The following is a 125,428-nucleotide window of genomic DNA, read 5'->3' on the forward strand; positions in this document are numbered from 1 at the left end:
TTTCTCAACAATTTAGATTGCAGGTGACAGATTAACTATTTTCATTAGTTAAAATTTGTTGTATAGCTGTAATGCATGCTAATTTTGTTGTTAATTATGTTCATTTTAAGTACTTATATGTTATCTAACTAAGACCCAACAAACAACTTATTTAATTTTTTAATTTTAAAATTATTTGATTAAAAAGAAATAATAAAAAAATTAATAAATTTTTTTAAACTTTTTTATAAACAATTAAATAATTTTTTGAAAAGTTATACTTTATCTTTTTATAAGAATAATTTTCTAAAATAAATTATTTACATTTTAATTTTATCAAATTATAACATTTTAAGATTATATATGCAAATATAATTTTTATATTATTATAAAAATCACAATAAAAAATTAGCAGATTAGGTTCACACATAAACCGCAAACATAATAAAAAAGAAATCGCCACACACCTTCAGCGATTTCTTTACAAACTACAAAAATGCATAAACCGCAACTAGGTATGGGGTCTCCAACCATCCCATTCTTATGAGACAAATATTATATTTTTATTAAATTATACTTGTTTATTTAATTTATTTGATTGATACGGTATTTTAAAAATTTATAACGATATTTGTAACTAATTAAAAAATATATTTATATTCAAATATTTTTTTAATTGATAATAATATGTTTTATCTTTTTGAACCGTTTTTATTTTTTATGAAACAATGTATTCATAATCATCCTTTAAAAATCAATTAGAAAACACGGTTGAGTATTAATATATCTAATTTTTTTGTGTTATCTAAATCTAAATCTTTTTATCTTTATTTGAATTTTAGAATGGTAGAATCTATCTTATATCTTAGATAATAAACATGATTATGGATGTGTGTATATATATAACATAACAATCACTCAAGTGAATTATTTTCTTTCTTAGTTTAGTTCTTGTATAGGCATTCTCTCTTCTTCAATTCTTGAATCACTTTTTGTTCCTCACAATATTCCTCATCTGCAACAGAGGAGTGAGGTGACTACTCCACAAATCTGAGTTGATTTTTTTAATTCCAATTTTTCGCATCAAGGTCAAGAATGGCATTAAGTATTGACGGCAATAATCACAATATTAATAATGAAGATCCAAAAGTTAAAATGGTGAAACCACATAAGAATGGCATAGAGCTACCCTTTTGTGGAATATGCTGTGATTTCAAGCCATCCTGGGAGATGTTTGAGACTCTAAAATGTGGCCATAATTTTTGTAGATTTTGTATGCATGAATACGTTGCTTCATGTCTCAAGAGCAATATTATCATTGTGCCTTGTCCTGATTCAAAATGCAAGGTTAAGTATGGACCTGAACACTTTTGTTCTCTTCTTCCATTTGAAGTGCTCAAGAGATGGCAGAAAGTGATCAAAGATTGTAATACTCCAATTTTGGATAAACAATTAGACAAGAACCCTATTCATGTTGCTGATGATGAAGAAAATAACGATGTCAAAGAAGATGCTATAGTAGTAATTGAATCGGATGATGATGATGTTGATTATAAAAATATAGTCGACAAAAAAAAAGAAGAAAAATAAAAAACGTGGTAGGAATGTTTATTAGAATTTGTATAAGCTATGGTCAATTTTCAAAAAGATATTCTGAATTTAGCTTTTTTACTTCATATGTGAGTTATGAATTTTATGGATTTTTTTTAAGCTTATAGTTTTTCATTTGTATAGGTTATGGTCTCTTTTATTTGAAGGCATGGTGGAATGAAATGTGGTATGTTTATGAGTTTGAATAAAAATGAAAGAGAGAAGGAAGATCTTATGGTGATGAATTTTGCAAAGGCTAAGAGATGGAGAAGGTGTTCTAAATGCAGAATCTATGTTGAAAAGAATGAGGGATGTTCCTACATTTCTTGCAGGTTTGGTTAATTTATTTCTAATGAACAATTAGTCTTTTTTTTGGCACAATCTTATAATGTTAATGTTTCTCTTTTCTCTGATTATAGCTCTGTTTCTTTTAATTATGATTATGTTCACAATTTATTAATTGATCGTTCCTTAATGAAAAATCATGGTTCTGTTTCTCAGCTTATGTTTCTTGTACCATCATAATTTTATCTTTATAATTTAAACTTGACTAATTATCAATATAATATCATTTCTAATGAACAATTAGATAAAGGATGTTCATAATGTGAACTTGCTTGATTGTAATAACAGCATAGTCTTATTATCTTATGGATTAGAGATTTAATTAATTAGGAAAATGCTCTTTTTTGGCACAATTTTTAATGTTAATAATTTTTTTTCGGTTCTGTTTCTTTTAATTATGTTTATGTTCGTAATTTGTTGATTAAGCGCTTTAGTCAAGCTTGCTTCGGATGGTGATGGTTCTATCACACACTTGAGAGGATTACTTGTCACCCTTACATGTTGTGTAGCTTCAGCAACATCATTTATCAAACTCCAAGCTTCTCCTTCCGTCTTGTTCTTTGAAAGGGAACCGCCACTAGAAGCGGTGAGCAATCTTCTATCTTCCACACAAAGACCTCCGGTGAAGTAACTAATGAGCAAGTGAGTGTTCAATCCTTGGTGTGGACAAGATTCCAATAGCCTCTTGAACCGAATCCAATACTAATACAAACTCTCTTGGTCCTTTTGCATTATACCCGATATCTCCTTCCGGATGTAGTCGGTCTTCTCCGGTGGGAAGAATTTATCAAGAAACTCTCTTCTCAAGAAATCCCAATTGGTCACAATCTCATCCGGTTGTCAATAAAACCATGTCTTCGCTTGCCCTTCAAGAGAGAAAGGGAAGGCAAAAACCATAATAGCCACCTCATCGGCTCCATGCCTTCGATCCGTAGAACAAGTAACTTGAAAATTCTTTAGATGTCGGATGGGGTCTTGACCCGGCAACCCATGATACTTAGGAAGTAGATTTATCAAGCTATTCTTCAACTCAAAGTTTGGATCAAGGTTAGGATACCTTGCTTGCAAAGGTTGAAGTATGATATCCGGAGCTCCTTGCTCATGCAAAGTGATCCGTCGTGGCTCCGCCATGTATGGCTCAGCTGTAGGATGCAAAGATGTATTAGTAGTGCCAACAGAAGAATAGGAAGCAACGGACTCCAAGTCGCTTTCGGCACCGTCTAGTGATTCGGTATGTTCCTCAAAAGAGGCCGAAGTACTAGCCGTATAATCCAACCGCCGTCTAGCTTGCCGAGTGTGTAACAAAGTTCTTTCAATCTCAGGGTCAAACTCGGCTAAGCTAGAATTCGGTTGAGACCGAGTCATCAAACTTGAGAGTCATAGCACAAATACAAAGAAATTTAAACTATAGCTAAATATTGAAAGCAAGTAAACTATCTACAATATTCACATATTCACAACCAATATCAAGGCATATGTTGCAACCATTCCCCGGCAACGACGCCAAAAAATTGATGAGTCTATGGACTATGTTGGTATAGAATTTCTTAATAAAGTCCCGTTGCAAGTATAGCTCTACCCAACAACAATCCTCGAGTATCAAATTTAGAAAGGGAATTTGGTTGTCACAAGTTCAACCCCAATAAAAGTAACCGAAGTATTTAAACCTCGAGTCGTCTCACAAGGAATGGGCAAACATGTACTTCAACATTGGTTAGAAATCTGGGGTTGCAAGTCATGAGCAAGAAGTTAAACTAGGAATCTTAATGAGCAAGCATTCTGGAAATGCAAGAAACTAAATCAATTGAATAAAGCAAGATGTAAATAATTCCAAACTAACAAAGTAACATCCAATGTGATTCCATTCTAAACTAAACAAGTAACTATAACTAAGACAAAACAATCAAGATTTTTGGGTTTTCAAATATGAATGATAAAAGCAACTCTTGGCTAAGCATGGGAATTGAGATCGCCATCCATGCCTCCATATCAAACACTGACAATTGTGAGGTGCCAACCCACTAAGTCTACTTCTCAAAAGCCTTAAGTACGTATTGTCTACTCCTAGGCTTGAAGTACGTCAAGTAGGTTTGATCACATCAACCCATAAGTCCCAACCTATCTACTAATTAGATTAGTGGTGAGTTAGTGTCAATGGATATCAAATTGATCACCAAGGGCTCTCAAATCACAATTCAATGAGACCCAATGACTCAAGGTCACTCAATTCCCTTAGCTTATGCCAAGAGTAAAGAAAACTACTCCATAATTAAAGGAAACAATTCATTAAACACATGGTAAGCATTAACAAAAGACATATTCAAATTGTAACTAAATTGAAATTAACAAGTACCCACTAACAATTATCAACATACAATCACTCAAACAACACAATTAATCATAAAAATCATCAATATAACATTAACAAGTCAAGATTCACAACATTAATGAAATGGATATAAAATGACAATTGACAAGAAATCATAAAACTAACACAAGATCTACGCAAAATTATACTAAGGAATTCAAATTAAGCAATTAAAACTAGTAATTAACAAGATCCAATTTAGAATCCAACAAGGGAAGATCAATTCAAAGCTAGATCTAGAGAGGAACAAAGGTCTCTCTCTCTACAAGAACAAAGAACCAAAAACTAGCTAAAAATTATGTCTAAGTGTATGAATGATCCCCCCTTTCCCCCTAGCATCCTTGGGTCTTTTTCATGCAGAACCAGCTTGAAATTGGGCCTCTTGAGTCTCAGAAATCGCCAGGCACGATTTCTTTTAATGAGGTCACGTGCAGCTTGTCGTGCGTGCGCGCCACGTACGCGTGCGCGCCAAGTGCGTGTGCGCATCGGTGGGCTTTTTGGCCGGTTCAACCGGGTTAACCGAAAATTGGTCACCTAGTCGGTCCGGTCCACCAACAGAACCCCCTGCAAAAAATCGGTTTAAAAACCGGCCAAACCGGTGAACCAGGCAAATCGGGCCAGTTCTTACAGGTACCGGTTTTCTCTTCTGATAATGAAACGGCACCGTTTTGCTTTTAAAAAAGGGTGAAAAATGCGTGTTGAATTGATGAATTCAGCCAGCCACTTTACCATACCCTAATCCCTAATCTGCTAATCCAAGAACACTCCCACTCCCCGTCGAAGGACAACCGACCTGAATCGAAACCGACGCTGGAGCTAGGGCCACTCACCGTCGCGGTCACTCAACGTCGCGGGCCACTCACCGTCGCAGGTCACTCACCGTCGCGGGCCACTCACCGTCGCTGGTCACTCACCGTCGCGAGTCACTCAACGTCGCGGGTCACTCACCATCGCGGATAAGTTCTGGGTTTCTAGCATTGTTTTCATTTTTTGTTCTGGCCTTGTGTTCTTCAGACTTCAGTTCTTCTGTTCTTCTTTTTTTTATTTTTTTATTTTATTTTTTATATGATTAATCAAATGTGAATAAATTTGTTGTATGTTGAATTTGAGAATAAATTTGATGTATGTTGAATTTGAGAATTCTGCTACGCTCTATTCTTCAATTTTTTGTCTTTTCAATTCTGCAATGTTCAATTTTTTATTTCTTCAATTCTGCTCTGTTGAATGTCATATGAATTGTATGAACTATGAACTATGAATTGATATGTTGGTCTGGATTCTGGGTTGGTGGCATTCTGAATTTAGATGGAACAGTCACAAAATGATCAACAACAACAACATAATACTGGACAAGAATCTCAGACAGCTTCCTCTCGAGAAAAATCTGACCCAGCTTGGGAATATTTCACTGTGAAATATGATAAAAATCATAAGGCACAATATACGTGTATCTTTTGTTTGAATACTTATAATGGAGGGGGATATATAGGATGAAATATCATCTTGCGAAAATTCCTGGACAAATCAAAGTATGTAGCAAAGTAACTGAAGAAGTTGAACTTCAATTCAAAAGGATTCTGATGGAAAACAAAAAAAATAAGATGGAGAAAAGAAAATTTGAGGAGGAGGCTTATGGTGGGGAAACACCTGCACAAGAGACTGAATCGCCTAACCCTATACAAGCTGCTGTTCTTACAACAACGGGAGACAAAGGAAAGAGAAGAGCTGTAGTAGCTACACAAATTGGAAGTTACTTTAAAGAAAGAACTACTCCAGGATCTCAACTGACTTTGAAAAGTGTTTTGGCTAGTAAAGAAATTGTGCACAAGGCTAAGTTGGGACTTGCCAAATGGATTGTTGATGCACGTATTCCTTTTAATGCAATTTAATCACCTTACTTTCAACCTGCATTGGATGGTGTTGCTGCAATTGGACCTGGTTTTAAGGGACCGTCATATGATGAAATGAGAGTTCATTTGCTGGCTGATCTTAAGAGAGAGTGTCAGTTGCTGGTTGAAAAGTATAGGAGCTCATGAAAAAGCACCGGTTGTACACTGATGGCAGATGGGTGGACTGATCAAAGGCAACGAACTTTAATTAACTTTCTAGTTTATTGTCCTGCTGGTATGTCATTTGTTAAGACTGTTGATGCTTCTGATGTGATAAAAACTGCCAATGCATTGTTTAATTTGTTTGCTGATGTTATTGAGTGGGTTGGGCCTAGTAACATTGTGCATGTGGTCACTGATAATGCTGCTAATTATGTATCTGCTGGAAAACTTATTCATGAAAAATACCCAAATATATTTTGGTCTCCTTGTGCTGCCCATTGTATCAATCTTATTTTGAAAGATATTGCAAGTATTCCCCCATATAGCTGACCTTGCTTCCCGTGCTTCAAAAGTGACTGTGTTTGTCTACAATCATATGATCTTATTGTCTTGGCTTAGAAAAAGAAAAAGTTGGACAGAAATTGTTTGACCAGGAGTCACACGTTTTGCCACTGTTTTCATTACTTTGAAAAGTATATATGATCACAAGGAAGATTTGCAGTCATTGATGGTAGACAAATATTTTACTTCTCATAAGTTATCCAAAATTGCTAATGGAAAGATTGTTAGCTCAATTGTCTTGGACAGTAAGTTTTGGCAAGATTGTCTTACCACTGTGAAAATTGTTGGTCCTATTATTAAGTTGTTGAGACTTGTTGATGCTGATGAAAAACCCTCTTTGGGAATCGTGTATGAAGGCATGCAAAGAGCAAAAAATGCTATCAAGACCATGTTCAGAAATCGGAAAGCTGCTTATACGCCATACACGAGTATCTTGAAAATGAGGTGGGATAAGCATTTGAAGCGTGATCTCCATGCGGCAGCGTACTTTTTAAATCCGGGCATTTTCTACAATGAGGGTTTTGTTGAGAAGGCAAATGTTTTGAGGTCTTTACTTGATTTGCTTGATGTTGAAACACTTTGTGATGACTTAGTTGCTACAATGCAAGAGATACAGCTGTATCGAGATTGTAAAGAAAGTTTTGGGAGGGAAAGTGCTAAGAGAGCGGCATCAAGACTCGAACTTGGTAAGTTATTTGACTTATTTCATATCCAAGTTTAGTTTAGTTTCAAAGTTTAATATGTTGGGTGATAATTGATAAACATTAAAAAGTATTTTATTTTTATATCTACATAGGTGAATGGTGGAGGCTACACGGTAGGAGTGCTCCTAATTTGCAAAAAATGGCAGTCCGTCTTCTTCATCAAACCTCTTCTTCATCTGGATGTGAGAGGAATTGGAGCCTTTTTGAACAAATCCAAAGAGGAGGAACCGGTTAGAGCATCAAAGGCTAAGTGACATTATTTATGTCACCTATAACCTATGCCTTCAATCTAGGTTGCATCGAAAGAAGAGAAATTATGATCCAATTGACATTCAAAGCATTGACACAGTAGATTTTTGGGTAATGGCAGATGAGGATGATCCTGAATTTACTAATGGAGATGTTGATGGCATTGAAAGTTTAATATACACTGATAATGCTATGCCTTCGTATCCTAATGGTGAGTGACATAGCAAACTTTGTTTCCTTCCATAAAGATACATGTCATTAACATTGATTTCTTATTGAGTTTTCTTTCTATTTTATTAGATGGTGGAGACATGGAAGTTGAAGTGGATATGCCTGATGTTGTAATTGAATCCTCAAATACTTCTTTTGATGGTATTTCTGAAGATGCTGGCTTTGGATTACCTGTTTATGATGGAGATATCGAAACACTTAATGATGATTATGACTTCTAATGAGTAGTGTCTTTGTTTAGTTGAAGTATTGCCTGTTGAATATTGTTTCTTTTGGTTACAAAACATTGTGTTTGTCGTTTGTCATTTATGTGCGTTTTGAATATTGTCATTTGAAGTTGTTTATGACCTTTTAATGATAAATTATGTATTGTTCATTTTGTGAAATTGTTAAATTTTGAATCTTATTAGTTTAAAAATTATTGAATTTAACTTTTTAAAATTATGTATTGAATTTTTTATAATTTCACTCTATATTTAATTAAATCGGTTTAACCACGGTTGAACCATTGAACCATTGAACCAGTCACTTGACCGGTTCGATGATCGGTCCAGTTCTCGCAACCTTGCTCAAGATCAATATGTCCAGATTTTGAAGAAGTTAGAGACTTAAATATTTTTTTATATCATTAGAAATTTAAAAGTCCGCAAACCAAAAAATCAATGATCGATTTATCCTTTTCTCTTATATTTAAATATTTTCTACTTTAAATTGATAGTATTATCTGTTTTATCTTTTTGAATTAGTTTTTATTTTTTAAATAAAAGAAAAAACTTAACGGAAACAATGTATCCATAACTAACCTTTAAAAATCAGATAGAAAACATGGTTGACTATTAATATATCTATTTTTTGTGTAATCAAAATTTAAATCTAAATCTTTCTTGTCTTCATTTAAATTTTAGGAACTGGCAGAATCTATCTTTTGTTAAGTGTAATGTTACACATTTAAATTTTTTTATAAAACAAGTTCAATCAACTTAAACAATAAAACTTGAAATAATGCTAGTCATAATTAACTGATTTTTGTTATGTTAGACTAATTTAATTAGACTTGATTAATAAAAACCATAGTTATCTTCATGATCTTCAAGTAGTCTTGTGTGCTATTTGCATGGATTCAAAATCATTCCAAGAGATTTTCATCAACCACAACTGTAACCACTCATTCTGTGATGAATGCATTGCAAAATATGTAGCTGCAAAGATTCAAGAGAATATATCAAATGTGAAGTGTCCTGAACCAAATGCAGAGGAATATTGGAGCCTCAGAATTGCATGTCAATAATTCCAAAGGAGGTGTTTGAAAGATGGGAGAATGCACTTTGTGAGAATCTTGTTCTTGCAACATCAAAGAAATTCTATTGCTCTTTCAAGGATTGTTCAACAATGTTGGTGAATGATGATGGAAATGAAGTTGTGACTTGTTCTGAGTGTCCAAATTGTCATAGATTGTTTTGTGCACAGGGTAAAGTTGCATGGCATGGTGGAATGGAATGTGGTGAGTTTATGGGTTTGAATGAAAATGAAAGAGAGAAGGAAGATCTTATGGTGATGAATCTTGCAAAGGCTAATAAGAGATGGAGAAGGTGTTCTAAATGCAGAATCTATGTTGAAAAAAAATCAGGGATGTTCACACATTTCTTGCAGGTTTGGTTTATTAATTTCTAATGAACAATTAATCGTTTTTTTTTTTGGCACAATCTTATAATGTTAATGTTACTCTTTTCTCAGTTCTATTTCTTTTAGTTACGTTTATGTTCAAAATTTGTTGATTGAGCATTCCTAATGAAAAATAATGGCGTTTGTTTTAAGAATAAGTGTAAGAAGTTAATTTTTTTAGTTAGTTAATGTTAATTATTTTATATGGTTAAATTATGTTTTAAACATTTTTTTAGAATTTATTCTTTAGTCTTAGGATATAAGATTTATAATTTATGATTTAGTCTAAAAAAATAAAATTTAAAGTTAATATATAATTCATAAAAAAATGGCTATTCTTTAGATTTGAACTTAGCTCATGTTTGTTATAACATCATAATCTTATATTTTATACTTTGAACTTGACTAATTAACAATATAGTTTCTAATTAGTACTATCTTTTTTATTTGAATTAACTTTAATTTGCAAATTACTCTAATTTTATTTTATTATATTTTGATTTAATTTTTTTAATTTCTTGTTTTGTAGGTGTGGCCATCGCTTCTGCTATGCTTGTGGAAAGCCATGGAATCAGTAATTTAGTACCATGGTTGTACATAAATAGATATCACTAGGAATTTTAATATTTTTCAATAACTTAAATTGCAAGTGGCATATTTACTATTTTCATTAGTTAAAATTTGTTGTATAGTTATAATGCATGCTAATTTTATTGTTAATTATGTTCGTTTTAAGTACTTATGTTATCTGCTAATAAATTTGAGTTCAAATGACATAATTATTTCATATTCATTAAGAAGTTGTGGGTTCGAATCTTCCTATCTTTAGTTAAAAAAAAAAAAAGTACTTATGTTAACAAGGCACAGAGCAGCAGCATGTTAAGCCCAACATCTCCTCCGTCAAGAAGGAGATTCCTCACCATGATGATATGCCTTCTGTCAACAAAGTTTATGTAATTAATTAATTAACATAGTTTTTTCCCATTTAATTAAGATAATTAATTATGTGGTAATAATAATTATGTGTTAATTATATGATCTCATACGGTTAGATGATGAGGTTGTTGAAGGAAAAGTAATAGGGGGGAGGGGAAGCCAGACAGTTGCTTGATTCAGGTATCAAATTCTTCTTCTGATGAAAGAACACGATCTCACGCCCAAGTTGGAATCAGGAATAATAGCAATGGAAAGAACGAGAGGGAAGACAGTCCAGATTCACAATCACAAGCTTGGGGTCCCGTTCCCAACAAGCTCCAGAAACCCAACCCCACCATGGACCAATCCTCTTCTGAAGCCACCATGAGAAAAGCCCGTGTTTCAGTCTGTGCTCCCTCAGAAGCTCCCATGGTATCTCCCTCTTCTTTATATGGATCGACTAATTAACTAACTTATCTGACTAAACCATAAATCACTGTACTCCTATCACAAGGTGCATTAAATTTGCATTACCCACCATAGCCACCCCACCATGCTGCAATTATTTCCAAGCTCACAATATATTTGATTTAGAATTTGGATATATACATCTGATTTGTAATAGGTAAAAACTTAGGTGCAGTCGATTTTGCGTGAAGTTGATAGTTGAGAGCCATTAGATGAAAATATAGTCAAATTAATCAAATCATCTAACAGTTCTCAACTATCAACTTTACGTAAAATCGACTGCACTGAATTTCTACCTTTGTAATATTGTAAATATATTAGTCACACCGAGAAATTACATGAGTGACGATGCACATAAATTTTTATTTATGGTGAGTTAATTTAAGTGGTTCAACTCTTGTTCTTAAAATGGGTAGGTCTAATTTAAATTTTGGATAGCAATGATTAGAAACATACACACAACAAATTGTCTTTGTCCACCATTTTCTGTCAATTTTTTTTTTCTCTCTTTTTTTGGGGAGGGGGATTCCAAAACAGTAAATTCCTTTTCTTCCTCAAGTTTATTATAACATGAGGTATAAATAAAACTTCTATTTTATACCAACACAAATTTACCACTTTATATTTGAAAATATACTCATAATATAGAAGTAAAACAAATTCACTAATTTTATTTAAGAAACACTATTATTTATTAATTCTATATTTTTATTAACTTTTTATATAAGTATGCTTTGGTCATAAAAGAAAACATAACTGTGCTTTAAACTTTCATTTTAATTTATTAGACTTTGTATATACGAAAATAAGTAATTTATTTGTAACTGCAGCAAGCACAGCAGAAAGCATTGAAAGCAGCAGCATCATAGCACCAAATAAAGCACATGACGTGGCACCCCGTGCTTGCAATACAATATTGGTTTTTTATTTCTTTATGGAATTCCAAAAAGAATTTCAGCGATCAAGTCTAATTGCTAAGAAATAAAATGTTGTATGCGACATAAATTTCTTCCTATACTTTTTGTATATGTAAAATAACAAAAATTAAGCATCAAGTCATTCTGTATAAGTATCAATGTTCATAATTTGTAAAGTATATATATAAATAAGATACATAGTTATTATATTTGACAAACAGCTCGATAGGCACGACCGTCTTAACATTTTTTCTTTTTTATTTTTTTAAAAAAATTTAAACATTTTCGATCATTTTTAAAACTTAGTCTTAATTTAATTTTTAATTTTTTTTAAATCTTATGAGATAAATATTATATTTTTATTAAATTATACTTGTTTATTTAATTTATTTGATTGATACGGTATTTTAAAAATTGATAACGATATTTGTAACTAATTAAAAAGATATATTTATATTTAAATATATTTTTTTAAATTGATAATAATATGTTTTATCCTTTTGAACTGTTTTTATTTTTTATGAAATAATGTATCCATAATCATCCTTTAAAAATCAATTAAAAAATATGGTTGAGTATTAAGATATCTAATTTTTTTTTTGTTATCTAAATCTCAATCTTTTTATCTTTATTTAAATTTCAGAACCGTAGAATCTCTTATATCTTAAGATAGTAAACATGATTATAGATGTGTGTATATATATAACGTAACAATCACTTTTTATTCCTCACAATATTTCTTATCTGCGACAAAAGAGTGAGGTGACTACTCCACAAATCTGAGTTGATTTTTTTTAATCACTTTTTTAATGTGAACTTTTTTCATTGGGATAACAACATAGTCGTCGGTTATGCTAAGTGTACGGTAGGTCGGGTACCGGACGACTCGGGTAGATACTTCGATTGATAAGAGGGGGTCTCGCCTGGTTCCGGGTTACTAGGTTGGAGTAACCGACGTTCCGAACTCTTCGTGTTGAAAAAGGGGGGGCGTCACTTGCAAAGACACTCCAACGCTCTAGTCAGTCAAGTGTGCAGGTGAATGATGTGAGAATGGTATGTGACGTACCTTGGGGGAGGGGTAGGACCCTCCCCATATATACCATGTCAGAGGTGGGTCCCACAAGAGCAGGCCCAACTTCCTCGAAGCTTCCTTTGCACAGCTGTAGCAGAGCTGTCAGGGACGCGTGTCCGAGTCGGTGACTGAGCGCCTCACTCCCGACCGTTCGGGTCGGGTAGTCCTCGGGTCGGGCCGGACCGCAAATGGTTTGGACCAGGCCGTAACAGTGCCCCCAACGCGCCAGCAATGATCGTGAGGACTATTGGTGGCGTGTTATGCCCTCTTCAAGTGTTGTTGCTAGATCGGCCGCTCGTGGAGAGGACGTGTCTCTTACGCGTGTGTCTGTTCGCTACTGGGGATAACCGCTCGTCGCCTCGTTCTTCGCGCCGGACATTTAATGCTCATAATGGGTTGTTTCAAACCCTGCGAGTAAAGACTCTTTTACCCCTTCCTTTCGCGCTTCTAAGCAGTTTCTTAATCCCCTGATCAGTTTCACACCCCACCCTATTTTCATTCCATTTCCTTGCTCATTTTTATTTCATCCCCTTGCTTTCTCCTTCTCTCTCGTTGAATTTCTCACTGTAATACCGCATTTCTGAGCATTCATCCCTTCCTGCTTTCTTCTCAGCCATCACAATCAATCAGGTAAACATTCTTCTCCTTTTTCTCTTCTCTCTGCTTTATGTTCGTTTTATCTTTATTGTCAGTTCTTTTGTATGCATGTTGCTTGTTTGATTTGCATGCTAGATGACCTTAGTGTTAAGTAGGTGCGTTAGGGGGGGTTACCATTCCAAGGCTTTAACTTTTTAGTCTTTTGCTTGGATTCTGCCTTAGCCATGCCCGATCTTAGTTATTGTATAGGCTAAATGTAGTTTCTGGGCTTTTTCCGAACTCCCGACCTCATAGACTAACCGAGTGGTACCCCCACTGTAGGTATGTCTCGCGTCGTCTCACGGGCTTCCACCTCCGATACGGGCTACGACACATATGCTTGGGTGACTTCTGACGTAAAGGACTCCCCGAACCAGATGGGCGAGGAGGAGCTTACCGAGTTCCGCCAAGCCGAGTACTTGTGCGGCGGGACTGACAAGGAGGCCAACTACGACGTGTTTGTTCCTGCCCCCAACGAACGACTATATGAGCTTAATTTCCATTCTCCCTGGGTTGCCGATTGGATTTGGTTCTATAAATATATGTTCACCCAAGTGGAGGTTCGTATTCCGTTTTCTGCTTTTCAAATGGCGCTCCTTAACCAGATCTCCGTGGCGCCGTCGCAGCTGCATCCGAACAGTTGGGCTTCCATCCGCTGTTTCGAGATGGTGTGTGAATATTTAGAGTTGCCGGTGTCCGTCGACGTTTTCCTTTTTTTTTTCAACCTTACGAATCCTTCCAAGGAGGGGAAAGCGAGGAAAGGGTTCATGTCTTTCCGATCTGCCCAGGGTCGGAGGATCTTCGGCTTGTTCGAGGACTCTTATCATGGGTTTAAGGACAAGTATTTCAAGGTGCGTCCAGTCAAAGTTCGCCATCCCTTCTGGTTGTCGTTGGAGGGGGAATGCCTCATCCCGACGTATTGGAGTTTCGGGGCGGGGTCCAACACCTTTATCAAGGTGACTTACAAGGGGATGTCCGCTGTGCACAGAAAGATTACCGACTTGTTGGCCGTTTTTGGGAGGAATCATGTGAATCCCCACCTCCTAATGGGTGACCAGGAGGTCGCCAGAAATTATATTTGTGAGTAGTTTTGACTTGCATTTCTTGCATCATTGTTGCTTCGATTGGTTATGTCGATTTCACGACTAACTTGTTTACTTATTTGTTGCAGTGGAGATGTCTGCTTCAGTGACAGGGCTTGAGGGTTTGTTCAAGACTTTCTTAGCGGACAGCGATGAGGAGAAGGCTGACGAGAAGGCTGACGAGAAGTCAGAGAACCCTCCTGAGGACAAGAAGGATCAGGCAGTGCCTTCACCTCGTGACACCGAGATGTCGGACAGAAATTCTGACGGGACGCACGTTTCTCCTGTTCGCGAGGAGACGGCCGGCATCGGCCATTCGTCTTCCACTCAACAAGAGGATGATGACTTGAAGATTATCCCCACCACCAAAAGGCAGAGGGCATCCTCCAGCCCTAAAGGAGCACTCACCGTGATGGAGAGGAACTTCAACGCTGGGGCCTTCATAGACTCCCAGTTGCTCCCTGGCATGGAGGATCACTTCCTTGGCACCGAGCTTGCGAGGCAGGTGAGGTGGATGTACCGTACCCTTCTCCATGGTGCTGTGATAGCTCAGAAGGCCGAGTTCAAGTTGTCGGGGATGCAGTCGCTGCGCAGGAAACTCGAATCTGCTGCCAAGGCCAATAATGAATTCAAGACTCAAGTTGAAACGCTTCGGGAGTAGTTGTCCAAGACGGGGGAGAAGCTTAAGGCTGCCGAGGAGAAAACTACGTCTATTGAGGAGAAATTGAAGAGACCTCTGATGCCACCGTGTCCCGTCTAACCGAGCGAAAGATGAATTTGGAGAGCCAGCTCAATGCCGCGCAAGGTCAGTGGTGCGGAATTTCTAACCACAAAATAACCGGCAAGTGTACTGGGTCGTACCAAGTAATACCTTACGTGAGTAAGGGTCGATCCCACGAGGATTGATGGATTAAGCAACAATAGTGTTTGATAGGATTAGTTAGACAAACTGAAAAGAGTGTTTGAATATTCAAAGAGCATTAAATAGAAGACAGGGAAATGATTAATTTGGGAATAAAATATGGAGAAACAGTTAAGGCTTCAGAGTTATCTATTTTCTGGATTGACTTTTCTTATTAACTATTTTAATAATGTAGAATTTAATTTCATAGCAAACTATTTGTGACTAGACCCTAACTCCTTAGACCTTCCTAGTCTCCTCTAAAATTCATCAATTGCCAATTCCTTGGTCAATTAATTCCTATTAGAGGGTGATGATCAAATTTCCAGTTTATATGCCACAAGAATTCTAATTATCCAAAAATAAAGAGATTATATGTCACGTATCCCGTTAAATACAAAAAATTAGAAATTCAAGATAATATGTTTTCAAGCTATTGTTCAAGTAAAGAGCTTTTCCAAGTTATACAAGAGCTCAATTAGAACATGGGTCATACTTCCGTTCCACCCAAATTCATAAAATAGAGAACGAAAACAATTATTGAAATATAAATCAAAACATGAATTAAAATAGAAAAATAATATTACCAATCCATACAATAGACAGAGCTCCTAACCTTAACAGTGGAGGATTAGTTGCTCATGGTTCAGAGTAGAAAAATAAGGATTCTAATTGGGAATGGAATGGGATCCTCCCCAGGACCTCTCAAAGGAAGGAAAGCTTCTTCCTTTTATAACTAATCTTAATAAATTTAAAATCTAATATCTAAAACTAAAAATTAAAATAATATATTTTCCTAATTTAAGATTTGAATTTAAATTTGAATTAATTAACAGATCTTCAGTTGATGGGTGGGGACCACTTGTTCTGTCCATTCTGTAGCTTCTAATCTGTGTTTTCTGGGCTGAAAATTGAGTTAAAACAGCCCAGAAATCGCCCCCAACGTTTTTCTGCATTTTCTGCACGTGGCGCATGTGACGCATCCGCGTCGTCCACGCGTTCACGTCATTTGTGCAGATTCCAGTCCATGCATTCGCGTCAGGCATGCGATCGTGTTATTGCGATTTCCTCCATTCTGCGCGGTCGCATGAGCCATGCGTCCGCGTCAGTATTCGCTGGTCATCTCCTTGGCTTCTTCTCTTTCTCTGCAGAAACTTCATCAAATCCATCCGAATGCTACCTAAAATAAATAAAATTGCACAAAACTCAAAATAGCATCCATAGTGGCTAAAATATAATTAATTCTTAATTAATTCTTAATTAAATTCAACAATTTAGGTGCAAATTCACTAGGAAAATATAGGAAAGATGCTCACGTATCAGTTGGGTGGTCACTTTGGAGAAGAAACGCGATGCGGCCGTCTCGTCGGCTAAGGCTGCTCAAGCTGAGGCCGAGGAGCTTAAGAAGAAGCATAAAGAGACCGTGAAACAGGAAAAAAGCGCGATCTTCATGACTGAAGAGGCTCTCAAAGCCCAGGTGAAGATCGTGGCTCCTGATTTCGACACGTCGGCAATTGGGGTCTTTTAAACAATCAAGGATGGCAAGATTGTCGACATGCCCAAAATGTGATCTCTTTGTACTTTTTGTATGGATCTGTGATTATGTTGTAGACCTTTGTGGAACTTACTTTTGTTATACTTTAATAGTCACTTGGTCGGCTTGTGGTTATCATCTTTCTCTGCTTATCTGGTAGCATTTTCGTTTTGTTTTGCTACCGTTTTGTCGGTGTAGGCTTGTCGCTCGTGTTCGTTTACCGTTATGTTGGTAACTCAGCGAAGCCAAGTCGTGGCTTTGCTATTGCTGTAGCCGTTTGTTATGGCTTTAATTTAGTTGGCTCCCAGGGTGATCAGTCCCGAGGCACCGTATCGTTGTCCCGTTTACCATGTGTTATAAGGAACATGTTGTCGTGGGACGCATAAATGGCCGAAAGTAAATGAGAGGGTAATTTCAACAAGTAAAACATTAATCGATAACTAAACAAGTCTATTGTCATAATGAGTACTTAACAAAAGTAAATCACTGAGCTCATCAGATTGCCTGATCGGCGTGGTTAAGCTAGGAATAGAATCTTCTCAAGTTACCTGCATTTCATGTTCTCGGGACTTCTTTCCATCGAGCTTCTCCAATTTGTAGGCGCCCTTGCCAATCACCTCTTTGACTCTGTAGGGGCCTTCCCAGTTTGCCGCCAGCTTACCTTCTCCCTGAGTCGGTAACCCGATATCGTTGCGCCACAAGACAAGGTCGTTTTGCTGAAATTCCCTTTTGAGCACTTTGGTATTGTAGCGCAGGGCCATTCTTTGCTTTAGTGATATTTCTGACAAATGGGCTATCTCCCTAGCCTCATCTACTAGGTCCTTTTCCACCGCTTCCTCTACTCCCCTCAGGAGTAACCGTGGGCTCGGCTCGCCAATCTCTATAGGTATTATTGCGTCCACCCCGTACGTCAGGCGGAAAGGGGTTTCTTTTGTGGACGACTGCTTGGTTGTTCGATAAGACCAGAGAACCGATGCGAGTTCGTCGGCCCATGCACCTTTTTTGTTATCCAGCCGCTTATTGAGGCCCAGTAAGACGACCTTGTTTGCAGCCTCGACTTGACCGTTCGTCTGAGGATGCTCTACAGAGGAAAACTTCTGCTTTATGCCCAGGCCGGTGAGGAATTCCGCGAACTTTTTGTCAGCAAAATGTGTCCCGTTATCAGAGATAACGACTTCCGAGATGCCGAATCGAGTTATCACCTGCCTCCACATAAACTTTCGACAATTGGCTGAGGATATGCTGGCCAGTGGTTCAGCCTCTATCCACTTGGTGTAGTAGTCGATAGCAACTATGAGGTATTTGACTTGCCCCGGGCCAACCGAGAAAGGTCCTAGTAGGTCGACTCCCCACTGTGCGAAAGGTCCGGAGGACATCAATAGGCTTAGCTCGGTTGCCGGCGCTTTGTGGAAGTTGGCGTTCTCTTGGCACTTGACGCATTTCCTTACGAAGTCTTTGGAGTCCACCATCATCGATGGCCAATAATATCCAGCTCGGATGAGCTTTTTTGCTAGGGCTTTGCCCCCGATGTGGTGACCACAGCACCCCTCGTGGACCTCTTTGAGTACGTAGTCCGTTTGATCGGGATGCAGACACTTCAGTAAGGGCTGACTGAGCCCTTTTTTAAATAGTTGACCTTGTATGATTGCATATTTGGCTGCCTCCCTTCTCAACGCTTTGGCTACCTTCTCGTCAGCGGGGAGTTTGTCGTTTTCTAGGAAATCAGTGATGGGGTCCATCCAGGAGGGGCCTATCTTTGTCAAGTGGAGGGCAACCGTTGGTTCTTTTATCATGCCTTAAATGAGGGACCGGTTGCCGACTCCCGGTTTCGTGCTCGCTAGCTTGGATAGGAGGTCTACCCGTGTGTTCCTTTCCATTGGAACGTGTTGGACCGCGACCTCCTCGAATTGTTTGCTCAGCTCTCTGACCTACTCCAAGTACTTCTGCAACAGCGAGTCTCTGGCTTGGTAGCTTCCATTTACTTGCGAGGTGACGACCTGTGAGTCAATGCACCCTTCCAGCCTCGTAGCCCTGACTTCCCGAGCTAAGATCAAGCCGCCCAGGAGGGCTTCGTGCTCCGCTTGGTTGTTCGATACGGAAAACTCGAACTTGATTGATTGTTCGTATATGACCCCAGCAGGGCTTTCCAGGATGATCCCGGCACCTCCGGACGTTTGGTTGGAGGCCCCGTCCACATGGAGCCTCCACCGTATGCCCGCCTCCTCGGTTGGGTCCCCCGTTACTTCTACCAAGAAATCTGCCATTGCTTGTGCCTTAATCGCATGTCGGGGCTCATATCGCAAATCGTACTGAGATAACTCGATGGCCCAAGTCATCATTCTTCCCGCTAAGTCAGGTTTTTGGAGCACTTGGCGAATTTCTTGGTCCGTTCTCACGACCACTTGGTGACCTTGGAAGTATTGCCGTAGTCTTCGGTAAGAGGTTAGCAGTGTCAGAGCCAGCTTCTCCAATTTGCTGTATCTTAGTTCTGCTCCTTGCAATGCTCTACTCACGAAGTAAATTGGTTGTTGAACCTTCCCTTCTTCCCGTACCAGGACTGCCGCCATCGCTTCCTCCGTTATGGCCAGGTACAGGTAGAGCGGTTCCCCGGCTTTGGGCTTCCCGAGCATGGGTGGTGTTGCGAGGATCTCTTTGAAATGCTTAAATGCTTCCTCACACGCCGGGGTCCATTCAAACAGTATCCCTTTTTTCATAAGGTTGAAAAATGGCTGCGTCCTAGCAGCCGACGCTCCAAGGAAGCAGGATAAGGCGGTGAGTCTACCTGACAACCTCTGAACGTCCTTGACACAGCCCGGACTTTTCATTTGGAGTATTGCTTGGCACTTTTCCGGGTTGGCTTCGACCCCCCTTTGGGTTATCATGAACCCTAGAAACTTTCCTGCTTCCATGGCAAAGGCACATTTGAGTGGGTTGAGCCTCATGCCGTGTTGTCGGAGGGAGGCGAACACATTCCCCAGGTCGCTTATGAGGTCCTCAGGTCAGGTGGTCTTTGCGAGGATATCATCTAAATACACCTCCACCCTTTTGCCTATGAGGTCATTAAATATCTTGCTCATTAGCCTTTGGTACGTTGCCCCAGCGTTCTTCAGGCCGAATGTCATTACCTTGTAGCAATATATCCCTCCCGGTGTTATGAACGTTGTTTTCTCTTCATTGGGCCGGTGCATCGGTATCTGATTATAGCTAGAGTAAGCATCCATAAAGCTTAGGTACCGATATTCTACCGCTGCGTCAACGAGTGCATCAATGTTGGGTAGGGGGTAGCAATCCTTGGGGCATGCTTTGTTGAGGTCAGAGTAATCCACACACATCCTCCATTTACCATTGTGCTTTTTCACTAGAACTACATTCGACAGTCATGTCGAGTAGTCGAGTTCTCGAATAAATCCTGCTTCGAGGAGGCTAGCCGTCTGCCTGGCCACCTCCTCTGCTCGCTCTTGCGACATTTTCCTTCTCCTTTGAGCTACCGGTCTAGCCTCGGCCATCACGGCCAAGTGATGTGACATGAGTTGGGGGTCTATCCCCGGCACGTCGGCTGGCGTCCATGCAGATAGGTCGTCGTTAGCCCTTATCATTTCCATTAGAGGTCCCTTTAGGTCATGTGGGAGGTTTCTGTTTATGTAGGTGAACTTCTCCTCAGTGTCCCCGACTCTGAACCTCTCTAAGTTCCCTTCTGGTTCGGGTCTCGGCTTGTCGCTGACTCTGGCGTCCAAGTCGGCAAGGAACACCCCCGATGCCTCTTTAGATTTCTTCCTTAAGGAGAGGCTGGCATTGTTGCAAGCGACTGCCGTTTCCAAGTCTCTTTTTATGGATCCCACGGATCCGTCGTCAGCTGTGAACTTCATTATCAACATCTTTGTGCTGATCACTGCTCCGAGGTCGTTGATATTCTTCCTCCCTAGGATGACGTTGTAGGCCGTGGAGTCTTGTAGAACCACGAACTCGGCCATTACCGACCTTCGCCCATATCCTGATCCTACAGATATTGGTAGAGGGATTATCCCATCTGCCTTGATGAAGTGGTCGCCCAAACCTACCACACCATGCTGGTGCGTCTTTAAATCGGCATCCTATAGGCCCAAGGCGTCGAACACGTTGCGAAACATGATATTCGAGTCAACCCCGGTGTCCACGAGGATCTGTTTGATGAGGCCGGTTCCCACTCTGTCCGTGATGACCATGGGCGGGTTTTCCGCAGCCTCATCAAACCATTGGTCCTCTGGACCGAATGAGATGGGTGGGAGCCTTTTGGAGCTTTGCACAGAGGATGAGGAAACCGCCAGGACCTTGGCGTCTTTCTTGTGTGCCGACCTCGACCTTGGAGGTGCGTCTCTTGCCGTTACCACGTTCACTATGGTAAGGATGTGTTCGTTGTCCTCTGGCTCGTGACGTCGCTTTGCCACATGGGTCTTGTCCTCTCCTTCACGGTCGCGATCTTGCCTCCTTGGCTCCCTGATGAGATGGGAGAATTCGGCCAGTTTCCTGTCCCGGATCGCTTGTTCCAGTGCATCCTTCAGGTCGAAGCAATCCTTGTCTTGTGTCCATAGCCTTTGTGATAATCACAATAGAGGCTCTTGTTTCCCCCGGTTCGGTCCTTCAGAGGTCGGGGCTTCGACAAAATTCTTTTATCTGCTATCTCTTGATAAACTTCTATGATGGGGACGGTGAGGGGGTGTAATTGGTGAATTTCCCGATCGAGGAAACGGCTTGGGTGTCTTGCTCGGACCGCCGTCTCTGGCGTGTTCCTTCTGTCTTTCTCCACTTCCGTGCTTCCGGGTTTGATTGTAGGAGGGCTGCCGTTTATTGGCGGCCACGACCTGGCTGACTTCTTCATCGTTAATGTATTCCCTGGTTACACTTTGGATCTCATGCATTGTCCACACCGGCTTCGTGGTGAGGTGCTTTCTGAAGTCCTCGTTTAAAAGTCCATTCGTCAGGCATAGGCTAGCAACCAAATCAGTCAACCCGTCGATCTCCAAGCACTCGTCGTTGAACCGGTCTAGATATTTCCTGGTCGGTTCATCGGACCTCTGCGTCACCCCGAGCAGATTGATCGGGTGCTTTGCCTTTGCGATTCTGGTAGTAAATTGGGCTAGGGAGGTGTGGCTAATATCCGAAAACCTGGCCACCGAGCCCTGCGGGAGGCTGTTAAACCACCGTATTGCAGGTCCCGCGAGAGTGACCGGGAAAGTGCGGCACCTTACCTCGTCTCCCACTCCCTCCAGGTTCATCCTGGCCTCGAAGGCCGTAAGGTGCTCCTGCGGGTCTTGGGTTCCGTCGTACCTCATGTCTGTCGGCTTGTCAAAGTATTTTGGCAGCCGGACTTCGAGGATAGAACGATGAAATGGGGTTGCGCCCATTATCACTGGTCCCCGCATTCTCCTTGTTCTTCCCTCGCCGTCTTCCCGTCGACCGTCTTCCCGGTCTCGATCTGTGGTGCGTCTCCTTTCGCGCCTGGTGTAGATGATGGGGTCGCGGCGTCTTCTTGGGCGTCCTTCCTCCCTGGCGCTCTCGGGCTCAGATCGTGGGCTAGCTGTTCGCCGGGAGTGGCTTCTCGGAGGGGAACGGGAGTAGCTTGATTCGGGAGTTTGTTGGCGATGTTTCCGATCTGCCAGGCGGCGCTCTAGGTCCTGTATCCTGTGACGCAGTCCCTACATTATTCTGGCGCTGTTGTCGCCAGTTCTCCCGAAGGGGCGCCTTTCTTGAGATCGTGAGGTTCGTCGTGGAGGGGACCTCGTGCGCTCCCGGGAGGAAGCCACAGAGGCTTCCCCTCTGCGCTCGGTCTCGCGGCCTATTCCTCCTGGGTCCAATACAACGTCCATTCAGGCGTTCCTCACAGACGGCGCCAATGTACGGTAGGTCGAGTACCAGACGACTCGGGTAGATACTTCGATTGATGAGAGGGAGTCTCGCCTGGTTGACTGGTTTCGGGTTACTGGTTGGAGTAACCGACGTTCCGAGCTCTTCGTGTTGAAAAAGGGGGGTGTCACCTGTAAAGACACTCCGACGCTCTAGTTAGTCAAGTGTGCAGGTGAATGATGTGAGAATGGTATGTGACGTACCTTGGAGGAAGGGTAGGACCCTCCCCATATATACCATGTCAGAGGTGGGTCCCACAAGGGCAGGCCCACCTTCTTCGAAGCTTCCTTTGCACAGCTGTAGCAGAGCTGTCAGGGACGCGTGTCCGGGTCGGTGATTGAGCGCCTCACTCCCGACCGTTCGGGTCGGGTGGTCCTCGGGTTGGGCCGGCCTGCAAATGGTCTGGGCCAGGCCGTAACACTAAGTATACGCCAAAATCAGTTACCAAAGTCAGGAACTAAAATCAGACACCAATATAAAATACATGTTAAAATATAAATATACATTGAAAATAAATAAAATAAATCAAATCACACGTATTTATACATAAATACATTAGCGGTTAATTTTAGTGTACAAATCTCTTATTTTATTAATTAGAATTTAATTAATTAGAATAATTATTTATGTTCATAATTTGTTGATTGAGCATTCTTAAAAAAATGTTGAAAATTACTCATTTTATTTTATTATATTTTGTTTTAATTTTTTAAATTTCTTGTTTTGTAGGTGTGGTCATCACTTCTGCTATGCTTGTGGAAAGCCGTGGAATCAGTACCATGGTTGTACATAAATAGATATCACTAGGAGTTTTAATATTTTATCAACAACTTAGATTGCAAGTGGCAGATTTACTATTTTCATTAGTTAAAATTTGTTGTATAGCTGGAATGCATGCTGATTTTGGGTGTGTTTATTTCAAACGTATATTTAGTTTTTTTGAAAGTTTCACTTTGTAGTTTGACTATTTTTTCTTCTAAACATACTCTCCAATTTAAATTTAGCCAAAACTAAAAATTATAACTTTTGTGTTTATATTTTTATGTTAGATTAAAATTTATTTTCTATTTACCAATTTTATTCTTCATTGTTCATATGATCAATTTTATTATTTTTTTATAATATGATCAATTTTATTATTTTTTTTATAATATTTTTTTTCTAATACTCTCTCATGGGCATTATTACTCTTTATAGAATTCTTATTATTTTTTGTTTATATAAATTTTTTACTTGTTATTTTTGTATGGAATAATAATAATAAAATTATAGCGTACTACAAAAAGTACTAAGAGTACTCAGAATAACTATATAAAAACAAAAGGAATGTTAGGGAGCCAGCAATATTGGTGTTTTGTAACCATCAATTGACCATCAATAATATTTTTAATGGTGTGAGATTACATCTAATGGCGGGAGATCACTCACTTTTATTTTTATGGTTAAGTGCTGGCCAGAAAACACAAAAGTTGCTGGCCCCTATATTTTTCCTAAAAACAATATAAAAAATTTTTTAGATTTATTTCCATCACTATCAAGATAATATTTAATTTTTATTATTTTTAGTACTCTCTTTTGTAGTTGTAATTCTCGTGTACTATGTGTACTATATTTTAGTGTAATTTTTGTATAATATAAATTATAATCTCATTAAAAAAGACAAATTAAATAAAAAAATTAATCATAGGTAATAATAAAATCATAAATATTGAATTCTAAAATAATATTAAGATTATTGAGAGTATTAGAATAAGAGTATGATGTAAAAGAATACTAAATTAATATTTTGATGTTAATACTTAAAATTTAAGAAAAATATAATATATATATATATATATATATATATATATATATATCTAAAATTTATATTTTTATAATTTAAATTAAAAATATATTTACTAATTTTTTGATATGTTATTTTTATTTTAGTAAATAAATATTAATTTTATTATATAATTAATTAATAAGATCTATTCAAATATCTAAATTAAAATGATAGAATAATATAAGAAAATTATTTAAGTCTATGTCTATTTTAGTAATTTTTTTTATCTAAAAGTGATTTTAAGTAGTGTAATTCAAACAACATTTATTTTACTATAATCCATTTTGATATAAAGATTACTAAGCATAAAATACTTTAACACAAACTTACTTTTCATCGAAATCAAGTTTGCAAAATCAATTTTATACAAACTCCCGTTTGTAAACTGTAATCCAAACACATACTTTGTTGTTAATCATGTTCGTCGTAAGTATTTCTGTTATTTAAGTAAGGCTCTGTAAACAATTTAATTAAACTTTTTTTAAAAAAATAATTTAAATAATAAATATTTATATGAAAAATAATTTATAAATAAATTATTTTATATTTAATTTTTTAGTTTTAAGAGTCTTTATTTAAAAAAAAAAAGATAAAAAAAAATTTTATTATAAGAATTCTTTGTTTTTTAACTTCTCTATAAGCAATTAAATAATTTTTTAAGAAGTTACACTTTAATTTTGAAAGTGGTACCAAACGTAAATATTATACCTTTTTATAAGTTAGAAAAAAATGTTACTTATGAACCTATTCAAATTGGTCTTAATTTAATTTTTAGTTTTTTTTTAAACTCATGAGATAAATATTATATTTTTATTATATTATATTTATTTATTTAATTTATTTGATTGATACGGAATATTAAAAATTCATTAAGATATTTGTTACTAATTCATATATTTATATTTAAATATTTTTTTTAAAATTGATAATAATATATTTTATTTTTTTGAATAAGTTTTTATCTTTTATGAAATAATGTATTTATAACCAACCTTTAAAAATTAGTTAGAAAACACGGTTGGGTATTAATATATCTAATCTTTTTTTGTATTATCTAAATCTAAATCTTTTTTTATCTTTATTTAGATTTTTGAAACGATAAATTGTTAAAGGCTTTTAACCATACACATATGTCTTATACTCTTATTCCTAATGTTAGATGTACGAAGCAAATTCGGTCTATTAGTCTTAGTAGTGTCTTTTATAAAATCATCTCTAAGATTCTAGTATATAGAATGCAGTTTGTTATGAACAGAATAATCAGTGACAATTAAAGTGCTTTTGTTAAAGGAAGGTTAATAAGCGACAATGTTCTTATAGCTCTCTGAAAAATAAGAGGTATAGAGAATGGGATTTAGCTCTGAAGCTGGACATGAGCAAAGCATATGATAGGGTGGAATGGTCTTTTGTTTGGAATGTCATGAAGAAGTTGGGTTTCTATAAAAAATGGTTAGATTGGATTCAGGAATGTGTGATGACGGTTTCTTATTCTGTTACTGTGGATGGTCAACCTCATGGCTAATTTAAGCCATGTAGAGGGCTGCGACAAGGCGACCCTCTCTCTCCCTATCTATTTCTATTTTATGCAGAGGGACTCTCCCATCTGCTCCACAGAGGAGAACAGAGATAGAATATTTTTGGATTGAGACTCAATCACAGATGCCCTAGAATCAGTCATTTATTTTTTGTAGATGACTCTATCCCATTCAGTCGGGCCTCGGAAGGAGATTGTCAGAACTTACTGAGTATTCTACAAGTATATGAAGAAGTCAGTGGACAAGTGGTTAACTTAGATAAATCTTCAGTCTTTTTCAGCAACAACACTCTAATTCGGCTCGGGACCGGTTAGCAGAGATATTACAAGTTTCCCATGTCGGTAATCAGAACAAACACCTTGGATTGCCTTCGATTGTTCAGAGATCGAAAAGAGCAACATTTAATTACATAAGGTAGCGTTTGTTTTGAGGTATTGAGACAGAGACTGGGAGACTGAGACTCAGTATCATGTTTGTTGGTTCAGAGACTGGTACTAAAATTTCTGTCTCTGTCTCTACAATTTCAGTATTTCAGTACCTCCAAGAAGTAGGGACACAGGGGACTAAATTTTTTTGAGATGGAGACCAAAACTTTAATAACATTTTATACTTAAAATACCCTCATTTCAACTAATTAATTCCAATTTTACCCTTTGTGCACATTAAATTAGAGTTTCATTCTTGTTTCAATTTCTGTCTCCCATTTTGCATCAAACAGAATACTGAGATTTATTCCAATCTCTGTCTCTTAGTCTTTGTCTCTCAGTCTCAGCCTTTCCGTCTCTATTTCTCCACCAAACGCTACCTAAGAGACAAGGTAAATCAAAAACTACAACACTGGAAGAGAGCTCTCTTGTCTCCGAGTGGCAGAGAGGTTTTGATCAAGGCAGTAGCCACAGCGGTTCCATTGTACACTTTGAGTTGTTTCAAGCTACCAGACACCCTAATGGAAGATATACAACGTTCTATGCTCAATTTTTGGTAGGGCCAAAAAAGGGATGAAAGAAGAATACATTACATTGGGTGGAAAATTACATGCAGACCGCTAGCTCAAGGAGGACTGAATTTCAAAGATTTAAAGGCCTTCAACATTGCAATATTAGCAAAGCAAGGGTGGAGACTTTTAAAGCGGCCAAACTCCCTGCTATCAAAGGTGTACAAAAGTAAATACTATAAATAAACTAATTTTCTAAGAGGAGAAGCAGGGAACAACCCATCATGGGACTGGAAAAGTGTATTAGAAGGAAGAAAAGTCTTAGAAAAAGGCCTACTATGAAAAATTGGAAGAGGTATCTCAGTAAGGATCAGAAAAGATTCTTGGGTCAAGAAATTTACTACAATTACTCCTAATTCTAATGTTAGACCAGAACCAATACCAATTTGAGTTTCAAACCTCATATTACCAAACAAACAATGGAATCAGAATAAAATCAGAGAATGGTTCAGTCCAAAAATTTCTCAAGCAATTATACAGACCAATATAAAGAATTGGCCATGAATCTTACCTGGCAGAATTGGAAAGTTAGAAATGAGTTGATATTTGAGCAGCGAAGGAAGACTCCATGGATATGTCTCGAAGAAGCTCGAAAGACAGCAAGTGAAAGACCAAGAACATGTTAAATCCCTAAAATTGAGTCACTTGTAATAGCATAGGTTTTGTCTTTTGGTGGAACTTTTCCTTTTCTTTTCTTTTGTGTGTAGTCTAATTGAACTTTTCTCTTTCTTAATAAAATTTAATTACCGTTGAGAAAAAAAATCATAGATAATAAACATGATTATAGATGTGTATAAATGTATATATAACATAACAATCAATTTGGTGAGTTGTTTTCTTTCTTACTTTAGTTCTTCTATACGCACTCTCTCTTCTTCAATTCATTTTCTTTCTTACTTTAGTTCTTCTATACGCACTCTCTCTTCTTCAATTCTTGAATCAATTTTCTTTCCTCACGTATTCCTCATCTGCAGAGGAATGGGATGACTACTGACAAATCTGAGTTGGTTTCTTTAATTACTTCTATATTAATAATCACAATATTAATAATGAAGATCCAATGGTTAAGATGATGAAACCACATAATAAAGGCATAGAGCTATCAAGAAGCTGTGATTTTAAGCCATCGTGAGAGATGTTCGAGACTCTAAAATGTAGCCACAATTTTTGTAGGTTTTGCATGCAAGAATACATTGCTTCATGTCTTAGGGACATTATTGTCATTGTGCCTTGCCCTAATTCAAAATACAAGATTGAGTATGAATCTGAATATTTTTGTTTTCTTCTTCTTTTTGAAGTGTTCAAGAGATGACAGAAAATGATCAAAGATTGTAACACTTTAATTTTAGATAAATAATTGAATAAGAACCCTAATAATCATGTTGATGATGATGAAGAGAATAGCAATGTCAAAAAAGATGCTACAGTGGTGATTGAATCAGATGATGATAATGTTGATTATGAAATCCTATTCATGTTGATGATGATTAAGAGAATAGCGATGTCAAAGAAGATGCTACAGTGGTGACTGAATCGGATGATGATGATGTTGATTATGAAAATATCGTCGACAAGAAAAAGAAGAAGAATAAGAAACGTGATAGGAATGTTTATTAGAATTTGCATAGGCTATGATCAATTTTTTGAGAAGATATCATAAATTTAGCTTTTTTATTTCATATTTGAGTTGTGAATTTTAGTTTTTTTTTTTAAGCTTAGTATAGTTTTTCATTTGCATAGGCCATGGTCTCTTTTACTTTTATTTTGAAGTAAATTTTTTTTAATAGAAGTGATAAAATAACTTTTAAGAAAGAGAGAAGTTATATTTTTCTATTTCTTCAAATATTTTGAATTAACTTTTTTGAAAGTCAAAAGTATTTTTTAAAAGTGGTACCAAACACGCGTAATGTGATTTTTCATAATTTAAAAGTAAAAAATATCTTTTGCTACTTCCCAAACCAAGGGTCAGTTTGGATTAACTTTTGAAAAAAATATTTATTTTTTATTTTTAAAAAAATCTTTTTTTAACCAACAAAAATTATTTTATATCTGGATAGACTTTTTGAAAAGAGTTTTGAAGTATTAAGTGTTTGTTTGGACACTATTAAATCAATAAATGAAAAAGTTTTTTTTTTCTATTTTTTAGTGTGTTTGACAAATTCTAATAGTAAAAGTAAAAGTATTAGAAAAAAAACATCTTTTTCGAGAGAGTTATCATTTACATCTTTTTTTAAAAGATCTTTTTTTCTTAAAAAAGATATTTTCACATAATAAATGAACAAAAAAGTACTTTTATCTTATTTTACTAAAACATAATTAATTGATAAAAAGATCTTTTTACATGAGATATCCAAATATAAAATCACTTTTACTTTTGTAAAAGATCTTTTAAAAAAATATCGTTTGAAAAAATATCTTTTTCGAAAATGGCACCAAGCAAGCCCTAAAAACGCTTTTGTTTTTGCTTTTTTTTTATAAATAAAAGTACTTTTTTAAAAGACGTATCCAAATATGTTTTAAATTGAATAATAGTACTTTATTTAAAAAAATACTTTTTCACTAAAAAAACCAATCCAAACTTGAACTCTTAGTTCATAAAAAAGACTTGGATATATAGTATTATTCTTTAAAATTTAATTAAGATATTTGTAATTAATTAATAAGATATATTTATATTTAGAAAAAATGACAAATAGATCTTTGACCTTTTAATCTGCGGACATTGAAGTTCTCTAGGATTTGAAAATACATTTAAGTCCTGACATTTTTAAAACCTGGACATATGGACCCCTCATGTTCACTTGGGTCTGTCAGACCTAATAGAAAAATCAAACGTGACTCCCGTTGTATGACCTGATCGATACGAATGCACACGTGTGAGAGTTTTTAAAATAGAACAAATTAGACTTAAATTTTAAAGAAGTTAAGAACTTAAATGTATTTTTATATCATCAGAAATTCAAATGTTCACAGACCAAAAAATTAAGGCAGGATAGATTTATTTTTTTCTCTTATATTTAAATATTTTCTCTTTTAACTTGATAGTGCTTTATCTTTTTGAATTAGTTTTTATTTTTTAAATACAATGTATCCATAACTAACTTTTAAAAATCAGTTAGAAAACATGAGTGACTATTAATATATCTAATTTTTTTGTGTTATCTAAATCTAAATCTAAATTTTCTTGTCTTTATTTAAGTTTTAGGAACGATAGAATCTATCTTAGATAAGAGTAATATTTTATATTTAAATTTTTTATGAACCAAGTTTAATCAAATTAAACAATAAAACTTGAAATAATATTAATCATAATTGATTTATTTTTGTTACGTTAGACTAATTTAATTAGATTTTATTAATAAAAAAACTTAAATATGTAGTATTATTTCTTAAATAATGAACATAATTATTGATATGTATATATATAACATAACAATCACCTAGATCAGACATCAAAAAATATGAGAGACACCACATTATTATAGATTGTTTTGTGCCCAGTGTAAAGTTGCATGGCATGGTGGAATAGAATGTGGGGAGTTTATGAGTTTGAATGAAAATGAAAGAGCGAAGGAAGATTTATGGTGATGAATCTTGCAAAGGCTAAAGAGACGGAGAAGATGTTCTAAATGCAGAATCTATGTTGAAAAGAATGAGCGATGTTCACATATTTTTTGTAGATTTGGTTAATTTATTTTTAATGAACAATTAGTCTTTTTTTATGGCTCTATTTCTTTTAATTATGTTTATGTTCACAATTTATTGATTGATCGTTTCTTAATGAAAAATTATGATTCTGTTTTTTAGTTCATGTTTCTTGTATCATCACAATTTATCTTTATAATTTAAATTTGACTAATTATCAATATAATATCATTTCTAATGAACAATTAGATAAAAGATGTTTTTAATGTGAACTTGTTTGATTGTAATAACAGCCAAGTCTTTTTATCTTATTGATTAGAGATTTAATTAATTAGGAGAATGCTCTTTTTCGGTACAATTTTTTAATGTTAATGTTTCTTTATTTTTTTTTATTCTGTTTCTTTTAATTATGTTTATGTTTGTAATTTGTCGATTGAGCATTCCTAATAAAAAAATGATGGCATTGTTTCTTTTAAGAATAAGCATAGGAAGTTAATTTTTTAATTAGTTAATATTAATTATTTTAGATGGTTAAATTATGTTTTAAACTTTTTTTTAGGATTTATTCTTTAGTCTTATGATATAAGATTTAGAAATTTAAAGTTAAAAATATATAATTTATAAAAAAAATGGCTATTTGGAGGATGAAAAGTGGGATAGAAGCTGATTACTAATTGAACTCTTGATTAATTACGGTTTTATTTTTTAAATTTGAACTCAACTCATGTTTCTCATAACAGCTAGCATAATCTTATATTTCATAATTTGAACTTGACTAATTAACCGTATAGTATCTAATTAGTACTATCTTTTTTATTTAAATTAACTTTAATTTGTAAATTAATTTAGTTTTATTTTATTATATTTTGATTTATTTTTTAAATTTCTTATTTTGTAGGTGTGGCCATCACTTCTACTAAAAATTTTAATATTTCTCAACAATTTAGATTGCAGGTGGCAGATTAACTATTTTCATTAGTTAAAATTTGTTGTATAGCTGTAATGCATGCTAATTTTGTTGTTAATTATGTTCGTTTTAAGTACTTATATGTTATCTAACTAAGACCCAACAAAAAATTTAATTAAATTTTTTTAAAAAAATAACTTAAATAATAAATATTTATATTAAAAATAATTTGTAAATAAATTATTTTATATTTAATTTTTTAATTTTAAAATTATTTATTTAAAAAGAAATAATAAAAAACTAATAAATTTTTTTAAACTTTTTTATAAACAATTAAATAATTTTTTGAAAAGTTATACTTTATCTTTTTATAAGAATAATTTTCTAAAATAAATTATTTACATTTTAATTTTATCAAATTATAACATTTTAAGATTATATATGCAAATACAATTTTTATATTATTATAAAAATCACAATAAAAAATTAGCGGATTAGGTTCACACATAAACCACAAACATAATAAAAAAGAAATCGCCACACACCTACAGCGATTTCTTTACAAACTACAAAAATGCATAAATCGCAATTAGGTATGGTTTCCAACCATCCCATTCTTATGAGACAAATATTATATTTTTATTAAATTATACTTTTTTATTTAATTTATTTGATTGATACGGTATTTTAAAAATTTATAACGATATTTGTAACTAATTAAAAAATATATTTATATTCAAATATTTTTTTTAATTGATAATAATATGTTTTATCTTTTTGAACCGTTTTTATTTTTTATGAAACAATGTATTCATAATTATCCTTTAAAAATCAATTAAAAAACACGGTTGAGTATTAATATATCTAATTTTTTTTGTGTTATCTAAATCTAAATCTTTTTATCTTTATTTGAATTTTAGAATGGTAGAATCTATCTTATATTTTAGATAATAAACATGATTATGGATGTGTGTATATATAACATAACAATCACTCAAGTGAATTATTTTCTTTCTTAGTTTAGTTCTTGTATAGGCATTCTCTCTTCTTCAATTCTTGAATCACTTTTTGTTCCTCACAATATTCCTCATCTGCAACAGAGGAGTGAGGTGACTACTCCACTAGGGCTGGAAGTGAGTCAAGCCAGCTCATGAGCCAGCTCGAGCTCGACTCGTTAACAGCTCGATAAGCTAAGCTCGTGAGCTGGTGAGCCAAGCTTGAGCTTGGAATTGAGCTCATAAATTAAATGAGCCGAGCTTGAGCTTGGATAAGCTCAGCTCATTAGCTCGTGAGCTGACTCGATTATATATATATATATATATAATAAGAATCTTAATTATTTAATATTTATATTTATTTTTTACATATAATTTTAATATAGGACATAAATAAAAAATTTATAATTTATTGATAGATAAACAATATATAAAATTGATCTTTTCAAATATTTTTTAAAATATATAAGTTATAATTTATTAATATAGAATTATAGATTATGTATTTATGTTTCTCTTATTTGAGCCAGCTCGTGAGCTCGAGCCAGCTCGTGAGTTTTTAGTGAGCCGAGCTTGAGCTTAAGAAATAAGCTCGATTGTTAATGAGTCGAGCCGTGAGCCAAGCTCAATTTTCGTGAGCCGAGCTTGAGCTTGGTCTAGCTCGGCTCAACTCGGCTCACTTCCAGCCCTATACTCCACAAATCTGAGTTAATTTTTTTAATTCCAATTTTTCGCATCAAGGTCAAGAATGGCATTAAGTATTGACGACAATAATCACAATATTAATAATGAAGATTCAAAAGTTAAAATGATGAAACCACATAAGAATGGCATAGAACTACCCTTTTGTGGAATATGCTGTGATTTCAAGCCATCCTGAAAGATGTTTGAGACTCTAAAATGTGGCCATAATTTTTGTAGATTTTGTATACATGAATACGTTGCTTCATGTCTCAGGAGCAATATTATCATTATGTCTTGTCCTGATTCAAAATGCAAAGTTAAGTATGGACCTGAATACTTTTGTTCTCTTCTTCCATTTGAAGTGTTCAAGAGATGGCAGAAGGTGATCAAAGATTGTAACACTCTAATTTTGGATAAACAATTAGACAAGAACCCTATTCATGTTGCTGATGATGAAGAGAATAGCGATGTCAAAGAAGATGCTATAGTAGTAATTGAATCGGATGATGATGATGTTGATTATGAAAATATAGTCGACAAAAAAAAGAAGAAAAATAAAAAACGTGGTAGGAATGTTTATTAGAATTTGCCTAGGCTATGGTCAATTTTCAAGAAGATATTCTAAATTTAGCTTTTTTACTTCATATATTAGTTATGAATTTTGTGGGTTTTTTATTTTTTTTAAGTTTATAGTTTTTCATTTGTATAAGTCATGGTCTCTTTTATTTTGAAGTCAAATTTTTTTTAATAGTAGTGATAAAATAACTTTTAAAAAAGAGAGAAGTCATATTTTTCTACTTCTTCGAATGGGGGATACTCCTATAAACGATTTGGATCCTCTAAAGTTTGAATTTTACTTTAGAGAGTGAAGTGTGATCTTCTACTCTTGATTAGTTTCTCTTTCATATTTATTTTTAGTCCCATCTATAAAATAAATGGTGAAAGATCAAACTTTATTTTCTAAAGTGAAATTCAAACTTTAAAAGATTCAAATCCTCCCATAAAAATATTCCAAACATCTTTTTTTAAGTTATTGATATGTCACATTTTAATTGGTTGTATCTAAAAAACTAATTAATAAATTATTCTTTAAACTCGGTTTAAAAATTCAGTTTAACTCTGTTAGGTTCACATAAACCAAACCGGATCATGCTTAATTTTTTTTTTTAAATTGCTGATACGACGTCGTTCAGCAATCCTAAACTCTACCTTCTCCTCCCTCAACGTCACTCTTCACTGAAGCTCTCGAGCTCTCTCATCTCTCTCGCTGTCGCTCATTGCTCTCGCACTCAAGCTCTCTCCTTCTCTCGTCTCCGGTCTCCCTCACTGTCTCCGGACTGGCACTCAAGCTCGTCGTTGCTCTCTCGGATCCGGTCTATCTCACGGTCTCTGGTCTCCCACTCAGTCTCGGTCGCTCGCTCGCCTTCCCTGCCATCGTCGTCACCGACGGCAGAAGCAGCAGATCCCGGGACTGGTCGTCATCGTCTCTCCCTGTCTCGTCACCGTCTCGCAGTCAGTCCCGCGCCTTCGTTGCGCTCGTCGTTGCCGGCGGCAGAAGCAGCAGGTCCCGGGGATTCCTCCTCGCTGTCAGCAACTCTCGCCGTCAGCTTCCTTCGCGCAACCAGAAGCTGGTCCCGATTTGGTGAGTCCCAACAAATTCCCCTGTTCTTTCCTTTCCTGTTTTGTTGCTGTGTTTGATTTTGGTGCTGAAAATATCACTGAACTACTCTTTTTGTTGCTGAAAATAATCACCGACGTGAATTTGTTACTGATTATCACTGAACCATCCATAATTTGTTGTTGAAAATATCACTGAGATAGATTTTTTGTTGCTGAGACTCATCACTGAGATGAATTGGTTCCTAATTATCGTTACTGAACTTTGATTTTGTTGCTGTTTTACTCAAATAATTACTTAACTAAATCTTTTTGTTGTTGAAAATCATCACTGAGTTGAATTTGTTAGTGATTGAATCTTGAATTTGTTAGTGATTGAACCTTGACTACAATTTGTTAGTGATTTGTTAGCTAAATCTTTTTTTGTCTTTATTTAAATTTTAAGAACGGAAGAATCTATCTAAGATAAGAGTATTGTTACACATTTAAGGTTTTTTTATGAACAAGTTCATTCATGTTAAACAATAAGACTTAGAATAATGCTAGTCATAACTAACTGATTTTTGTTATATTAGACTAATTTGATTAGACTTAATTAATAAAAAATTGGAGTGACTTCCCTTCCAACATTGGGTTGCCTACATGCTGCAAGAACCTTGTTCGGATTCCATGAGAACGGTTGTGTCTCGAGAATCAACAATGATGCCCAAGGATTTAACAAGAAAATCAACTCAGCTGCAAAAAATGTCCAAAAGGCAACTTCCTGATCTTAAGATTGTTGTATTTGATATTTACAAGGCTCTCTATGACCTTGTTGAATCCCCTTCAAAATTTGGTAAGACTGGAATACAATAATCTCATACATGGCATTCATGTCTTGGTGAAAAATCATGTTATCTAATCTTCTAATTAACCTGTCTGATTTAAAATGTTCAACATCCTTATTGTGCAATCCAAAATCACTAGGAGCTTGCTGCAGTGCAACTCTCTTTCAGATTTATGACATTGGAAATGGATTTGGCCATTTTGGTGATGTAAGTTTGCCTAACTTTTGTGTCAACTACCATGTGCTGTGATTTTTATAAACATCTTTGCATAATAATTTGATTGTTTTGATTAATAATTTGATTATCCTCTCTATTGTCTTTTGGCCAATCTATATGATGATGTCATCTCATTTGTTACTAGATTTCAAGCATAGTGGACATTGTAAGAGATAATAATAATTGCATTCATTGAAGATCCTGATGGTTATAAATTTGAACTTCTGGAAAGGGTTCTCTCTCACGAACCTTTAATGCTTCGAGTGGGTGATCTTAATCGATCCATCGAATCTTATGCAATTTCATGTTGGTTTATAGTCTTGTATCTTATTTTCTTTTTGGATCAATTACTTATTTATGTTTATTGTGCTTTTGAATGCTATGCTGTTGTAAGGTTCAATGTTGCTCTTGAATCAACCTGTTCTGTGTTTGCTTCACTCTGATATTTTAATGGCTTTTCTTCTTCCCTTTTTGGCAGTATACCATAGCAATTATGGGTTATGGCCCAGAAGATGAAAATGCTGTTCTGGAGTTGACATACAACTACAAATGAGATGTCTAATAAGGGCGGTTACAATGTAAAGGAAATGTCCTGAACCAAAATGCAAAGGAATCTTGGAGCCTCAGAATTGCATATCAATAATTCCAAAGGAAGTGTTTGAAAGATGGGAGAATGCACTTTGTGAGAATCTTGTTCTTGCAACATCAAAGAAATTCTATTGCCCTTTCAAGAATTGTTCAGCAATGTTGGTGAATGATGATGGGAATGAAGTTGTGACTTGTCCCGAGTGTCCACATTGTCATAGATTGTTCTGTGCACAGTGTAAAGTTGCATGGCATGGTGGAATTAAATGTGGTGAGTTTATGAGTTTGAATGAAAATGAAAGAGAAGGAAGATCTTATGGTGATGAATCTTGCAAAGGATAAGAGATGGAGAAGGTGTTCTAAATGCAGATTCTATGTTGAAAAAAATCAGGGATGTTCACACATTTCTTGCAGGTTTGGTTAATTAATTTCTAATGAACAATTAGTCTTCTTTTTTGGCACAATCTTATAATGTTAATGTTGCACTTTTAGTTATGTTCATGTTTATAATTTGTTGATTGAGCATTCCTAATGAAAAATAATGGCGTTGTTTGTTTTAAGAATAAGTATAGGAAGTTAATTTTCTAATTAGTTAATATTAATTATTTTAAATTTTAAATTATTTTTTAAGCTTTTTTTTTAGAATTTATTCTTTAGTCTTAGGATATAAGATTTATAATATAAGATTTAGTTCCAAAAAAATGGAATTTAAAGTTAAAAGTATATAATTCATAAAACAGTATAATTACGGTCTAAACTGTTTAGATTTAAACTCTTGATTTAATTACGGTTTTATTATTTAGATTTGAACTTAGTTCATGTTTTTTTTATTACAGCATAATCTTATATTTCATAATTTGAACTTGACTAATTAAGAATAGAGACTTGCTACACATACAAGTCTTTTTGGCATACAAGTTTATACAAGTTAACCCTAACTTAATAAAATTCACTTTTATAATGCAAGAAAGAAGAAGAAGAATTTTGAATTATACAAAACTTATCAATACACATACACCAAAAATTTTTAAACAATATAATATAAATGACTTGTATAAACTTGTATGTGTAAATAACTTGTATGTGAAGAATAATTATTAAGAATATAATATCTAATTAGTACTGTCTTTTTTATTTGAATTAATTTTAATTTGCAAATTACTCAAGTTTTATCTTATTATATTTTGATTTAATTTTTTAAATATCTTGTTTTGTAGGTGTGGCCATCAATTCTGTTATGCTTGTGGAAAGCCATGGAATCAGTACCATGGTTGTACATAAATAGATATCACTAAGAATTTTAATAGTTCATCAACTACTTAGATTACAAGTGACAGTTTTACTATTTTCAGAAGTTAAGAAGTTTTTGTGAAGTTGTAATGCATAATGATTTTGTTGTTAATTATGCTCTTTTAAGTACTTATATTATCTAACTAATTTGACTCTGTCATTTTTAAATCTCACAAGATATCATATTTGGTTATTTAATTTATTTTTTTGATATGGTATTTTAAATTTTAATTAAGATATTTGTATCTAATTAATAAGATATATTTATATTTAAAGTTTTTTTCTTTTAAATTAATAATATAATCTGTTTTATGTTTTTGAATCAGTTTTTTTTTTAAAGAAAAAAAAAAACCTTAACTGAAACATTGGATCCGGAACCTTTAAAAATTAGTTACCAAACATTGTTGACTATTAATATATCTAATTTTTTTTAATCTAAATCTAAACATTTCTTATCTTTACTTAAATTTTAGAACCAGTAGAATTTATCTTAGATAATAAATATGATTGATGTGTATATATATCACATAACAATTATCTAGGTTGTTTTATTTCTTAGTTTAGTTCTTGTATAGTCACTTTCTCTTCAATTCTTGAATCATTTTTTTTTATCCTTCGTGGTATTTTACATCTACCTCAAACTAGTGAGGTGACTATTCGATAAACGATTTTGAATCTTTGATCTCTTATCATTGAATTTTTTTTTTTTATATATTCTCTTGACCTAAAAAATAAATGGTGATAGATCATATTTTATCCTCTAAAATTAAATTCAAAATTTAAAGAATCTAAATTCTCGATAAACTTGAGTTGTTTTCTTTAATCACTTCTTTAATTCCAACTTTTTGCATCAAAGTCAGGATGACATTAAGTATTGATGGCAATAATTAATTTTAACAATGAAAATCCAAAGGTTAAGATGATGAAAGCACATAACAATGGCATAGAGTTACTTTTTTGTGGAAGATACTGGGATTTCAAGTCATTGTGGGAGATATTTGTGGCTTCATGTCTCAGGGACAATATTGTCATTGTGTCTTACCATGATTCAAAATGCAAGGTTGAGTATGGACCTTAATATTTTTGTTCTCTTCTTTCACTTGAAGTGTTCAAGAGATGACAGAAAGTGATCAAAGGTTGTAATACTCCAATTTTAGATAAACAATTGAATAAGAACCTTATTCATGTTGATGATGATGAAGAGAATAGCGATGTGAAAGAAGATGCTATAATGGTGATTGAATCAAATGATGATGATGTTGATTATGAAAATATATAAAAAAAATAAAAAAATAAAAATTGGGGTAAGAATGTTTATTAGAATTTACATAGGCCGTGATCAATTTTTAAAAAGATATTTTGAATTTAGCTTTTTTAACTTCATATATGAATTATGAATTTTAGATTTTTTTTTATTTTTTTTATAAGCTTAGTATTGTTTCTCATTTGCATAAGCCATGGTCTTTTTTATTTTGAGGCCAAATTTTTTTTTTTTTGTATAAGAGTGATAAAATAACTTTTAAAAATGAAAGAAGCCATATTTTTATACTTTTTAAAATATATTGAATTAACTTTTCTAAAAGTCAAAAGCATTTTTTTAAAATGGTACTAAACACACGTAATCTGACTTTTTATAATTTAAAAATAAAAAATAGCTTTTGTTACTTCTTAAATAAAGGGTAAGTTTGGATTGACTTTTAAAAGAAGTACTTTTTTTTTTAAGTTTTTAAAAAAGATCTTATTTAATCGACAAAAATTATTTCACATTTAGATAGACTTTTTAAAAAGAGTTTTTAAGTATTAAAAACGTTTTTACTTTTGCTTTTTTAATAGAAGTATTTTTTTTAAAAGATGTATGCAAATATGTTTTAAATTGAATAAAAGTACTTTATTAAAAAAATACTTTTTCACTAAAAAAGTCAATCCAAACTAGTACGAACTCTTAGTTCATAAAAATGACTCGGATATATAGTATTATTCTTTAAAATTTGATTAAGATATTTGTAACTAATTAATAGGATATATTTATATTTAGAAAAAAGGATAAATAGATCTTTGACCTTTTAATATGCGGACATTGAAGTTCTATACAGATGCACACGTGGGAGAGTTTTTAAAATAGAACAAATTAGACTTAGATTTTGAAGAAGTTAGGAACTTAAATGTATTTTTATATCATCAGGAATTCAAATATTTACAGACCAAAAAATTAAGAAACGATTTATTCTTTTCTCTTGTATTTAAATATTTTCTCCTTTAAATTGATAGTGCTTTATCTTTTTGAATTAGTTTTTATTTTTTAAATACAATGTATCCATAACTAACTTTTAAAAATCAGTTAGGAAACATGAGTGACTATTAATATATCTAATCTTTTTTGTGTTATCTAAATCTAAATCTAAATTTTCTTGTCTTTATTTAAATTTTAGGAACGACCGAATCTATTTTAGATAAGAGTAATATTACACATTTAAGTTTTTTATGAACCAAGTTTAATCAAATTAAACAATAAAACTTGAAATAATATTAATCATAATTGATTGACTTTTGTTATGTTAGACTAATTTAATTAGACTTAATTAATAAAAACTTAAATATGTAGTATTATTTCTTAAATAATAAATATAATTATTGATATGTATATAACTATATATATAACATAACAATCACCTAGATCAGACATCAAAAAATATGAGAGACACCACATTATCATAGATTGTTTTGTGCCCAGTGTAAAGTTGCATGGCATGGTGGAATGGAATGTGGGGAGTTTATGAGTTTGAATGAAAATAAAAGAGCAAAGGAAGATTTATGGTGATGAATCTTGCAAAGATTAAAGAGACGGAGAAGGTGTTCTAAATGCAGAATCTATGTTGAAAAGAATGAGAAATGTTCACACATTTTTTGTAGATTTGGTTAATTTATTTTTAATGAACAATTAGTCTTTTTTTTATGGCTCTATTTCTTTTAATTATGTTTATGTTCACAATTTATTGATCGATCAATTCTTAATGAAAAATTATGATTCTGTTTTTCAGTTCATCTTGTATCATCATAATTTATCTTTATAATTTAAACTTGACTAATTATCATTATAATATCATTTCGGTTTAATTACTCTGTTAGTCCTTCAATTAGGTCTCTATACTTTTTTTCTTTTTAATTGGATCTCTACACTAATTTTTTTTTTCAATTAAGTCCCTCTTAGTAGTAATTAGCTTAATTTTATAGGGACCCAACTAAAAAAAAAAGAATTGGTATAGGGACCTAAATAAAAGGAAAAAAAAGTGTAGGGATCCAATTAAAAAAAAATTTGGTGCAAAGGACTCAATTAAAAGGAAAAAAAAGTATAGGGACCTAATTGAAAATTTCGTAAAACTATAGAGACCAACAGAATAATTAAACCTATCATTTCTAATGAACAATTAGATAAAAGATTTTTTTAATGTGAACTTGTTTGATTGTAATAACAGCCCAAGTCTTTTTATCTTATTGATTAGAGATTTAATTAATTAGGAGAATGCTCTTTTTCGGTACAAATTTTTAATGTTAATGTTTCTTTATTTATTTTTTATTTTGTTTCTTTTAATTATGTTTATGTTCGTAATTTGTCGATTGAGCATTCCTAATAGAAAAATGATGGCATTGTTTTTTTTAAGAATAAGCATAGGAAGTTAAAATTTTAATTAGTTAATATTAATTATTTTAGATGGTTAAATTATGTTTTAAACTTTTTTTTTTTTAGGATTTATTCTTTAGTCTTAGGATATAAGATTTAGAAATTTAAAGTTAAAAATATATAATTTATAAAAAAATGGCTATTTGGAGGATGGAAGTGGGATAGAAGTTGATTACTAATTGAACTCTTGATTAATTACGGTTCTATTCTTTAAATTTGAACTCAACTCATGTTTCTCATAACAGCTAGCATAATCTTATATTTCATAATTTGAACTGGACTAATTAACCGTATAGTATCTAATTAGTACTATCTTTTTTATTTAAATTAATTTTAATTTGCAAATTAATTTAGTTTTATTTTATTATATTTTGATTTAATTTTTTAAATTTCTTATTTTGTAGGTGTGGCCATCACTTCTACTAGAAATTTTAATATTTCTCAACAATTTAGATTGCAGGTGGCAGATTAACTATTTTCATTAGTTAAAATTTGTTGTATAGCTGTAATGCATGCTAATTTTGTTGTTAATTATGTTCGTTTTAAGTACTTATATGTTATCTAACTAAGACCCAACAAACAACTTAATTAAATTTTAAAAAAAATAACTTAAATAATAAATATTTATATTAAAAATAATTTATAAATAAATTATTTTATATTTAATTTTTTAGTTTTAAAATTATTTATTTAAAAAAAATAAAAAAAATTTAATAATTTTTTTTTAAATTTCTCTATAAACAATTAAATAACTTTTTAAAAAGTTATACTTTATCTTTTTTATAAGGACAATTTTTTAAAATAAATTATTTATATTTTAATTTTATCGAATTACAACATTTAAGATTATATACGCCAATACAATTTTTATATTTTTATAAAAATCACAATAAAAAATTAGCGAATTAGGTTCACACATAAACCGCCACAGGGATATAATGATTTACGAGTATAGGGAGCTAATGAAAATTTTGTACAATATGTACAATAGAGATTTATTCTAGAAATATAACCATTAGTGTTACATTTTTTTGTCAGCTTTTGAGATGAATAGTTTCTTGACATGTCATTTAAACATAATAAAAAAGAAATCGCCACACCCCTGCCGCAATTTCTTTACAAACTACAAAAATGCATAAACCGCAACTAGGTATGGAGTCTCCAACCATCCTATTCTTTCATTCTTCTTCCGCCGCTGCTGCTTCCGTCAACCTTACTCGCCCCACCGATGATCATAACAACGATGACAGTAACAGCAAGGTGGTTGTTGACTTCTTCTCCGATAACAGAAAAAAGGCACAAGAGCAGCAGCATGTTAAGCCCAACATCTCCGTCAAGAAGGAGATTCCTCACCATGATGACTGTCACCAAAGTTTATGTAATTAATTAATTAACTAACATAGTTTTTTTTTCATTTAATTAAGATAATTAATTATGTGGTAATAATAATAATTATGTGTTAATTATATGATCTCATACGGTTACATTAATGCAACAACAGCAACAATAACAAGTAGATGATGAGGTTGTTGAAGGAAAAGTAGTAGGGGGAAGGGGAAGCCAGACAGTTGCTTGATTCAGAAAACGATCAAGCTTCAAGCATCAGATTCTTCTTCCGATGAAAGAACACGATCCAGCACACCTCACGCCCAAGTTGGAATCAGGAAAGAACGAAAGGGAAGACAGTCCAGATTCACAATCACAAGCTTGGAGTCCCGTTCCCAACAAGCTCCAGAAACCCAACTCCACCATGGACCAATCCTCTTCTGAAGCCTCCATAAGAAAAGCCCGTGTTTCAGTCCGTGCTCCCTCAGAAGCTCCCATGGTATCTCCCTCTTTTTATTCGTATGGATCAACTAATTAACTAACTTGTCTGACTCAAGCATAAATCGCTATACTCCTATCACAATTTATGTATTTTTGGAATTCGTAAAAAAATTATTGGAGAGGTGTCGCAGTTTTTTTTTATTGTGTTTAAACGTAAATTACTGCATCTCTCTAGCAATTTAAATATGAACCTAATTTGGTGATCTTTTATCACGATTTCTATAATAATGTAAAAATTGTATTTGCGTATGTAATTTTGAGATATTGGAATCCGATAAAATTAAAATGCAAATAATTTATTTTAATAACTTATTTTTTTATAAGTTAAAAAAACTATTTATAAACTTATTTAAATTAGTCTTAATTTAATTTTTAATTTTTTTAAAAATCTTATGAGATAAATATTATATTTTTATTAAATTATACTTGTTTATTTAATTTATTTGATTGATACGGTATTTTAAAAATTTATAACGATATTTGTAATTAATTAAAAAGTATATTTATATTCAAATATTTTTTTTAATTGATAATAATATGTTTTATCTTTTTGAACCGTTTTTATTTTTTATGAAACAATGTATTCATAATCATCTTTTAAAAATCAATTAGAAAACAGTTATCTAAATCTTTTTTGTGTTAATATATCTAATCTTTTTTTGTGTTATCTAAATCTAAATCTTTTTATCTTTATTTGAACTTTAGGATGGTAAAATCTATCTTATATCTTAGAAAATAAATATGATTATGGATGTGTGTATATATATAACATAACAATCACTCAAGTGAGTTATTTTCTTTCTTAGTTTAGTTCTTGTATAGGCACTCTCTCTTCTTCAATTCTTGAATCATTTTTTGTTCCTTATAATATTTTTCATCTGCAATAGAGGAGTGAGGTGACTACTCCACAAATCTGAGTTGATTTTTTTAATTCCAATTTTTAGCATCAAGGTCAAGAATGGCATTAAGTATTGACGGCAATAATCACAATACTAATAATGAAGATCCAAAAGTTGAAATGATGAAACCACAGAAGAATGACGTAGAGCTACCCTTTTGTGGAAGATGCTGTGATTTCAAGCCATCGTGGGAGATGTTTAAGACTCTAAAATGTGGCGATAATTTTTGTAGGTTTTGCATGCATGAATACGTTGCTTCATGTCTCAGGGACAATATCATCATGGTGCCTTGTCCTGATCCAAAATGCAAGGTTAAGTATGGACCTGAATACTTTTGCTCTCTTCTTCCATTTGAAGTGTTCAAGAGATGGCAGAAAGTGATTAAAGATTGTAACACTCCAATTTTAGATAAACAATTAGACAAAAATCCTATTCATGTTGCTGATGATGAAGAGAATAACGATGTCAAAGAAGATGCTTTTAAGCTTACAGTTTTTCATTTGTATAAGTCATAATCTTTTTTTATTTTGAAGTCAATTTTTTTTAATAGGAGTGATAAAATAATTTTTAAAAAAGAGATAAGTCATATTTTTCTACTTTTTCGAATGGAAAATACTTGCATAAAGAATTTGGATCCTCTAAAATTTGAATTTTATTTTAAAAAGTGAAGCTTATTTTAAAAAGTGAAGCGTGAAAATTCTGTTTAACTCTGTTTGGTTCACATAAACCGAACCGGATCATGCTTAATTTTTTTTTAAATTGCTGATACGACGTCGTTCAGCAATCCTAAACTCTACCTTCTCCTCCCTCAACGTCACTCTTCACTGAAGCTCTCGAGCTCTCTCATCTCTCTCGCTGTCGCTCATTGCTCTCGCACCCAGCTCTCTCCTTCTCTCGTCTCCGGTCTCCCTCACTGTCTCCGGACTGGCACTCAAGCTCATCGTTGCTCTCTCGGCTCCGGTCTCTCTCACGGTCTCTGGTCTCCCACTCAGTCTCGCTCGCTCGCCTTCCCTGCCTTCGTCGTCACCGACGGCAGAAGCAGCAGATCCCGGGACTGGTCGTCATCGTCTCTCCCTGTCTCGTCACCGTCTCGCAGTCAGTCCCACGCCTTCGTTGCGCTCGTCGTTGCCGGCGGCAGAAGCAGCAGGTCCCGGGGCTTCCTCCTCGCTGTCAGCAACTCTCGCCGTCAGCTTGCTTAGCGCAACCAGAAGCTGGTCCTGATTTGGTGAGTCCCAACAAATTCCCCTGTTCTTTCCTTTCCTGTTTTGTTGCTGGGTTTGATTTTGCTGCTGAAAATATCACTGAACTACTCTTTTTGTTGCTGAAAATAATCACCGACGTGAATTTGTTACTGATTATCACTGAACCATCCATAATTTGTTGTTGAAAATATCACTGAGATAGATTTTTTGTTGCTGAGACTCATCACTGAGATGAATTGGTTCCTAATTATCGTAACTGAACTTTGATTTTGTTACTGTTTTACTCAAATAATTACTTAGCTAAATCTTTTTGTTGTTGAAAATCATCACTGAGTTGAATTTGTTAATGATTGAACCTTGAATTTGTTAGTGATTGAACCTTGGCTACAATTTGTTAGTGATTTGTTAGCTAAATCTTGTTTGTCTTTATTTAAATTTTAAGAACCGAAGAATCTATCTTAGATAAGAGTATTGTTACACATTTAAGGTTTTTTTATGAATCAAGTTCATTCATGTTAAACAATAAGACTTAGAATAATGCTAGTCACAACTAACTGATTTTTGTTATATTAGACTAATTTGATTAGACTTAATTAATAAAAAATTGGAGTGACTTCCCTTCCACCATTGGGTTGCCTACTTGCTGCAAGAACCTTGTTCGGATTCCATGAGAACGGTTGTGTCTCGAGAATCAACAATGATGCCCAAGGATTTAACAAGAAAATCAACTCAGCTGCAAAAAATCTCCAAAAGCAACTTCCTGATCTTTGATATTTACAAGGCTCTCTATGACCTTGTTGAATCCCTTTCAAAATTTGGTGAGACTGGAATACAATAATCTCATACATGGCATTCATGTCTTGGTGAAAAATCATATTATCTAATCTTCTAATTAATCTGTCTGATTTAAAATGTTCAACATCCTTATTGTGCAATCCAAAATCACTAGGAGCTTGCTCCAGTGCAACTCTCTCTCTTTCAGATTTATGACATTGGAAATGGATTTGGCCATTTTGGTGATGTAAGTTTGCCTAACTTTTGTGTCAACTACCATGTGCTGTGATTTTTATAAACATCTTTGCATAATAATTTGATTGTTTTGATTAATAATTTGATTATCCTCTCTATTGTCTTTTGGCCAATCTTTATGATGATGTCATCTCATTTGTTACTAGATTTCAAGCATAGTGGACATTGTAAGAGATAATAATAATTGCATTCATTGAAGATCCTGATGGTTATAAATTTGAACTTCTGGAAAGGGTTCTCTCTCACGAACCTTTAATGCTTCGAGTGGGTGATCTTAATCGATCCATCGAATCTTATGCAATTTCATGTTGGTTTATAGTCTTGTATCTTATTTTCTTTTTGGATCAATTACTTATTTATGTTTATTGTGCTTTTGAATTCTAAGCTGTTGTAAGGTTCAATGTTGCTCTTGAATCAACCTGTTCTGTGTTTGCTTCACTCTGATATTTTAATGGCTTCTCTTCTTCCCTTTTTGGCAGTATACCATAGCAATCATGGGTTATGGCCGAGTTGACATACAACTACAAATGAGATGTCTAATAAGGGCGGTTACAATGTAAAGGAAATGTCCTGAACCAAAATGCAAAGGAATCTTGGAGCCTCAGAATTGCATATCAATAATTCCAAAGGAAGTGTTTGAAAGATGGGAGAATGCACTTTGTGAGAATCTTGTTCTTGCAACATCAAAGAAATTCTATTGCCCTTTCAAGGATTGTTCAGCAATGTTGGTGAATGATGATGGGAATGAAGTTGTGACTTGTCCCGAGTGTCCACATTGTCATAGATTGTTCTGTGCACAGTGTAAAGTTGCATGGCATGGTGGAATGAAATGTGGTGAGTTTATGAGCTTATGAGTTTGAATGAAAATGAAAGAGAGAAGGAAGATCTTATGGTGATGAATCTTGCAAAGGCTAAGAGATGGAGAAGGTGTTCTAAATGCAGAATCTATGTTGAAAAGAATGAGGGATTTCGCACATTTCTTGCAGGTTTGGTTAATTTATTTCTAATGAACTATTAGTTTTTTTTTGGCACAATCTTATAATGTTAATGTTTCTCTTTTCTCTGATTATAGCTCTGTTTCTTTTAATTATGCTTATGTTCACAATTTATTAATTGATCGTTCCTTAATGAAAAATCATGGTTCTGTTTCTCAGCTCATGTTTCTTGTACCATCATAATTTTATCTTTATAATTTAAACTTGACTAATTATCAATATAATATCATTTCTAATGAACAATTAGATAAAGGATGTTCATAATGTGAACTTGCTTGATTGTAATAACAGCATAATCTTATTATCTTATTGATTAGAGATTTAATTAATTAGGAAAATGCTCTTTTTTGGCACAATTTTTTAATGTTAATAATTTTTTTTCGGTTCTGTTTCTTTTAATTATGTTTATGTTCGTAATTTGTTGATTAAGCATTCCTAATGAAAAATAATGGCATTGTTTGTTTTAAGAATAAGTATAGGAAGTTAATTTTTTAATTAGTTAATATTAATTATTTTAAATTTTTAAAATTTTTTTTAGACTTTTTTTAGAATTGATTCTTTAGTCTTAGGATATTTTTTTTGGTAACTTTTTTTTTTGGTAACTCTCTATATTCTAGTCTTAGGATATAATATTTATAATTTAAGATTTAGTTTAAAAAAATGGAATTTAAAATAAAAAATATATAATTCATCAAAAATTGGCTAATGGAAGGAGGGGCGTGTTTTGAACTCTTGATTTAATTACGGTTTTATTATTTAAATTTTAACTTAGCTCATGTTTCTTATAATAGCATAATCTTATATTTCATAATTTGAACTTGACTAATTAATGGTATAGTATCTAATTAGTACTGTCTTTTTTATTTGAATTAATTTTAATTTGTGAATTACTCAAGTTTTGTTTTATTGTATTTTGATTTAATTTTTTAAATTTCTTGTTTTGTAGGTGTGGCCATCACTTCTGCTATGTTTGTGGAAAGCCATGGAATAAGTACCATGGTTGTATATAAATAGATATCACTAGCAATTTTAATATTTAATCAACTACTTAGATTGGAAGTAGCAGATTTACTATTTTCAGAAGTTAGAAGTTTTTGTGAAGTTGTAATGCATGCTGATTTTGTTGTTAATTATGCTCTTTTAAGTATTTATATTATCTAACTAAATTGATAGTACTATCTGATTTATCTTTTTGAATTAGTTTTTATTTTTTAAAATAAAAGAAAAAACTTAACGAAAACAATGTATCCATAACTAACCTTTAAAAATCAGATAGAAAACATGGTTGACTATTAATAATTTAATATATCTAATTTTTTTTGTGTTATCTAAATTTAAATCTAAATCTTTCTTGTCTTTATTTAAATTTTAGGAACGGCAGAATCTATATTTAATTAAGAGCAATGTTACACATTTAAGTTTTTTTTATAAAACAAATTCAATCAACTTAAACAATAAAACTTGAAATAATGCTAGTCATAATTAACTGATGAGTAAAGTATTGTTTTTGTCCTCAACGTTTGGGGTAAATCCTATTTGTATCCCTAACGTTTAAATCGTCCTATTTTTATCCCTAACGTTTGTAAAAGTGATTCAATGTTATCCTGCCGTCAATTACACATCATGAACGCTTTAGTTTGAGTTTTAAAAATCACTTCTTGAACTTAGAATACAAATGTCTGGGATAGAATCGATGATCCACTCCGAAAAATAACTCATTAAAAGTTAAAACTAATTCCTACAACATTTACATAATTCACTCTTTTAGGGACATAATTGAATCTAAACACAAATAGTAGGTATAATATTAAAATCGAACACATCTAAGTGAGGCCTAATTGAAAATGAATACATCCAAATGAGAATAATTGAAAAATATAATCTGATTTGTTAGTATAATTGATAGTAGGATAACATTGAATAACTTTTATAAACGTTAGGGATACAAATAGGACGATTTAAACGTTAGGGACACAAATAGGACTTACCCCAAACATTGGAGACAAAAACGATACTTTACTCTTAACTGATTTTTTTTATGTTAGACTAATTTAATTAGACTTGATTAATAAAAATCATAGTTATCTTCATGATCTTCAAGTAGTCTTGTGTGCTATTTGCATGGATTCAAAACCATTCCAAGAGATTTTCATCAACCAAAACTGTAACCACTCATTCTGTGATGAATGCATTGCAAAATATGTAGCTGCAAAGATTCAAGAGAATATATATAAAATGTGAAGTGTCCTGAACCAAAATGCAGAGGAATATTGGAGCCTCAGAATTGCATGTCAATAATTCCAAAGGAAGTGTTTGAAAGATGGGAGAATGCACTTTGTGAGAATCTTGTTCTTGCAACATCAAAGAAATTCTATTGCCCTTTCAAGGATTGTTCAGCAATGTTGGTGAATAATGATGGGAATGAAGTTGTGACTTGTTCTGAGTGTCCACATTATCATAGATTGTTCTGTGCACAGTGTAAAGTTGCATGGCATGGTGGATTGGAATGTGGTGAGTTTATGAGTTTGAATAAAAATGAAAGAGAAAGAAGATCTTATGGTGATCAATCTTGCAAAGGCTAAGAGATGGAGAAGGTGTTCTAAATGCAGAATTTATATTGAAAATAATGAGGGATGCTCACACATTTCTTGCAGGTTTGGTTAATTTATTTCTAAAGAACAGTTAGTCTTCTTTTTTTTTTTTGGCACAATCTTATAATGTTAATGTTTCTCTTTTCTTTGATTATGACTCTATTTCTTTTAATTATGTTTATGTTCACAATTTATTGATTGATCATTCCTTAATTAAAAATCATGGCTCTGTTTCTCAGTTCGTATTTCTTGTACCATCATAATTTATGTTTATAATTTAAACTTGACTAATTATAAATATAATATCATTACTAATGAACAATCAGATAAAGAGAAATTATAGCGTACAAATGTGAAGATACAGATATGCTCTTTGGTTCGTTACATAGTTGACGCGTGGATCTCTGCCGGTAGTTGGGGGAGCAGCTCGCTGACGTTACTGAACGGCTTGCAGAAGCTGCAGGACTGGTTTAAATTGGTCCAGATTGTAGCTAAGCTGGTGGGGGATGGTGATTCCGGGTCAGCAGAAGAAATCCGTTGAACGGATATGATGAATAAACTTGCCTTTTTGGGCCCCTTATCTTGAAATACTATGGGTGGGCCGGGGGTTAGGTTGACTCTCTAGGAGATTTTGGTGCTAGGGGACTGTAACCCAAAAAAAAAAAAGTAAATGGAATGATAAATTCAACACTTCCATGTCAACGTGACCGTTTTTTATGGTGGTGAAAATGTTAATAATTTGTAAACATCCTATTAAGGTTTAATCATTTTGTTATTTGTAAAATTTTCAATTAGGTGTGTATATCTTTTTTTCTTTTAACTGGAGACTTGCACCAAATAATTTTTTTTAAGTAGGTCCTTTTTAGCAGTAATTATGTTAATATTTTAGGTATCGAACTTAAAAAAAATTAGTGCAAGAACCCAAATAAAAAAAGGAAGGACCCAATTAAAAAAAAATTCGGTGCAAGGACTCAATTAAAAAAAAGTACAAAGACTTAGTTACAAATTTTGCAAAACTATAGAGACCATCAGAAAAATTAAATCTTCTTTTAAAAAATGCAGTGAAAATATGGAAATAGAGAATAAGACATAGCATTATACGTTCGGAATATTTTTAAGGTTTAATTACTCTGTTGAGGCATATAGTTTGGAAAAATTTTCAATTAGAACTCTATACTTTTTTTTTTTTCTTTTAATTGGGTCATTGGCTCTTTGCATCCATTTTTTTTTCATTCAGGTCTCTTTACAGTAGTTGGCTTAATTGTATAGGCATCTAATTAAAACAAAAGAAATAGGTACAGGAACCCAATGAAAAGGAAAATAAAGTATAGGGACCCGAATTAAAAAATAAATTGGTGCAAGGACTCTATTAAAAGGAAAAAAAGTATGGAGACCTAATTCGGAATTTTGCGAAACGATAGGAACCAACAAAGTAATTAAACATCTTTTTAAGTATATATACACTATGTTTAGGTAAATAACGAATCGGTACCGGAAAGATTTTGCAATTGATAAAATAACACCAAAATAAAGTAATATTTTTTGTATTTATATATTTTATATTTAATTATTTAAAAATAAAATATTTTATTGCCATCTAAAGTATTGTGTATTAAATTATTGTGTATGATGACGGTTTCTTACTCTGTTACTGTGGATGGTCAACCTCATAGCTATTTTAAGCCATGTAGAGGGCTGTGACAAGGTGACCCTCTCTCTCTCCCTATCTATTTCTATTTTGTGCAGAAGGACTCTCCCATCTGCTCCACAGAGGAGAACAGAGACAGAATATTTCTGTATTGAAACTCAATCACAGATGTCCTAGAATCAGTCATTTATTTTTTACAGATGACTCTATCCCATTCAGTCGGGCCTCGGAAGGAGATTGTCAGAACTTACTGAGTATTCTGCAAGTATATGAAGAAGTCAGTGGACAAGTGGTTAACTTAGATAAATCTTCAGTCTTTTTCAGCAACAACACTCTAATTTGGACTCGGGACCGGTTAGCAGAGATATTACAAGTTTTCCATGTCGATAATCAGAACAAATACCTTGGCTTGCCTTCGGTTGTTCAGAGATCGAAAAGAGCAACATTTAATTACATAAGAGACAAGGTAAATCAAAAACTACAACACTGGAAGAGAGCTCTCTTGTCTTCGAGTGGCAGAGAGGTTTTGATCAAGGCAGTAGCCACAGCGATTCCATTATACACTTTGAGTTGTTTCAAGCTACCAGACACCCTAATGGAAGATATACAATGTTCTATGCTCAATTTTTGGTAGGGCCAAAAAAGGGACGAAAGAAGAATACATTGCATTGGGTGGAAAATTACATGCAGACCGCGGGCTTAAGGAGGACTGAATTTCAAAGATTTAAAGGCCTTCAACCTTGCAATGTTAGCAAAGCAAGGATGGAGACTTTTAAAGCGGCCAAACTCCCTGCTATCAAAGATGTACAAAAGTAAATACTATAAATACACTGATTTCCTAAGAGGAGAAGCAGGAAACAACCCATTATGGGACTGAAAAGTGTATTAGAAGGAATGTATGATGACGGTTTCTTACTCTGTTACTGTGGATGGTCAACCTCATGGCTATTTTAAGCCATGTAGAGGGCTGCGACAAGGTGACCTTCTCTCTCCCTATCTATTTCTATTTTGTGCAGAGGGACTCTCCCATCTGCTCCATAGAGGAGAACAGAGACAGAATATTTCTGGATTGAGACTCAATCACAGATGCCCTAGAATTAGTCATTTATTTTTTACAGATGACTCTATCCCATTCAGTTGGGCCTCGAAAGGAGATTGTCAGAACTTACTGAGTATTCTGCAAGTATATGAAGAAGTCAGTGGACAAGTGGTTAACTTAGATAAATCTTCAGTCTTTTTCAGCAACAACACTCTAATTCGGACTTGAGACCGATTAGCAGAGATATTACAAGTTTCCCATGTCGGTAATCAGAACAAATACCTTGGCTTGCCTTTGGTTGTTCAGAGATCGAAAAGAGCAACATTTAATTACATAAGAGACAAGGTAAATCAAAAACTACAACACTGGAAGAGAGCTCTCTTGTCTCCGAGTGGCAGAGAGGTTTTGATCAAGGCAGTAGCCACAGCGGTTCCATTGTACACTTTGAGTTGTTTCAAGCTACCAGACACCCTAATGGAAGATATAAAATGTTCTATGCTCAATTTTTTGTAGGGCCAAAAAAGGGACGAAAGAAGAATACATTGCATTGGGTGGAAAATTACATGCAGACTGCGGGCTCAAGGAGGACTGAATTTCAAAGATTTAAAGGCCTTCAACTTTGCAATGTTAGCAAAGCAAGGGTGGAAACTTTTAAAGCGGCCAAACTCCCTGCTATCAAAGATGTACAAAAGTAAATACTATAAATACACTGATTTCCTAAGAGGAGAAGCAGGGAACAACCCATCATGGGATTGGAAAGTGTATTAGAAGGAAGAAAAGTCTTAGAAAAAGGCCTACTGTGAAAAATTGGAAGAGGTATCTCAGTAAGGATCAGAGAAGATTCTTAGGTCAAGGAATTTACTACAATTACTCCTAATTCTAATGTCAGACCAGAACCAAGACTAATTTGGGTTTCAGACCTCATATTACCAAACAGACAATGGAATCAGAGAATGGTTCAGTCCAGAAATTTCTCAAGCAATTATACATACCAATATACACAACGAAAAAAATACTGTTACTTGGATGAAGGAAAAGAATGGCTGCTACTCTGTGTCCTCAGGTTACCATATAGCCTTTCAATTCAATCATCCCCCAATTGATTTTCTACCTGAACAGTGTAAAATCAAAAAGCTATGGTTAGAAATCTGGAATTCAAAGAGTCAACCGAAGACAAAAACCTTTATATGGAAAGCCCTCCATGAAGGATTACCTGTGAAAGTGAAGCTCCACTCAAGAATCCCTTCAATCAGTCTAATTTGTCCTCGGTGCAACGAGCAAGAAGAAACAGTGGTACATTGTTTATGGATGTGCCCGGACTCGAAGGAAAGCATGGAGACTAGCTAGACTTCCATCGCCGACTCACGAAGTAGAAACATGGAAATGGTGGCTTGAATTTCAAAACAGCATCAAAGGAGGCAATAACACAGTGGAGAAGGAGGAATTGGCCGTGAATCTTACCTGGCAGAACTGGAAAGTTAGAAATGAGTTGATATTTGAGCAGCGAAGGAAGACTCCATGGATATGTCTTGAAGAAGCTCGAAAGACAGCAAGTGAGAGACCAAGAACATGTTAAATCCCTAAAATTGAGTCCCTTGTAATAGCACAGGTTTTGTCTTTTGGTGGAACTTTTCCTTTTCTTCCCTTTTGTGTGTAGTCTAATTGAACCTTTCTCTTTCTTAATGAAATTTAATTACCGTTGAGAAAAAAAATCATAGATAATAAACATGATTATAGATGTGTATAACTGTATATATATAACATAACAATCAATTTGGTGAGTTGTTTTCTTTCTTAGTTTAGTTCTTGTATATGCACTCTCTCTTCTTCAATTCTTGAATCAATTTTCTTTCCTCACGTATTCCTCATCTGCAGAAGAATGAGGTGACTACTGACAAATCTGAGTTGGTTTCTTTAATTACTTCTATAATTCTAAATTTTTGCATCAAATTTAAGAATGGCATTAAATATTGACCGCAATAATCACAATATTAATAATGAAGATCCAATGGTTAAAATGATGAAACCACATAATAAAGGCATAGAGCTCTCAAGATGCTATGATTTTAAGCCATCGTAAGAGATGTTCGAGACTCTAAAATGTAGCCACAATTTTTGTAGGTTTTGCATGCAAGAATACATTGCTTCATGTCTTAGGGACATTATTGTCATTGTGCCTTGTCCTGATTCGAAATACAAGATTGAGTATGGACTTGAACACTTTTGCTTTCTTCTTCTTCTTGAAGTGTTCAAGAGATGACAGAAAATGATCAAAGATTGTAACACTTTAATTTTAGATAAATAATTGAATAAGAACCCTAATCATGTTGATGATGATGAAGAGAATAGCAATGTCAAAGAAGATGCTACAGTGATGATTGTATCAGATGATGATGATGTTGATTATGAAATCCTATTCATGTTGATGATGATGAAGAGAATAGCGATGTCAAAGAAGATGCTATAGTGGTGATTGAATCAGATGATGATGATGTTGATTATGAAAATATCGTCGACAAGAAAAAGAAGAAGAATAGAGAAATGTGATAGGAATGTTTATTAGAATTTGTATAAGTTATGGTCAATTTTCAAGAAGATATTATAAATTTAGCTTTTTTATTTCATATTTGAGTTGTGAATTTTAGTTTTTTTTTTTTTTTTAAGCTTAGTATAGTTTTTCATTTGCATAGGCCATGGTCTCTTTTACTTTTATTTTGAAGTAAATTTTTTTTTAATATAAGTGATAAAAAATAACTTTTAAGAAAGAGAGAAGTCATATTTTTCTATTTCTTCGAATATTTTGAATTAACTTTTTTGAAAGTCAAAAGGATTTTTTAAAGATGGTACGAAACATGCGTAACATGAGTTTTCATAATTTAAAAGTAAAAAAAAAAAAAATAGCTTTTGCTACTTCCCAAACCAAGGGTCAGTTTGGATTAGCTTTTGAAAAAAATATTTATTTTTTATTTTTAAAAAGATCTTTTTTTAACCAACAAAAATTATTTTATATTTGGACAGACTTTTTAAAAAGAGTTTTTAAGTATTAAGTACTTGTTTTGACGCTATTAAATCGATAATTGAAAAAGTTTTTTTTTTATTTTTTAGTGTGTTTGACAAATTCTAATAGTAAAAGTAAAAGTATTAGAAAAAAAAACATCTTTTTCAAAAAGTTACAATTTACATCTTTTTTAAAAGACCTTTCTTCCTTAAAAAAAGATATTTTTCACATAATAAATGAACAAAAAAAAACTTTTATCTTATTTTACTCAAACATAATTAATTGATAAAAAGATATTTTTACATGAGATATCCAAATATAAAATCACTTTTACTTTTATAAAAGATCTTTTAAAAAAATATCGTTTGAAAAAAGATCTTTTTCGAGAATGGTGCCAAGCAAGCCCTAAAAACGCTTTTGTTTTTGCTTTTTTTTTAATAAAAGTACTTTTTTAAAAGACGTATCCAAATATGTTTTAAATTGAATAATAGTACTTTATTTAAAAAAAAAATATTTTTTCACTAAAAAAACCAATCCAAACTAGTACGAACTCTTAGTTCATAAAAAAGACTTGGATTATAGTATTATTCTTTAAAATTTAATTAAGATATTTGTAATTAATTAATAAGATATATTTATATTTAGAAAAAACGATAAATAGATCTTTGATCTTTTAATCTGCGGACATTGGAGTTCTCTAGGATTTGAAAATATACTTAAGTCCTGACATTTTCAAAATCTAGACATATGGATCCCTCATATTCACTTGGATCTATCAGACCTAATAGAAAAATCAAACGTGACTCCCGTTGTATGACCTGATCGATACGGATACACACGTGGGAGAGTTTTTAAAATAGAACAAATTAGACTTAGATTTTGAAGAAGTTAGGAACTTAAATGTATTTTTATATCATCAGAAATCAAATGTTCACATACCAAAAAATTAAGGATAGATTTATTCTTTTCTCTTATATTTAAATATTTTCTCCTTTAAATTGATAGTGCTTTATCTTTTTGAATTAGTTTTTATTTTTTAAATACAATGTATCCATAACTAACTTTTAAAAATCAGTTAGAAAACATGAGTGACTATTAATATATCTAATCTTTTTTGTGTTATCTAAATCTAAATCTAAATTTTCTTGTCTTTATTTAAGTTTTAAGAACGATAGAATCTATTTTAGATAAGAGTAATATTTTACATTTAAGTTTTTTATGAACCAAGTTTAATCAAATTAAACAATAAAACTTGAAATAATATTAATCATAATTGATTGACTTTTGTTACGTTAGACTAATTTAATTAGACTTTATTAATAAAAAACTTAAATATGTAGTATTATTTCTTAAATAATGAACATAATTATTGATATGTATATATATAACATAACAATCACCTAGATCAGACATCAAAAAATATGAGAGACACCACATTATCATAGATTGTTTTGTGCCCAGTGTAAAGTTGCATGGCATGGTGGAATAGAATGTGGGGAGTTTATGAGTTTGAATGAAAATGAAAGAGCAAACGAAGATTTATGGTGATGAATCTTGCAAAGGCTAAAGAGACGGAGAAGGTGTTCTAAATGCAGAATCTATGTTGAAAAGAATGAGCGATGTTCACACATTTTTTGTAGATTTGGTTAATTTATTTTTAATGAACAATTAGTCTTTTTTTTTTGGCTCTATTTCTTTTAATTATGTTTATGTTCACAATTTATTGATCGATCGATTCTTAATAAAAAATTATGATTCTGTTTTTCAGTTCATGTTTCTTGTATCATCATAATTTATCTTTATAATTTAAATTTGACTAATTATCAATATAATATCATTTCTAATGAACAATTAGATAAAAGATGTTTTTAATGTGAACTTGTTTGATTGTAATAACAGCCAAGTCTTTTTATCTTATTGATTAGAGATTTAATTAATTAGGAGAATGCTCTTTTTCGGTATAATTTTTTAATGTTAATGTTTCTTTATTTTTTTATTCTGTTTCTTTTAATTATGTTTATGTTCGTAATTTGTTGATTGAGCATTCCTAATAAAAAAATGATGGCATTGTTTCTTTTAAGAATAAGCATAGGAAGTTAATTTTTTAATTAGTTAATATTAATTATTTTAGATGGCTAAATTATGTTTTAAACTTTTTTTTTTAGATTTATTCTTTAGTCTTAGGATATAAGATTTAGAAATTTAAAGTTAAAAATATATAATTTATAAAAAAATGGCTATTTGGAGGATGGGAGGTGGGATAGAAGCTGATTACTAATTGAACTCTTGATTAATTACGGTTCTATTCTTTAAATTTGAACTCAACTCATGTTTCTCATTTTTTTTGAAACAAAAGAAGCTCAACACAGTAAAGTGGAGCAAAGGATTCTAATAACAAGTGTTACATAGAATTAAATAAATCCTGTCAACTGCCAAAAGGATCTCTATCGGTCCATTCTTTGTAGCTTAGAAACGTCCTCCTTATTATAATCTCAACACCTGCTTCCTTATGATTAAAGATCCTAGCATTACGTTCCACCCAGATATTCCAGATCACTGTGAAAAACCCAATCAGCCACTTTTTCTGCTCTTGTTTTTGCTTATGCCTACCAGTCCAACTCTCAAACAGTTCCCTAATGGTACCAGGAATAGCCCACGCCTCACCAAAACTCCTCAACCAACTGCACCACACCTGCCATGTTAGATCACATAGAAGGAATAAATGTTTGACCGATTCTATCTCCTTCTTACACAGAACACATATATTATCATTGGGAATAATAACGCCTAGCCTACTCAATCTTTCCTTGGTATTCACTCGACCAACCAGCACAAACCATCCAAACAGCTCAATTCTCGAAGGTACCACACCTCGCCAGACTGAACTTGTAAAGCTGTAGCTTGTGATCTCATCTGACAGAGTCTCTGATTGAAGAACCTGCATAACAGATCTGGTAGAAAACACCCCTTTACTATCAAACCTCCACACCACATGATCCTCTGCACCATCTGCCAACTTCATCGGCCTTAGCCTCTCATGAAACTGGCGGAGAAGTTCCATCTCCCATTGGAACAGTTGCCTTCGCCACTGGAAATTCCAAATCCACTCGAGCCTATCCCAAAACCCACAATCCCCTATCATAGTTCCTTGTTGGTTTGAAATAGCATAGAGTCTTGGAAAAGCCACTTTCAGGGGTCCACCTTGCAGCCAGTTATCCTCCCAAAACAGAATCCTCTTTCCGTTACCTACCTCCATCACCATGCCAGTAAGCATTTTGTCTTTTATTCTCTGCTCTATGATGTTTAATTGGCAAATATCTTTCCAAGGCCCTCCTTTAACCGGTAACTGCTGATTTACGAGCATTATCTCAGGGTTCAAGTTGTTACACGAGCATACAATCTTCTTCCACAATGGGCACTCCTCCGTTGAAAACCTCCACCACCACTTAAATAGGAGCGCTGTGTTTCGAAGCAATGCATCCCCAATCCCCAGGCCCCCAGCTTTTTTCGGTGCCTGAACCAGCTCCCACTTAACTAACGGGATACCCTCATTACCATCCCCCTTACACCACATAAATCTTCTTTGCAATGATATCAGCTTATCCGCAACCGCCTTTGGCATCTTGTACAGACTAAGGTAATATATCGGAAGGCTATTTAGCACTGATTTTATGAGCACGAGCTTACCCGCTTTGTTTAAGACCTTTGCTTTCCACAGACTGAGTTTCTCTTCCACCTTATCTATTATCGGTTTCTAAGTCTTCACCAAACGCGGATTTGCCCCCAAGAAAATTCCGAGATACCTTACTGGTAATACCGCTTGCTGACACCCCAGCAGACCACACGCATGATCTATCCAATCCTGCTCACAATTCACCGCTATCAGACTTGACTTATCAAAATTAATACTCAACCCCGACATCAACTCAAAACACTGCAACAGTCTCTTATAATTCACAATTGTCTCTGTTACCAGGGGACAAAACAATATCGTATCATCAGCAAATTGTAAATGCGACAATGCGATATGCTCTCCTCCAACCAGCAGCGGATCAATGCGGCTATTCCTGACAGCTTCGCCCAGCATCCGATGCAACACATCAACTACTAGCACAAACAGAAATGGAGAGAGAGGATCCCCTTGTCGTAGGCCTCGCTCCATATTAAACGGCTTGGATGGCGACCCATTTACTAGTATCGACATAGTGGCCGTAGTAAGACACTCCTTCACCCAATTCCTCCAACGCTGTCCAAATCCCATTTTCTCTAACACTATATCCACGAAGCTCTATCTGACTCTATCATAAGCTTTATGAAAATCCAGCTTAATAATTGCCGCTTTCTTTCTTCGTGACTTCAGCCAATGGACTGTCTCACAAGCGATGAGAGCACCGTCATGAATCTTTCTGCCTTTCACAAATGCAGTCTGAGTCTCACCCACCAAGCCTAGCATAACCGATCTCATTCTTCTCACCAGCACCTTCGAAACCACTTTATACACACAACCCACCAAGCTAATCGGTCGGAAATCCTTGATCTCTTTAGCCCCCACAAACTTTGGGGCAGCGTCACCCAAGTTAAATTTACATCTGTAGGTAACTTAGCCCTTTCAAAAAAGTCCATCACTGCCTCAGTGAACTCCTGACCAATCTCTTCCCAGCATTTCTTTATAAAATTCATATTGTACCCATCACTCCTTGGGGCCTTAGAAGATTCACAATCCCATACTGCCTCTCTGATCTCCTCCACAGAAGGTAGAACCTCCAAAGCGTCTGCCTCATCCCTACCAATTTTCTTTAACAACCCATCCCGAACACCAATCCTAGGAGCAAACTCCTGTCGATACAACTCCTTGTAGAATCCCCGTATTGCATGCTTTATCCTGACCTGATTCCTTACCAGCCTCCCATGGATCATCAGAGCATCAATCCTGTTATTCTGCCTTCTAGCTGAGGCAATGTTGTGAAAATATCGGGTATTCCTGTCCATATCCCTAGCATGTTTGGACCGAGACAACTGCTTCCAATGGATTTCCTTCCTAGCGTACCACTTTCCGCAAAATCTCACCAACGCCTTCCGTCTAGCCTCTGTTGTACCGTCATAGATCCCATCACTAACCTGATCATCCAGCTTCCTAATCTCATCTTCAAACTTCATAAGCCTATTATCCATATCACCAAAATTATCCTTGTGCCATTGCCTCAAAGGTGTTGTCAAGGCCTTCAGTTTACCAAGGAACGGAGTACCTCCCAACTTTCGCCATTCATTTTTTACCGTCCTTAGAAAACCCTCATGAGTAAACCAAGAATCCAAGCTCCTGAACGGTCGAGGACCCTCTCTTACCATTGTATCCTCCACAATCAACGGGCAATGATCAGACAAGCCCCTTGGACCACCTCTCAGCCTAATGTCGGGGAATTCTTCCACCCATTCAATATTAACCAGCACCCTATCTATTCTGCTACAAGACTGACCCCTGAACCATGTGTACTTCCTATCAGTAAGGGGTAAATCTACTAGTTGCATGTCTTGAACCCAACTTTTAAACTCTTCCGCTGATACCGACAAACTCATCTCTCCTTTGCGATCCTCAACTTGTAAAATCTCATTAAAGTCCCCCAACAAACAGAACGGAACCTGGCACAATCCTGCTATATAACTTAATTCCTCCCACACCAACCGCTTTTCTTCCCTCCCATGTGCCCCATACACCAAACAATAGGCACACTTAAAATTATTCTTTGTTAACACACCTTCAATGCACAACCACCTCTCTCCCTTATAACAACTACTTTGTTTAAACATCATATCATCCCACATCAACAAAAGTCCACCGGCTGCTCCAACAGATCCCACAAACTCCCAGCCTACAGTACTATTTCCCCAAATCCTTGCAACATCATATTTCGAAATAGCCTCCCTTTTTGTTTCAATCAAGCCTGACATGTTCACATTGTATTTTTTCTTTAATGTTTTTAACATGCTCAGTTTTCCATCTCCCCCCAATCCCCTAACATTCCAACAGCTCACAATCATTTAATCAAATTATTACTCACCTTACATTTGTTCTTTGGACGACTCCTTCTTGCCTTTTCTTTTTGTTTCGCCAGTTTTCGCTTCTCCGCTATTTTTGCATTCTCAGCTTGCAATATACTCATAAGATCCACTTCGTCATCATATAACACAGTGGCAGATTCCACCGCCAGAGCCCATGTAACTTCAGCTTCCTTGAGTTGTGCTTCCTTAGAAATAACTCATGTTTCTCATTACAGCTAGCATAATCTTATATTTCATAATTTGAACTTGACTAATTAACCGTATAGTATCTAATTAGTACTATCTTTTTTATTTAAATTAATTTTAATTTGCAAATTAATTTAGTTTTATTTTATTATATTTTGATTTATTTTTTAAATTTCTTATTTTGTAGGTGTGGCCATCACTTCTACTAGAAATTTTAATATTTTTCAACAATTTAGATTGCAGGTGGCAGATTAACTATTTTCATTAGTTAAAATTTGTTGTATAGCTGTAATGCATGTTAATTTTGTTGTTAATTATGTTCGTTTTAAGTACTTATATGTTATCTAACTAAGATCCAACAAACAACTTAATTAATTTTTTTTAAAAATAACTTAAATAATAAATATTTATATTAAAAATAATTTGTAAATAAATTATTTTGTATTTAATTTTTTAATTTTAAAATTATTTATTTAAAAAGAAATAATAAAAAAATTAATAATTTTTTTTAAACTTTTTTATAAACAATTAAATAATTTTTTAAAAATTTATACTTTATCTTTTTATAAGAATAATTTTCTAAAATAAATTATTTACATTTTAATTTTATCAAATTATAACATTTTAAGATTATATATGCAAATATAATTTTTATATTATTATAAAAATCACAATAAAAAATTAGCGGATTAGGTTCACACATAAACCGCAAACATAATAAAAAAGAAATCGCCACACACCTCCAGCGATTTCTTTACAAATTACAAAAATGCATAAACCGCAACTAGGTATGGAGTCTCCAACCATCCCGTTCTTATGAGACAAATATTATATTTTTATTAAATTATACTTGTTTATTTAATTTATTTGATTGATACGGTATTTTAAAAATTTATAACGATATTTGTAACTAATTAAAAAATATATTTATATTCAAATATTTTTTTAATTGATAATAATATGTTTTATCTTTTTGAACTGTTTTTATTTTTTATGAAACAATGTATTCATAATCATCCTTTAAAAATGAATTAGAAAATACGGTTGAGTATTAATATATCTAATTTTTTTGTGTTATCTAAATCTAAATCTTTTTATCTTTATTTGAATTTTAGAATGGTAGAATCTATCTTATATCTTAGATAATAAACATGATTATGGATGTGTGTATATATATAACATAACAATCACTCAAGTGAATTATTTTCTTTCTTAGTTTAGTTCTTGTATAGGCATTCTCTCTTCTTCAATTCTTGAATCACTTTTTGTTCCTCACGATATTCCTCATCTGCAACAGAGGAGTGAGGTGACTACTCCACAAATCTGAGTTGATTTTTTTAATTCCAATTTTTTGCATCAAGGTCAAGAATGGCATTAAGTATTGACGGCAATAATCACAATATTAATAATGAAGATCCAAAAGTTAAAATGATGAAACTACAGAAGAATGGCATAGAGCTACCCTTTTGTGGAATATGCTGTGATTTCAAGCCATCCTGGGAGATGTTTGAGACTCTAAAATGTGGCCATAATTTTTGTAGGTTTTGCATGCATGAATACGTTGCTTCATGTCTCAGGAGCAATATTATGATTGTGCCTTGTCCTGATTCAAAATGCAAGGTTAAATATGGACCTGAACACTTTTGTTCTCTTCTTCCATTTGAAGTGCTCAAGAGATGGCAGAAAGTGATCAAAGATTGTAACACTCCAATTTTGGATAAACAATTAGACAAGAACCCTATTCATGTTGCTGATGATGAAGAGAATAACGATGTCAAAGAAGATGCTATAGTAGTGATTGAATCGGATGATGATGATGTTGATTATGAAAATATAGTCGACAAAAAAAAAGAAGAAAAATAAAAAACGTGGTAGGAATGTTTATTAAAATTTGTATAGGCTATGGTCAATTTTCAAAAAGATATTCTGAATTTAGCTTTTTTACTTCATATGTGAGTTATGAATTTTATGGATTTTTTTTTTAAGCTTATAGTTTTTCATTTGTATAGGGTATGGTCTCTTTTATTTGAAGGCATGGTGGAATGAAATGTGGTGAGTTTATGAGTTTGAATAAAAATGAAAGAGAGAAGGAAGATCTTATGGTGATGAATCTTGCAAAGGCTAAGAGATGGAGAAGGTGTTCTAAATGCAGAATCTATGTTGAAAAGAATGAGGGATTTCACACATTTCTTGCAGGTTTGGTTAATTTATTTCTAATGAACAATTAGTCTTTTTTTTTTTTTGCACAATCTTATAATATTAATGTTTCTCTTTTCTCTGATTATAACTCTGTTTCTTTTAATTATACTTATGTTCACAATTTATTAATTGATCGTTCCTTAATGAAAAATCATGGTTCTGTTTCTCAGCTCATGTTTCTTGTACCATCATAATTTTATCTTTATAATTTAAACTTGACTAATTATCAATATAATATCATTTCTAATGAACAATTAGATAAAGGATGTTCATAATGTGAACTTGCTTGATTGTAATAACAGCATAGTCTTATTATCTTATGGATTAGAGATTTAATTAATTAGGAAAATGCTCTTTTTTGGCACAAATTTTTAATGTTAATAATTTTTTTTTCGGTTCTGTTTCTTTTAATTATGTTTATGTTCGTAATTTGTTGATTAAGCGCTTTAGTCAAGCTTGCTTCGGATGGTGATGGTTCTATCACACACTTAAGAGGATTACTTGTCACCCTTACGTGTTGTGTAGCTTCAGCAACATCATTTATCAAACTCCAAGCTTCTCCTTCCGTCTTGTTCTTTGAAAGGGAACCGCCACTAGAAGCGGTGAGCAATCTTCTATCTTCCGTACAAAGACCTCCGGTGACGTAACTAATGAGCAAGTGAGTGTTCAATCTATGGTGTGGACAAGATTCCAATAGCCTCTTGAACCGAGTCCAATACTCATACAAACTCTCTTGGTCCTTTTGCATTATACCCGATATCTCCTTCCGGATGTAGTCGGTCTTCTCCGGTGGGAAGAATTTATCAAGAAACTCTCTTCTCAAGAAATCCCAATTGGTCACAATCTCATCCGGTTGTGAATAAAACCATGTCTTCGCTTGCCCTTCAAGAGAGAAAGGGAAGGCAAAAACCATAATAGCCACCTCATCGGCTCCATGCCTTCGAGCCGTAGAACAAGCAACTTGAAAATCCTTTAGATGTCGGATGGGGTCTTGACCCGGCAACCCATGATACTTAGAAAGTAGATTTATCAAGCTATTCTTCAACTCAAAGTTTGGATCAAGGTTAGGATACCTTGCTCATGCAAAGTGATCCGTCATGGCTCCGCCATGTATGGCTCAGCTGTAGGATGCAAAGATGTATTAGTAGTGTCAACAGAAGAATAGGAAGTAACGGACTCCAAGTCGCTCTCGGCACCGTCTAGTGATTCGGTATGTTCCTCAAAAGAGGCCGAAGTACTAGCCGTATAATCCAACCGCCGTCTAGCTTGCCGAGTGTGTAACAAAGTTCTTTCAATCTCAGGGTCAAACTCGGCTAAGCTAGAATTCGGTTGAGACCGAGTCATCAAACTTGAGAGTCATAGCACAAATACAAAAGAAATCTAAACTATAGCTAAATATTGAAAGCAAGTAAACTATCTACAATATTCACATATTCACAACCAATATCAAGGCATATGTTGCAACCATTCTCCGGCAACGACGCCAAAAATTTGATGAGCCCGTGGACTATGTCGATATGGAATTTCTTAATAAAGTCCCGTTGCAAGTATAGCTCTACCCAACAACAATCCTCGAGTATCAAATTTAGAAAGGAAATTTGGTTGTCACAAGTTCAACCCCAATAAAAGTAACCGAAGTATTTAAACCTCGGGTCGTCTCACAAGGAATGGGCAAACATGTGCTTCAACATTGGTTAGAAATTCGGGGTTGCAAGTCATGAGCAAGAAGTTAAATTAGGAATCTTAATGAGCAAGCATTCTGGAAATGCAAGAAACTAATTCAATTGAATAAAGCAAGATGTAAATAATTCCAAACTAACAAAGTAACATCCAATGTGATTCTATTCTAAACTAAACAAGTAACTATAACTAAGACAAAACAATCAAGATTTTTGGGTTTTCAAATATGAATGATAAAAGCAACTCTTGGCTAAGCATGGGAATTGAGATCGCCATCCTTATCTCCATATCAAATATTGACAATTGTGAGGTGCCAACCCACTAAGTCTACTTCTCAAAAGCCTTAAGTACGTATTGTCTACTCCTAGGCTTGAAGTACGTCAAGTAGGTTTGATCACATCAACCCATAAGTCCCAACCTATCTACTAATTAGATTAGTGGTGGGTTAGTGTCAATGGGTATCAAATTGATCACCAAGGGCTCTCAAATCACCAATTCAATGAGACCCAATAACTCAAGGTCACTCAATTCCCTTAGCTTATGCCAAGAGTAAAGAAAACTACTCCATAATTAAAGGAAACAATTCATCAAACACATGGTAAGAATTAACAAAAGACATATTCAAATTGTAACTAAATTGAAATTAACAAGTACCCACTAACAATTATCAACATACAATCACTCAAACAACACAATTAATCATAAAAATCATCAATGTAACATTAACAAGTCAAGATTCACAACATTCATGAAATGGGTATAAAATGACAATTGACAAGAAATCATAAAACTAACACAAGATCTAAGCAAAATTATACTAAGGAATTCAAATTAAGCAATTAAAACTAGTAATTAACAAGATCCAATTCAGAATCCAACAAGGGAAGATCAATTCAAAGCTAGATCTAGAGAGGAACAAAGGTCTCTCTCTCTAGAAGAACAAAGAACCAAAAACTAGCTAAAAATTATGTCTAAGTGTATGAATGATCCCCCCTTTCCCCCTAGCATCCTTGGGTCTTTTTCATGCAGAACCAGCTTGAAATTGGGCCTCTTGAGCCTCAGAAATCGCCAGGCACGATTTCCTTTAATGAGGTCACGTGCAGCTTGTCGCGCGTGTGCGCCACGTACGCGTGCGCGCCAAGTGCGCGTGCGCGTCGGTGGGCTTTTTGGCCGGTTCAACCGGGTTAACCGGAAATTAGTCACCTAGTCGGTCCGGTCCACCAACAGAATTGCCCTGCAAAAAATGGTTTAAAAACCGGCCGAACCGGTGAACCAGGCGAATCGGGCCGGTTCCTGCAGGTACCGGTTTTCTCTCCTGATAATGAAACAACGCCGTTTTGCTTTTAAAAAAGGGTGAAAAATGCGTGTTGAATTGATGAATTCAGCCAGCCACTTTACCATACCCTAATCCCTAATCTGCTAATCCAAGAACACTCCCACTCCCTGTCGAAGGACAACCGACCTGAATCGAAACCGACGCCGGAGCTAGGGCCACTCACCGTCGCGGGTCACTCACCGTCGCGGGCCACTCACCGTCGCGGGCCACTCACTGTCGCTGGTCACTCACCGTCGCGGGTCACTCAACGTCGCGGGTCACTCACCATCGCGGGTAAGTTCTGGGTTTCTAGCATTGTTTTCATTTTTTGTTCTAGCCTTGTGTTCTTCAGACTTCAGTTCTTCCGTTCTTCTTTTTTTTTGTTTTTTATATGATTAATCAAATGTGAAAAAATTTGTTGTATGTTGAATTTGAGAATAAATTTGATGTATGTTGAATTTGAGAATTCTGCTATGTTCTGTTCTTTAATTTTTTATCTTTTCAATTCTACAATGTTCAATTTTTTATTTCTTCAATTCTGCTCTGTTGAATGTCATATGAATTGTATGAACTATGAACTATGAATTGATATGTTGGTCTGGATTCTAGGTTGGTGGCATTCTGAATTTAGATGGAACAGTCACAAAATGATCAACAACAACAACATAATACTGGACAAGAATCTCAGACAGCTTCCTCTCGAGGAAAATATGACCCGGCTTGGGAATATTTCACTGTGAAATATGATAAAAATCATAAGGCACAATATACGTGTATCTTTTGTTTGAATACTTATAATGGAGGGGGATATATAGGATGAAATATCATCTTGCAAAAATTTCTGGACAAATCAAAGTATGTAGCAAAGTAACTGAAGAAGTTGAACTTCAATTCAAAAGGATTCTGATGGGAAAAAAATAAGATGGAGAAAAGAAAATTTGAGGAGGAGGCTTATGGTGGGGAAGCACCTGCACAAGAGGCTGAATCGCCTAACCCTATACAAGCTGTTGTTCCTACAACAACGGGAGACAAAGGAAAGAGAAGAGCTGTAGTAGCTACACAAATTGGAAGTTACTTTAAAGAAAGAACTACTCCAGGATCTCAACCAACTTTGAAAAGTGTTTTGGCTAGTAAAGAAATTGTGCACAAGGCTAAGCTGGGACTTGCCAAATGGATTGTTGATGCACGTATTCCTTTTATTGCAATTCAATCACCTTACTTTCAACCTGCATTGGATGGTGTTGCTGCAATTGGACCTGGTTTTAAGGGACCGTCATATGATGAAATGAGAGTTCATTTGCTGGCTGATCTTAAGAGAGAGTGTCAGTTGCTGGTTGAAAAGTATAGTAGCTCATGGAAAAGCACCAGTTGTACACTGATGGTAGATGGATGGACTGATCAAAGGCAACAAACTTTAATTAACTTTCTAGTTTATTGTCCTGCTGGTATGTCATTTGTTAAGACTGTTGATGCTTCTGATGTGATAAAAACTGCCAATGCATTGTTTAATTTGTTTGCTGATGTTATTGAGTGGGTTGGGCCTAGTAACATTGTGCATGTGGTCACTGATAATGCTGCTAATTATGTATCTGCTGGAAAACTTATTCATGAAAAATACCCAAATATATTTTGGTCTCCTTGTGCTGCTCATTGTATCAATCTTATTTTGAAAGATATTGCAAGTATTCCCCATATAGCTGACCTTACTTCCCGTGCTTCAAAAGTGACTGTGTTTGTCTACAATCATATGATCTTATTGTCTTGGCTTAGAAAAAGAAAAAGCTGGACAGAAATTGTTCGACTAGGAATCACACGTTTTGCCACTGTTTTCATTACTTTGAAAAGTATATATGATCACAAGGAAGATTTGCAGTCATTGATGGTAGACGAATATTTTACTTCTCATAAGTTATCCAAAATTGCTAATGGAAAGATTGTTAGCTCAATTGTCTTGGACAGTAAGTTTTGGCAAGACTGTCTTACCACTGTGAAAATTGTTGGTCCTCTTATTAAGTTGTTGAGACTTGTTGATGCTGATGAAAAATCCTCTTTGGGAATCGTGTATGAAGGCATGCAAAGAGCAAAAAATGCTATCAAGACCATGTTCAGAAATCGGAAAGCTACTTATACGCCATACACGAGTATCTTGAAAATGAGGTGGGATAAGCATTTGAAGTGTGATCTCCATGCGGCAGCGTACTTTTTAAATCTGGGCATTTTCTACAGTGAGGGTTTTGTTGAGAAGGCAAATGTTTTGAGATCTTTACTTGATTTGCTTGATGTTAAAACACTTTGTGATGACTCAGTTGCTGCAATGCAAGAGATATAGCTGTATCGAGATTGTAAAGAAAGTTTTGGGAGGGAAAGTGCTAAGAGAGCAGCATCAAGACTCGAACCTGGTAAGTTATTTGACTTATTTCATATCCAAGTTCAGTTTAATTTCAAAGTTTAATATGTTGGGTGATAATTGATAAACATTAAAAAGTATTTTATTTTTATATCTACGTAGGTGAATGGTGGAGGCTACACGGTGGGAGTGCTCCTAATTTGCAAAAAATGGCAGTCCGTCTTCTTCATCAAACCTCTTCTTCATCTGGATGTGAGAGGAACTGGAGCCTTTTTGAACAAATCCAAAGAGAAGGAACCGATTAGAGCATCAAAGGTTAAGTGACATTATTTATGTCACCTATAACCTACGCCTTCAATCTAGGTTGCATCGAAAGAAGAGGAATTATGATCCAATTGACATTCAAAGCATTGACACAGTAGATTTTTGGGTAATGGCAGATGAGGATGATCTTGAATTTGCTAATGGAGATGTTGATGGCATTGAAAGTTTAATATACACTGATAATGCTATGCCTTCGTATCCTAATGGTGAGTGACATAGCAAACTTTGTTTCCTTCCATAAAAGGTGAAGACATGAAAGTTGAAGTGGATATGCCTGATGTTGTAATTGAATCCTCAAATACTTCTTTAGATGGTATTTCTGAAGATGCTGGCTTTGGATTACCTGTTTATGATGGAGATATCGGAACACTTAATGATGATTATGACTTCTAATGAGTAGTGTCTCTGTTTAGTTGAAGTATTGCTTGTTGAATATTGTTTCTTTTGGTTGCAAAACATTGTGTTTGTCGTTTGTCATTTATGTACATTTTGAATATTGTCATTTGAAGTTGTTTATGACCTTTTAATGATAAATTATGTATTGTTCATTTTGTGAAATTGTTAAATTTTGAATCTTATTAGTTTAAAAATTATTGAATTTAACTTTTTAAAATTATGTATTGAATTTTTTATAATTTCACTCTATATTTAATTAAATCGATTCAACCACGGTTGAACCATTGAACCATTGAACCAGTCACTTGATCGGTTCGATGACCGGTCTGGTTCTCGCAACCTTGCTCAAGATCAATATGTCCAGATTTTGAAAAAGTTAGAGACTTAAATATATTTTTATATCATTAGAAATTTAAAAGTCCGCAAACCAAAAAATCAATGATCGATTTATCCTTTTCTCTTATATTTAAATATTTTCTCCTTTAAATTGATAGTATTATCTATTTTATCTTTTTGAATTAGTTTTTATTTTTTAAATAAAAAAAAAAACTTAACGGAAACAATGTATCCATAACTAACCTTTAAAAATCAGATAGAAAACATGGTTGACTATTAATATATCTAATTTTTTTTGTGTTATCAGAATTTAAGTCTAAATCTTTCTTGTCTTCATTTAAATTTTAGGAACTGGCAGAATCTATCTTTAGTTAAGAGTAATGTTACACATTTAAGTTTTTTTTTTTTATAAAACAAGTTCAATCAACTTAAACAATAAAACTTGAAATAATGCTAGTCATAATTAACTGATTTTTGTTATGTTAGACTAATTTAATTAGACTTGATTAATAAAAACCATAGTTATCTTCATGATCTTCAAGTAGTCTTGTGTGCTATTTGCATGGATTCAAAACCATTCCAAGAGATTTTCATCAACCAAAACTGTAATCACTCATTCTGTGATGAATGCATTGCAAAATATGTAGCTGCAAAGATTCAAGAGAATATATCAAATGTGAAGTGTCCTGAACCAAAATGCAGAGAAATATTGGAGCCTCAGAATTGCATGTCAATAATTCCAAAGGAGGTGTTTGAAAGATGGGAGAATGCACTTTGTGAGAATCTTGTTCTTGCAACATCAAAGAAATTCTATTGCTCTTTCAAGGATTGTTCAACAATGTTGGTGAATGATGATGGGAATGAAGTTGTGACTTGTTCTGAGTATCCAAATTGTCATAGATTGTTCTGTGCACAGTGTAAAATTGCATGGCATGGTGGAATGGAATGTGGTGAGTTTATGGGTTTGAATGAAAATGAAAGAGAGAAGGAAGATCTTATGGTGATGAATCTTGCAAAGGATAAGAGATGGAGAAGGTGTTCTAAATGCAGATTCTATGTTAAAAAAAATTAGGGATGTTCACACATTTCTTGCAGGTTTGGTTTATTAATTTCTAATGAACAATTAATCGTTTTTTTTTTTTTTTGCACAATTTTATAATGTTAATGTTACTCTTTTCTCAATTTTATATCTTTTAGTTATGTTTATGTTCAAAATTTGTTGATTGAGCATTCCTAATGAAAAATGATGGCGTTTGTTTTAAGAATAAGTGTAGGAAGTTAATTTTTTTAGTTAGTTAATGTTAATTATTTTATATGGTTAAATTATGTTTTAAACATTTTTTTAGAATTTATTCTTTAGTATTAGGATATAAGTTTTATAATTTATGATTTAGTCTAAAAAAATAAAATTTAAAATTAATATATAATTCATAAAAAAAATGGCTATTCTTTAGATTTGAACTTAGCTCATGTTTGTTATAACATCATAATCTTATATTTTATACTTTGAACTTGACTAATTAACAATATAGTATCTAATTAGTACTATATTTTTTATTTGAATTAACTTTAATTTGCAAATTACTCTAATTTTATTTTATTATATTTTGATATAATTTTTTTAATTTCTTGTTTTGTAGGTGTGGCCATCGCTTCTGCTATGCTTGTGGAAAGCCATGGAATCAGTAATTCAGTACCATGGTTGTACATAAATAGATATCACTAGGAATTTTAATATTTTTCAATAACTTAAATTGCAAGTGGCAGATTTACTATTTTCATTAGTTAAAATTTGTTGTATAGTTATAATGCATACTAATTTTGTTGTTAATTATGTTCGTTTTAAGTACTTATGTTTTCTGCTAATGAATTTTAGTTCAAATAACATAATTTCTTCATATTCATTAAGAAGTTGTGGGTTCGAGTCTTCCTATCTTTAGTTAAAAAAAAAGTACTTATGTTAACAAGGCACAGAGCAGCAGCATGTTAAGCCCAACATCTCCGTCAAGAAGGAGATTCCTCACCATGATGATATGCCTTCTGTCAACAAAGTTTATGTAATTAATTAATTAACATAGTTTTTTCCCATTTAATTAAGATAATTAATTATGTGGTAATAATAATTATGTGTTAATTATATGATCTCATACGGTTCACATTAATGCAACAACAGCAACAAGAACAAATAGATGATGAGGTTGTTGAAGGAAAAGTAATAGGGGGGAGGGGAAGCCAGACAGTTGCTTGATTCAGGTATCAAATTCTTCTTCTGATGAAAGAACACGATCCAGCACACCTCACGCCCAAGTTGGAATCAGGAATAATAGCAATGGAAAGAACGAGAGGGAAGACAGTCCAGATTCACAATCACAAGCTTGGGGTCCCATTCCCAACAAGCTCCAGAAACCCAACCCCACCATGGACCAATCCTCTTCTGAAGCCACCATGAGAAAAGCCCGTGTTTCAGTCTGTGCTCCCTCAGAAGCTCCCATGGTATCTCCCTCTTCTTTATATGGATCGACTAATTAACTAACTTATCTGACTCAACCATAAATCACTGTACTTCTATCACGGTTTATATATTTTTGGAATTTGTAAAAAAAAAATCGTTGGAAGGTCGCAGTTTCTTTTGTATTGTATTTAAATGTAAATCGTATTTGCGTAATAATGTAAAAATTGTATTTGCGTATATAATCTTAAGATGTTATAATCCGGTAAAATTGAAATGCAAATACTTCATTTTAATAACTTATTTTTTTATAAGTCAAAAAAAATTATTTATGAACATATTTAAATTAGTCTTAATTTAATTTTTAATTTTTTTTAAATCTTATGAGATAAATATTATATTTTTATTAAATTATACTTGTTTATTTAATTTATTTGATTGATATGGTATTTTAAAAATTGATAACGATATTTGTAACTAATTAAAAAGATATATTTATATTTAAATATTTTTTTTAAATTGATAATAATATATTTTATCCTTTTGAACTGTTTTTATTTTTTATGAAACAATGTATCCATAATCATCCTTTAAAAATCAATTAAAAAACACGGTTGAGTATTAAGATATCTAATCTTTTTTTTTGTTATCTAAAACTCAATCTTTTTATCTTTATTTAAATTTCAGGAACCGTAGAATCTCTTATATCTTAAGATAGTAAACATGATTATAGATGTGTGTATATATATATATATAACGTAACAATCACTTTTTATTCCTCACAATATTCCTTATCTGCGACAAAAGAGTGAGGTGACTACTCCACAAATCTGAGTTGATTTTTTTAATCACTTTTTTAATGTGAACTTTTTTCATTGGGATAACAACATAGTCGTCGGTTATGCTAAGTGTACGGTAGGTCGGGTACCGGACGACTCGGGTAGATACTTCGATTGATGAGAGGGGGTCTCGCCTGGTTCCGAGTTACTGGGTTGGAGTAACCGATGTTCCGAGCTCTTCGTGTTGAAAAAGGGGGGGTGTCACCTGCAAAGACACTCCAACGCTCTAGTCAGTCAAGTGTGCAGGTGAATGATGTGAGAATGGTATGTGACGTACCTTGGGGGAGGGGTAGGACCCTCCCCATATATACCATGTCAGAGGTGGGTCCCACAAGGGCAGGCCCAACTTCCTCGAAGCTTCCTTTGCACAGCTGTAGCAGAGCTGTCAGGGATGCGTGTCCGGGTCGGGTGGTCCTCGGGTCGGGCCGGCCCGCAAATGGTCTGGGCCAGGCCGTAACAGTGCCCCCAATGCGCCAGCAATGATCGTGAGGACTATTGGTGGCGTGTTATGCCCTCTTTGAGTGTTGTCGCTAGATCGGCCGCTCGTGGAGAGGACGTGTCTCTTACGCGTGTGTCTGTTCGCTACTGGGATAACCGCTCGTCGCCTCGTTCTTCGCGCCGAGCATTTAATACTCATAATGGGTTGTTTCAAACCCTGCGAGTAAAGACTCTTTTACCCCCTTCCTTTCGCGCTTCTAAGCAGTTTCTTAATCCCCTGATCAGTTTCACACCCCATTTTCATTCCATTTCCTTGCTCATCTTTATTTCATCCCCTTGCTTTCTCCTTCTCTCTCGTTGAATTTCTCACTTTAATACCCGCATTTCTGAGCATTCATCCCTTCCTGCTTTCTTCTTAGCCATCACAATCAATCAGGTAAACATTCTTCTCCTTTTTCTCTTCTCTCTGCTTTATGTTCGTTTTATCTTTATTGTCAGTTCTTTTGTATGCATGTTGCTTGTTTGATTTGCATGCTAGATGACCTCAGTGTTAAGTAGGTGCGTTAGGGGGGTTACTATTCCAAGGCTTTAACTTTTTTGGCTTTTGCTTGGATTCTGCCTTAGCCATGCCTGATCTTAGTTATTGTATAGGCTAAATGTAGTTTCTGGGCTTTTTCCGAACTCCCGACCTCATAGACTAACCGAGTGGTACCCCCACTGTAGGTATGCCTCGCGTCGTCTCACGGGCTTCCACCTCCGACGGGGGTTACGACCCATACGCTTGGGTGACTTCTGACGTAAAGGACTCCCCGAACCAGATGGGCGAGGAGGAGCTTACCGAGTTCCGCCAAGCCGAGTACTTGTGCGGCGGGACTGACGAGGAGGCCAACTACGACGTGTTTGTTCCTGCCCCCAACGAACGACTATATGAGCTTAATTTCCATTCTCCCCAGGTTGCTGATTGGATTTGGTTCTATAAATATATGTTCACCCAAGTGGGGGTTCGTATTCCATTTTCTGCTTTTCAAATGGCGTTCCTTAACTGGATCTTCGTGGCGCTGTCGCAGCTGCATCCGAACAGTTAGGCTTCCATCCACCGTTTTGAGATGGTGTGTGAATATTTAGAGTTGCCGCTGTCCGTCGACGTTTTCCTTTTTTTCTTCAACTTTACGAATCCTTCCAAGGAGGGGAAAGCGAGGAAAGGGTTCATGTCTTTTCGATCTGCCCAGGGTCGGAGGATCTTCGGCTTGTTTGAGGACTCTTATCATGGGTTTAAGGACAAGTATTTCAAGGTGCGTCCAGTCAAAGGTCGCCATCCCTTCTGGTTGTCGTTGGAGGGGGAACGCCTCATCTCGACATATTGGAGTTTCGGGACGGGGTCCAACACCTTTATCAAGGTGACTTACAAGGGGATGTCCGTTGTGGACAGAAAGATTGCTGACTTGTTGTTGGCCATTTTTGGGAGGAATCATGTGAATCCCCACCTCCTAATGGGTGACCGGGAGGTCACCAGAAATTATATTTGTGAGTAGTTTTGACTTGTATTTCTTGCATCATTGTTGCATCGATTGGTTATGCCGATTTCACGACTAACTTGTTTACTTATTTGTTGTAGTGGAGATGTCTGCTTCAGTGACAGGGCTTGAGGGTTTGTTCAAGACTTTCTTGGCGGACAGCGATAAGGAGAAGGCTGACGAGAAGGCTGATGGGAAGCCGGAGAACCCTCCTGAGGACAAGAAGGATCAGGCGGTGCCTTCACCTCGTGACACCGAGATGTCAGACAGAAATCCTGACGGGACGCACGTTTCTCCTGTTTGCGAGGAGACGGCCCACATCGGGCATTCGTCTTCCACTCAACAAGAGGATGATGACTTGAAGATTATCCCCACCCCCAAAAGGCAGAGGGCATCCTCCAGCCCTGAAGGAGCTCTCACCGTGATGGAGAGGAACTTCGATGCTGGGGCCTTCATAGACTCCCAGTTGCTCCCTGGCATGGAGGATCACTTCCTTGGCACCGGGCTTGCGGGGCAGGCGAGGTGGATGTACCGTACCCTTCTCCGTGGTGCTGCGATAGCTCGGAAGGCCGAGTTCGAGCTGTCGGGGATGCAGTCACTGCGCAGGAAGCTCGAATCTGTTGCCAAGGCCAATAATGAATTCAAGACTCAAGTTGAAACGCTTCGGGAGTAGTTGTCCAAGACGGGGGAGAAGCTTAAGGCTGCCGAGGAGAAAACTGCGTCTGTTGAGGAGAAATTGAAGACCTCTGATGCCACCATGTCCCGTCTAACCGAGCGGGAGATGACTTTGGAGAGCCAGCTCAATGCCACGCAAGGTCGGGTGGTCACTTTGGAGAAGGAACGCGATGCGGCCGTCTCGTCAGCTAAGGCTGCTCAAGCTGAGGCCGAGGAACTTAAGAAGAAGCATAAATAGACCGTGAAACAGGAAAAAAGCGCGATCTTCATGACTGAAGAGGATCTCAAAGCCCAGGTGAAGATCGTGGCTCCTGATTTCGACACGTTGGCAATTGGGGTCTTTTAAACAATCAAGGATGGCAAGATTATCGACATGCCCAAAATGTGATCTCTTTGTACTTTTTGTATGGATCTGTGATTATGTTGTAGAACTTTGTGGAACTTACTTTTGTTATACTTTAATAGTCACTTGGTGGGCTTGTGGTTATCATCTTTCTCTGCTTATCTGGTAGCATTTTCGTTTTGTTTTGTTACCGTTTGTCGGTGTAGGCTTGTCGCTCGTGTTCGTTTACCGTTATGTTGGTAACTCGGCGAAGCCAAGTCGTGGCTTTGCTATTGCTGTATCCATTTGTTATGCCTTTAATTTAGTTGGCTCCCAGGTTGATCAGTCCCGGGGCACCGTATCGTTGTCCCATTTACCATGCGTTATAAGGAACATGTTGTCGTGGGACGCATAAATGGCCGAAAGTAAATGAGAGGGTAATTTCAACAAGTAAAACATTAATCGATAACTAAACAAGTCTATTGTCATAATGAGTACTTAACAAAAGTAAATCACTGAGCTCATCAGATCGCCTGATCGGCGTGGTTGAGCTAGGAATAGAATCTTCTCAAGTTACCTGCATTCCATGTTCTCGGGACCTCTTTACCATCGAGCTTCTCCAATTTGTAGGCGCCCTTGCCAATCACCTTTTTGACTCTGTAGGGGCCTTCCCAGTTTGCCGCCAGCTTACCTTCTCCCTGAGTTGGTAACCCAATATCGTTGCGCCGCAGGACGAGGTCGTTTTGTTGAAATTCCCTTTTGAGCACTTTGGTGTTGTAGCGCAGGGCCATTCTTTGCTTTAGTGCTATTTCTGACAAATGGGCTATCTCCCTAGCCTCATCTGCTAGGTCCTTTTCTACCGCTTCCTCTACTCCCTTCAGGAGTAACCGTGGGCTCGGCTCGCCAATCTCTACAGGTATTATTGCGTCCACCCCGTACGTCAGGCGGAAAGGGGTTTCTCCTGTGGACGACTGCTTGGTTGTTCAATAAGATCAGAGAACCGATGCGAGTTTGTTGGCCCATGCACCTTTTTTGTTATCCAGCCGCTTCTTGAGGCCCAGTAAGACGACCTTGTTTGCAACCTCGACTTGACCGTTCGTCTGGCGATGCTCTACGGAGGAAAACTTCTGCTTTATGCCCAGGCCGGTGAGGAATTCCGCGAACTTCTTGTCAGCGAACTGTGTCCCATTATCAGAGATAACATCTTCCGAGATGCCGAATCGAGTTATCACCTGCCTCCACATAAACTTTTGACAATTGGCTGAGGATATGCTGGCCAGTGGTTCAGCCTCTATCCACTTGGTGTAGTAGTTGATAGCAACTATGAGGTATTTGACTTGCCCCGGGCCGACCGGGAAAGGTCCTAGTAGGTCGACTCCCCACTGTGCGAAAGGTCGGGAGGACGTCAATAGGCTTAGCTCGGTTGCCGGCGCTTTGTAGAAGTTGGCGTTCTCTTGGCACTTGACGCATTTCCTTACGAATTCTTTGGAGTCCATCATCATCGATGGCCAGTAATATCCAACTCGGATGAGCTTTTTTGCTAGGGCTTTGCCCCCAATGTGGTGACCACAACACCCCTCGTGGACCTCTCTGAGTACGTAGTCTGTTTGATCGGGATGCAGGCACTTCAGTAAGGGCTGACTGAGCCCTTTTTTAAACAGTTGACCTTGTATGATTGCATATTTGGCTGCCTCCCTTCTCAACGCCTTGGCTGCCTTTTCGTCGTCGGAGAGTTTGTCATTTTCTAGGAAATCAGTGATGGGGTCCATCCAGGAGGGGCCTATCTTTGTCAAGTGGAGGACAATCGTTGGTTCTTTTATCATGCCTTGAATGAGTGACCGGTTGCCGACTCTCGGTTTCGTGCTCGCTAGCTTGGATAGGAGGTCTGCCCGTGTGTTCCTTTCCCTTGGAACGTGTTGGACCGCGACCTCCTCGAATTGTTTGCTCAGCTCTCTGACCTTCTCCAAGTACTTCTGCAACAGCGAGTCTCTAGCTTGGTAGCTTCCATTTACTTGCGAGGTGACGACCTGTGAGTCACTGCACCCTTCCAGCTTCGTAGCTCCGACTTCCCGAGCTAAGATCAAGCCGCCCAGGAGGGCTTCGTACTCCGCTTGGTTGTTCGATACAGAAAACTCGAACTTGATTGATTGTTCGTATATAACCCCAGCAGGGCTTTCCAGAATGATCCCGGCACCTCCGAACGTTTGGTTGGAGGCCCCGTCCACATGGAGCCTCCACCGTATGCCCACCTCCTCAATTGGGTCCCCCGTTACTTCTACTAAGAAATCTGCCATTGCTTGTGCCTTAATCGTATGTCGGGGCTCATATCACAAATCGTACTGAGATAACTCGATGGCCCAAGTCATCATTCTTCCCGCTAAGTCAGGTTTTTGGAGCACTTGTCGAATTCCTTGGTTCGTTCTCACGACCACTTGGTGACCTTGGAAGTATTGCCGTAGTCTTCGGGAAGAGGTTAGCAGTGCCAGAGCCAGCTTCTCCAATTTGCTGTATCTTAGTTCTGCTCCTTGCAATGCTCTACTCACGAAGTAAATTGGTTGTTAAACCTTCCCTTCTTCCCGTACCAGGACTGCCGCCATCGCTTCCTCCGTTATGGTCAGGTACAGGTAGAGCGGTTCCCCAGCTTTGGGCTTCCCGAGCATGGGTGATGTTGCGAGGATCTCTTTGAAATGCTTAAATGCTTCCTCACACGCTAGGGTCCATTCAAACACTATCCCTTTTTTCATAAGGTTGAAAAATGGCAGCGTCCTAGCAGCCGACGCTCCAAGGAAGTGGGATAAGGCGGTGAGTCTACCTGACAGCCTCTGAACGTCCTTGACACAGCCCGGACTTTTCATTTAGAGTATTGCTTGGCACTTTTCCGGGTTGGCTTCAACCCCCCCTTTGGGTTATCATGAACCCTAGGAACTTTCCTGCTTCCATGGCAAAGGCACATTTGAGTGGGTTGAGCCTCATGCCGTGTTGTCGGAGGGAGGCGACCACATTCCCCACGTCGCTTATGAGGTCCTCAGGTCAACGAGGATATCATCTACATACACCTCCACCGTTTTGCCTATGAGGTCATTAAATATCTTGTTCATTAGCCTTTGGTACGTTGCCCCAGCGTTCTTCAGGCTGAATGGCATTACCTTGTAGCAATATATCCCTCCCGGCGTTATGAACGCTATTTTCTCTTCGTCGGGCCGGTGCATCGGTATTTGATTATAGCCAGAGTAAGCATCCATAAAACTTAGGTTAGCAAGGTATGATCTACCTGAAATGAGGATGCACACCCTCTGACAGACCTGCTGAGGGCAAAGACTCGTCCTTGACGTTGGGGTGCATCGGCAGAGGGTGGGGGAACTGCTGGACATTCCCTTTTTATGGATAACCATAGGAAGAGGCTTCATTAGTCATATCTCCTAGGATCGACTTTGCTCTGATACCAATAATGTAACACCCTAAGTTCTTATACTATCGTGGAGGTTTTTAAACTAAGGTGCCACACTTGATCCAAGAAAAAGAATGACTTAATCGTTATGCGAGGCAGGAGTAAATACGTGTAGAGCGGAAAACGAGTAGCGCTAAAACGTTGGAATTTGAATTTAGAGTGAAATAAACATCTTAACCATGAGTACGTTTCAAAATACTTATAGGGAACTAAAACAGGAAAAGAAGCTAACTACGTTCTAAGCTAATCTCGTCGAAGAGGCTCCCCTACTTGCATCCTATCCTATCCTTGATCAGGAGTCTTTAGTTATTCACAAATCGAGGTACCAGGGGTCTCCCTCCAACACCCTTTCGCACAGTGAAGACCTGGTTCCGTTGCGTGGGATGAACCAAAACTCGACGGGGTGCCGAAATAGGGGAGTAGGGCACGTATTCCACCTTTGGGCCTCCACAAGGGTTCAACTTCTCCTCTGGGTCCTCCTCCATGGTGTCTTCCTTCTGACCAGGGTTGTCGGATTTCTCTTCTTCGGTCTCGGGGTCGGACTCAAGGTGTACCACCTTGGATGACCGCTTCCTAGATGTTGAAGCGTCCCTATCTAGGAAGGTTATGACGGGTAGCTGGGGTTCTTCTTCCACGAGTTCTCGACCTAAGTAGATAGTTTGGAGCACGGTAGTAGTGGTCGCAACTACCCACGCGTACTTCGAGGGGTCATACTCAGAAGTTACCCTCGAGGGGGCACTGCGTCGTCTCTATCCGCTGTGCCATGTTCCTCTGAAGATAGTATGGGAAAAGAAAGGGAGTGAGAACCTAACGTCTCAGTAGGAGTGCTATGTAACACCTCCATATCCATCTCCAGCCCACGTGCGGGATTTTAAAAACAAGCGTATAACATGGCATGTAATATGTATCTTCTTTTTTTGTAAAACATGTGTGTAAAAGAAAGGGGAAACATATAGGAAAATAGAAGGGTAACATCAACATAATCATAATTAAATCTAAGGAAAACATAGAACTCAAGCTTTCATCCGTGCCTTCTTTCTTTCTTAATTTATAACTTATATGGAGGGTATTGAGCTCAAACCGGTATAAGTGGGAGTCCCCTTCCCTTACCGAAGGTTTTTATCCCAAACGTTTTGGCGATCACCTTCCCTTACCGAAGGATCATATCGATATCTTGTCTTTGGGGGGTCACCTTCCCTTACCGAAGGATCATTCCCTCAGTTTAATTTACAATCAAGGTTATTTAGACATACACAAGAAGAGAGTCATATAAAAAGGTATATTATTATATAAAATTGATGGGATAGTCCCCTTCCCTTACCGAAGGTTCTTATCCCAAACGTTTTTCGATCACCTTCCCTTACCGAAGGATCATCTCGATCGATCACCTTCCCTTACCGAAGGATCATATCGATATCTTGTCTTTGGGGGTCACCTTCCCTTACCGAAGGATCATTCCCTCAGTTCTTTAACAAGTACGGTTATTTAGGCATATACAAGAATGAACCATGCGAGAGGAGAGGCATATATCATGATAAAATAAGCATGTTTGAATAAGATTTTATACGAAAGTAGGTACTCTCGTCCCTAGAGGGGTATAAAATAAATGTACATTAAAGAAAATAGGATATTAATTAGCTGAATAAAACAATTATAAGAAAACATATACTCTTGACCCTAAGAAGATATTAATGATATAATGTAAAAAGTATAATCTAAGTGCATATAGTAAGAAAGTGAGTATTTGAAATACTTGGATTAGATATTATAAAAAGTATGTACCCTTGATCTTTAAAATAAAGGAGCAATAATGATATAAGGGGTCACTTAGTTGCATATAATAAAATAGGGTTCCTTGAACAAGATATAAAAAGGAGCATGTACTCTCAATATTAAAGGAATAATAATAATATAACGGTAGCAAAGGTCATGTAAGGGCACATAGTAAAATTAGGGAATGTTAAATAATTTAATAAAATGTTATAAAGGGGCATGTACTCTCAACATAAAAGGAATAATAATAAGGTAACGGTATCAAAGGTCACGTAAGGGCACATAGTAAAATTAGGAAATGTTAAATAATTTAATAAAATGTTATAAAGGGGCATGTACTCTCAACATAAAAGGAATAATAATAAGGTAACGGTATCAAAGGTCACGTAAGGGCACATAGTAAAATTAGGAAATGTTAAATAATTTAATAAAATGTTATAAAGGGGCATGTACTCTTAACATAAAAGGAATAATAATTAAAGGGTCATGTAAATGCACATAGAAAAGATATGGGATACATATTAATGGATTTCAAGAGGGTATAATTGACAAAATAGATAATCATGCTCAATGTAGATGAGAGATAAGCAAAGAATAATTCATGCCATAAAATACATGAAAGGTGATAGCCATGCATGGATGGAAGAAAACAAAATAAAGCATACTACATGCCAACATAAGTAAGAAAGGCATAATTCCCTACCTTCTTTTCTAACGCTTCTTTGAGCTTGCCTCTTGTGTTTGCCCACAGAATGTTACTTCTTTGTAGAGAGAGAAGGGAGAGGATAAGTGTTTGAGAGAAGTGATTTTCTACCTATGGGTGCTCCCCTATTTATATACATTTGGGGATGGGGTGGTTGGGATATTTTAAATTTCAAACTGAGGGTGGTTACCAGGTTCCTATCCAAAATTTCAAAATTCTAAACTTATCTCCTAACTGATTTTCAAACTTCAAATTTAATTTTGTTTCTAGAAGGGGCGGTTGTTACATTATCACCCCCATAAGAAAAGAATTTGTCCCCAAATTCCATGTCTGAACTTGGTCGATAAGGGTCGTTTAACTAACTTAGGGGTCCTACTGAAATTTTCTTACTGTTGGGGAGAAAAGGAGATTCTCACCACGATTGTTACCTGTAAATAAGTCCGGGAGCTTCTGTCTCATGTCTGCCTCTTTTTCCCATGTGTAGTCTCTGGAATTGCCGCTACCCCATGCCACCTTTACCAGTCGTATCGTCTTGCTCCTTAGTTGCTTCGTACTTCTGTCTACAATCTCTATGGCTGGTAGTTCAAAAGTCAGGTCGTCCTTGAGTGTTACGTCCTCTTGCTGCAACACATGGCTTGGATCGTGCTGGTATTTTCGGAGTTGGGACACATGGAACACGTCATGTAGTCTTGATAGATTTGGTGGTAGGGCAAGATGGTATGCCGACTTTCCTATACGCCGGAGGATTTGGAATGGACCCAGGTACCGGGGGCTTAGTTTTTGTACCTTAAGAGCCCTCCCTACCCCGGTGGTGGGGGTGATTTTTAGGAATACGTGATCGCCTTCTTGAAATTCGAGGGGTTTCCTTCGTTGATCTGCATAACTCTTTTGTCGACTTTGGGCGGTGCGCATTCTTTCTCTTATCCTCTTGATATCTTCCGTGGTCTGTCTTACTAACTCCGGTCCTAAGTAGCCTTTCTCTTCTGGCCCGTACCAGCATAAAGGAGATTGGCATCTTTGCCCGTACAGTGCCTCATATGGTGCCATCCCGATGCTACCATGGTAACTGTTGTTATAAGCAAACTCGATCAGTGGTAGGTGACTCTCCCACTTTCCTGGTCTGTCTAGGACACAAGCTCGTAACATGTCTTCCAACGTCTGGATGGTCCTCTCCGTTTGTCCATCTGTTTGCGGGTGGTATGACGTGCTTAGGCACAATTTCGTCCCGAATGCCTTCTGCAATGCGTTCCAAAACCTCGAGGTGAATCTTGGGTCTCTATCCGAGACTATGGTCGTTGGTACCCCATGTAACCTCACGATCTCTCTGATATATAGCGTGGCTAGTCTTTCCAATGAGTCGGTCGCCTTAACTGGTAGAAAATGGGCAGTCTTTGTAAGCCGGTCCACGATGACCCATATAGCGTCACGCCCTGCTTGAGTACGGGGTAGTCCCATGACGAAATCCATCGATATGTCTTCCCATTTCCACTTCGGGATGCCAAGGGGTTGCAATACCTCTGATGGTTTCTGATGTTCGATTTTTACCTTCTGACAAACCAGGCATTTATTCACGATCGTGGCTAAATCCTTTTTCATCCCTGGCCACCAGAACATCTTCTTCAAATCATGGTACATCTTCGTCATGCCAGGATGAATGGTAAAATCTCCTCTGTGGGCTTCTTCCGCAATCTTGTTTTGAAGGTCTCCTTCCCTTGGGACACAGATTCGACCTGGTATCTCCATACCTTGTCCTCTCCTTCGGTGAAGCCCTTCAATCTTCCTTCTTTGACAAGGCGCAGGGTTTCTTGAAAGTTGGGGTCGGAACTCTGTGACTTAGTTATTTGTTCTTTGAATTGACTTGCCACTGTTAGGTGGTTCAGACGTATGCTTTTTGGAGCGAGGGTGACTTGTAAGTTCATGTCTCTGAAATTCCTTATCAACTCTGCCTCTTTTATCATCAGCCATGATGCCTTGAGTACCTTCCGACTCAGAGCGTCAGCCACCAAGTTAGCCTTTCCTGGGTGGTAATTTAGAACAAAGTCATAATCTTTAAGAAACTCCATCCACCTCCTTTGTCGCATGTTGAGTTCCTTCTGGTCGAACAGGTACTTTAAACTTTTATGATCGGAGAATACTTGAAACCCTAACTCCGTACAAATGATGCCTCCATGTCTTCAGCGCAAATACTATCGCGGCTAGTTCGAGGTCGTGAGTTGGATAGTTGGCTTCGTGGGTCTTCAGTTGTCTTGACGCATACGCCACTACCTTTGCATTGCATTAGTACGCAACTCAATCCTTGTCCTGAGGCGTCGCAGTAAACTTCGAAGGCCATGTCGGGGTTAGGTAAGGCTAGTACTGGGGCGGATGTCAAGCGACACTTTAACTCTTGGAAGCTTCTTTCGCAGTCTGGCGTCCAAGTAAACGGGGTATCCTTCCTGGTTAAACGGGTTAACGGCAGGGCTAGTTGAGAAAACCCTCTTATGAACCTTCTATAGTAGCCCGCCAATCCTAAAAAAAACTCCTTATTTCTGTGACTGACGTCGGCCTTTCCCAGTTTAGTACCGAGTCTATCTTACTGGGATCCACTGATATTCCGTCGCCGGAAACCATGTGTCCAAGAAATTGTACCTCCTTCATCCAAAACTTACACTTGGATAGTTTTGCGTACAACTTTTTCTCTCGAAGGGTTCCCAGTATTACACGCAAGTGCTCCCTGTGTTCTTCTTCTGTCTTAGAGAAAATCAAAATATCATCTATGAATACTACCACGAAACTGTCGAGGTAAGGTCGAAAAATTCTATTCATGTAGTCCATAAAGACGGCGGGGGCATTGGTCAACCCAAAAGACATTACTGTGAACTCGTAGTGTCCGTATCTCGTTCGAAATGCTGTCTTTGGAATGTCTTCCTCTCTTACCCTTATTTGATGATACTCTGATCTCAGGTCGATTTTTGAGAACACTGTTACACCTTGTAGTTGGTCCATTAAGTCATCTATTCTTGGGAGGGGATACTTGTTCTTCACCGTGATTTTGTTGAGTTGCCTATAGTCCACGCAGAGACGCATGCTGCCGTCCTTTTTCTTCACAAACAATACTGGAGCTCCCCAGGGAGAGACGCTTGGTCTGATGCATCCTTTTTGCAGCAGCTCCTCTAGTTGGTTCTTCAGTTCAGTGAGCTCCACTGGAGCCATCTGGCAAGGGGCTCTGGAGATTGGCCCTGTCCCAGGTATCAATTCTATGGAGAACTGAACCTCTCGTGTTGGGGGAAACGAGGGTATATCTTCGGGAAAGACATCTGAAAAGTCGTGTACTACTGGTATCTCACAGAACTCCTGATGGGAGTCTGCTTTTACCGAATTTAGCAAGGCATATTCTTGCCTCGTACTGGTGTCTTCGGAGGATCTTGGAAGGTCACGTGTGTCTCGTATGGATTGAGAAGGGAAGATGGCTTTTCTCTCAAAACAATCTAACAAGACTCGGTTTCCGTTGAGCCAGTCCATTCCTAGGATGATGTCTAATCCTACTAAAGGGAGGCACACTAGGTTAGCAAGGTATGATCTACCTGAAATGAGGATGCACACCCTCTGACAGACCTGCTGAGGGCAAAGACTCGTCCTTGACGTTGGGGTGCATCGGCAGAGGGTGGGGGAACTGCTGGACATTCCCTTTTTATGGATAACCATAGGAAGAGGCTTCATTAGTCATATCTCCTAGGATCGACTTTGCTCTGATACCAATAATGTAACACCCTAAGTTCTTATACTATCGTGGAGGTTTTTAAACTAAGGTGCCACACTTGATCCAAGAAAAAGAATGACTTAATCGTTATGCGAGGCAGGAGTAAATACGTGTAGAGCGGAAAACGAGTAGCGCTAAAACGTTGGAATTTGAATTTAGAGTGAAATAAACATCTTAACCATGAGTACGTTTCAAAATACTTATAGGGAACTAAAACAGGAAAAGAAGCTAACTACGTTCTAAACTAATCTCGTCGAAGAGGCTCCCCTACTTGCATCCTATCCTATCCTTGATCAGGAGTCTTTAGTTATTCACAAATCGAGGTACCAGGGGTCTCCCTCCAACACCCTTTCGCACAGTGAAGACCTGGTTCCGTTGCGTGGGATGAACCAAAACTCGACGGGGTGCCGAAATGGGGGAGTAGGGCACGTATTCCACCTTTGGGCCTCCACAAGGGTTCAACTTCTCCTCTGGGTCCTCCTCCATGGTGTCTTCCTTCTGGCCAGGGTTGTCGGATTTCTCTTCTTCGGTCTCGGGGTCGGACTCAAGGTGTACCACCTTGGATGACCGCTTCCTAGATGTTGAAGCGTCCCTATCTAGGAAGGTTATGACGGGTAGCTGGGGTTCTTCTTCCACGAGTTCTCGACCTAAGTAGATAGTTTGGAGCACGGTAGTAGTGGTCGCAACTACCCACGCGTACTTCGAGGGGTCATACTCAGAAGTTACCCTCGAGGGGGCACTGCGTCGTCTCTATCCGCTGTGCCATGTTCCTCTGAAGATAGTATGGGAAAAGAAAGGGAGTGAGAACCTAACGTCTCAGTAGGAGTGCTATGTAACACCTCCATATCCATCTCCAGCCCACGTGCGGGATTTTAAAAACAAGCGTATAACATGGCATGTAATATGTATCTTCTTTTTTTTGTAAAACATGTGTGTAAAAGAAAGGGGAAACATATAGGAAAATAGAAGGGTAACATCAACATAATCATAATTAAATCTAAGGAAAACATAGAACTCAAGCTTTCATTCGTGCCTTCTTTCTTTCTTAATTTATAACTTATATGGAGGGTATTGAGCTCAAACCGGTATAAGTGGGAGTCCCCTTCCCTTACCGAAGGTTCTTATCCCAAACGTTTTGGCGATCACCTTCCCTTACCGAAGGATCATATCGATATCTTGTCTTTGGGGGGTCACCTTCCCTTACCGAAGGATCATTCCCTCAGTTTAATTTACAATCAAGGTTATTTAGACATACACAAGAAGAGAGTCATATAAAAAGGTATATTATTATATAAAATTGATGGGATAGTCCCCTTCCCTTACCGAAGGTTCTTATCCCAAACGTTTTTCGATCACCTTCCCTTACCGAAGGATCATATCGATATCTTGTCTTTGGGGGTCACCTTCCCTTACCGAAGGATCATTCCCTCAGTTCTTTAACAAGTACGGTTATTTAGGCATATACAAGAATGAACCATGCGAGAGGAGAGGCATATATCATGATAAAATAAGCATGTTTGAATAAGATTTTATACGAAAGTAGGTACTCTCGTCCCTAGAGGGGTATAAAATAAATGTACATTAAAGAAAATAGGATATTAATTAGCTGAATAAAACAATTATAAGAAAACATATACTCTTGACCCTAAGAAGATATTAATGATATAATGTAAAAAGTATAATCTAAGTGCATATAGTAAGAAAGTGAGTATTTGAAATACTTGGATTAGATATTATAAAAAGTATGTACCCTTGATCTTTAAAATAAAGGAGCAATAATGATATAAGGGGTCACTTAGTTGCATATAATAAAATAGGGTTCCTTGAACAAGATATAAAAAGGAGCATGTACTCTCAATATTAAAGGAATAATAATAATATAACGGTAGCAAAGGTCATGTAAGGGCACATAGTAAAATTAGGGAATGTTAAATAATTTAATAAAATGTTATAAAGGGGCATGTACTCTCAACATAAAAGGAATAATAATAAGGTAACGGTATCAAAGGTCACGTAAGGGCACATAGTAAAATTAGGAAATGTTAAATAATTTAATAAAATGTTATAAAGGGGCATGTACTCTCAACATAAAAGGAATAATAATAAGGTAACGGTATCAAAGGTCACGTAAGGGCACATAGTAAAATTAGGAAATGTTAAATAATTTAATAAAATGTTATAAAGGGGCATGTACTCTTAACATAAAAGGAATAATAATTAAAGGGTCATGTAAATGCACATAGAAAAGATATGGGATACATATTAATGGATTTCAAGAGGGTATAATTGACAAAATAGATAATCATGCTCAATGTAGATGAGAGATAAGCAAAGAATAATTCATGCCATAAAATACATGAAAGGTGATAGCCATGCATGGATGGAAGAAAACAAAATAAAGCATACTACATGCCAACATAAGTAAGAAAGGCATAATTCCCTACCTTCTTTTCTAACGCTTCTTTGAGCTTGCCTCTTGTGTTTGCCCACAGAATGTTATTTCTTTGTAGAGAGAGAAGGGAGAGGATAAGTGTTTGAGAGAAGTGATTTTCTACCTATGGGTGCTCCCCTATTTATATACATTTGGGGATGGGGTGGTTGGGATATTTTAAATTTCAAACTGAGGGTGGTTACCAGGTTCCTATCCAAAATTTCAAAATTCTAAACTTATCTCCTAACTGATTTTCAAACTTCAAATTTAATTTTGTTTCTAGAAGGGGCGGTTGTTACAGGTCTGGCCTCGGCCATCACGGCCAAGTGATGTGACATGAGTTGGGGGTCTATCCCCGGCATGTCGGCTGGTGTCTATGCAGATGGGTCGCCGTTAGCCCTGATCATTTCCATTAGAGGTCCCTTTAGGTCATGTGGGAGGTTTCTGTTTACGTAGGTGAACTTCTCCTCAGTGTCCCCGACTCTGAACCTCTCTAAGTTTCCTTCCGGTTTGGGTCTCGGCTTGTCGCTGACTCTGGCGTCCAAGTCGGCAAGGAACACCCCCAATGCCTCTTTAGATTTCTTCCTTAAGGAGAGGCTGGCATTGTCGCAAGCGACTGCCATTTCCAAGTCTCCTTTTATGGATCCCACGGATCCGTCGTCAGCTGTGAACTTCATTATCAACATCTTTGTGCTAATCATTGCTCCGAGGTCGTTGATAGTCTTCCTCCCTAGGATGACATTGTAGGCCGTGGAGTCTCGTAGAACCACGAACTCGGCCATTACCGACCTTTGCCCTTATCCTGATCCTATAGATATTGGTAGGGGGATTATCCCATCTGGCTTGATGAAGTGGTCGCTCAAATCTACCACACCATGCTGGTGCATCTTTAAATCGGCATCCTGTAGGCCCAAGGCATCGAACACGTTGCGAAACATGATATTCGAGTCAGCCCCGGTGTCCACGAGGATCCGTTTGATGAGGCCGGTTCCCACTCTGGCCGTGATGACCACGGGTAGGTTTTTCGCGGCCTCATCAATCCATTGGTCCTCTGGACCGAATGAGATGGATGGGAGCCTTTTGGAGCTTCGCACAGAGGATGAGGAAACCGCTAGGACCTTGGCGTCTTTCTTGTGTGCCGACCTCGACCTTGGAGGTGCGTCTCTTGCCGTTACCACGTTCACTATGGTAAGGCCGTGTTCGTTGTCCTCCGGCTCGTGACATCGCTTTGCCACATGGGTCTTGTCCTCTCCTTCGCGGTCGCGATCTCGCCTCCTTGGCTCCCTGACGAGATGGGAGAATTCGGCCAGTTTCCCGTCCCGGATCGCTTGTTCTAGTGCGTCCTTCAGGTCGAAGCAGTCATGTGTCTTGTGTCCATAGCCTTTGTGATAATCACAATAGAGGCTCTTGTTTCCCCCGGTTCAGTCCTTCAGAGGTCGGGGTTTCGACAAAATTCCCTTCTCTGCTATCTCTTGATAAACTTCTATGATGGGGACGGTGAGGGGGTGTAATTGGTGAATTTTCTGACTCGAGGAAACGGCCTGAGTGTCTTGCTCGAACCGCCGTCTCTGGCGTGTTCCTTCTGTCTTTCTCCACTTCCGTGCTGCCGGGTTTGATTGTAGGAGGGCTGCCGTTTGTTGGCGGCCACGACCTGGCTGACTTCTTCATCGTTAATGTATTCCCTAGCTACACTTTGGATCTCCTGCATTGTCCACACCGGCTTCGTGGTGAGGTGCTTTCTGAAGTCCTCGTTTAGGAGTTCATTCATCAGGCATAGGCTAGCAACCGAATCAGTCAGCCCGTCGATCTCCAAGCACTCGTCGTTGAACCAGTCTAGATATTTCCTGGTCGGTTCGCCGGACCTCTGTGTCACCCCGAGCAGATTGATCGGGTGCTTTGCCTTTACGATTCTGGTAGTAAATTGGGCTAGGAAGGCGTGGCTAATATCCGAAAACCTGGCCACCGAGCCCTGTGAAAGGCTGTTAAACCATCGTATTGCAGGTCCCGCGAGAGTGATCAGGAAAGCGCGGCACCTTACCTCGTCTCCCACTCCCTCCAGGTTCATCCTGGCCTCGAAGGCGGTAAGGTGCTCCTGCGGGTCTTGGGTTCTGTCGTACCTCATGTCCGTCGGCTTGTCAAAGTGTTTTGGCAGCCGGACTTCGAGGATGGAACGATGAAATGGGGTTGCGCCCATTATCACTGGTCCCTGCGTTCTCCTTGTTCTTCCCTCGCCGTCTTCCCGTCGACCGTCTTCCCGGTCTCGATCTGTGGTGCGTCTCTTTTCGCGCCTGGTGTAGATGATGGGGTCGCGGCGTCTTCTTGGGCGTCCTTCCTCCCTGGCGCTCTCGGGCTCAGATCATGGGCTAGCTGTTCGCCGGGAGTGGTTTCTCGGAGGGGAACGGGAGTAGCTTGATTTGGGAGTTTGTTGGCGATGTTCCCGATCTTCCAGCCGCTCCAGGTCCTGCAACTTGTGACGCAACTCCTGCATTATTCTGGCGTTGTTATCGCCAGTTCCCCCGAAGGGGCGCCTTTCTTGAGATCGTGAGGTTCATCGTGGAGGGGACCTCGTGCGCTCCCGGGAGGAAGCCACAGAGGCTTCCCCTCTGCGCTCGGTCTCGCGGCCTATTCCTCCTGGGTCCAATACAACGTCCATTCAGGCGTTCCCCACAGACGACGCCAATGTACGGTAGGTCGGGTACCGGACGACTCGGGTAGATACTTCGATTGATGAGAGGGAGTCTCGCCTGGTTGACTGGTTCCGGGTTACTGGGTTGGAGTAATCGACGTTCTGAGCTCTTTATGTTGAAAAAGGGGGGGTGTCACCTGTAAAGACACTCCGATGCTCTAGTCAGTCAAGTGTGCAGGTGAATGATGTGAGAATGGTATGTGACATACCTTGGGGGAGGGGTAGGACCCTCCCCATATATACCATGTTAGAGGTGGGTCCCACAAGGGCAGGCCCACCTTCCTCGAAGCTTCCTTTGCACAGCTGTAGCAGAGCTGTCAGGGACGCGTGTCCGAGTCGGTGACTGAGCGCCTCACTCCCGACCGTTCGGATCGGGTGGTCCTCGGGTCGGGCCGGCCCGCAAATGGTCTGGGCCAGGCGTAACACTAAGTATACGCCAAAATCAGTTACCAAAGTCAGGAAGTAAAATCAAACACCAGTATAAAATACATGTTAAAATATAAATATACATTGAAAATAAATAAAATAAATCAAATCACACGTATTTATACATAAATACATTAGCGGCTAATTTTAGTGTACAAATCTCTTATTTTATTAATTAGAATTTAATTAATTAGTTATCCAAAATTTACTTCTCATAAGTTATCCAAAATTGCTAATGAAAAGATTGTTAGCTCAATTGTCTTGGACAGTAAGTTTTGGCAAGACTGTCTTACCACTGTGAAAATTGTTGGTCCTCTTATTAAGTTGTTGAGACTTGTTGATGCTGATGAAAAACCCTCTTTGAGAATCGTGTATGAAGGCATGCAAAGAGCAAAAAATGCTATCAAGACCATGTTCAGAAATCGGAAAGTTGCTTATACGCCATACACGAGTATCTTGAAAATGAGGTGGGATAAGCATTTGAAGCGTGATCTCCATGCGGCAGCGTACTTTTTAAATCCGGGCATTTTTTACAGTGAGGGTTTTGTTGATAAGGCAAATGTTTTGAGATCTTTACTTGATTTGCTTGATGTTGAAACACTTTGTGATAACTCAGTTGCTGCAATGCAAGAGATACAGCTGTATCGAGATTGTAAAGAAAGTTTTGGGAGGGAAAGTGCTAAGAGAGCGAAATCAAGACTCGAACCTGGTAAGTTATTTGACTTATTTCATATCCAAGTTCAGTTTAGTTTCAAAGTTTAATATGTTGGGTGATAATTGATAAACATTAAAAAGTATTTTATTTTTATATCTACGTAGGTGAATGGTGGAGGCTACACGGTGGGAGTGCTCCTAATTTGCAAAAAATGGCAGTCCGTCTTCTTCATCAAACCTCTTCTTCATCTGGATGTGAGAGGAACTGGAGCCTTTTTGAACAAATCCAAAGAGGAGGAACCGGTTAGAGCATCAAAGGCTAAGTGACATTATTTATGTCACCTATAACCTACGCCTTCAATCTAGGTTGCATCGAAAGAAGAGGAATTATGATCCAATTGACATTCAAAGCATTGACACAGTAGAGTTTTGGGTAATGGCAAATGAGGATGATCCTGAATTTACTAATGGAGATGTTGAAGGCATTGAAAATTTAATATACACTAATAATGCTATGCCTTCGTATCCTAATGGTGAGTGACATAGCAAACTTTGTTTCCTTCCATAAAGATACATGTCATTAACATTGATTTCTTATTGAGTTTTCTTTCTATTTTATTAGATGGTGGAGACATGGAAGTTGAAGTGGATATGCCTGATGTTGTAATTGAATCCTCAAATACTTCTTTTGATGGTATTTCTGAAGATGCTGGCTTTGGATTACCTGTTTATGATGGAGATATCGGAACACTTAATGATGATTATGACTTCTAATGAGTAGTGTCTTTGTTTAGTTGAAGTATTGCTTGTTGAATATTGTTTCTTTTGGTTGCAAAACATTGTGTTTGTCGTTTGTCATTTATGTGTGTTTTGAATATTGTCATTTGAAGTTGTTTATGACCTTTTAATGATAAATTATGTATTGTTCATTTTGTGAAATTGTTAAATTTTTGAATCTTATTAGTTTAAAAATTATTGAATTTAACTTTTTAAAATTATGTATTGAATTTTTTATAATTTCACTCTATATTTAATTAAATCGGTTCAACCACGGTTGAACCATTGAACTATTGAACCAATCATTTGACCGGTTCGATGACCGGTCCGGTTCTCGCAACCTTGCTCAAGATCAATATGTCCAGATTTTGAAGAAGTTAGAGACTTAAATATATTTTTATATCATTAAAAATTTAAAAGTCCGCAAACCAAAAAATCAATGATCGATTTATCCTTTTCTCTTATATTTAAATATTTTCTCCTTTAAATTGATAGTATTATCTGTTTTATCTTTTTGAATTAGTTTTTATTTTTTAAATAAAAGAAAAAACTTAACGGAAACAATGTATCCATAACTAACCTTTAAAAATCAGATAGAAAACATGGTTGACTATTAATATATCTAATTTTTTTTGTGTTATCAAAATTTAAATCTAAATCTTTCTTGTCTTCATTTAAATTTTAGGAACTGGCAGAATCTATCTTTAGTTAAGAGTAATGTTACACATTTAAGTTTTTTTTATAAAACAAGTTCAATCAACTTAAACAATAAAACTTGAAATAATGCTAGTCATAATTAACTGATTTTTGTTATGTTAGACTAATTTAATTAGACTTGATTAATAAAAACTATAGTTATCTTCATGATCTTCAAGTAGTCTTGTGTGCTATTTGCATGGATTCAAAACCATTCCAAGAGATTTTCATCAACCAAAACTGTAACCACTCATTCTGTGATGAATGCATTGCAAAATATGTGGCTGCAAAGATTCAAGAGAATATATCAAATGTGAAGTGTCCTGAACCAAAATGCAGAGGAATATTGGAGCCTCAGAATTGCATGTCAATAATTCCAAAGGAGGTGTTTGAAAGATGGGAAAATGCACTTTGTGAGAATCTTGTTCTTGCAACATCAAAGAAATTCTATTGCCCTTTCAAGGATTGTTCAGCAATGTTGGTGAATGATGATGGGAATGAAGTTGTGACTTGTTCTGAGTGTTCACATTGTCATAGATTGTTCTGTGCACAGTGTAAAGTTGCATGGCATGGTGGAATGGAATGTGGTGAGTTTATGGGTTTGAATGAAAATGAAAGAGAGAAGGAAGATCTTATGGTGATGAATCTTGCAAAGGCTAAGAGATGGAGAAGGTGTTCTAAATGCAGAATCTATGTTAAAAAAAAATCAGGGATGTTCATACATTTCTTGTAGGTTTGGTTAATTAATTTCTAATGAACAATTAGTCTCTTTTTTTGGCACAATCTTATAATGTTAATGTTACTCTTTTCTCAGTTCTATTTCTTTTAGTTATGTTTATGTTCAAAATTTGTTGACTGAGCATTCCTAATGAAAAATGATGGCGTTTGTTTTAAGAATAAGTATGGGAAGTTAATTTTTTTTAGTTAGTTAATGTTAATTATTTTATATGGTTAAATTATGTTTTAAACTTTTTTTTAGAATTTATTCTTTAGTCTTAGGATATAAGATTTATAATTTATGATTTAGTCTAAAAAAATGAAATTTAAAGTTAATATATAATTCATAAAAAAATGGCTATTTTTTTGGGGAGCTGATTACTAGTTGAACTCTTGATTAATTATGGTTTTATTATTTAGATTTGAACATAGCTTATGTTTCTTATAACACCATAATCTTATATTTTATAATTTGAACTTGACTAATTAACAATATAGTATCTAGTTAGTACTATCTTTTTTATTTGAATTAATTTTAATTTGCAAATTACTCTAATTTTATTTTATTATATTTTGATTTAATTTTTTTAATTTCTTGTTTTGTAGGTGTGGCCATCGCTTCTGCTTGTGGAAAGCCATGGAATCAGTACCATGGTTGTACATAAATAGATATCACTAGAAATTTTAATTTCTTAATCGCCCCGCCGATGATCATAACAAGGATGACAGTAACAGCAAGGTGGTTGTTAACTTCTTCTCCGATAACAGGAACAAGGCACAAGAGCAGCAGCATGTTAAGTCCAACATCTCCGTCAAGAAAAGGAGATTCCTCACCATGATGATCTGCCTTCTGTCACCAAAATTTATGTAATTAATTAATTAACTAACATAGTTTTTTCCCATTTAATTAAGATAATTAATTATGTGGTAATAATAATTATGTGTTAATTATATGATCTCATACGGTTACATTAATGCAACAACAGCAACAACAACAAGTAGATGATGAGGTTGTTGAAGGAAAAGTAGTAGGGGGGAAGGGAAGCCAGACAGTTGCTTGATTCAGGAAACGATCAAGCTTCAAGCATCAGATTCTTCTTCCGATGAAAGAACACGATCCAGCACACCTCATGCCCAAGTTGGAATCAGGAAAGAACGAGAGGGAAGACAGTCCAGATCCACAATCACAAGCTTGGAGTCCCGTTCCCAACAAGCTCCAGAAACCCAACTCCACCATGGACCAATCCTCTTCTGAAGCCTCCATAAGAAAAGCCCGTGTTTCAGTCCGTGCTCCCTCAGAAGCTCCCATGGTATCTCCCTCTTCTTATTCGTATGGATCAATTAATTAACTAACTTATCTCACTCAAGCATAAATCGCTATACTCCTATCACAATTTATGTATTTTTGAAATTTTTAAAAAAATTGCTGGAGGGGTGTCGCAGTTTATTTTTTATTGTGTTTAAACGTAAATCACTGTATCTCTCTAGCAATTTAAGTATGATATTAATTTGGTGATCTTTTATCACGATTTCTATAATAATGTAAAAATTGTATTTGCGTATGTAATTTTGAGATAATGTAATCTGATAAAATTAAAATGCAAATAATTTATTTTAATAACTTGTTTTTTCATAAGTTAAAAAAATTATTTATAAACTTATTTAAATTAGTCTTAATTTAATTTTTAATTTTTTTAAAAATCTTATGAGATAAATATTATATTTTTATTAAATTATACTTGTTTATTTAATTTATTTGATTGATACGGTATTTTAAAAATTTATAACGATATTTGTAACTAATTAAAAAATATATTTATATTCAAATATTTTTTTAATTGATAATAATATGTTTTATCTTTTTGAACTGTTTTTATTTTTTATGAAACAATGTATTCATCATAATCATTCTTTAAAAATCAATTAGAAAACAGTTATCTAAATCTTTTTTTGTGTTATCTAAATCTAAATCTTTTTATCTTTGTTTGAATTTTAGGATAGTAAAAATCTATCTTATATCTTCGAAAATAAATATGATTATGGATGTGTATATATATAACATAACAATCACTCAAGTGAGTATTTTCTTTCTTAGTTTAGCTTTTGTATAGGCACTTTCTCTTCTTCAATTCTTGAATCACTTTTTATTCTTCTTAATATTTCTCATCTACAACAGAGGAGTGAAGTAACTACTCTACAAATCTGAGTTGATTTTTTTAATTCTAATTTTTTGCATCAAGGTCAAGAATGGTATTAAGTATTGACGGCAATAATCACAATACTAATAATGAAGATCCAAAAGTTGAAATGATGAAACCACAGAAGAATGGCGTAGAGCTACCCTTTTGTGGAAGATGCTGTGATTTCAAGCCATCGTGGGAGATGTTTAAGACTCTAAAATGTGGCCATAATTTTTGTAGGTTTTGCATGCATGAATACGTTGCTTCATGTCTCAGGGACAATATCATCATGGTGCCTTGTCCTGATCCAAAATGCAAGGTTAAGTATGGACTTGAATACTTTTGCTCTCTTCTTCCATTTGAAGTATTCAAGAGATGGCAGAAAGTGATTAAAGATTGTAACACTCCAATTTTGGATAAACAATTAGATAAGAATCCTATTCATGTTGCTGATGATGAAGAGAATAACGATGTCAAAGAAGATGCTACAATAGTAATTGAATCGGATGATGATGATGTTGATTATGAAAATATAGTCGACAAAAAAAAGAAGAATAAAAAACGTGGTAGGAATGTTTATTAGAATTTGCATAGGTTATGGTCAATTTTCAAGAAGATATTCTAAATTTAGCTTTTTTATTTCATATATGAGTTATGAATTTTATGGGTTTTTTATTTTTTTTAAGCTTAATAGTTTTTCATTTGTACAAGTCATGGTCTTTTTTATTTTGAAGTCAATTTTTTTTAATAGGAGTGATAAAATAACTTTTAAAAAAGAGATAAGTCATATTTTTCTACTTCTTCGAATGGGGAATACTCCCATAAAGGATTTGGATCCTCTAAAGTTTTAATTTTATTTTAGAGAGTGAAGTGTGATCTTCTATCTTTGATTAGTTTCTCTTTCATATTTATTCTTAGTCTCGTCTATAAAATAAATGGTGAAAGATTAAATTTTATTCTTTAAAGTGAAATTCAAACTTTAAAAAATTTAAATCCTCCCATAAAAATGTTCCAAACATCTTTTTTTTAAGTTATTGATATGTCAGATTTTAATTGGTTGTATCTAAAAAACTAATTAATAAATTATTCTTTAAACTCGGTTTAAAAATTCAGTTTAACTCTGTTTGGTTCACATAAACCAAACCGGATCATGCTTAATTTTTTTTTAAAAATGGCTGATACGACGTCGTTCAGCAATCCTAAACTCTACCTTCTCCTCCCTCAACGTCACTCTTCACTGAAGCTCTCGAGCTCTCTCATCTCTCTCGCTGTCGCTCATTGCTCTCGCACCCAGCTCTCTCCTTCTCTCGTCTCCGGTCTCCCTCACTGTCTCCGGACTGGCACTCAAGCTCATCGTTGCTCTCTCGGCTCCGGTCTCTCTCACGGTCTCTGGTCTCCCACTCAGTCTCGCTCGCTCGCCTTCCCTGCCTTCGTCGTCACCGACGGCAGAAGCAGCAGATCCCGGGACTGGTCGTCATCGTCTCTCCCTGTCTCGTCACCGTCTCGCAGTCAGTCCCACGCCTTCGTTGCGCTCGTCGTTGCCGGCGGCAGAAGCAGCAGGTCCCGGGGCTTCCTCCTCGCTGTCAGCAACTCTCGCCGTCAGCTTCCTTCGCAACCAGAAGCTGGTCCCGATTTGGTGAGTCCCAACAAATTCCCCTGTTCTTTCCTTTTCTGTTTTGTTGCTGTGTTTGATTTTGCTGCTGAAAATATCTCTGAACTACTCTTTTTGTTGCTGAAAATAATCACCGACGTGAATTTGTTACTGATTATCACTGAACCATCCATAATTTGTTGTTGAAAATATCACTGAGATAGATTTTTTGTTGCTGAGAATCATCACTGAGATGAATTGGTTCCTAATTATCGTTACTGAACTTTGATTTTGTTGCTGTTTTACTCAAATAATTACTTAGCTAAATCTTTTTGTTGTTGAAAATCATCACTGAGTTGAATTTGTTAGTGATTGAATCTTGAATTTGTTAGTGATTGAACCTTGACTACAATTTGTTAGTGATTTGTTAGCTAAATCTTTTTTGTCTTTATTTAAATTTTAAGAACGGAAGAATCTATCTTAGAGAAGAGTATTGTTACACATTTAAGGTTTTTTGTTAAACAATAAGACTTAGAATAATGCTAGTCATAACTAACTGATTTTTGTTATATTAGACTAATTTGATTAGACTTAATTAATAAAAAATTGGAGTGACTTCCCTTCCACCATTGGGTTGCCTACTTGCTGCAAGAACCTTGTTCGGATTCCATGAGAACGGTTGTGTCTCAAGAATCAACAATGATGCCCAAGGATTTAACAAGAAAATCAACTCAGCTGCAAAAAATCTCCAAAAGCAACTTCCTGATCTTTGATATTTACAAGGCTCTCTATGACCTTGTTGAATCCCCTTCAAAATTTGGTAAGACTGGAATACAATAATCTCATACATGGCATTTATGTCTTGGTGAAAAATCATGTTATCTAATCTTCTAATTAACCTGTCTGATTTAAAATGTTCAACATCCTTATTGTGCAATCCAAAATCACTAGGAGCTTGCTGCAGTGCAACTCTCTTTCAGATTTATGACATTGGAAATGGATTTGGCCATTTTGGTGATGTAAGTTTGCCTAACTTTTGTGTCAACTACCATGTGCTGTGATTTTTATAAACATCTTTGCATAATAATTTGATTGTTTTGATTAATAATTTGATTATCCTCTCTATTGTCTTTTGGCCAATCTATATGATGATGTCATCTCATTTGTTACTAGATTTCAAGCATAGTGGACATTGTAAGAGATAATAATAATTGCATTCATTGAAGATCCTGATGGTTATAAATTTGAACTTCTGGAAAGGGTTCTCTCTCACGAACCTTTAATGCTTCGAGTGGGTGATCTTAATCGATCCATCGAATCTTATGCAATTTCATGTTGGTTTATAGTCTTGTATCTTATTTTCTTTTTGGATCAATTACTTATTTATGTTTATTGTGCTTTTGAATGCTAAGCTGTTGTAAGGTTCAATGTTGCTCTTGAATCAACCTGTTCTGTGTTTGCTTCACTCTGATATTTTAATGGCTTTTCTTCTTCCCTTTTTGGCAGTATACCATAGCAATCATGGGTTATGGCCCAGAAGATGAAAATGCTGTTCTGGAGTTGACATACAACTACAAATGAGATGTCTAATAAGGGCGGTTACAATGTAAAGGAAATGTCCTGAACCAAAATGCAAAGGAATCTTGGAGCCTCAGAATTGCATATCAATAATTCCAAAGGAAGTGTTTGAAAGATGGGAGAATGCACTTTGTGAGAATCTTGTTCTTGCAACATCAAAGAAATTCTATTGCCCTTTCAAGAATTGTTCAGCAATGTTGGTGAATGATGATGGGAATGAAGTTGTGACTTGTCCCGAGTGTCCACATTGTCATAGATTGTTCTGTGCACAGTGTAAAGTTGCATGGCATGGTGGAATTAAATATGGTGAGTTTATGAGTTTGAATGAAAATGAAAGAGAGAAGGAAGATCTTATGGTGATGAATCTTGCAAAGGATAAGAGATGGAGAAGGTGTTCTAAATGCAGATTCTATGTTGAAAAAAGTCAGGGATGTTCACACATTTCTTGCAGGTTTGGTTAATTAATTTCTAATGAACAATTAGTCTTCTTTTTTGGCACAATCTTATAATGTTAATGTTGCACTTTTAGTTATGTTCATGTTTATAATTTGTTGATTGAGCATTCCTAATGAAAAATAATGGCGTTGTTTGTTTTAAGAATAAGTATAGGAAGTTAATTTTCTAATTAGTTAATATTAATTATTTTAAATTTTAAATTATTTTTTAAGCTTTTTTTTTAGAATTTATTCTTTAGTCTTAGGATATAAGATTTATAATATAAGATTTAGTTCCAAAAAAATGGAATTTAAAGTTAAAAGTATATAATTCATAAAACAGTATAATTACGGTCTAAACTGTTTAGATTTAAACTCTTGATTTAATTACGGTTTTATTATTTAGATTTGAACTTAGTTCATGTTTTTTTTATAACAGCATAATCTTATATTTCATAATTTGAACTTGACTAATTAAGAATATAATATCTAATTAGTACTGTCTTTTTTATTTGAATTAATTTTAATTTGCAAGTTACTCAAGTTTTATCTTATTATATTTTGATTTAATTTTTTAAATTTCTTGTGTTGTAGGTGTGGCCATCAATTCTGTTATGCTTGTGGAAAGCCATGGAATCAGTATCATGGTTGTACATAAATAGATATCACTAAGAATTTTAATAGTTCATCAACTACTTAGATTACAAGTGACAGTTTTACTATTTTCAGAAGTTATAAGTTTTTGTGAAGTTGTAATGCATAATGATTTTGTTGTTAATTATGCTCTTTTAAGTACTTATTTATCTAACTAATTTGACTCTGTCATTTTTAAATCTCACCAGATATATCATATTTGGTTATTTAATTTATTTTTTTTGATATGGTATTTTAAATTTTGATTAAGATATTTGTAACTAATTAATAAGATATATTTATATTTAAAATTTTTTTCTTTTAAATTAATAATATAATCTGTTTTATGTTTTTGAATCAGTTTTTTTTTAAAAGAAAAAAAAAACCTTAAACGAAACATTGGATCCGGAACCTTAAAAAATTAGTTACCAAACATTGTTGACTATTAATATATCTAATCTTTTTTTGTTTAATCTAAATCTAAACATTTCTTATCTTTACTTAAATTTTAGAACCAGCAGAATCTATCTTAGATAATAAATATGATTGATGTGTATATATATCACATAACAATTATCTAGGTTGTTTTATTTCTTAGTTTAGTTCTTGTATAGTCACTTTCTCTTCATTTCTTGAATCACTTTTTTTTTTATCCTTTGTGGTATTTTACATCTGCCTCAAACTAGTGAGGTGACTATTCGATAAACGATTTTGAATTTTTGATCTCTTATCATTGAATTTTTTTTTATATATTCTCTTGACCTAAAAAATAAATGGTGATAGATCATATTTTACCCTCTAAAATTAAATTCAAAATTTAAAGAATCTAAATTTTCGATAAACTTGAGTTGTTTTCTTTAATCACTTCTTTAATTCCAACTTTTTGCATCAAAGTCAGGATGACATTAAGTATTGATGGCAATAATTAATATTAACAATGAAGATCCAAAGGTTAAGATGATAAAAGCACATAACAATGGCATAGAGTTACTTTTTTGTGGAAGATACTGGGATTTCAAGTCATTGTGGGAGATGTTTGTTGCTTCATGTCTCAGGGACAATATTGTCATTGTGTCTTACCATGATTCAAAATGCAAGGTTGAGTATGGACCTTAACATTTTTGTTCTCTTCTTTCACTTGAAGTGTTCAAGAGATGACAGAAAGTGATCAAAGGTTGTAATACTCCAATTTTAGATAAACAATTGAATAAGAACCTTATTCATGTTGATGATGATGAAGAGAATAGCGATGTGAAAGAAGATGCTATAATGGTGATTGAATCAAATGATGATGATGTTGATTATGAAAATATATAAAAAAATAAAAAAATAAAAATTGGGGTAGGAATGTTTATTAGAATTTACATAGGCCGTGGTCAATTTTTAAAAAGATATTTTGAATTTAGCTTTTTTTACTTCATATATGAATTATGAATTTTAGAATTTTTTTTATTTTTTTTATAAGCTTAGTATTGTTTCTCATTTGCATAAGCCATGGTCTTTTTTATTTTGAGGCCAAATTTTTTTGTATAAGAGTGATAAAATAACTTTTAAAAATGAAAGAAGCCATATTTTTATACTTTTTAAAATATATTGAATTAACTTTTCTAAAAGTCAAAAACATTTTTTTAAAATGGTACTAAACACACGTAATCTGACTCAAATAAAGGGTCAGTTTGGATTGACTTTTAAAAGAAGTACTTTTTTTTTTAAGTTTTTAAAAAAGATCTTATTTAATCGACAAAAATTATTTCACATTTAGATAGACTTTTTAAAAAGAATTTTTAAGTATTAAAAACGTTTTTACTTTTGCTTTTTTAATAGAAGTATTTTTTTTTTAAAAGATGTACACAAATATGTTTTAAATTGAATAAAAGTACTTTATTAAAAAAATACTTTTTCACTAAAAAAGTCAATCCAAACTAGTACGAACTCTTAGTTCATAAAAATGACTTGGATATATAGTATTATTCTTTAAAATTTGATTAAGATATTTGTAACTAATTAATAGGATATATTTATATTTAGAAAAAAGGATAAATAGATCTTTGACCTTTTAATATGCGGACATTGAAGTTCTATACGGATGCACACGTGGGAGAGTTTTTAAAATAGAACAAATTAGACTTAGATTTTGAAGAAGTTAGGAACTTAAATGTATTTTTATATCATCAGGAATTCAAATATTTACAAACCAAAAAATTAAGAAAAGATTTATTCTTTTCTCTTATATTTAAATATTTTCTCCTTTAAATTGATAGTGCTTTATCTTTTTGAATTAGTTTTTATTTTTTAAATACAATGTATCCATAACTAACTTTTAAAAATCAGTTAGGAAACATGAGTGACTATTAATATATCTAATCTTTTTTGTGTTATCTAAATCTAAATCTAAATTTTCTTATCTTTATTTAAATTTTAGGAACGATCGAATCTATTTTAGATAAGAGTAATATTACACATTTAAGTTTTTTATGAACCAAGTTTAATCAAATTAAACAATAAAACTTGAAATAATATTAATCATAATTGATTGACTTTTGTTATGTTAGACTAATTTAATTAGACTTGATTAATAAAAAATTTAAATATGTAGTATTATTTCTTAAATAATAAATATAATTATTGATATGTATATAACTATATATATAACATAACAATCACCTAGATCAGACATCAAAAAATATGAGAGACACCACATTATCATAGATTGTTTTGTGCCCAGTGTAAAGTTGCATGGCATGGTGGAATGGAATGTGGGGAGTTTATGAGTTTGAATGAAAATAAAAGAGCGAAGGAAGATTTATGGTGATGAATCTTGCAAAGACTAAAGAGACGGAGAAGGTATTCTAAATGCAGAATCTATGTTGAAAAGAATGAGGGATGTTCACACATTTTTTGTAGATTTGGTTAATTTATTTTTAATGAACAATTAGTCTTTTTTTATGGCTCTATTTCTTTTAATTATGTTTATGTTCACAATTTATTGATCGATCAATTCTTAATGAAAAATTATGATTCTGTTTTTCAGTTTATGTTTCTTGTATCATCATAATTTATCTTTATAATTTAAAGTTGACTAATTATCATTATAATATCATTTCGGTTTAATTACTCTGTTAGTCCTTCAATTAGGTCCCTATACTTTTTTCTTTTTAATTGGATCTCTACACTAAATTTTTTTTTTCAATTAAGTCTCTCTTAGTAGTAATTAGCTTAATTTTATAGGGATCCAACTAAAAAAAAAGAATTGGTATAGGGACCTAAATAAAAGGAAAAAAAAGTGTAGGGACCCAATTAAAAAAAATTTGGTGCAAAGGACTCAATTAAAAGGAAAAAAAGTATAGGGACCTAATTAAAAATTTCGTAAAACTATAGAGACTAACAGAATAATTAAACCTATCATTTCTAATGAACAATTAGATAAAAGATTTTTTTAATGTGAACTTGTTTGATTGTAATAACAGCCAAGTCTTTTTATCTTATTGATTAGAGATTTAATTAATTAGAAAAATGCTCTTTTTCGGTACAAATTTTTAATGTTAATGTTTCTTTATTTATTTTTTATTTTGTTTCTTTTAATTATGTTTATGTTCGTAATTTGTCGATTGAGCATTCCTAATAAAAAAATGATGGCATTGTTTCTTTTAAGAATAAGCATAGGAAGTTAAAATTTTAATTAGTTAATATTAATTATTTTGGATGGTTAAATTATGTTTTAAACTTTTTTTTTTTTAGGATTTATTCTTTAGTCTTAGGATATAAGATTTATAAATTTAAAGTTAAAAATATATAATTTATAAAAAAAATGGCTATTTGGAGGATGGAAGTGGGATAGAAGCTGATTACTAATTGAACTCTTGATTAATTACGGTTTTATTTTTTAAATTTGAACTCAACTCATGTTTCTCATAACAGCTAGCATAATCTTATATTTCATAATTTGAATTGGACTAATTAACCGTATAGTATCTAATTAGTACTATCTTTTTTATTTAAATTAATTTTAATTTGCAAATTAATTTAGTTTTATTTTATTATATTTTGATTTAATTTTTTAAATTTCTTATTTTGTAGGTGTGGCCATCACTTCTACTAGAAATTTTAATAGTTCTCAACAATTTAGATTGCAGGTGGCAGATTAACTATTTTCATTAGTTAAAATTTGTTGTATAGCTGTAATGCATGCTAATTTTGTTCGTTTTAAGTAGGGTTAAGTACTGAAATCGTCCCTAAGATAAGTGGCGAAAATCAAATTCGTCCCCGACATTTTTTTGCTATTAAAATCATCCCGAACGTTCAGAAACACTTTAAAATCATCCTTCGCTGCTTAAAACAAAAATTTTGGACAGTTTTGCCCTTGTAGCAGTTAAGTGTCTGTTGCAGCTTTTAATGAATAAAATAAATTAATTTGTTTATTTATATATTTATATTAAATGGTTGTTTGGGGAGGGTTGGGTTGGGATTAAATCAGAGCTGTAATCCCCAACCAAAGAAGCAGTGCAGGAGATAGGGCTTGCGGAGGTGAGTGAAGCCATGGCTGCCGAGAGCTCACGGTCGTGTCAGAGTAGATCATCTGCGCCGAAAAGGGAGCTTGTGTGTCGGCATGGGGAGAGACCCGTGCTTAGAGTTTCTGGAACGAGGAACAACCCTGGGCGACGATTTTGGGGGTGTGTCTACTATGAGGTCAGTGATTTAAGTTTCTGTAGGTGGGTGATGGCAATGTGTTGTTCGTTCTGGGCACTGACTCTAGTGGGTTGCTGCAGATCCAGGAGGAGTGTGATTTCTTCCGATGGGCAGACCCAGAAGCAGACAGTGACGATCCTCATGTTGCAAGGATGAAGAGAAAAGTTGCGGCCATGAAAGCAAAAGTGAGGGACGTTGAGTGGAAGTTCAAGGTTGCTGCAGGGTTAGGAATTTTTGGGTGGGCAGTCCTATTTTGCTTCTTGTGGCAGATTTGGTTTAGTCAGAGACAGGGGGTTGCATGTGTGATGCCATTGAAGTATGGTTAATGAAATTAGGGGAGAATTTATGATGCAGTTTGTATTTGTTTGATTGGGTCTGAGTAATGTAAATTGAGTGTTACTGGGTGTTGAATGAACATGTGGGTTTGGTTTAGGGTTTAGGTGATTAACTATGTGAGTGGAATGATGTCCTTGTAATTTGACAATTAATTGGAGAATAATTTTTTCATGTTAGTCTGCAATTTTTGATTGATGAGTTGTGTTAATGAACTTTACAGCATATGAACCTAAAGATGGAAATTGATTAAACAGATGCAGAATAATACTAGCCAGAAGACAATTTTGGGTAATTGATTAATAAGCATAGCAATATAACACCAAAAGGTGGAAACTTCAGTCACCATGATTTCCATTACATGGACACATAACAAAATATAGTCTGTAGGCTAAGGAAACAACAACAAAAGCTGGATTCCTAGGATATCTAGAAACATAGAGCAAGACTGTTGCTCACTAAGAGAGTTCAATTACAAACCATTAAATATAAGTTTCAAACAAACCAAAACAAGTGTCACACACATTGAGGTTGTTTAATCAAAAGTACATTAATAACAGCACAGAACACAAATCTTCACAATAGTCTAAAGTTTTTCCCAAAGTCTTGGAGGAAGTTTTGCCATGAGTCTCAGCTTTCTTGGAGAAACATGAAGTGGGAATTTGTGGCTGAAGGAGACAGTCCTGGCTGCTTGGCTGGAGCAGGCTGCACCCATCTCCTTTGGTGGTGGTGGTTGCTGTGTCTTGCTTCTGGTGGGCTTTGTCTTGGGCCTAGTTGAGGATGATGTGGGCCTGGACCCAGATTGGGTTGAGTTGGGCTTGGATGTTGTAGTGGCTGGTTGGGGCTGATCTGCCTCTCCTCTCTAGTTTCATCCTAATTCGAGGTAGAAGTGTACCATTAAAGTTTTTAATTCTTTCTCTATTAACAGCCCACCTAGTCATCAAATAAACCCTGATGTCCTCCAATATTGTCACTATAGGTTTCTCCCTAGACTCTACTATTGCACCATTAAAGCTCTCACACATGTTGTTTACAATAGTGTCACATTTAGGGTGAAAATTAAACCTGGATCTGCTCCAAAATCTTGGAGGAATAGCATTCAGATGTCTGTGTGCATCCACATTGATGGTCCTGATGATTTGCATCTCTTTCTCCCATTCCTTCCAATGTGTAGCCTTTGCAGACCTCCACATCAGCTGTTTCAAGTGTAGGCCAGAAAATTTCTTCCTGAAGTTGCTGTAAAGATGGCGGACACAGAACCTATGATCTACTCCAGGGATGACTTCATCGAATGCAGGCAAGAGTCCCTAAGATAGCAGGTAAATCCCATTATTTTTCAAACAATGTAATCAATATTCAATGTATTTAGTAACCAATCTAATCAGTCAATCAACTTACATTATTTAGAAGGCAACATGTTTAGCAAGCAACATATTTATCAATCAATATATGTAGCAAGCAACATATTTATCAATCAACTTATTTAGCAAGGAACATATTTATCTAATCAAACAATTTATTTATCAATCAATTTACTTTCTGCTGATCAGACATGAAGGTTGTTTTTCCAATGATGTCTACTCCAAAATCATCAATTAACAACCTGAGAAACCACTTCCAGGTGTCTTTGGTCTCTGCCTCCACAACAGCGTACGCTATAGGAAGCATTTGATCATTAGGATCCCACCCAACGGCTGTCAACAACTGCCCTCCTTGAGGTGTCTTTAGAAAACACACATCCAATCCCAGAAACTTTCTACACTGCAGGAAGCTCTTCTTACAAGCAGCTAGACACACATATACCCTTTGAAAGATGCAATAATTGTTTAACCTCTGCTGCTGGTCCTCAACCTCGAAATCAGGGGACCGCTGGACCTTGAGTGTGACTGATGACCCTGGATTAGCCCGTAGCAGCTCCGAGCAGTAGTCAGCGATCCTTTTATACTGCTCTAGGTAAGCTCCCTGAATCTCCTCCAATGCAGCTTGTCTAGACCTACCTGCCATCGAAGTTGTCACTGTCAAATTTCATTTCCTTTGAGCCTTGTTGACCAGATCATTTATCTTCACCTTAGGGTTACCTTGCACTTTCTTCCTAAAAACCCTACTCAGCCAACCAGTATGGAGTATCCCTACCCTGTGTGACTGGCCACAGGTATGCTTAAGATTCATTGACCTGAGTTGCCAAGTCTCTTTCTCACTCATTTTTGCTGCGTACAACCAAAACGGACACCCCTCTTGACAAACAGCCCTCACTCTCACCAAGTCCAGCTTTGCATACCTAAGTCCCTTTCTTGTTTGCACTGCATAAGCTGTCACAGTGTCCTTGAATTCCTCCCTTGAAGCATATACAGTTCCAACTTCCCATTTGTAAGTTGTCATGTCTTTCACATCCCTATGTATTGGATACCGACTAGCTTCATGGTTATCATCATCCTCACTGTCCTCTTTCTTCGAACCACCACCAACTTCATATTCCAAATCAACTTCATCACTATTGAACCCTTCATCATCACTGAAATCACCTCTTGCTACCCCTTTTCCTTTATCAACCCGATCACCATCAGTCCCACCTCCTACTTCATCAAATTCACTCTCATCATCGTACTCCTCTTCGCTGTCAGTAAACACAACATCATCTGCACTGTCAACCTCATCAGCAGATGGAATAAAATCCTCATCATCGCTATCGTCGTCACTGTTCGATTTGCCCTGCTCCTCAACATACTTATCTCCCTCATCAACCTTCTCCACATTGTCCATTTCCCCCTCCTAACCCAGTTCACCCTGAAATATCACCAACTGCTTCTCATTATGTACCTCTTCATCATTGCCCCTCTCCACCTCCTGATTAAGTTCACTCTGGCCTCCAACATCAAGAAACCCTACCTCAGGAAATTCTTCAACATCATCAACCTTATGGACCACATATAGCTCAACGTGACCCCTTTTTCCCGCTATTTTACACATCTCAATGGCATCTCTGTCTCCCTCAAATAACTTCAGATCCTTCTCTAACCATTTAGAATTTGGGTCCTTATACCAAAAACCTGCAATGTTCTCCTTTGTGTACCCAAACTGTCCTACCTCAGCATATGCCTCAAAAAGAGACCAGCAATCCATATCGATATCTTCGATCACTGTCCTTTCTCCACCTATATACTCCAATGTACCATTGTCATATCCAAATCTACCACCATGGTACACAGTCAGGTTAAAGGTTCCCATCACCTAAACCCTGCAAACAAAAATCGCACCCAAATCCCATTTGTAAACTAACGAATACCCATGACTGATTATGTAGTCCAAGCTGAAAAAAACCGAAACAAATGCGGCACACATACCTGATTCGAGATGGCTGACACGAGAATGAGCTCGTCTCCCAGTCTTTCCCACGCAATGCAAATGCAGTGACGATTCTACTTCAATGGAGCTATCACACTGTTAGGGCATCATTGAAGGTGAAGGATCAGTTTTCCTTGGGTTAACGTTACTCATAGAAGGAACATCTTTCGCGGGAATATAACCCCATGCGTCAATTGGGCCAGGGGCAAAATTGGAATTAAAATTTTTTTAATGCGCTTCAGGATGATTTTAAAGTGTTTCTGAACATTCGGGATGATTTTAATAGCAAAAAAACGTCGAGGACGAATTTGATTTTCGCCACTTACCTTAGGGACGATTTCAGTACTTAACCCTTTTAAGTACTTATATGTTATCTAACTAAAACCCAACAAACAACTTAATTAAATTTAAAAAAAAAATAACTTAAATAATAAATATTTATATTAAAAATAATTTGTAAATAAATTATTTTATATTTAATTTTTTAGTTTTAAAATTATTTATTTAAAAAAATTTTAAAAAAAATTAATAATTTTTTTTTAAATTTTTCTATAAACAATTAAATAACTTTTTAAAAAGTTATACTTTATCTTTTTATAAGGACAATTTTTTAAAATAAATTATTTATATTTTAATTTTATCGAATTACAACATTTTAAGATTATATACGCCAATACAATTTTTATATTTTTATAAAAATCACAATAAAAAATTAGCGAATTAGGTTCACACATAAATCGCCACAGGGATATAATGATTTACGAGTATAGGAAGCTAATGAAAATTTTGTACAATATGTACAATAGAGATTTATTCTAAAAATATAACCATTAGTATTATATTTTTTGGTCAGCTTTTGAGATGAATAGTTTCTTGACATGTCATTTAAACATAATAAAAAAGAAATCGCCACACCCCTGCCGCAATTTCTTTACAAACTACAAAAATGCATAAACCGCAACTAGGTATGGAGTCTCCAACCATCCCATTCTTTCATTCTTCTTCCGCCGCTGCTGCTTCCGTCAACCTTACTCGCCCCGCCAATGATCATAACAACGATGACAGTAACAGCAAGGTGGTTGTTGACTTCTTCTCCGATAACAGGAAAAAGGCACAAGAGCAGCAGCATGTTAAGCCCAACATCTCCGTCAAGAAGGAGATTCCTCACCATGATGATATGCCTTCTGTCACCAAAGTTTATGTAATTAATTAATTAACTAACATAGTTTTTTTCCCATTTAATTAAGATAATTAATTATGTGGTAATAATAATTATGTGTTAATTATATGATCTCATACAGCAACAATAACAAGTAGATAATGAGGTTGTTGAAGGAAAAGTAGTAGGGGGAGGGGAAGCCAGACAGTTGCTTGATTCAGGAAACGATCAAGCTTCAAGCATCAGATTCTTCTTCCGATGAAAGAACACGATCCAGCACACCTCACGCCCAAGTTGGAATCAGGAAAGAACGAGAGGGAAGACCGTCCAGATTCACAATCACAAGCTTGGAGTCCCGTTCCCAACAAGCTCCAGAAACCCAACTCCACCATGGACCAATCCTCTTCTGAAGCCACCATAAGAAAAGCCCGTGTTTCAGTCCGTGCTCCCTCAGAAGCTCCCATGGTATCTCCCTCTTCTTATTCGTATGGATCAACTAATTAACTAACTTGTCTGACTCAAGCATAAATCGCTATACTCCTATCACAATTTATGTATTTTTGGAATTCGTAAAAAAATTATTGGAGAGGTGTCGCAGTTTTTTTTTTATTGTGTTTAAACGTAAATCACTGTATCTCTCTAGCAATTTAAATATGAACCTAATTTGGTGATCTTTTATCACGATTTCTATAATAATGTAAAAATTGTATTTGCGTATGTAATTTTGAGATATTGTAATCCGATAAAATTAAAATGCAAATAATTTATTTTAATAACTTATTTTTTTTATAAGTTAAAAAAATTATTTATAAACTTATTTAAATTAGTCTTAATTTAATTTTTAATTTTTTTAAAAATCTTATGAGATAAATATTATATTTTTATTAAATTATACTTGTTTATTTAATTTATTTGATTGATACGGTATTTTAAAAATTTATAACGATATTTGTAACTAATTAAAAAATATATTTATATTCAAATATTTTTTTTAATTGATAATAATATGTTTTATCTTTTTGAACCGGTTTTATTTTTTATGAAACAATGTATTCATAATCATCCTTTAAAAATTAATTAGAAAACAGTTATCTAAATTTTTTTTGTGTTAATATATCTAATTTTTTTTTTGTTATCTAAATCTAAATCTTTTTATTTTTATTTGAACTTTAGGATGGTAAAATCTATCTTATATCTTAGAAAATAAATATGATTATGGATGTGTGTATATATATAACATAACAATTACTCAAGTGGGTTATTTTCTTTCTTAGTTTAGTTCTTGTATAGGCACTCTCTCTTCTTCAATTCTTGAATCATTTTTTGTTCCTTACAATATTTTTCATCTGCAATAGAGGAGTGAGGTGACTACTCCACAAATCTGAGTTGATTTTTTTAATTCCAATTTTTCGCATCAAGGTCAAGAATGGCATTAAGTATTGACGGCAATAATCACAATACTAATAATGAAGATCCAAAAGTTGAAATGATGAAACCACAGAAGAATGGCGTAGAGCTACCCTTTTGTGGAAGATGCTGTGATTTCAAGGCATCGTGGGAGATGTTTAAGACTCTAAAATGTGGCCATAATTTTTGTAGGTTTTGCATGCATGAATACGTTGCTTCATGTCTCAGGGACAATATCATCATGGTGCCTTGTCCTGATCCAAAATGCAAGGTTAAGTATGGACCTGAATATTTTTGCTCTCTTCTTCCATTTGAAGTGTTCAAGAGATGGCAGAAAGTGATTAAAGATTGTAACACTCCAATTTTGGATAAACAATTAGACAAGAATCCTATTCATGTTGCTGATGATGAAGAGAATAACGATGTCAAAGAAGATGCTACAATAGTAATTGAATCGGATGATGATGATGTTGATTATGAAAATATAGTCGACAAAAAAAAGAAGAATAAAAAACGTGGTAGGAATGTTTATTAGAATTTGCATAGGTTATGGTTAATTTTCAAGAAGATATTATGAATTTAGTTTTTTTATTTCATATATGAGTTATGAATTTTATGGGTTTTTTATTTTTTTTAAGCTTATAGTTTTTCATTTGTATAAGTCATAGTCTTTTTTATTTTGAAGTCAATTTTTTTTAATAGGAGTGATAAAATAATTTTTAAAAAAGAGATAAGTCATATTTTTCTACTTTTTCGAATGAGGAATACTCGCATAAAGAATTTGGATCGTCTAAAGTTTGAATTTTATTTTAAAAAGTGAAGCTTATTTTAAAAAGTGAAGCGCGAAAATTCTGTTTAACTCTGTTTGGTTCACATAAACCGAACCGGATCATGCTTAATTTTTTTTTTAAATTGCTGATACGACGTCGTTCAGCAATCCTAAACCCTACCTTCTCCTCCCTCAACGTCACTCTTCACTGAAGCTCTCGAGCTCTCTCATCTCTGTCGCTGTGGCTCATTGCTCTCGCACTCAAGTTCTCTCCTTCTCTCGTCTCCGGTCTCCCTCACTGTCTCCGGACTGGCACTCAAGCTCGTCGTTGCTCTCTCGGATCCGGTCTCTCTCACGGTCTCTGGTCTCCCACTCAGTCTCGGTCGCTCGCTCGCCTTCCCTGCCATCGTCGTCACCGACGGCAGAAGCAGCAGATCCCGGGACTGGTCGTCATCGTCTCTCCCTGTCTCGTCACCGTCTCGCAGTCAGTCCCGCGCCTTCGTTGCGCTCGTCGTTGCCGGCGGCAGAAGCAGCAGGTCCCGGGGCTTCCTCCTCGCTGTCAGCAACTCTCGCCGTCAGCTTGCTTAGCGCAACCAGAAGCTGGTCCCGATTTGGTGAGTCCCAACAAATTCCCCTGTTCTTTCCTTTCCTGTTTTGTTGCTGGGTTTGATTTTGCTGCTGAAAATATCACTGAACTACTCTTTTTGTTGCTGAAAATAATCACCGACGTGAATTTGTTACTGATTATCACTGAACCATCCATAATTTGTTGTTGAAAATATCACTGAGATAGATTTTTTTGTTGCTGAGACTCATCATTGAGATGAATTGGTTCCTAATTATCGTTACTGAACTTTGATTTTGTTGCTGTTTTACTCAAATAATTACTTAGCTAAATCTTTTTGTTGTTGAAAATCACCACTGAGTTGAATTTTTTAGTGATTGAATCTTGAATTTGTTAGTGATTGAACCTTGACTACAATTTGTTAGTGATTTGTTAGCTAAATCTTTTTTGTCTTTATTTAAATTTTAAGAACGGAAGAATCTATCTTAGATAAGAGTATTGTTACACATTTAAGGTTTTTTTATGAACAAGTTCATTCATGTTAAACAATAAGACTTAGAATAATGCTAGTCATAACTAACTGATTTTTGTTATATTAGACTAATTTGATTAGACTTAATTAATAAAAAATTGGAGTGACTTCCCTTCCACCATTGGGTTGCCTACTTGCTGCAAGAACCTTGTTCGGATTCCATGAGAACGGTTGTGTCTCGAGAATCAACAATGATGCCCAAGGATTTAACAAGAAAATCAACTCAGCTGCAAAAAATCTCCAAAAGCAACTTCCTGATCTTTGATATTTACAAGGCTCTCTATGACCTTGTTGAATCCCTTTCAAAATTTGGTGAGACTGGAATACAATAATCTCATACATGGCATTCATGTCTTGGTGAAAAATCATATTATCTAATCTTCTAATTAATCTGTCTGATTTAAAATGTTCAACATCCTTATTGTGCAATCCAAAATCACTAGGAGCTTGCTCCAGTGCAACTCTCTCTCTTTCAGATTTATGACATTGGAAATGGATTTGGCCATTTTGGTGATGTAAGTTTGCCTAACTTTTGTGTCAACTACCATGTGCTGTGATTTTTATAAACATCTTTGCATAATAATTTGATTGTTTTGATTAATAATTTGATTATCCTCTCTATTGTCTTTTGGCCAATCTTTATGATGATGTCATCTCATTTGTTACTAGATTTCAAGCATAGTGGACATTGTAAGAGATAATAATAATTGCATTCATTGAAGATCCTGATGGTTATAAATTTGAACTTCTGGAAAGGGTTCTCTCTCACGAACCTTTAATGCTTCGAGTGGGTGATCTTAGTCGATCCATCGAATCTTATGCAATTTCATGTTGGTTTATAGTCTTGTATCTTATTTTCTTTTTGGATCAATTACTTATTTATGTTTATTGTGCTTTTGAATGCTAAGCTGTTGTAAGGTTCAATGTTGCTCTTGAATCAACCTGTTCTGTGTTTGCTTCACTCTGATATTTTAATGGCTTCTCTTCTTCCCTTTTTGGCAGTATACCATAGCAATCATGGGTTATGGCCCAGAAGATGAAAATGCTGTTCTGGAGTTGACATACAACTACAAATGAGATGTCTAATAAGGGTGGTTACAATGTAAAGGAAATGTCCTGAACCAAAATGCAAAGGAATATTGGAGCCTCAGAATTGCGTATCAATAATTCCAAAGGAAGTGTTTGAAAGATGGGAGAATGCACTTTGTGAGAATCTTGTTCTTGCAACATCAAAGAAATTCTATTGCCCTTTCAAGGATTGTTCAGCAATGTTGGTGAATGATGATGGGAATGAAGTTGTGACTTGTCCCGAGTGTCCACATTGTCATAGATTGTTCTGTGCACAGTGTAAAGTTGCATGGCATGGTGGAATGAAATGTGGTCAGTTTATGAGTTTGAATGAAAATGAAAGAGAGAAGGAAGATCTTATGGTGATGAATCTTGCAGAGGCCCAAAGAATCACAAGAAGGCAACAGGAAGCACAAGCACGCAATAGTTTTGATAATAATTTTAATCCTCCCTTATGATGCGTCAACCAATTGGTCAGGGTAAATTTTTAAATAGAATTTTGATATGCGAAATAAATTTTTAGCCGGTCAAATTAAAAAATATTATGAAAAACAAAAAAAAATTGTTGATTCTATTAATTAGAAAACAATAATTTTCAGGGAAAAAAAAGGAAACAATAGTTTTGATCATGTTATTTTATTTTAAACATTTTGAAAAGGTAAAATTAAGAATATTAAAAGTTTTAAAATATATTTAGGGTGTGTTTGGCAAACATGTTGCAAGAGAAGAAGCACGTTTAGCTTTCTTGAAAGCTTCAATTTTTTGTTTGGCAAACTTTTGATCCATGAACGTAGAAGTGATTTTACTCTCAAAATCACGTTTACAAGAAGCTACAATTTTGAGCTTCTGCGTTTCACCAACGGGCTTTTAGCCATCAATACTCTATCTTTATTTATCTTTTACCAACTTTATCCTTTATGCATGTTATTATATTATTTATGAAATTCTTATTATTTTTGTTTACATGAACTCTTTTTTTCTATTATTTATTATTTTTTTATTAATTATTTATTCGATATTATACACTTTTATAATTGTAATTTTTTGTATTATTTTTATTATCTTTTTATAATATGATTTATTGATTCTATTAGGTAAAATAAATTAAACAAAAAATTAATTGCAAATAATAATAATAATAAATTATAGCATATTAAAAAAGAGTATTAAGAGTATTAAAAATATACTATATAAAAAAATAACATAAATTTTTTTTTGATTTATTTCAATTACTACCAAGATCAATATTTAATTTTTTTTATTATTCTTAGTACTTTCTAAAATTTATATTTTGTTAGTTTTAATTAAAAATATATTTTGTTAATTTTTATATATTATTTTTATTTTAGTGTATAAATATTAATTTTATTATAGAATTAATTAATAAGATCTATTCAAATATCTAAATTAAAATGATAAGATAATATACAAAAATTATTTAAGTTGGTGTCTATTTTAGTAATTTTTTATCTAAAAGTGATTTTGAGTAGTATAATCCAAACAACATTTATTTTACTATAATCCATTTTGATATAAAAATTGCCAAATATAAATCACTTTAACACAAACTTACTTTTTATCAAAATCAAGTTTGCAAAATCAATTTTATACAAACTCCCATTTGCAAACTATAATCCAAACACACACTTACAGACCTAACAATCATTTAGGTTTTCATATTATTTAGATTATGGGATTTATATATTTTAATAAAATTATAAATATTCACGTGTCGTAATATTTTTATATTTGATTCTGAGAAATTTTAGAAATGATTTTTAATTTGATCAAGTTTATTTTCAAAAGTATTTATCATAATATTATCATTCGTCATCTATTTAAAGTAAAAATATTATAATAAAAAGGTTTAATTACTTTGTTGGTCCTTATAGTTTTGCCAAATTTTTAATTAAATCTCGGTACTTTTTTTCTTTGTAATTGGTCTTTGTACCGAATTTTTTTTTAATTGCTCTCTACACTTTTTTTTTCCTTTTATTTAGGTCTTTATACCAATTTATTTTTTTTAGTTCGGTTCCTATAAAATTAAGCTAATTAGTAATTACTACTAAGAAGGACTTAATTGAAAAAAAATTTAGTGTAGGAACTCAGTTAAAAAAAAAAAGTATACGGACCTAATTGAAAATTTTACGAAACTATAGGATAAAAGAGTAATTAAATCTAATAAAAATAAATAGTACAAAATTAAATAAGTTTTATGAAATTTTTGTTAATATTTCAGTCGTCTTCGTCTTCAAAGCGAAAGCGTACAATTGCATCCTGAGAGGGAAAAAGGGAAAGGAAAAAACGAAAGCATCAACGAGTCAACGACGATGGGTGGAGCATCTCACGCTATGAAACGAATCCCTCGCATCAAATTCCCGCAGAGGCATCCTAAATCCTCAGGTAAATCCTCTCTTTCTCTTTCCCTTTCATGACACAATTTACTGATTTAGGGCACACTTTCCGCTTATCACACAACATTAGCTTAGTGATTCTACAATTTAATTCACATTAGAATTGGAAATTTCAGATGAGGAAATGAATTTGCGGTTTGTTTGTTATCAAATTTTCAATGCAGGATCTGCATCCGCAGCTCAAGGTTTGAATCAAACAGGCGACGCTGGTTTAGCATTCTTTTCCGGTTCAAACGCTTCGGCACCAGCTGCTGGGAAAGCCTCTCTTCAACCAAAGAGAACTCCTGTTTCCAAAGAAGAGATTGAGGCCATTTTGGTATGTATTTGTAATTCCTCTTCGCATTACAGAATGCACTTTCTTGGTCCATCTTTTGTGAGATGAATATTTTGGCTGTGGAATTATTTATAATTAAACTTTCTTATCTTGTGGCAGTTGGGCGGCTGCTTCTAATCGAATGAGTTCTGTAACCCTGATTGATGATTATTTTTAGCATGCTGTGTTATTTTGGAATACAACAGTGTACTGATTATAATACTTGTCAATAATGTAAGTGTTTGCCACCATTAACTTTTTCCATTGATGAAATTCACATATTGTTTCTGGAGAAAAGTTTTGTCTCTCTTGGTTTTGGTTTCATCTATGATGAACTTCTGTGGTTATTTGTCTAATTAATTAGTAATTACCCTACCAATTAATCAGATCTAATTATGGAATATGAGTCGGCATAATTTTTAGGAGAAGGTCATGTTATGAGTAAACAAAGAGACACGGGAACATAGTTGATAGCTTGACATGGATAAGGCTAAATCCTGTTACGGCATAATCTGTGTTTTTCTATTATAAATTTATAACACGATCCTTTCATGTTCGTAAATTGTCTAATTACCGGAGACTGTAGTACATTTTCAACGTCTCTTTGTAATCAGTTGCATATTTATAATTTACGGCTATTATAACGAGGATTGATGGATTGAGAAAAAAAGAACTATTTCAAACAACATCTATTACTGGTAATGTTGATGACAACATTTTGAATATTCTCGTTACTCCTTTCTCAGTGAGTCGCGAAACGAGCCTTCTTTGTTATTAACTAGTCCTATGAGTTCTCAGATGATGAAACTTCTGCAGTCGATTCGTAGAATTCGCCAGACGCCTTAATCGGCGGCATAGCTTACGGAGGATATGCACGGAAGGTAACATGGTGTTTACTTTCCGTTCTTTGTTTACTTCCTTATAGATCCAACTTGTACATGGCAATTTATCAAATGATGATTCTATGTTTGCTTAGATTGTTGGTAGAGCATTGAGATCAATGCAATCTGAATATGGTGGAGCTGCTAGAATAGAGGATCATCCTCAACACCTTTTGATGGCTCTTAAGGAAGCACTTGCTTTAGTTGGACCTGTTAAATGTTTATGATATCCATAACTTGTTCACAATCACAATCAGTGGTTGCTAGTTTATATTTGGAACTATAGTAGTGCAGCATATAGGGTAAGGAAGAATAAAAACTTTTTAAAAAGGATAAAAAAATGTCATAAGAACGTAAAAATAAGGTTTAATTATTTTATTAAAATTTTAATTAGGTCTTTATAGTTAAAAAGTTTATAACTGAATCTCTATACTAGATTATTAAAAACTTTTAAAAACTTTCAATTAGGTTCATTCTAACTATTTTTTGTGGATAAAACATATTTTAGTAAAATATTCGTTTTGGTGTTTGATAATATTATAGGATTATTATGTTATTTTTTAAAAAATATTAACTAACAAAAATTTAATTACAAAATTATCTAATATAAAAATTTAATTATAAATTTTTAAATTATAATAATCTAATTAAAAATTTAGTAAACTTATAAGAATTAATAGAATAATTAAACTTAATAATTTAGAGGAGTCTGTTCTTGTATATGCCTTTTATGTTGGGCCGGGTCGAATTATCCACAAATTAGGATATCCTGCAAGACAAAGGAAACATATCTCACCAAAAAAATAAAGAACGAAAACTTATAAAAGGACAAAGGAAACAAAATTGTATGTAGTGTATAACTTGAGATTTGTTATATATATAAGTCTTTTTGGCATATAAGTTTATATAAATTAATCTTAACCCAACAAAACTCACTTATATAAGTTAACCGTAACCTAGTAAAACCCATTTTTATAACACACCCGTGAAATCATGACATTCTTCCTCCAACATTTGTATCCTGCGTTTTTCCTCCTCTTCCTCTTTTTTCCTTTTCTTCTTTGCGTTCTTTCTCTTTGTCGTTTTTTTTATTGCTGCTGTTGCTGCACTTTTTTCCTCCTCCTCTTTCTATTGATTTTGTAATACTATGTATTTTTTGATAAGATAAAACAAGAAAGAAAAGATGAATAAGAAACAGTAGAAGATGAGAAGGGAAAAGAGAAAGAGTTCAAGAATCCTATTCATGTTGATGCATGATGATGAAGAGAATAGCGATGTCAAAAAAGATGCTATAGTGTGGTGATTGAATCGGATGATGATGATGTTGATTATGAAAATATCGTCGACAAGAAAAAGAAGAATAAGAAACGTGGTAAAAATTTGCATAGGTCATGGTCAATTTTCAAGAAGATATTCTGAATTTAGCTTTTTTACTTCGTATATGATATATGAGTTACGAATTTTAGGATTTTTTATTTTTTTAAACTTAGTATAGTTTTTCATTTGCATAGGCCATGGTCTTTTTTATTTTGAAGTCAAAAATTTTTTTAATAGGAGTGATAAAATAACTTTTGAGAAAGAGAGAAGTCATATCTTTCTACTTCTTCAAATACTTCAAAGTATTTTTTAAAAATGGTATCAAACACGCGTAATGTGACTTTTCATAATTCAAAAATAAAAAAAAAATAACTTTTACTATTTTCCAAACGAAGTGTCATAGTTTGGATTGATTTTTGAAAAAGTACTTATTTTTTTATTTTTAAAAAAGATACTTTTTTAACCGATAAAATTATTTCACATTTGGAATAGATTTTTTAGAAAGAGTTTTTAAGTATTAAAAACGCTTTTGCTTTTGTTTTTTTTAATACTTTTGTTAAAAGACGTATCCAAATATGTTTTAAATTGAATATAAGTACTTTATTTTAAAAAAATACTTTTTCACTAAAAAGTCAATCCAAACTAGTACAAACTCTTAGTTCATCAAAATACTTGGATATATAGTATTAATTTTTAAAATTTGATTAAGATATTTGTAACTAATTAATAAGATATATTTATATTGAGTAAAAAGGACAAATATATCTTTGACCTTTTAATTTGAGGACATTTAAGTTCTCTAGGATTTGAAAATACATTTAAATCCTGACCTTTTCAAAATCTGGACATATGAATCCCTCATGTTTACTTAGATTTGTCAGACCTAACGGAAAAATCAAACGTGACTCCCGTTGTATGACCTGATCGATACGGATGCACACGTGAGAGAATTTTTAAAATGGGACAAATTAGACTCAAGATTATTGTGTCCAGATTTTGAAGAAGTTAAAGATTTAAATGTATTTTTATATCATCAGAAATTTAAATATCCATAGACCAATTTATTTTTTTCTCTTATATTTAAACATTTTCTCCTTTAAATTGACAGTACTATCTGTTTTATTTTTTTGAATTAGTTTTTATTTTTTAAATAAAAGAAAAAACTTAACTGAAACAATGTATTCATAACTAACCTTTAAAAAACAGTTAGGAAACATGGTTGACTATTAATATATATCTAATCTTTTTTGTGTTATCTAAATCTAAATCTAAATCTTTCTTGTCTTTATTTAAATTTTAAGAATTGGCAGAATTTATCTTAGATAAAAGTATTGTGACACATTCAAGGCTTTTTAATGAACAAAGTTCAATAAAGTAAAACAATAAAATTTGGAATATATATAATATTAGTTATAATTAACTAATTTTTGTTATGTTAGACTAATTTAATTAAATTTGATTAATAAAAAATTTAGATATGTAATATTATTCCTTAAATAATAAACATAATTATTGATGTGTATCTATATAACATAACAATCATCTAGGTCAGGCACCAAAACATATGTGAGACACTAAAAAAAAATCACCTAGGTCAATTGTTTTCCTTCTTATTTTAGTTCTTGCGTACGCATTCTTTTTTTTTTTATTCTTGAATCACTTCTTTTTTTTCTTACGGTATTCCTCTTCTGCGGCGGACAAATAAGGTGACTACTTGACAAACCCAAATTTAATTTTTTAATCACTTCTTTAATTCTAAATTTTTGCATCAAGGTTTAGCTCTTATATACACACTCTCTCTTCTTCAATTCTTGAATCACTTTTTTTTCTCTTATGGTGTTCTTTATCTGCCGCAAATGAGCGAGGTGACTACTCAACAAATTTAAATTTATTTTTTTAATCACTTCTTTAATTTTAAATTTTTGCATCAAAGTCAAAAATGACACTAAGGATTGGATGTAATAATCACAATATTAATAATGAAGATCCAAATGTTAAGATGATGAAACTACCTAAGAATGGCATAGAACTACCCTTTGTGAAAGATGTTGCATGTGATTTCAAACTATCATGGAAGATGTTCGAGACTCTTCAAATTCCTTATTCTTTTTTATAACATTTTTTAAAATCTTTTATTAATTAAATAATATTTTATAAATATTAAAAAATTTGAATTTTAAAATTTAAAGTTATTCATCTTATTACCTTAAATACTTCTATATTTCGTAATGAAAAATATTAAAAAACTGTCAGAATTTGTTAGATTTGATTGTCACTTAGGCATTATTTCAACTTTTTTAGTTTAATTTTTTTAATTTAATAATTTAACAACATATTTTATTTTATATTTTAAAACCTAAACAACTAAATAATGACTGAAATAATAAATTTTAATAAGCTTCCATCTTCTAGTATTTAAACTTCATTTTCTAATCGTCAAGATTCACCTCACCCAGTGGCGGATCCACGGGGGACCTAAGGTGGCCATGGTCCCTCCCAAAATTTTTTAAAAAAAATAGTAAATAGTAATAATTAATAATATTAAATTTTTTTATATATAATATTAAAAAAATATAAGTTACAAAATTTTATAAATTAAAATAACTAAAAACTGCACTATGTATTGAATATTTGAATTATTGTTGCTCTTGTTAATAAATAGTCCATTCTAATAATTAATAAAAATGGTTCTATTATACTAGCCCAAGCCCATACTATTAATTAAAGTAACCCTAGTACATTTTTTAAATATTTGTTTCAAACCATCAGAGGCATCAGCGCCACTTTTCTCTCTCTTTTAGTGGTTCCCAAACTTTTGGTCTTCTACTCTTCTCATTCTAATTTTCCTTCCATACTAAAACAAGACATATGAAGAAAAACCATTGAAGAGAAGTGAACAGCAAAATATTAACCATTGAATGCACAACAAAGATTCAAAGAGGTATATTTCAATTTTTTTTAAGTTAATAACAATGTCAAGTATTATTTATATTATTTATTTAAAATAATTAATTTATTTTTTTTTATAATAGACAGTGTTCAAAGATTGAAGTGAGCACAAAACTCAATAGAATTATTTTTTTGGTGAGACTTGGAACAAAAAAATCATCAGGTAAATCAATAACTTTATTTTTGGTTATTATATATTTGTGTTTCTAAAATTATTTGTTATTACTCAATAGGTTTAATATTTTTTTTAAGAAAATAATATATGCAATTATTTTTGTTTTTTTTTTTTTGTTAGATAGTTCAAGTTAAGTTAAAAATGTCAAAGATGAAAACAATTCACTCATTTTTCAAGAGAAAAGAGAGAATATATGATGAACAAAATTCAGCTTCAGATTCTTTGAGTAATGTTCAAAATATTATTGAACAACCTGTGACACAACTTGTTGAGTAAGATATTCAACCCCCTGCTTCCAAAATAACAAGGACTGAAATAGATCAAGTTAATATTGATACATTGATGCGTGATCCCGGAAAGCGTCCGCAAATTTGGATACCAGGTGGAGCTCTCACTTCAACTCAATTTGTAGCCTTTTACGTATGTTTGGAGCAACAACTTCAGTTCTGGAAGATTTGGCTACTAATGGATCTACATATTCTCAACGTGGTGATGCTACTTATGCTCTTAAATCTTTATTATTATTTGATTTTGTTTTCATTTTGCATATGATGAAAGAAATCATGGGAATCACTGATAAACTTTGTCAAGCATTGCAACAAAAATCTCAAGACATTTTGAATGCTATACATCTGGTTTCTAGTACAAAGTCATTGATTCAACAGTTAAGAGATAATAGTTGGAGAGCACTTTTGGAGAAAGTTAGTTCTTTTTGCAATGATCATGCTATTCAGATACCTGATATGGGTGCTTTTTTTAGTGACATAATTCGGTCTCGTCATAAAAAGGATGTTGTCACTGTTGAACACCACTATCGTGTTGACATTTTTACTAGCGTGATAGATTTTCAATTGAAAGAGCTAAATAGTAGATTTAGTGAGCAAGCAACCGAGCTCCTCATATTGAGTACATCTTTAGATCCTAAAGATGCTTTCAAGTTATTCAGTGTTTGCAACATATGCAATCTTGTAAAAAATTTCTATTCTTTAGATTTTTCTGAGCAAGAAAAGATTCAATTGGATTATGAGTTACAACATTATGAACTTGATGTGGTTAAAGCTCCAGATTTTCAGAATTTGTCTACTCTTGCTGAATTGTGTCAAAAATTGACAGAGACAGGAAAATCAAATATATATCCTTTAATTGATAGATTAATTCGTCTTATTTTGACTCTTCCTGTGACAACAGCAACAACTGAACGGGCCTTTTCAGCTATGAAGATTATTAAAACAAGGCTTCGAAACAAGATGGAAGATGAATTTTTAGCAGATTGTATAATTGTATATATTGAAAAGGAAATTGCTTCAAAATTCACTTCAGAGATAATAATTGATGATTTTAGTTCCATGAAGCATCGTCGAGCAAGTTTAAAAATATCAAAATCTTAAAGTATGTAGTTGAACATTGACTTTTATATAATATAATTACTTTTTTAATATATATGGTACAAATCATATTTTATTAATTTTTTGTTATATTTATATTTAATTGCCCCCTCTTATGAAATTTGTGGTTCCGCCACTGACCTCACCAGCGAATTCATCTGAGTGACGTGAAATGCCAATGGAGTTGCAAAGAATTAGGACTTACACAGCACGTTCTTGTTTTCCTTTTTTTATTTGTGGTTTACCAAAACCTATATATGAGAGACACCAAAAAAATATATACATAAAAGAGGGAGTATTTTATAATAAGCATGACACGTATACTATTATTATATAGGAGAGTGACATTATTTTATTCAGTTATAGTTATGGGAATCATAGTATTACTATCATATGATATAACAGTCAAATTAAAATTTTGAAAAAAAAAATATTAAAAGATCCACAGAATTTAATATTTTTTATAGTAGTTAATCAATAACATTTAAAAATATAAATTAAAAATATGTTATTGAATTATTAAATTATAAAAATTGAGCCAATAACTAAAAATATTGAATAAAAATAATAAATTATGTTAGTTCTTAAATTTTTCTCATCAATAAATAACAAACTAACAAAACCAAAGAATAGGACT

The 125,428-nt window shown here is 34.7% G+C and overlaps 10 protein-coding genes and 1 long non-coding RNA gene across 14 annotated transcripts; 9 read left to right on the forward strand and 2 right to left on the reverse strand.

The window, feature by feature from the left end:
• Window positions 1-9,137: 9,137 nt before the first annotated feature.
• On the forward strand, window positions 9,138-10,104 carry LOC140176608 (E3 ubiquitin-protein ligase RSL1-like). Its single transcript, XM_072208132.1, has 2 exons — window positions 9,138-9,509; window positions 10,051-10,104. Exons 1-2 carry the CDS (start codon window positions 9,138-9,140, stop codon window positions 10,102-10,104), a joined length of 426 nt encoding a protein of 141 aa, XP_072064233.1.
• A 12,307-nt stretch (window positions 10,105-22,411) lies between these two features.
• On the forward strand, window positions 22,412-37,052 carry LOC112726683 (uncharacterized). The gene is made up of 7 exons (XM_072208133.1): window positions 22,412-22,503; window positions 33,785-34,025; window positions 34,222-34,226; window positions 34,705-35,153; window positions 35,781-35,963; window positions 36,095-36,162; window positions 36,650-37,052. Exons 1-7 carry the CDS (start codon window positions 22,412-22,414, stop codon window positions 36,722-36,724), a joined length of 1,113 nt encoding a protein of 370 aa, XP_072064234.1. The 3' UTR covers window positions 36,725-37,052.
• An 8,182-nt stretch (window positions 37,053-45,234) lies between these two features.
• Window positions 45,235-48,855, forward strand: LOC112726687 (uncharacterized). Its single transcript, XR_003165358.3, has 3 exons — window positions 45,235-45,676; window positions 47,162-47,668; window positions 48,624-48,855. It is a non-coding gene; the product is annotated as an uncharacterized lncRNA (long non-coding RNA).
• A 19,457-nt stretch (window positions 48,856-68,312) lies between these two features.
• On the forward strand, window positions 68,313-69,719 carry LOC112729613 (uncharacterized). The gene has a single exon (XM_025779782.1). The coding sequence runs from the start codon at window positions 68,313-68,315 to the stop codon at window positions 69,717-69,719; it is 1,407 nt and encodes a 468-aa protein (XP_025635567.1).
• A 1,636-nt stretch (window positions 69,720-71,355) lies between these two features.
• LOC112729614 (E3 ubiquitin-protein ligase RSL1-like) lies at window positions 71,356-72,482 on the forward strand. Its single transcript, XM_025779783.1, has 2 exons — window positions 71,356-71,828; window positions 72,434-72,482. The coding sequence occupies exons 1-2, from the start codon at window positions 71,356-71,358 to the stop codon at window positions 72,480-72,482; spliced, it is 522 nt and encodes a 173-aa protein (XP_025635568.1).
• A 17,439-nt stretch (window positions 72,483-89,921) lies between these two features.
• Window positions 89,922-91,318, reverse strand: LOC140176609 (uncharacterized). Its single transcript, XM_072208134.1, has 2 exons — window positions 90,653-91,318; window positions 89,922-90,467 (listed from the first exon to the last, which is right to left on the reverse strand). Exons 1-2 carry the CDS (start codon window positions 91,316-91,318, stop codon window positions 89,922-89,924), a joined length of 1,212 nt encoding a protein of 403 aa, XP_072064235.1.
• Window positions 91,319-94,562: 3,244 nt separating this feature from the next.
• Window positions 94,563-96,141, forward strand: LOC112729616 (uncharacterized). Its single transcript, XM_025779785.1, has 3 exons — window positions 94,563-95,035; window positions 95,687-95,726; window positions 96,067-96,141. The coding sequence occupies exons 1-3, from the start codon at window positions 94,563-94,565 to the stop codon at window positions 96,139-96,141; spliced, it is 588 nt and encodes a 195-aa protein (XP_025635570.1).
• Window positions 96,142-98,431: 2,290 nt separating this feature from the next.
• On the forward strand, window positions 98,432-101,688 carry LOC140176610 (uncharacterized). The gene is made up of 4 exons (XM_072208135.1): window positions 98,432-98,896; window positions 99,803-99,870; window positions 100,358-100,880; window positions 101,458-101,688. The coding sequence occupies exons 1-3, from the start codon at window positions 98,432-98,434 to the stop codon at window positions 100,365-100,367; spliced, it is 543 nt and encodes a 180-aa protein (XP_072064236.1). The 3' UTR covers window positions 100,368-100,880; window positions 101,458-101,688.
• On the forward strand, window positions 100,373-101,521 carry LOC140176611 (E3 ubiquitin-protein ligase RSL1-like). Its single transcript, XM_072208136.1, has 3 exons — window positions 100,373-100,410; window positions 100,464-100,820; window positions 101,458-101,521. Exons 1-3 carry the CDS (start codon window positions 100,373-100,375, stop codon window positions 101,519-101,521), a joined length of 459 nt encoding a protein of 152 aa, XP_072064237.1.
• Window positions 101,689-107,145: 5,457 nt separating the features above from the next.
• On the reverse strand, window positions 107,146-108,519 carry LOC140176612 (uncharacterized). The gene is made up of 3 exons (XM_072208137.1): window positions 108,052-108,519; window positions 107,466-107,822; window positions 107,146-107,388 (listed from the first exon to the last, which is right to left on the reverse strand). The coding sequence occupies exons 1-3, from the start codon at window positions 108,517-108,519 to the stop codon at window positions 107,146-107,148; spliced, it is 1,068 nt and encodes a 355-aa protein (XP_072064238.1).
• Window positions 108,520-113,359: 4,840 nt separating this feature from the next.
• LOC112726684 (uncharacterized) lies at window positions 113,360-119,306 on the forward strand. Of its 4 annotated transcripts, none has more exons than XR_011868250.1 (7): window positions 113,360-113,806; window positions 115,292-115,836; window positions 117,597-117,760; window positions 117,936-118,087; window positions 118,205-118,318; window positions 118,831-118,965; window positions 119,061-119,306. XR_011868250.1 is itself a non-coding variant. In XM_025776177.2 (5 exons), the coding sequence occupies exons 3-5, from the start codon at window positions 117,688-117,690 to the stop codon at window positions 118,220-118,222; spliced, it is 243 nt and encodes an 80-aa protein (XP_025631962.1). In that variant the 5' UTR covers window positions 113,360-113,806; window positions 115,292-115,836; window positions 117,597-117,687; the 3' UTR covers window positions 118,223-118,381. The 4 variants fall into 4 exon arrangements, 1 of the variants encoding a protein (XP_025631962.1); XR_011868251.1 differs by having other exon boundaries at window positions 118,883-118,965; XR_011868252.1 differs by having other exon boundaries at window positions 118,901-118,965.
• Window positions 119,307-125,428: the final 6,122 nt, after the last annotated feature.

Source organism: Arachis hypogaea, chromosome 12 (genome assembly GCF_003086295.3).
Source record: "Arachis hypogaea cultivar Tifrunner chromosome 12, arahy.Tifrunner.gnm2.J5K5, whole genome shotgun sequence".
NCBI classification, from domain to species: Eukaryota; Viridiplantae; Streptophyta; class Magnoliopsida; order Fabales; family Fabaceae; genus Arachis; species Arachis hypogaea.

Coding starts and splice junctions, on each gene's coding strand:
- LOC140176608 (XM_072208132.1), top strand. CDS start 9,138: ATGTCAATAATTCCAAAGGAGGTGTTTGAAAGATGGGAGAATGCACTT. Junction 9,510..10,050: donor TGTTCACACATTTCTTGCAG/GTTTGGTTTATT, acceptor CTTGTTTTGTAG/GTGTGGCCATCGCTTCTGCT.
- LOC140176610 (XM_072208135.1), top strand. CDS start 98,432: ATGGCTGATACGACGTCGTTCAGCAATCCTAAACTCTACCTTCTCCTC. Junction 98,897..99,802: donor CAGAAGCTGGTCCCGATTTG/GTGAGTCCCAAC, acceptor CAAAATCACTAG/GAGCTTGCTGCAGTGCAACT.
- LOC112729616 (XM_025779785.1), top strand. CDS start 94,563: ATGGATTCAAAACCATTCCAAGAGATTTTCATCAACCAAAACTGTAAC. Junction 95,036..95,686: donor AAGGCTAAGAGATGGAGAAG/GTGTTCTAAATG, acceptor CTTGTTTTGTAG/GTGTGGCCATCGCTTCTGCT. Junction 95,727..96,066: donor TGTGGAAAGCCATGGAATCA/GTACCATGGTTG, acceptor ATGCAACAACAG/CAACAACAACAAGTAGATGA.
- LOC112729614 (XM_025779783.1), top strand. CDS start 71,356: ATGGATTCAAAACCATTCCAAGAGATTTTCATCAACCAAAACTGTAAT. Junction 71,829..72,433: donor AAGGATAAGAGATGGAGAAG/GTGTTCTAAATG, acceptor CTTGTTTTGTAG/GTGTGGCCATCGCTTCTGCT.
- LOC140176609 (XM_072208134.1), bottom strand. CDS start 91,318: ATGGGCGCAACCCCATTTCATCGTTCCATCCTCGAAGTCCGGCTGCCA. Junction 90,468..90,652: donor CACTCAGGCCGTTTCCTCGA/GTCAGAAAATTC, acceptor TTCGACCTGAAG/GACGCACTAGAACAAGCGAT.
- LOC112726684 (XM_025776177.2), top strand. CDS start 117,688: ATGGGTGGAGCATCTCACGCTATGAAACGAATCCCTCGCATCAAATTC. Junction 117,761..117,935: donor GAGGCATCCTAAATCCTCAG/GTAAATCCTCTC, acceptor TTTTCAATGCAG/GATCTGCATCCGCAGCTCAA.
- LOC140176611 (XM_072208136.1), top strand. CDS start 100,373: ATGGGTTATGGCCCAGAAGATGAAAATGCTGTTCTGGA. Junction 100,411..100,463: donor GATGAAAATGCTGTTCTGGA/GTTGACATACAA, acceptor TACAATGTAAAG/GAAATGTCCTGAACCAAAAT. Junction 100,821..101,457: donor AAGGATAAGAGATGGAGAAG/GTGTTCTAAATG, acceptor CTTGTGTTGTAG/GTGTGGCCATCAATTCTGTT.
- LOC112726683 (XM_072208133.1), top strand. CDS start 22,412: ATGGGGTTGCGCCCATTATCACTGGTCCCCGCATTCTCCTTGTTCTTC. Junction 22,504..33,784: donor CTTCCCGGTCTCGATCTGTG/GTGCGTCTCCTT, acceptor TTCATGTCTCAG/GAGCAATATTATCATTATGT. Junction 36,163..36,649: donor GATTTGGCCATTTTGGTGAT/GTAAGTTTGCCT, acceptor CCTTTTTGGCAG/TATACCATAGCAATTATGGG.
- LOC140176612 (XM_072208137.1), bottom strand. CDS start 108,519: ATGGCAGGTAGGTCTAGACAAGCTGCATTGGAGGAGATTCAGGGAGCT. Junction 107,823..108,051: donor TCATGTCTGATCAGCAGAAA/GTAAATTGATTG, acceptor CTGCTATCTTAG/GGACTCTTGCCTGCATTCGA. Junction 107,389..107,465: donor CAATATTGGAGGACATCAGG/GTTTATTTGATG, acceptor ACCTCGAATTAG/GATGAAACTAGAGAGGAGAG.
- LOC112729613 (XM_025779782.1), top strand. CDS start 68,313: ATGGAGAAAAGAAAATTTGAGGAGGAGGCTTATGGTGGGGAAGCACCT.